This window comes from Zalophus californianus, chromosome 17, assembly GCF_009762305.2.
Source record: "Zalophus californianus isolate mZalCal1 chromosome 17, mZalCal1.pri.v2, whole genome shotgun sequence".
NCBI classification, from domain to species: domain Eukaryota; kingdom Metazoa; phylum Chordata; class Mammalia; order Carnivora; family Otariidae; genus Zalophus; species Zalophus californianus.
Window position 1 is genome coordinate 32,617,881 of NC_045611.1, and position 118,933 is coordinate 32,736,813.

At 42.6% G+C, this 118,933-nt stretch overlaps 1 protein-coding gene across 10 annotated transcripts; it reads right to left on the minus strand.

Moving 5' to 3' along the window:
* Window positions 1–49,962: 49,962 nt before the first annotated feature.
* CYLD (CYLD lysine 63 deubiquitinase) lies at window positions 49,963–115,383 on the minus strand. 10 transcript variants are annotated; one of them, XM_027617451.2, is made up of 18 exons: window positions 115,223–115,345; window positions 114,595–114,672; window positions 107,778–108,429; window positions 106,267–106,569; window positions 103,886–103,991; window positions 80,566–80,664; window positions 78,643–78,759; window positions 71,443–71,822; window positions 70,400–70,565; window positions 69,147–69,288; window positions 67,797–67,919; window positions 65,605–65,696; window positions 64,628–64,694; window positions 59,418–59,550; window positions 58,384–58,492; window positions 57,241–57,359; window positions 56,749–56,965; window positions 49,963–55,215 (listed from the first exon to the last, which is right to left on the minus strand). In XM_027617451.2, the coding sequence occupies exons 3-18, from the start codon at window positions 108,279–108,281 to the stop codon at window positions 55,031–55,033; spliced, it is 2,862 nt and encodes a 953-aa protein (XP_027473252.1). In that variant the 5' UTR covers window positions 108,282–108,429; window positions 114,595–114,672; window positions 115,223–115,345; the 3' UTR covers window positions 49,963–55,030. The 10 variants fall into 10 exon arrangements, with proteins under 10 accessions (XP_027473252.1, XP_027473258.1, XP_027473259.1 ...); XM_027617452.1 differs by having other exon boundaries at window positions 55,031–55,215; window positions 115,315–115,383; XM_027617456.1 differs by having other exon boundaries at window positions 55,031–55,215; window positions 114,615–114,672; window positions 115,315–115,374.
* Between the last annotated feature and the right edge of the window lie 3,550 nt (window positions 115,384–118,933).

The following is a 118,933-nucleotide window of genomic DNA, read 5'->3' on the forward strand; positions in this document are numbered from 1 at the left end:
AAAATGGTGTTAAAACACAATACTTAAAAACATACTTAAATGGTGAAAGATTGGTTATGTTCCCCCTAAAATCAAGAACAAAACAAGGACATCTGTTTTCACCACTTCAACTCAGCATTGTACTGGAGATTCTAGCCAGGACAATTAGGCAAATGAAAGAAGAAAAAAAGAAAGGAAGAAAGGAAGAAAGGAAGAAAGGAAGAAAGGAAGAAAGAAAGAAAGGAAGAAAGGAAGGAAGAAAGAAAGAAAGAAAGAAAGAGAAAAAAAGAAAGAGAAAGAAAGAGAAAAAAAGAAAGAGAAAGAAAGAAAGAAAGAGAAAAAAAGAAAGAGAAAGAAAGAGAAAAAAAGAAAGAGAAAGAAAGAAAGAAAGAAAGAGAAAAAAAGAAAAAGAAAGAAAGAGAAAGAAAGAAAGAAAGAGAAAAAAAGAAAGAGAAAGAAAGAAAGAAAGAAAGAGAAAAAAAGAAAGAGAAAGAAAGAGAAAAAAAGAAAGAGAAAGAAAGAAAGAAAGAGAAAAAAAGAAAAAGAAAGAAAGAGAAAGAAAGAAAGAAAGAGAAAAAAAGAAAGAGAAAGAAAGAAAGAGAAAAAAAGAAAGAGAAAGAAAGAAAGAGAAAAAAAGAAAGAGAAAGAAAGAAAGAAAGAAAGGGAAGGAGGAAGGAAGGAAGGAAAAAGAAGAAAAAATGTATCCATATTAGAAAGAAAGAAGTAAAATTATCTCTAGTCACAGATGACATGACCTTGCACATAGAAAATCCTAAGGAATCCACTAAAAATCTTAGAACTAATAGAGTTCAGCAAGGTTGCAGGAAACAAGATCAATAATATAAATATCAACTGTACTGCTATATACTTGCAATGAAAATCTGAAAATGAAATTTTAAAAACAATTATATTAATAATAGTACTAAAAAGAGTAAAATAATCAGAAATAAATTTAGCAAAAGAAATGCAAGACTTGAGCATTGAAAACTACAAAATATGTTGAAAGGAATTAAAGAAGATCTACATAATTGGGAAAAGATCCCACATTCATGGATTGGAAGACATAACGTTGCTAAGATGGCAATACTCCCCAAACTCATCTATAGATTCCATGCCACCCCCATCAGAATCCCAGATGTCTTCTTTATAGAAATTGATGAACCAATTCTAAAATTCATATAGAATTTCAAGAGACCAAGATGGATAGCCAAAACAATCTTGAAAAAGAAGAGCTAAGTAGGAGGACTCACATTTCCTTGTTTCAAACTTACTACAAAGCAACAACAATCCAGACAGCATGGTACTGGCACAAGGATAGACATATAAATCAATGGAATAGAATTGAGAGTCCAGAAATATCACCAACACATCTATGGTCAACTGATTTGTAACAAGGGTGCCAAGACCATCCAAAGGGGAAAGAGTAGTCTTTTCAACAAATGGTGTTGCCAACTAGATAGCCACATGCAAAAGAATGAAATTGGACCCTTACCTTACCTTACACCGTATACAAAAATTAATTCAAAATGGATCAAAGACCTCAATGTAAGAACTGACACTATAAAACTCTTAGAAGAAAACAAGGGGTAAATACTGATGTCCTTGGATTTGGCACTTCCTGACCTTTCTCATGATCTCACTATTTCTGATAGCTATGCTCCTGCATGGTCCATGACATGGGGTAAGTACCAAGAGGATTAATGTTGAACGAACAGAATTTTCCTTCCAGGAGGAAGATTAGTGAATAGAACGTACAGTGTGCATCTCCCTGCCCCAACATGTGATCTGCATGTATGAACTCAGTGTAACACAACATCCCCTAAGATAGGTGCTCCTATCTTAGGAGCCCATTTCACTGAGGAACACTGAGGTTCAAGGAGTTTAGTAACTTGCCCTGAGTGGCACAGCTCTAAATGACAACTGGAATTTGACTCCAGGCTGTCTAACTCCGGAACCCATGCTCTCAATCATTATATTCTAACCGCTTCTCACAAAAAATCTTGATCTGAACAGTCTGCCTAGATGTTTGTCCTAGGAGGAATCAAGGATCCTCTGAACAAAGAGAGGAGATCTGGGTTCCAGTCCCAGGCTGCCCTTAACATGCTATGCATTCAGAGGAAGTCCTGTCTCCTCGCCGGAACTCGGTTTCCCCATCGCAACAGTGAGCAGGCTGGACTGGATGGTCTCACGAGGGCTTTCCCACTCTGACTTTCTGTGAGGTACATACGAGCCCACGTGAGCCACTGGGGCCCCAGCACTCCGTTAGCAGTAGTGTTGCACCTTGACCCGTGAGAACAAAGCTGAGTTGGCAGGACGGCCCACAGGGGAATGAAGAGGCACAGGCTGGGTGAGGTTTGGGCAAACAGACCCTCCGAGTGGAAATTAGAGCAGTTCGTTTGGAGTACAATTTTGCAGCATGTATCAAAACGTAGGACCCACTTGTGCTGGAACCTACTGATCCCCCTTTTAGCATCCTACCAAAATGCTCTCACATGCCCACCAAGACACAGCCAACGTGCTCACCAGCAACCACCATCCGTAACCTCAGCAAGCTGCAAACACACTAGGGGTCCCTCGGTGGGGAACTGGTTGAATCAGTTGCAGAACACCCTGCTCTGAAACCCTCTGTAGCTTTTCACAAGGAAGGGGTGGGTTTGTATGTCTGTCCTGAAAGGAGGTAGTCACGGTGTTGATGCATTAAAAAAAAAACAAAACGCAAGAACAATACATTTAGCATAACCACATTTGTGTTGGAAGAATAGGGACATATATACAGATGAGAGATAGGTAATAGATATATAGATTCTATACAAATGCACAGAGAATAGAGAACAAACTGATATTTACCAGAGAGGAGGGGGGTGGGGGGTGGGGGAAACAGGTGATGGGCATGAGGGAGGGCACTTGTCCTGATGAGCACCGGGTGACGTAGGAAAAGTGTTGAATCACAATATTGTACTAACATAACCCTGTCTGTTAACTGGAATTAAAATAAAAGCTCAAATATATATATTTGAGAAAGAGATCTTTCCAGAGAAGGGTCTGGAAACATAGACACATAGACACTCAAACTCTGGGGCAGAGGGCGGGTTGGAACAGAAATGGTGAAGGGGCTTTCCTTGGGTGGCCTCTATACTATTTCTGTATTGCATAACTTCCTTACAGTGCAAATGTATTCTTTTTCTTTCCTGTAGAATTTTCCTAACAAACTAAAATGCAAAGAAGAAAACAAAGCGAGGCATGGGAGCATGGCTGGTGTCTGCTTCATTTTCTTTGTGCACTTTTCATCACTTAACATGCTCTAAGCTGAATGTTTTTGATTAGTTTCAGAGGTAGAGTTTAGTGATCTGTCAGGTGCATACAACACCCAGTGCTCATCACATCACGTGCCCTCCTCAATGCCCGCCCCCCAGTGACCCCTTCCCCCCCTCCCCTCCCCTCCCCTCTAACATCCCCCAGTTTGTTTCCTAGAGTTCTGCGTCTCTTACAGTTTGCCTTCCTCTCAATTTTCATCTTATTTTATTTTTCCTTCCCTTCCCCTATGTTCATGTTTCGTTTCTTAAATTCCACACATGAGTGAAATCATATGGTATTTGTCTTTCTCTGACTGACTTATTTCACTTACTTATGCTGATTTTTTTTAAAGATTTTGTTTATTTATTTGTCAGAGAGAGAGAGACAGAAAGAGCACAAGCAGGGGGAGCGGCAGGCAGAGGGAGAAGCAGGCTCCCCGCTGAGCAGGGAGCCCGATGAGGGGCTCGATCCCAGGACCCTGGGATCGTGACCTGAGCCGAAGGCAGACGCTTAACCGACTGAGCCACCCAGACATCCCTACCTATGCTGAATTTTTATTGCCTTAGTGTCTGTCAGCCTCACGGGGGCTGGAATGTTTGCCTAGGATAAAGCCAAGTACATATTAGCCACTTCAGTGATATGTACTGAACGAATGAATAAATGAATGAATGATCGATCTCGCCATTCAAACCCAAGTGAAACTGCAGCCAAGACAGACGCACACACCCCCATCTCTACTCTGGGCCGAACAAAGCGGACATTCCCTTTTTCTCCTCATCCTCCTTCCCACCCCATTCCCCAGACTCCACCTGACAAGACCCAGTACCCAGGCCCTCTCTTTCCAGAAGCCTTCTCATTATCATTCAAGGATCCACTCAACAGTCCATCTCTGAACAGCTGCTCTAGGCCAGGCGAGGAAATGGGTGCTGGGGACACAGTATAAAAAGCAGGACAGACACGGGCCCTGTGCTCAGAGCACTCACGGTCGCCAGGGCCTCGCCTTTCCCCACGAGGGAAAGCCCCTCTGGGCTTCCAGGGCGGCATGCAAGCCACCTGCCGCTGGGGTGATCAGCAAGGAGCCATGAAGTGGCTGATTTGCCATTTGGATGAGGCACAAAGCAGCCTCCTGTGTCACCCAGCCGGCAGAACAGGAGGGGGCAGAGTGAGCGGCAGGCACCCCCAGGACACTTGCCATTTACCCTTAAGATAATGCTCCTCAAAAGATAAAAGCTTGTTTCTCCATGACAAAGAGTCCCAAGAAAAGAAGCCCACTGCTAATGCAGTTTCAGAAAGCAAAGAATGGGGTACTTTAAAAGGCACAACCAACGTTACATTAATCTGGGGGCCTGGAGGCCCCCACTGCTCCAAATGGGAACAAGGAAAAGCAAATCCCAAGACCGTTTTGGTGAAGGGCTCAAAAGACAGGAAGAGGGCTCATCAGATGAGAAGGAAAACTATAGGCCAAGTTTAAAAGTGGCAGAACTTATTTTAATACCATTATTCGCTCATTTTGCAACTGAAGCAATGGCTTGAGTGCCTCTGTTATGTTTTTCTTATTGTGGTGGAGGGGGCAGCATAATATGCTAGAACATTGTACTCAGACGGGGGCTCCAAATGGATCTGGCAGTGCCTCTTTCCTGGAGTTGTAGTGGGGAAGAGGGAATAGCACCATGGACAAGATGTTCATGGCAGCGATGGCTGAACCAGCAAAATATTGAAAAATGTTTAAATGTCCAAAAAATCAAAGCCTTTCTAAAAGTAAGCCACAGGGGCTCATCCACCCCATGGAATACACGCAACCTCTAGAATAAAGGTCTCATAAATTCTATGGAGGGGCGCCTGGGTGGCTCAGTCAGTTAAGCATCCGACCCTTGGTTTCAACCCAGGTCATGATCTCAGGGTCATGGAATTGAGCCCTGTGTCGGGCTCCAGGCTCAGCTCAGAGTCTGCTTGAGATTCTCTCTCCCTCTCCCTCTACCCCTCCCCTCTGCTCTCCCTCTCTCCCCCCCATTATCTCTATCTCTCTAAAAATAAAGAAATAAAATCTTAAAAGAAAAATTCTATGGAAATATGTCCCCCTGACAGTAGGATTATAAGTGGGGGGAAAAGCATGAAAAAGCCACTACAAAACCCATACATTCATGGGGACAGACAAGAGAAGCATGGACAAGCCCTTCAATTTAGAGAGATTGTAAATGACTTTTTTTTTTTTGCCTTTTATTTTTATGGTTGTGCTACAATATTGTTTGTGCAATTAAAAACACTGAAATAGAAGCCAAGCTGTTGAAGGCTACATATAAACTCGGATTTCTCCGGTGACATTTAAACAATCACTCACTGAATACTGAGCGCCAAGTCTGTGACTGGCCCTGGGCTGGAATTTTAGGGTCCCAGAGACAGAAAGATATGAGGACTGTGCTCGAGAAACTCACAATCAGGGTCCGTGAGAAGAGAGAGCTAGAATCTAAATAGATCATCACAACCTAACAGAGAGGCTTTGAGCGAGAGGCACACAAGAAATAATAATGATAATGTTAAGAATAATAATGACGGTGATGATGTCCAACAGTCATGTACCAATGTATTTGTCAGGTTATGCCAGGTGATGCTGCAGTAACAAACAAGTCCACCATCCTGGTGGCTTAAAATGGCCAAGGTTTATTGCCTGTTCATTGCAGGTTGGCATGGAGGCAGGGGTGGGGGTGGGGAGAGAGGAGATTCTGCTTATTATAGTTACTAAAAGACCCTGGCAAGTGAAGCAGCCAGCGTCTCAAAAGTTGCCACTCACTGTGCCAGAGAGAGTTCTGGGGAGGCTTACACCTACCGTCCAATACTCTGACACCATGATTTCTGCAAACACTTCACTGGCCACAGCTAGTTCCATACGCCCACCTTCAAGAGGGCAGGACATGCAATTCTACCATGCTTCTGTAAGGCAGGGAGCCAAAAACATTTATGAAGCTGTATTAATTATTGCCATAAACTCTATTCCAGTTACTGTCCAAATGCATTCCATATATTTGCTTATTAATTCAGATAAGAGGTAGGGACTATTATCCCCATTATATATATAATTGAGGAAAGCGAGGCCCAGAGAGGTGGAATAAGGTACACAAGGTCACAGAGTTAGTATTGGAACTGGAGTTTGAGCCCAGGTCTCTGGCTCTGGATGCTGGGCTCTTAATCGCGTCTCTCCACTGAACCAACTCAAAGGAAGAAGTTCTCTTGGGGACCTGGTGGGGGGCGGGCCGGAGGGCACTGTGGAGGGGTGATGTCTGAGCTGGTGGTCAAAAGCCTGACTTCTGTCAAGACACACACTCTATAATCTTAAAGGATGCTGAGTGTGCCACCTAAACCCTCAACATAATCCAGAGGAAACGGTCATGCAAACGCAGATGGAGGGCCATTCTCTAGAACTGTCCTGAGTGACCCAACAACACCGGTGTCAAGAGAGACAAATGGGGGAGACAGGGCAGGGGGCTGAGGCACTGTCCCTGATTAAAAGGGACAGGACATAGAAATGCAGCCCTTGATTCTTAGCTGGATACTAGCTTTGTGCAGGGGTCGGGATGGGGGCGGGGAGGGATGTTTTAAAGGCCTTTACTGAGGCAATTGGTAAACTTTGAATGGAGACTGTATATTAGATAACAGTATTAGGGGCGCCTGGGTGGCTCAGTCGGTTAAGCGTCTGCCTTCGGCTCACGTCCTGATCCCGGGGTCCCGGGATCGAGTCTCACATCGGGCTCCCTGCTCGGCAGGGAGTCTGCTTCTCCCTCTCCCTCTTCCCCTTTCCCCTGCTTGTGCTCTCTCTCTCTCTCTTAAATAAATAAAAATCTTTATATATTAAAAAAGATAACAGTATTGTGTCAGTGTTAACTTTCCTAAATGTGATTATTATATGGCAGGACGTAAAGGAAAATGCCTGTTTTTCGTCGTTCTGAAGTGCATAGGTGTGTGAAGGATTATAATTGCTAGCAAAATGCTAGCAATTTGGTGACTATAGGTGACAGTAAACAGGGGTTCACTGTACTGTTCTTGCAACTTGGTGTAAGCTGGAAATTTTCCCCCCAAAGAGTTATTTTTTTAAAGATTTTATTCATTTATTTGAGAGAGAGAGCGTGCACAAGCAGAGGGAGGCGCAGAGGGAGACGGAGAAGCAGGCTTCCCGCTGAGCAGGGAGCTTGATGCGACAACCCAGGGCTCGATCCCAGGACCCTGGGATCATGACCTAAGCTGAAGGCAGACGCTTAACAGACTAAGCCACCCAGGCGCCCCCCCAAAAAAGTTATTTTTTAATTAAAAGTGCCGTCTACCTTCTATCTTGTTCATGCTCTGCGTGTGTGTGTGTGTGTGTGTGTGTGTGTGTGTGTGTGTGTGTGTGTATCCACCATCCAGCTGGTGACATGAGCAGTCCTCACCCAGCAACCATCCCCTTCGAGGACTGGCTCATCCTGTCCAAACTGGCAGGTGTTCAGGGCTGTGGGTGCCCAACCTCTCTCCCCTCCAGGAAGCTCCCGGTTTCAGTCCCACTCTACCCTGCCTTCGCCTGCCTGCCTCCCACCACTTTTTCCAAATCTGCGTTTCCTCTCCTTGAACTGGGAAGGGGTGGGTTTGGAGCCCCTCTGCCATCACATGCCCTCCCAATCCCTCAGGTGAGAAGCAGCCCATCCCTCTCTGCCCAGGTGCCCCAGGGCCCAGGGCCAGCAGGTCAGGGGTCAACAGCACACACGCTCCACGCTTTTCTTCCCCTTAGAAAAACAAGCACAGGGCTGAGATCCAGCCTCCCTCTGCTCCTCCGGCCCCTTTCTCTGCCCACACCACCCGCCGGGGGGTCTGAGATGGTTCAGTAAGGACGCGCTAACACGTGGCCATTGGCTCCTGTGTGAGCAATTGCCTAGTTAAGTACAAGTCATGTATTGATTACCCATCGCCACGATACTAATTTACAACTGACTACCCCAAAATGCAGCCGCTTATCTAACAGCCGTTTATTATTGTTCACGGTTCTACAGGTCAAAAGGGCAGTTCTGATCGAAGCCAGGCAGAGCAGGACTCACAGACGCATCTGTGGTCCTCTGGCTCGCCTCACCTGGGCTTCCGCCCAGGATCTCCCCTAGAAGAGTTTGGCTGACTTCTGGGTCCTCACCCCCCGGCCCGCCAGCCCAGGCTTGTTCTCATGTGGAGACAACATCCAAGAAAGACAGAGTCCAAACCAACACTGGGCACGTCCACTCTCTTCCACTGGCCAGAGCAACTCACAAGTTCAAGGGATGAGGGGATAAACAGACTCCACTTTGTAACAGGACTGCACACTCACATTGCCCTGGATAGAGAGAGGGGTGGAGAACCGAGCCAATGTTGCAAGTGATCTACCAAAAAAAAAAAAAAAAAAAATGTAGGATATTTAAAAATACATCTATATTAAAATGCATGCCCCTGGGTCTGTCTGCTTGTGCCTGTTTGAACACATGGGCTTGTGATGGGTGCACGCCCATGAGAAATAATGAAACTCTGTGTTTCGTTACCTATCTCGCTCAGGGATGGTTAACACCAGGCCCCCCAACCACCTCTGTGAGGCGCACCACCCATCACCAGTAGCAGTATGATCTAAAAACTTCCTGCAAAGTCCCTGCCCAGACCCCATGCCTAGCAGCTCTAGAATGAATTAAGCTCTGATAACTTGCCAGTGGGGCTGACTCCACAATTCGTGGAACCGTGCAAACTGAAAATGCAGAATCCCTTATTCTAAGATGATGACGATTTCCAAGACAGCTACAGCAGAGCATTAAACCAAGCGCGGAGGCTGGCTAAGCATGGGGCCCTGAACAGGGCCCAAACTCATAAAGCTAACTCTGCCTGCCGGAACTCCTCACCTCCACCGACCCCAGCTAACCCCCCTGCGCAGTAAGACCCACCACGCAGCCACTGCTGGGCCTGCCTTCATTCATTCATTCAATATGGATTTCTTGTGTGTCTACTATACCCAGGGACTGTTCCAAGTGCTGGGGGATGCAGCAGTGAGCAGACAAGTCCCAGCCCTCATGGAGCTTACGTTCCAGAGTGAAAAGACCAACAACAAACAAGAAAAATATGCCATATGTCAGAGTGCCATAAAGAAGCTATAAAGAGCTATAAAGAAGAGTGAATTGTGCAAGACTGTTGAATCACAGATCTGTACCTCTGAAACAAATAATGCAATATATGTTAAGAAAAAAAAAGAAGAAGATAGCAGGAGGGGAAGAATGAAGGGGAGTAAATCGGAGGGGGAGACGAACCATGAGAGACGATGGACTCCGAAAAATAAACTGAGGGTTTTAGAGGGGAGGGGGGTGGTGGGATGGGTTAGCCTGGTGATGGGTATCAAAGAGGGCACGTTCTGCGTGGAGCACTGGGTGTTATGCACAAACAATGAATCATGGAACACTACATCAAAAACCAATGATGTAATGTATGGTGATTAACATAACAATAAAAACATTTTAAAAAATCCTAAGCAAATTAAAACATAGGAATCAATAAAAGTAAAGGCAGAAATTAATTAATTATAAACAAAAAAGAATATGATGCATATAAAAAAAAAGAGCTATAAAGAGGAAACAAAGCAAGAAGAGACATACCAAGTGTGGGGCAGAGGCCCAGGGAACAGGTAAGTAGGCAGAATAATGACTAGAGTGGGCAGAGAAGCTCCCCTGAGAAGGTGAGATTTGATTTAGGATCTGAAGGAAGTGAGGGACTGAGCCATGTCCAGGGAATGGGGGGGTGGGGGTTGGGGGGGGCATTCCAGGCAAAGAAGACAGTGCAAAGGCCCTGAGGCAGGAGCATGGCTGGTGTATTGACGGAACAACAGGAAGCCCTTGTGGCTGCAGAAGGAGCAAGGGGAAGAGATTAGGAGACAGGTCCAATGTGCAGGGCCTTGTTGGTCATGGCATGGAGTTTGTTCGCTTTTCTCCAAAGAGACAGGAGGAGCCAGGGCAGTGTTCTGAGCCAAAGAATGATCTGGCTTGATATCTGCTTCAAAAGGATTGGCCTGGCTGCTGAGTGGAGGGTAGACAGAGGTTGAGGAGGCAAAGGCAGGAGCAGGGAGGCCGGATAGGAGACACTGGCCTCCCCGTCCCACACACCACTCTAATCCAGGCCGCCCCGCCCAGTGGCGACACCGGGGACTCTAGCCGTGGATTTCTGCGCCCGCACTTAGCGGCAGGTGCCCTCCATTAGTCGCCAAGGAGCAGCCCTCAGCCAATGACAAATGAAGTTGAGAATGAAGCGCACCAGCTTCCTCACCTTTGGGTAGAACAATCCCAAAGTTGCCCTACAGCATTTACAGCAATGCCCAGGTCCCAGGCAGGATGGTGTCCCACCTGTTTGTTGATGCACACCTACGGTCCTCCATCCCTTCTCTACCATTATTTCCTGGGGTCACTTCCTAAAGAAACCATTTGCTCTCAGAACCCTGTCTCAGATGTGGGAGAACCTTCAGGAAGGCAGAAGGATGGCAGGACCCTAGCGAGAGTGGGAGGTGGCTGGGAGGGGCATCACAGATGGTAAGGAAGGGTCAGATTCTGGCTGCAAGGGAGAGGGATTTCAGACAAACAGAATGTGGCGTCTACAGGCTCAAGGCATCCGCCTTCACCCCCGCCCATATGTCTTTGCCCCCCCAAAACAGGTGCCCAAACCTGAGGGGTGTCCAGCCTCCTGGGGATCAAAAGGCCGGACTGTGGCCTGGACGCAGGCCCTTGGTGCCCAGAGCCGCCAGCCCGTGTCCTGCGGGGTGGAGGGGCTGAGGTTCCGGGAGTTAATGAGGTCCCGGGCTGAAACACACCCCTGCTGAAAATGACAAACGAACGGCATTACAGTCCGTTCCCACAATTACTATCAGTTGGCTGTAATATAAATATGCAAATTCCCTGGGCTTGAACTTTAACACCCTCTGTAGAGACCATTCATCTCTTTAAAGTATTAATTTAAGTTGTAAAAGGGCCCATACATCACCGCGTGTCATTTTGAAAACAAATATTAATCAATTTTACCCTCGGAATTGCTCGGGCGGAGGCGGGCCCCCATTACCGCAGAACAAGGAGGCGGCAGCGGGAGATTTACATATTCATCCGAGCTTAAGGAAGCCCATGATAATGCAAGTACAACCCCGAAACTTGGGCCTGCAGACCTTATCTGCGCGCCCCCACTGGCCGGCGCTGCTTGGGCATTCGCACCGCGCCGCCATGCAAATGAGGCCCGCCGCGCTATCTGGATAACCTTGAACGCGGGACGCTAGGCAGAGGCCGGCTCCCAACTTCTCCCAGAAGTGACAGACCACTGGGAAAGGCGGGGCCCACCCTCCGCAAACGGTGGAGGGACCGCTCTGGCTTGTGAGGTCCCAAGCAGGCCAGGTTGGTGATGGAGCTAAATTTTCTTTTCTACCGGCCTTAGGCACCAGGAAACGGGAGTAGCCATACCTGGAGGGCCTGCTCCAGCCTTCAGGGGTGGGGAGCCTGGGAACTGGTGTCCTTGTGGGGACAGAAAGGGGCTCCGGAATCATTTAGTCCCGGCATTATAAGCCACTCTGCATGAACCTGCTACGTTAAGTTTGCATGGGTTGATTTAGCATCTCTGAGCCTCAGTTATAACTTCTGAGAAATGGGCCTAGATAGTAAAGCTGTCAACCCACAGAGTCGTTGTCAGGATTAGAACTTATCTATGAAAAAGCACCTAGCAAAATGGGTTAATAGTAGGTGCTCAGGCTGCCTTATTATTATCCTCAATTACTCTCCCCTCCTCATCAGCCCCTCCTTCCATTTCTCCATCCTTGCATTTGAAATGGGTCTAAGGGACAGGAGGGAGTCCCTCCACCCCCAACCCTGTGAACTTGCATGGCCCCAGTCTAACAGAATCTCCTGCCACCTGCCTGAATATTCACCACTTCTCCACGAAAACACAAGTCCTCCACAGAATCCTTGGAATGAAATGCGAGCCCGAGTCCGGGTGAAAGGTGAATGGCTCCATTCCACAAGCCTCTGACCATCCTCGGCCTCCCACCTCCCACGGGGAGAGAACACCATTCCTCAGGGTTTACGGGAACAGGGGTGGACCCGGTTCAGCAGGAGGCTGCCGCCGTTCCTTGGTCAAGCCAGCAGAGGGCACATTGCACCTGGACAGGTGCATGACCCTCCTTCCTTCCTGAGACATCCCATCATGGCCTGCACACACGAGCAGCCACTGCAATGTGTGCGTGTACGTGCACATTCACGCACAAAGGACACTTTCTGTGCCTTACACCCCGGAAAGCCACCTCCCTTTATCACCCCACCTGCAAGGGCAGGACAGGTCTTCCCCTGATGGGCTCACTGGGTGGAATTGTGCAAGCCAAAGGGTTCTCTGGGGAACGTCACGCTGACCAGTGAACAACGTCTGTTACCTCCTGAGAATGTTGGGTATCAGCCAATGTCGGACACGTACTGGGGCAGTAGCAGATCCTGGCTCAGGTGAGAAACAGGAACAGACCCTTATCTTTCTCCCCGAGGCTAGGGCACAGGAAACATACTTCAGCACCTCTAAGCCTGGGCGGGATTCAGGATCACTCAGGGACACAGTGCAGCTCCCAGCCCACAGGTGTGTCTGAACCACACCAAGCATGTGTACACATGGACATCAAACCACATGTAAGTGTGTACATTTGCACATGTAAGCATAAGCCTTCACGGGTGTGTGCTGGGCCATACAAAAGTGTGTGCACAATTGTGTTGGACTACACATAAGTGTGTGCACAGATATATGTTGGGCCACAGGTAAGCACTGCATGTACACAGGTGTGTGTGGAACCACAGGTAAGTGTATGCACATGTGTGTGTTTGTCCGTGAGAGTCTGTGAAAAGGACAACCAGAGATAATGACAGGAAAAAATTAAGCCCAGTTGAAGGGCAAGAAAGAAAGGAAAGGAGGAAGGGAGGGAGGGAGGGAAGGAGGAAAGAAACCCTTGTTCATAACACCCTACTCTCAAATTTTTAATTCATCAAACATTCATCTCACAAGTGTTTATTAAGGAACTAAGAAGTTTCAGGTAAATGTCCCGTCCGGAGGCCCGAGGGTTGAGCTGTAGGGAGTGGAGGACACAGCTTGGATTTTCACACATTTCGCTAAACCTAAGAGCTCTAGGCTGTGTATGAAGGAAGGTACGTTGTGGCAAAGTCAGGAAACCCAAGCCATGTCCTTTACCTCTGCCCTATAACTAGGACGTGAACACGGTCATTCCCCACTACTTAAGGAAAACCCAGGACTTTGAAGAACAGCAATAACAGAGAGGTGGAAGATTCAAGCAAAAGGTACCTTTTTTAAGGGCAGCATAGATTTTTCTCTAAACAGAAGGTTGAAAGACATTGGTCTTTGCCAGCAAATCTAATCTTCAGACACGAGCCGCATTTCTCACACAGGCCCAGAGTCCCTTGTCAGTAGATGTCCAAGGTCTTGGAAGCAAATTACCTGATCAGCCGACAGCAAGGATAGTGACCTTGGGCAAGTTACTTATGAGGCTTCCCCTTCTTTACCTGTAAAACAGGGATAATATCAGTTCTTGTCTTATCGCATCATCCTGAGGAGAAAACCTGCCCCTGGTCCATGACAAGCACTCAGCAATGTGAGTTATCATTAACCATCATCATCACCATCATCATCATCATCATTAATCAAGGTCAGCAGACATTTTATTGTATCAACAGAGTGGGGTTTTAAAATTTAATTCCGTGCCAACACTAAAAATTAAAACAGTTGACATACACATTCAGAATTCCAGTTTCTCTTTCAAAATCCAAACGTCTGGGTCTGCGGGGCCACCTCTCCCCCACGGCAGCATTCGGTGCAAGTAAGAGTGGTGGTGGCCTCCTCAGCCCCCACCCGGTCCACTTGCTCCTCTCTCTTGCTGCCCGGCCCCAGTGGGAATCCGAGCGTCAAAGCCTTGACCTCCTGCCGGCTCCCTTCAGCAAGCAGATGGGAAGCCCGAAGCCCAGGGAGGGAAGGATGCTGCCATCCCTGTGCCCCAGCAGCCAACGCCCCCACCCCCTGGCCCAGAACCCTTTCCAGCCTCCCCGACTAAACTCTCTGGGTCCACGAGACCAGAGGGAGGCTGAAATCTCCATTTTTTCCAAACTCTAGGAGACGGATTCCCTCCCTTACCCAGTATAATGGGATTTCCAAAGACAGATGGGGACACTAGTGTAGGGTGGGCCTGGAGTTGCCCCAGGAGTGTGTGGCTTGCCTGAAGCTTAACATTTTAGTCTCTCTTCCACGTTCTTTTACATTTAACATATTACCGATATTAAGGTAAAGTCGATGTATTAGGCAATTGCACAAGGGAGCTCAGCTGCGGCCATAAAGCCAATGAAGTTATGACAACGGAGCCCAGGAGGAATCAGAGCTGAGTAAAACCTGTCCAGACTGCTGACAAATGATGATAAAGTGATCGCTCGTGCCTGCGCTCGATGGAAATTGACAAGGTGAGCCTCCCCACCTAATGAACAGATGCAACCCTTGCTCCCAACGAAGAGCACGGCAAGTTTAATCTCAATAAGCATCCAAATAAATTTGCTCCTGCGTTCTGAAAGGGCACAGACCCATGGGCAGGAGGTGTGTCCTTCATCGAAGGGACCCCAAGGTGTGGTGTAGGGGGGGTGGCACAAAGGTGCTGGGGGCTTCCCCGTGCACGGTATCCCCAGTGCACCTGTCCACAAATACCTTCATTGTCTACCCATCCTGCTCTCAGAACAGAAACTAAGGTTCAGATGGCACCGACATCACCGGGACCCGAGTTGCTCCGAGAGCGATTGTCTCCATGACTCCTATTAAATGGACGCAGCTCTGGGTTCTTGTAAAGTAACGTCAGTTATAGAACAATACCAGCCTGCCAGACAAGACACATTATAAGAACAAGGCGGGTGGCGTGGGGTGGGGGAAGACACCCCCCCCACCAAGCCTCGGAATACAATGCACCAGCTGCACATTAATAAATATGTAATGTTTGATTAGAAATATGTATAGTATTTTTCCCTCCCCAAATGCCGGCTCGCCCTCAGGCGGAAGACGGGATCTGGCCCACACTGACGGGTTTCTTTCTTGCTTGCTTTGAAAATACAAACTCAAATGTTTTCCTGTCCCAGCTGTTTCCCATTGTTGCTGTTTATCAGCTTGAAGGATGAACAGTGGAATAAAAAAACACGCTCGCATTTCAGATGTGCCAGTCAGTCAGTCCATTGTTCAAAGAAGAAAGCTTAATTGCCTGTGCTGGCAAACTTCTTTTTGGTGAATGTCCAGGTTTTAAGAAAAGCTATTCAGCTGTGCAATTTGTTTAATACATGCAGAGAAAAGCATATAAAATCACACGTTTTCTGAAAAAAAAATTAAATAAGGGGGGAAAGAGGAATTTTGGAAGAGAACAAGTCACACACTGAAGTTCTCCAACTTGCCCGCACTGGGCACAGGTTTCTCACTTCTCTGCCGAAGCCTCGGCTTCCGTGGGACGCTCCCGGGACTCCTGCCCCGTGGTGTGGCTTAGTGCAGGCGATCGGCACCAGCTCGGGGCCAGCGACAGAAGCCGCGCGATGTGTGCCATCCAAAAGCCTGGTTGCCCTGCCTGTTCGAACAGCTCCCGCTTCTCTGGGAGTGAGGTACACAGGTCCACGGCCAGAGCCTGTCTGGTGGGTGCACCAGGACACACCTCGGCTCCCTGCACAGCCCCCACCCAGCTGGGGGCAGGTGGGATCTGTGGTTGTCCCATCAGCCTGTGTGGAGCACCCTCCCTGCCTTGAACAGAAATGCATGATAACTTCGCATCTACCTCACTGAGAACACAGAAGGAACAAATGGGGACACAGTTTGTGTTCTACCACGAACACAACTGCACCTGTGTCCGCCCTTGATCTGGGCTGCCTGTCTAAAGCCAGCCCTCCCACCCCCGACCTTTGAGCCCAGCCCCTCCTGCTCCTCCTTGAAGGACAGCGCCACATCACTTAGCACCTCTTCCCTGCATCTTCAATTTGCCCTGCACCCCCACCAGAAATGTATCTACGATTCTCCTGACTTAAGAAAAATGAACACCCAAAACATGTCTCCCTGTCCTCCTGCCCCCAAACCCTGGAAAGAAACGCCATATTTAAAAGAGACAGAGTGAATCTATGACTATGCTGGAGAAGTTGTCCACAATTCCTGGAAGATGGGGAACAGATGGGAGGGGGTTGGCGGGAGCAGAGGAAATCACCGGGAAAACCACCAGAGCTGGAGCTACTGAGAAAGGAAGCGGAGACCCAAAGTCCCCTTGTGTTCAGAGCGACTACAGAGGGACTATTGTAATAACCGTGTTCAGCATCAGGCTTCACGGGTGCTGAGGGAGCCCACCTGCCCCCCGTACCAGACAGGAGGCTGCAACTGCATTCGAGCCCAAATCAGAACCCAAAGACTGACTGCACGCTGAAGAAAGAGAACCCACGTCTGTGGTCACTTTTGCCTTCTGACTTGTCAAATGAGGTACAGCCTCCTTCACTCAGAAGCTGGAAACATTTCTTTCCATTCAAGCCTCAAGAATCCTGCCATGATGTAAGTACAATGGCGAAACCCTCCAGGATCATTCACAGTGAAAACCAAAAACTATGTGTGTGTGTGTGTGTGTGTGTGTGTGTGTGTGTGTGTGTGTGTGTGTGTATAAAATACCTGGGAATAAACCTACCAAGAAATGCTCAGGATCTATGAGAAGAATACTATAAAAATTTACAGTGGGACATAAAAGAAGACCTGAATGAATGGGAAGGCACAACCATAGACCTGGATGGAAACACTCAATATTGTAAAGATGTCAAATCTCCTCAAATTAAACTATAAATTCACTACCACCCCAATCACTATCCCTGCAGGATTTTTTATGGAACCAGATGAGACAATGCCAAATATCACCTGGAAAAGAAAATGTAAGAGAATAGCCAAGAAAAAAATGTGAAAAGAAAAACATTTATTTGGGTGTCTGTTCTACCAAATATTAAAACAGACCATAAAATACTTAAAATCACATGAAGTGGAAAGGGTTAGGCAAAGAAACCAGAGAAGCAGAATAGAAATTCCAGAAATAGACACATGCATGTAGGGATAATCAGGGAAATGATGGAGTTTTCCATACATGAGACTGTGACATCGGGACCTCCATTTGAAAAAAAAAAATCAATCCCTACCTCACATCATGTATAAAAATTAATTCCTACCTGATCAAGAAGCTAAAAATAAAAGACAAATCTAGAAAAGTATTAGAAGATACCGAGTGTTGTATTTGATGTGAAGCTGAATGAAGTGATTTTGAAATCATGTAATATAAGAATAATATCTCCATGTGACATGCAAAATTTGAAATCCCCTCCCCCCAAAGTAAAACAACGCCTCAGGAATTGTGTAATTTCCAAGCTAGCAGGCCATGTGAGCTGAGGCCACATTTCTATTACTGCCACATGGCGATGGCTCTCCAGCCAGTGGGAAGAAGGACCCGCTGTCCTTTGTCATGACCAGGTGACCCATGCAGTCACCCCGTCATCACAGATTCTGACAGTAAGTTTGGTGGCTAACGTGCATTATTATTACCTGATCATACAGTTCAAAACATATTTTAATCTTTTAACAACATTATGCAAGCATGTATTAAAGGGTAGCAGTAATGCTAGAATTTGTGTTAAAACACACACACACACACACACACACACACACACGCACGCACACCCCTAAACATCAGTAACTCCGGGCCAGAGAACAGAAGGAGTAAAGTTATTTTGAAGAAGACCAAACAACCACCATGTTGTGCATCAGGAGCACATGATCAACCGTGAAGTTTCTCTCTTCGGGGAAAGGCTGTTAAGGGGGAGAATCAGGCAGGATGAGAGAGACAAAAGAACAGGGCATGACCGTCACCTCACAAGAGCCCAGTCCTGTCTGAGCCATGGCAAAGGTAGGGCACGCTGAAGCATAAATCACATTTGCAGCTGTCTGCCCTGAGGCCAGAGTCTTTTGGACCCCCCCACCCCATCAGCCCCTCACTGGCTGAGGGCCGCCCTTGCTGTGCGCTGGGGTTTAACTTGCAGGATGAAGTACCTTCTTCCATCAGCCGAGGGCAGTGCTGCAGAGAAGGGGCTGCTGGGGGCCACGACCAGCCGACCGCACAGCAGAGGTCCAGGAAGGAGCACTGAGAGGGGACAACAGCGCCCTAAAGACCCCGCAAAACTCAAAGCTCACAGAATTCGAGACTAATTATTCCATGAGGTGGTGTGTCTTATATTCTTGGAACGCACAGCTCCGTGGTGATAGTGAATTTTTGTCGGCAATGTGTTTTCCAGAATATGCACTCTTCTGCCTCTAGGGAACCTGAGCTAATACAGTTGGTGCCAGGAGTGGTCTTAGGAAACAGACTCAGGGGATGGGATTCTGAAGTCACTAGCTGGCTAGAAACCCATGGGGTGGGGGGTGCGGGGAGAATCGTCTGTAGCATGCCGTAGATAGCAGCGAGGATGCTAAGGCTGCCACCCATGGTCCACCTGTGGCCTGGGCTACAGGTGGGAGGGGGGCACTGCCTTGTACCAGAGCTCTGACGTTTGAGCTGACCACCAGGGCCAGAGCCGCAGAGGAATCTGAACCCTTGGCATAGGCAAGGTTTCTACACCCAAGTGAACTCAGAACTTGGAGTCCATGGAATCCATGCACTTGGGTACTCTGACTTTTCTGGGTCTGCAGATGCGGCTCTCTCCCCCTTACAAGAAGACCATCGAGGAAGCCTCAGCTGGGGTTCTGAGACAGTGTTGGCCCCTCCTCGGGATCTGCTGTCACCGCTCCTCCTGGCCACCAGGTGAAGTTCAGATCTCCACATGAGTCAGCTGTGCTAGGCCTGCTAAGGGACTGGAGGGTTTATAAGTGACAGGACCGGGTGAACACGCCCCAGCAGGACTGGGAGAGTCTGCCCGGGGGTGGATCCTGTGGGTGCAGAAGGTGGATGGAATGAGATGCTGGCTAAGGCAACATTTGTTGACCCAGGATTTAAGTCCCCTGAAATGGGTCTAATACACAGCTGGGATGGCTCCTAGGAGCTTGGGAAAAATGATTGCTTGCCTTCGGTGAAGCAGAGATGCCGGAGCTACGGTTGCAGATGGTGGAGGAAAGGTTCAACCCAACAGTAGCTGGACTGCAGTCCCTGTGCCAAATGTGGTACATTTACTAGAGCAATTCTACCCAGCCTTGGGGGTGCGGCTTGCAATTTCTGATCTGGCAAAGGTGTTCTTGTCCATACTGTGTTCGTTTCCTGAGGCTGCCATGTTGCATGGCCACCAACTGGGTGTCTTATGACAACAGAAATGTATTCTTTCAGTTCAGGAGGCCGGAAGTCTGAAATCAAGGTGCTGGCAAGTCTCCGAAGACTCGAGGGGAGAAGCCTTCCCTGTCGCTTCATCTTCTGGCAGCTGCCAGCAATCCTGGGCTTGTGGACACATCCCTCCAGACTCTGCCTCCCTTTTCACATGCCTCCTTCTCTGTGTGTTGGCTTTCCCTTCTTTTCTAAGGACACTGATCTTTGGATTTAGGACCTACCCTCATCCAAAGGATCTTATCTTGAAATCCTTAACTTAATTACATCTGCAAAGACCCTTATTCCAAATAAGGTCACACTTAGAGGTTCCAGATGGATATATCTTTGGGGATAGGGGGACCCCATCATTCAACTCACTCCGCATACCCAACATGAAGTACCCTTGCCAAGCTGTTCGCATTTACATCCAATGGAAAATAGCATTCATTTACAACCAGCCCCAGTAATGCTGATTTATATCATAATGTAATCTGAAGTGACCTGGACCATCTGGACACTTTACAAAACATGACATTAGTTCCTTGTCCCAATGGCATCATGTTAATTGGACCAGATCCATGCTCTCCAAAGGATGGGCAGTAAAGGATTCAGAGGTATGCATCAGCAACGCTTTTAAGGATCCAGTTATCTGGAGCAGTGGAGCACCCCTTCCAACATAAAGCATAAAGGATTGTCCTGTGCACCTCCTACCACTAAGAAAGAAGCCCAATGACTGCTGGACCCATTTAGATGTTGGAGGCAACATAATCCCACACTTGGGAAGACTGTTCCTGCCCATTCCTTGAGTTATGTGGAAGGTTGCTAGTCTTAAGTGAGACCCAAAGCAAGAAAGGGCTTTACTGCCGAGTCCGGGCTGTGCTATGAGCCCTTCATCAGGAGCCATAGGATTCGGTAGACCCTGTGGTGCTGACATTAGGAAAGGAGCAGGGTCTCAAGTTAATGACCTCAGCTCTATCTTAGAGAACTAGAAGAAGGAGAGAAAGCTAAACCGAAGAAGAAGAAAGGAAATAAAAAAGATTAAGGCAGACATCCATACAATAAAAAACAGAAAAACAATTGAAAAAAAATCAAGAAAACAAAATATGATTCTTTGGAAAAGATCTATAAAACCAATAATCTCTGGGCAGAATGATCAAGAAAAAAGGGAAAAGCTACAAATGGACAGGATCAGGAATGAAAGCAGGGCCATAACTACAGATTCTATGGAAATTAAAATGGTAAACTAATATTAAGAGTGACTTGATGCCAATAAAGTTGATAAATTAGATGAAATGGACAAATGCCTTTAAGAAAAACTACCAAAGCTTATTTGAATAGAAACAAATCATTTTCCATAAAGAAATTTGATTCATAGTTTAAAATCCTCCCATAAACAAACTCCAGGCCCAGATGGCTTCACTGGTGAGGTCTACTGAACATGTAAGGAAGAAATAATATTGCTCCAAAAAATAGAAGAGATACTACTTTCCAATTCATTTTATGAGGCCAGCATTCCCTGATACCAAAACTAGACAAAGATATTGCAAGAAAAGAACACTAGAGATCAATGTCCCTCATGAACATAGACTCGAAAATACTTTTAAAAAACGAACAAATAAAATTCAGCAATATATAGACTGAATGGGTTTTATCCCAGAAATGAAAAATTGGATTAGCCCTCAAAAATGTGTGAATTTGCCACCTCAACAGACTGAGAAAAGAAAAATGAAATGGTCATGTCAATGGATCTAATAACAGAGGTCCACACTCCTTCTCTTCAAATTTGTACTGGGGGGCCTGGCCAGTGCAATAAGGAAAGCAAAAGAAATAAAAGGCATCTTTTCACATTCAATAGGATCATCTACATTAAAAAAAAAATTCCAGCATCGATTTTTTTTTCCTGCCATAAAATCAATGAAAGAGCTATTAGAACTATTATGTGAGTTTACCACCGTCACAGGATAAAAGATCAGGATACAAAAAATCATTTATATCTCTATGTCCTGGAAATGAGCAACTGGACATTAAAAATTTTAAAGACCATTTACAATAGCTTTGAAAAATATGAAATAGCTGTTGATCAATCCAGCTATGTTGTGTACTAAAAACCATAAAACATTGTTGAAAGAAAAAAAATTGAGGACCAAAATAAATGCAGAGACATACCACGTTCATGGATCAGAGGACTCAATATTGTTAAAATGTCAGTTCTCCTTCAAATACTTCTAGACATCCAATTGAATCCCAATCAAAATTCCAGCAGGTTTTTTGTGGAAATTGTGAAGCTGATTCTACATTTACATGGAAAATAATTACATGGAAGATAAAGATCCCAGAATAGCCAAAACAATTTTGAAAAAAAAATCAAATTTTTTGATCTTTGGAGGAATCATACTAATTTCAGACTTACTATAAGGCTATCTACTATAACCAAGATGGTGTCGCATTTATATAATGACAGACAGATCAGTGGAACAGAACTAAGAGTCCAGAAATAGACCCATATATAATGATCAGTTTATTTTTGACAAAGTGCCAGAGGTAATGGAATGGGGAAATAATAGTATTTTTAATAAACGGTGCTAGAAAATTGGGCATTCCTTTCAAAAGGAAAAAAAAAAACTTGACCATTATATTGTACCACATACAAAAAGTAACTTGAAATAGATCATAAACCTAGATGTAAGTGCTAAAAATACAAAACTTCTAGAAGAAAACATGGGAGAAATGTTTGTGATCTGGGTTTAGACAAATCATTGTTAGATAGAAAACAAAAAGCTCAAATTGTAAAAAGAAATCATTGGAGTTTGTCAAAATTAAAATTAAAAATTCTGCTCTTCAAAAGATAATGTTAAGAAAATAAAAAGACAAGCCACAGGTTGAGAGTAAATATCTGCAAAACACATATCTGATTAAAGCATGCATTCACAATGGAGGTGATATACCCTCAAGGGAGCAAAAATTAGTTCTTTGGGAACTAAGAGATTTTTGTTTATTTATTTTCATAAAAGATTTTATTTAATTATTTGAGAGAGAGAAAGAGCGAGAGAGAGAGAGCAAGAGAGCGAGAGAGCACTCACGAGCTAGGGGAGGGACAAAGAAGCAGACTCCCCGCTGAGCAGGGAGCCTGACGTGAGACTCCATCCCAGGACTCTGAGATCATGACCTGGGCTGAAGGCAGATGCTTGACCGACTGAGCCACGCAGGTTCCCCCCAAATTTTTTAAATATCACAATGGCGTGTGGCCCTCCAAATAGCAATAGCGCATAAACAAATATACATTATATCCATGGTAATAAATTTCATGATGGGGCATTATGAAAAATGTCTAAGAAGGCTCCTGAGAGGAGAAGAGGAAGGTAATATTAAAAAACACTGAGAGGGGGCGGAGCAAGATGGCGGAGGAGTAGGAGACCTAGATTTCGTCTGGTCTCAGGAATTCAGCTGAATAGGGATCAAACCATTCTGAACACCTACGAACTCAACAGGAGATCGAACAGGAGAGTAGCAACAACTCTCTGAACAGAGAAGCGACCACTTACTGGAAGGTAGGACGTGCGGAGAAGTGAATCCGAGGCGATATTCGGGAGGATAGACGGCGGGGGAGGGGGCCTCCGTCGGCCGCTTCTGGCAAGTGCTAGAGCCACGGAGCACAAAATCGGACCTTTTAGAAGTCGGCTCCGCTGACGGACGTCGCTCCAGTGGCTAAGCGGGGGGTGGAACTCTCCCGGGACAGTGTGGTCTCAGGACCCTCGGGATCACAGAAAGACCGGGGGTGCCTGAGTGCGCCAGAGCTCCCAGATATCAGAGCGGGGAGGCCGGCTGCAGAGACGGAGCAGAGTCGTGGGCTCTCAACTCGGGGTTGCCATAAACTGTGATCTGCGGCCCAGTCGGGGCACGGCTCCCCCAGCAGGGACCCAACAAGCAGCAGATCCGGGGAGACTCCCCTTCCTTCCCAGGGAGGAGAGGTGCGGGAACGCACTACAGGGATCTGCTGGGTTTGGAGACTCCACACGGGGTCGGGTGCCAGAGATAGCAACGCTCGGTCACAGGCCGGGTGAGCACGGAGTGTGGCCGGAGACCGGGGACACGGAAGTGACTGCTTTTCTCTGGGGGTGCACTGAGGAGCGGGGCCCCAAGTTCTCAGCTCCTCCGGGCGGAGATTGGGAGGCCACCATTTCTGCCCTGGTCCTCCAAAGCTGTACCGAGAGCTTGCAGGGAACAAAGCTCCTGAGAGCAAACCGGAGCAGCTTCCTTAGCCCGGACTGACAAGGGCAGGGCAATTCCGCCTCTGGCAAAGACATTTGGAAACCACAGCAACAGGCCCCTCCCCCAGAAGATCAGCACAAACAGCCAGCAAGCCAAGACCAAGTTGATCGATCAAGGAGAATGGGAGAACTCCAGCGCTAGGGGAATACTGCACATAGATTCATGGCTTTTTTTTTTTTTTTTTTACCATGATTCATTATTTCATCAAAGTTAATTTTTGTTGACTGTTTTTTTTTTTTATTTTTCTTTTTCCCCTTTTCAACCAACATCTTATCAATCCCTTTTTTTTAAAAAGAAAAAAAAAACATTTTTTATTTTTCATTTTTAGAGTCATACTTTATCCCTTCATAGTAGTTACCCTTATTTTTGGCATATATATATAAGTTGTTCTCTCTTTAAAATTTTGAGGTACAGTTTCTTCTAACAGATCAAAATATACCCTAAATCACTAGTGTATGGCTTTGTTCCAGTCTACTGCCTGATCACATTCTCTCCCTTTTTCCTTTTTTCTTTCTTTTTTTTCTTAACTCTTCTTTCTTTTTTCAAACAACTTATCTTACCAAGTCCTTTTATAAAATCTTTTATAACTTTCATCTTTAGAGTCATCTTCCATCCCTTCATTGTATCAACCCTTATTTTGTACATATATGTCTTTCTTCCTTTAAAATTTTAGGAGGCACTTTCTTCTAACAGACCAAAATACGCCCAAAATCTAGTGTGTGGCACTGATCTATGCACTAGCCTAATCATATTTGATCATATTCTGCTTTTTTTTGTATTGTTTTGTTTTTGTTTTTATCTTTTTTTTTCTTTTTTTTTTTCTTCTTTTTCTCTTTCTTTTTTCTTTCTTTCCCTTCCTTTTCCCCTGGTTTCAGGTCTTTTCTGATTTGTATACAGTATATTTCCTGGGGACGTTGTAAACCTGTTAGCATTTTGTTCTCTCATTCATCTATTCTCGTCTGGACAAAATGACAAGACGAAAGAAATCACCTCAGCAAAAAGAACAAGAGGTAGTACCGTCAGCCAGGGACCTACTCAATACGGACATTAGTACGATGTCGGACCTAGAGTTCAGAATCATGACTTTAAAGACACTAGCTGTGCTTGAAAAAAGTGTGGAAGTTATTAGAGAAACCCTTTCTGGAGAAATAAAAGAACTAAAATCTAACCAAATCGAAATCAAAAAGGCTATTGATGAGGTGCAATCAAAACTGGGGGCACTAAATGCTAGGATAAATGAGGCAGAAGAGAGAATCAGCGATATAGAAGACCAAATGATGGAAAATAAAGAGGCTGAGAAAAAGAGAGAGAAACAACTACAGGAACACGAGGGCAGAATTCGAGAGATAAGTGATATGATAAGACGAAACAACATTAGAATAATTGGGATCCCAGAAGAAGAAGAGAGAGAGAGAGGGGCAGAAGGTATATTGGAGCAAATAATAGCAGAGAACTTCCCTAATGTGAGGAAGGAAACAGGCATCAAAATCCAGGAGGCACAGAGAACCCCTCTCAAAATCAATAATAATAGGTCAACACCCCGACATCTAATAGTAAAACTTACGAGTCTCAGAGACAAAGAGAAAATCCTGAAAGCAGCTCGGGAGAAGAGATATGTAACCTACAATGGTAGAAACATTAGATTGGCAACAGACCTATCCACAGAGACCTGGCAGGCCAGAAAGGACTGGCAAGATATCTTCAGAACACTAAACGAGAAAAATATGCAGCCAAGAATACTATATCCAGCTAGGCTATCACTGAAAATAGAAGGAGAGATAAAAAGCTTCCAGAACAAACAAAAACTAAAGGAATTTGCAAACACGAAACCAGCCCTCCAAGAAATATTGAGAGGGGTCCTCTAAGCAAAGAGAGAACCTAAAAGCAGCAAAGAGCAGAAACGAACACAGACAACAGACAGTTAACAGTCACCTTACAGGAAATACAATGGCACTAAATTCATACCTTTCAATAGTTACCCTGAATGTAAATGGGCTAAATGCCCCAATCAAAAGACACAGGCTATCAGATTGGATTAAAAAACAAGACCCATCAATATGCTGTCTTCAAGAGACTCATTTTAGACCCAGACACCCCCAGATTGAAAGTGAGGGGGTGGAAAACCATTTACCATGCTAATGGACACCAAAAGAAAGCTGGGGTGGCAATCCTTATATCAGACAAACTAGATTTTAAAACAAAGACTGTAATAAGAGATGAGGAAGGACACTATATCCTACTTAAAGGGTCTATCCAACAAGAAGATCTAACAATTGTAAATATCTATGCCCCGAACATGGGAGCAGCCAATTATATAAGGCAATTAATAACAAAAGCAAAGAAACACATTGACAGCAATACAATAATAGTGGGGGACTTTAACACCCCCCTGACTGAAATGGACAGATCATCTAAGCAAAAGATCAACAAGGAAATAAAGACTTTAAATGACACACTGGACCAAATGGACTTCACAGACATATTCAGAACATTCCATCCCAAAGCAACGGAATACACATTCTTCTCTAGTGCCCATGGAACATTCTCCAGAATTGATCACATCCTAGGTCACAAATCAGGTCTCAATCGGTACCAAAAGATTGGAATCATTCCCTGCATATTTTCAGACCACAATGCTTTGAAACTAGAACTCAACCACAAGAGGAAAGTCGGAAAGAACTCAAATACATGGAGGCTAAAGAGCATCCTACTAAAGAATGAATGGGTCAACCAAGAAATTAAAGAAGAATTAAAAAAATTCATGGAAACTAATGAAAATGAAAACACAACTGTTCAAAATCTTTGGGATACATCAAAGGCAGTCCTGAGAGGAAAGTATATAGCAATACAAGCCTTTCTCAAGAAACAAGAAAGGTCTCAAATACACAACCTAACCCTACACCTAAAGGAGCTGGAGAAAGAACAGCAAAGAAAGCCTAAACCCAGCAGGAGAAGAGAAATCATAAAGATCAGAGCAGAAATCAATGAACTAGAAACCAAAAGAACAGTAGAACAGATCAACGAAACTAGGAGCTGGTTCTTTGAAAGAATTAACAAGATTGATAAACCCCTGGCCAGACTGATCAAAAAGAAAAGAGAAATGACCCAAATCAACAAAATCATGAATGAAAGAAGAGAGATCACAACCAACACCAAAGAAATCCAAACAATTATAAGAACATATTATGAGCAACTCTATGCCAGCAAATTAGATAACCTGGAAGAAATGGGTGCATTCCTAGAGATGTATCAACTACCAAAATTGAACCAGGAAGAAATAGAAAACCTGAACAGACCTATAACCACTAAGGAAATTGAAACAGTCATCAAAAATCTCCCAAGAAACAAAAGCCCAGGGCCAGATGGCTTCCCAGGGGAATTCTATCAGACATTTCAAGAAGAATTAATACCTATTCTCCTGAAACTGTTCCAAAAAATAGAAATGGAAGGGAAACTTCCAAACTCATTTTATGAGGCCAGCATTACCTTGATCCCAAAACCAGACAAAGACCCCATCAAAAAGGAGAATTACAGACCAATATCCCTGATGAACATGGATGCAAAAATTCTCACCAAAATACTAGCCAATAGGATCCAACAGTACATTAAAAGGATTATTCACCATGACCAAGTGGGATTTATTCCTGGGCTGCAAGGCTGGTTCAACATCCGCAAATCAATCAACGTGATACAATACATTAACAAAAGAAAGAGCAAGAATCATATGATCCTCTCAATAGATGCAGAAAAAGCATTTGACAAAGTACAACATCCTTTCTTGATCAAAACTCTTCAGAGTATAGGGATAGAGGGTACATACCTCAATATCATAAAAGCCATCTACGAAAAACCTACAGCGAATATCATTCTCAATGGGGAAAGGCTGAGAGCTTTTCCCCTAAGGTCAGGAACGCGGCAGGGATGTCCACTCTCACCACTGCTATTCAACATAGGATTAGAAGTCCTAGCCACAGCAATCAGACAACAAAAAGAAATCAAAGGCATCCAAATCGGCAAAGAGGAAGTCAAACTCTCACTCTTTGCAGATGATATGATACTGTATCTGGAAAACCCAAAAGACTCCACCCCAAAACTGCTAGAACTCATACAGGAATTCAGTAAAGTAGCAGGATATAAAATCAATGCACAGAAATCAGTGGCATTCCTATACACCAACAACAAGACAGAAGAGAGACAAATCAAGGAGTCTATCCCATTTACAATTGCACCCAAAACCATTAGATACCTAGGAATAAATCTAACCAAAGAGGCAAAGGATCTGTACTCAGAAAACTATAAAATACTCATGAAAGAAATTGAAGAAGACACAAAGAAATGGAAAAACGTTCCATGCTCATGGATTGGGAGAATAAACATTGTGAAGATGTCAATGCTACCTAGAGCAATCTACACATTCAATGCAATCCCCATCAAAATACCATCCACTTTTTTCAAAGAAATGGAACAAATAATCCTAAAATTTGTATGGAACCAGAAGAGACCCAGAATAGCCAGAGGAATACTGAAAAAGAAAAGCAAAGCTGGCGGCATCACAATTCCGGACTTCCAGCTCTATTACAAAGCTGTCATCATCAAGACAGTATGGTACTGGCACAAAAACAGACACATAGATCAATGGAACAGAATCGAGAGCCCAGAAATGGACCCTCAACTCTATGGTCAACTTATTTTTGACAAAGCAGGAAAGAATGTCCAATGGCAAAAAGACAGTCTCTTCAACAAATGGTGTTGGGAAAATTGGACAGCCACATGCAGAAGAATGAAACTGGACCATTTCCTTACACCACACACAAAAATAGACTCCAAATGGTTGAAAGACCTAAACGTGAGACAGGAGTCCATCCAAATCCTAAAGGAGAACACAGGTAGCAACCTTTTGGACCTGAGCCGCAGCAACTTCTTCCTAGAAACATCGCCAAAGGCACGGGAAGCCAGGGCAAAAATGAACTATTGGGATTTCATCAAGATAAAAAGCTTTTGCACAGCAAAAGAAACAGTCCACAAAACCAAAAGACAACCGACAGAATGGGAGAAAATATTTGCAAATGACATATCAGATAAAGGGCTAGTATCCAAAATCTATAAAGAACTTATCAAACTCAACACCCAAAGAACAAATAATCCAATCAAGAAATGGGCAGAAGACATGAACAGACATTTCTCCAAAGAAGACATCCAAATGGCCAACAGGCACATGAAAAAGTGCTCAACATCGCTCGGCATCAGGGAAATCCAAATCAAAACCTCAATGAGATACCACCTCACACCCATCAGAATGGCTAAAATTAACAAGTCAGGGAATGACAGATGTTGGCGGGGATGTGGAGAAAGGGGAACCCTCCTACACTGTTGGTGGGAATGCAAGCTGGTGCAACCACTCTGGAAAACAGTATGGAGGTTCCTCAAACAGTTGAAATTAGAGCTACCGTTCGATCCAGCAATTGCACTACTGGGTATTTACCACAAAGATACAAATGTAGGGACCCGAAGGGGTACGTGTACCCCAGTGTTTATAGCAGCAATGTCCACAATAGCCAAACTGTGGAAAGAGCCAAGATGCCCATCGACAGATGAATGGATAAAGAAGAGGTGGTATATATACACAATGGAATATTATGCAGCCATCAAAAGGAATGAGATCTTGCCATTTGCAACGACGTGGATGGAACTGGAGGGTGTTATGCTGAGTGAAATAAGTCAATCAGAGAAAGACATGTATCACATGACCTCACTGATATGAGGAATTCTTAATCTCAGGAAACAAACTGAGTGTTACTGGAGTGGTTGGGGGTGGGAGGGATGGGGTGGCTGGGTGATAGACAATGGGGAGGGTATGTGCTACGGTGAGCACTGTGAATTGTGCAAGACTCTTGAATCACAGATCTGTACTTCTGAAACAAATAACGCAACATATTTTAAGAAAAATAAAAGAAGAAGATAACAGGAGAGGAAGAAAAGGGGAGTATGTCAGAGGGGGAGACGAACCATGAGAGATGATGGACTCTGAAAAATAAACTGAGGGTTCTAGAGGGGAGGGGGTAGGGGATGGGTTAGCCTGGTGATGGGTATTGAGGAGGGCACGTTCTGCATGGAGCACTGGGTGTTATGAACAAACAATGAATCATGGAACACTGCACCAAAAAACTAATGATGTAATATATGGTGATTAACATAACAATAAAAAATTAAAAAAAAAAAACACTGAGAAACACTGGATAAAATGTTTGAATCTAAAATACATAAAGAACTCTCTTCCAACTCAATAATAAGACAAAATGATCCAAGAAAAAAATTGGGCAGGGCGCCTGGATGGCTCAGTTGGTTAAGCGGCTGCCTCCGGCTCAGGTCATGATCCTGGAGTCCCAGGATCGAGTCCCATATCGGGCTCCCTGCTCAGCGGGGAGTCTGCTTCTCCCTCTGACCCTCTTCCCTCTTGTGCTCTCTGTCTCTCATTCTCTCTCTCTCAAATAAATAAATAAAATCTTTAAAAAAAAATTGGGCAAAAACCAGAACAGATATTACATCAAAAAAGATATATGGATGGCAAATAAGCTCATGAAAAGATATTCAACATTATTACTCACTAAAGAAATACAAATTAACACCACCATAAGATACTAAGAACCCCTACTAGAATGGCTAAAATTAAGACTGGTAATCCACGTGGTGGTAAGAATCTGATGCAACAAGCACTCTCTTGGAAAACCTTTTGCCAGGCTTTGAAAAAGCCATAATATGTACTCTCACCTTACGATCCAGCACCTCCACGCCTGGAAGAAATGAAAACATGTCCCCACAAAGTCCTATATTCAAATGTTCGTGGCAGTATCATTTATATTGGTTTAAACCAGGAACAACCCCAAAATCTATTAACCAACGAATGGATGGGATGGAATACTGCTCAGAATAAAAAAGAACGAACCGCTGATCTTTGCAATAATATGAATGAGTCTCCAAAGCATTACGGTAAGTGAAAGAAGCCAGACTCGATTTGTAGGATTTTATTTACATGATTTTCAAGAAAAGACCAAAGTGTAAGGACAGAAATCACATCCGTGGTTGCCAGGAAGTAGGGATGGGGAGGAAATCGACGAGGGAAGGTATTTGGCTGTTAGCAAATGTTCCATATCCGGGTGGTGGCTGGTACATGACTGTATATTGTCAAAACTACTCATGGGACTGTTCACTTCTTAAAGTGGTTTCTACCATATGTTCTACCTCAATAAACCTGACACAGAAATAAAAGATTTAAGGAGCTCCAAGTACATGCTAAGCACTGAGCTGACGCTGTTCCCATGAAGCTTGCAGTCACTTAGCGATTTACCCCACCTGGTTGCCAGACCAGAAGTGGACTCAGCGGATGGAGGAAGTATAGGGATGCAGACACCAGCTGTATGCTGCAGTCCTGGGCACCTCTACTAGCCGACTGGTCTGGTTAACGGAGGCTCTCCCTCTGCACCGTGGAACCTAGTGACAGTCGGCCAAGGCTATGATACTGCTCTCTCTGCCTTCTCCATGCATCGTCCCCAGGCCAGCAGGATCACCATGCCCATGGGAGGCGGGGCAGAAATGCAGAATCCCATACCCGAGCTCATGTCCTCTGAGGCGGACTTGCATTTTCACCAGAACCCCAGCCCCACCCCCCTTAATTCCTTTGCACGTGGAAGTTTGAGAAGATCTCAGCGGGGCAGAAGCTCACTTCTGCTTCCGCCCCCCAGTTTGGGTTGGGTGATGATTGACAATCCCTTGGGTCTGCTCTCAAACCCATTATGCCATTGTTCCTGTAATAGGACTTAAATAGTATTCAGCCCATGAAATACGAGTGGAAAAAACAATTGAACAGAATTTGAGTGTACCTCATGCAAAGACTCCATAGCGACAATTTGCTTTCAACATTGTGCTGGGAGTGGGTGCAGGCAAGGCACCCGTGAAAGATTAAGAGAAAATCTCCTAGAAATCTAGGTATGTGCATTCAGAGTGCTCCACAAGCATCTCCATTCTCACTGTGCCTTTAGAAAACTGAAGTCAATGTCGCCAACCATCCATCATGGATGCAACTTATAAAAGGAAAACAGGACCTGCGGAGTAACTGCTGTGGGACTCACCCCTCCCAGCTCTTCCGAGGATTCAGTAGTGGGATTTTAGGGTCTGTGGCTGACCCAGAGGATTCCCCATCCAACCAGCCTCAGAGCAGCACCCCTCACAGATCTTCTCTGGGCCCCACACCCCACCCAACAAGAATGGCAGCCTCACTTTGGTGGACCCCAGGCTTCAGAGCTCCAGCCCCCTTTTCTCTTCCCAACGACCACTCAATCGCTTCCCGCCTAACTCCCCACGCTGCCCCCCACCCCGCAGCCTCGCACCAAAGGGGTGTGCTTTTGTGTTCCCTCCCAGAGGCCCTCAGACCAAGGCCATGCCAGGGTCTGACATGGTGGGCGGCAGACCCAGAGAAGGCTTGGCATTAACATGGGGTCCAGTTCTCCTTGGGAAGCTATTGAAGGGACACACAGAACATGTGCCACCCTTCAGAGACGTCTGCTATGAACCTCATATTCTGCCTCACTGAAAGCAACAGAAACGTATTCTCTCGCCGTTCTGGAGGCCAGAGTCCTAAGGGGGGTATCAGCAGGGCCACACTCTTTCAGGGACTGAAAGAGAATGCTTTCCTGTGTCTCCCAGCATCCTCTGGCAGCCTGTGCTCCTTGGCTTACGGACGCCTCCCTCTCATCATGGCCTCCTCCTCCACGTGACCTTCTCCCTGTGTGACTCCGTGTGTCTTCCTCTTTTCTGTCCCTTTTCGGGACACTCCCCGCAGGATTTAGGCCCCTCTCTAACCCAAGATAGTCTCATCTCAAAAGTCTTACCTTGACGACATCCACAAAGACCCTTTTTCCAAATAAGGTCACATTCGGAGGTTCAGGGTGGAAAAACTCTTTGGAGAGCCACTATGGAGCTCATTACGCCCAGGCTCTACTTTGGGTGAATGAGCTTGGAGGATCTGCCCCCTCCCTTCTGTTTTCCACCCCTCCTCTGCAGAGCCATTCAGGAAGAATCTTCATCTGATACTGAAACCTCGAGCCCAAATCATTAGCGAGACAAGACTAAGATCCCCCATTTCTTCAGAGCAGGGAGGACCAGGTCTTAAAAATTATCACCGCTGTATCTGCAATCCCTGAGAGAAGGGGATGTTTCCCTTCAGTCCTGGGCCAGGCCCACCCTCCCCTCAGATCACCCCAGGAACAGGCCGCGGGCTTCCTCCAAAGGCAAAACAGGTTGACTTGTCATGGCTTCCTTCAAAGGCAAAACAGGTTGACTTGTCGTGTTCCACCTGACAGAGGTTCTCATCAACCACACAGGCAAACAGATCGTCGTCGAGACACAACAAATGAGGTAAATGAGGTGAGTGCTACGTACACAAGCCCAGGGGTGACAAAGGAGTGAGGGGCACAGGCCCTCCCTGCATCCCCATCAGCCCCTCTCTCCTACTTTGAAGGAAACAGTGGAGCTTCTCTGACTCCTGAGCAAAGACGGTACAAATCCATCTCCAGGTCTCTTCCTTCCAACAAGAGCCTTTCCTACAGGGACAATTCCAGAACTTGTGCTGCTAGGGTACATGGAAGAAGAGATACTCTTTGCGTGGATGATCAGGGAGAGCTTCACAGAGGGAGAAAGCAGACCCCTGCATGGGGCCTTGGGGGCCAGGATTGAACCAAGCAGAAAGAAGGCCTAGGTCAGACTTGGTGAATAGAGCAGAAGCAAGCATCAAGAGAACTGAGTCTGGGATTCCGAGACCACAGCCAGGCTCAATAAGAAGTTCTGTGATCAACAGAGCAGGAAAGGGGGACAGTGACAAACAAGTCATCCCCGACCTAGGTTGTCAACAGAACGGCGTGGCACTGAGGAGAGAGCCAGGTAACAGGAACTCGTTTGGCCAAGTGAAGTTGAGTCTTAAAGCCACCCGTTGGGAGTGGAATCATGCCTTCCAAAATACGGTATGTGAGAGTCCTCACCCCTGGCACCTTAGAATGTGACCTTATTTGGAGATGGCAACCTTCCAGAGGTAATCAAGTTAGGCTGGGCCTCATCCAGTACAGCCGGTGTCCCTACAAAACGGGGACATTTGGACAGAGACAGACATGCACAGAGGGAAGACCACAGGACGAGACGTGTTCAACTGCCACACAGTCCACGCACTCAAATATTCCTTCATTTGCCATCCCGAGAAGCTTACCGAAGGCCTCCCTAGGGCCAGACCCCGTGCCACGTGTCAGGGATAAGTACAGTCTTAACCTCTCTGAGCCTTGGCTTTCCCATCTGTAAAATGGAACTAAGACCCCAGCAACAGGGGCGTTGTGTGATTATGACGTGCTTATAAGGTGCCTGGCACGGGGTCAGTGCCTGGGAGAGGTCACTTCCCTGCACCCTTCTCTTCCTATTCACACAGGACACAGTGGGATTTCCTTCCGCTTGAAATAAGACCAGCCTTGATCTTTGCTGGAGGTAGGATCCCTGGACCCCAGAGGCCCCTCTCTTTATGCCGGGGGTGGCAAACTCAGTTATCTCTGGTGTCCAGGCCTCGGACACGGTGGCCAGGTGGGGACATGGAGACCCGCAGCGCGCAAGACTTGTCCCCAGAGTCCTCTGCTGTCAGCTCCAGCCCCTGGTCGCCCCTCTAGGAAGCAGGCCCCAACATGCTTCCTCTTCCAGTTTCTCAAGAAAAGGCGGATATCCAGATTTTATGTGACATCTTCATTAAAAAAAAAAAAACAAAAACAAAAAAAACCACTGGCAACCTTTCCCAGCTGTGTCCAGACACCCCAGAGACTGCGAGTTTGCAACCTCGGCAACGTGGAGAAAATGCTGCCGGCCACAGCCTCCGGTTGCCCCCACCCCCCATGCAGGGGCAGAGCTTCCAGAGACACAGACGCAGCCGTCCCGCCCCACAGCGGCCTGGGCCCACCGTGCACACCCTCCAGAGCACCTCCACTTCTCCAGTGTCTGCTCTTATACCCGCCTCCGCTCCGCACACCCTCCCTCCACGGAATGAAATGTCAAGACTCCAACTTTTTCTGCCTCTGGAGTCGGTTGATCCAAGTGCCCTTCCTTTGCTGGAGACACAGATCGATACGGGGCTACCAGGCGCCTGACTCACGCAGGAGCCATCGACAACAAATGGGATCCCCCCTCCCCGAGGCCCCGCTGCCCTGGCGGCCGCCCCCCTGCCCAGGGCCCTGCTCCCAGCCATGCTCCCACCCACGGCAGCCACCTCTGCTCGAAGCGGCACGCGGGTCCCTCCAGTGACAGAGGTGGGGGGGGGCACGGGGGACGCGGAGCCCATAAAGGAAAGCTCCCATCCCTCGAGGACCACTTGGCATCTGGCCAGGGCCTCAAGACAGCCTGGAGAGAGCTTCTTACATGATCAAAGCGCCTAGAAAGTTTCTCTCTGACCGTACACCAATCCTTGTTTTTTAGTAAGGAAGAAGAAAAACAAAAACCCTACAGTCTGGAAGCAACCTCAAAGTCGAAATGAATGCTAGACAACCAAACAATAGAACGCAACGCCACTATGTACAGAGACTAAGGTGCCCGGTTATGGGGTTCAGTGAAGAGAGCAAAGCGTGGGACCAAGTGCAGACTGTGTCCTGTTTGTGCCCCGAAAAGGCAGGTGGATATTTATTTACCTGTGTCTCTTCATGAAAAGATTTCTGGAAGGAAATAAGAAACTGGTAAAAATGTCTAACCCTGGGGAAGGGAATTGGGAACTGAGGGGCACAGGTGGGGGAAAGATTCCCTTTCCACTCTCATACTACTGGACATCTTTTTTAACCATATGTTTCTATTGGTAATTTCTTGTTTTTTAAGATTTTATTTATTTTTTTGAGAGGGAGAGAGCACAAGAGCAGGGCGGAGGGGCAGAGGGAGAGGGAGAAGCAGACTCCTTGCTCAGCAGGGAGCCCTACGATGCAGGGCTCTGTCCCGGGACCCCAGGATCATGACCTGAGCCAAAGGCAGATAGATGCTTAACCGACTGAGCCACCCAGGCATCCCTATATCAGTAATTTCTTAATGAGCTTTCTTTTTGTTTGGGGATATTTTTAGATTTACAAAAGACTGGCAAAGATAATATGGTTCTGTATACCCACCGTCCCATCTCCCTTCATGGGAGCGTAACTAGGGTACATTTGTCAAGGCAAAAGCATTAACCCTGGCACAATCCTCTTAACTCAACAGGAGACTTTACCCAGCGATCACCAGGTGTCGCACAAATGCCCTCTTTCCGTTCCACGTCCCCACCGGGATCCCCCAGTGCATCGAATCAGCACGTCTCCTAAGCGCGTGACGGTTTCTCAGACTTCCCTTGGTTTTTGTGACTCGACCACTTTTGAAGAGTAGCAGTCAGGTGTTTGTGTTTCTAATGTCTTCTCGTGACCGGACGAGGGTACAGGTTTGGGGGAAGAACAGCACAAGGGTGACATGCCTTCCCATCACACCATGTGGGGTACATGAGGGCCCCAGGACTTCACAAAAGTGATGTCACCTGTCACCTGGTCAGTAGCATCTGCTGGTTTCCCACTGGGAATATGCTGTTCTTTCCTGTCTACATTCTGTTCTTCAGCAGCCAATCCCTGAGATCAGCCCCGACTCGAAGAGAGGGAGGCTTCACCTCCCAGCTCCGTGTTATCCATCATTTTCGGAAAGGGGGATCTGTCCCTTCTTTTAAATTTAGTCAATCATTTATGTATATCATGTATATCAGTATGGAATCCTGTGTATTAACTTTTTCCTTTAGGTTATAATGCAACCCAGCAGCTCATTATTTTGTTGCCCAGATTACTCCAGCTCGGGTTGTATTTGCTTTTTAAAAATGGTTTTTAATAAGAAAAACTTACGGCCATTTAAGGAAGCTGTGATCGAAGATGAGGTTGTTGGAGGTCATCAGAAATGACTCCAGGCCCTCCATCTTCCTGACCAGAGGAGAAAGAGAGGCTGATGAGCGCGGGCCCCAGAGCGAGACCAGGGTTCAAATCCCAGCTCTGTCACTTAGGAGCTGGGCCACTTTGGGCAAGGTGTTAACCTGTCAGTGCCTCTGTGAAAACATCCCCCAAATGGGATGATCGTGATAAAAATACTTCCTAATTTTTGTGAGAATTAATTACGACAGTATCTGGAAAGCATTTAGCAAACACTGCTGGGCCCAAGGAGAACACACAGTACCCATCGGCTGTGGTTGGCGCTGGCACAACGTGGCTTGCTGGGGCCCTTGCACCCTTGTCTCCCCCATCAGTCTGGTCATCAGCAAGAGTGGGCAGACGGTCAGCCACACCCTGGAGGAAAGGAGAGCCCGGCAGCGTTAGAAAGATCGGAGGCAGGAGGCTGAGTTCTGGCACAGCCCACCCTGGCTCTGTTGCGGGGAGCAACAAACTCTTGGCCCGGGTTTTCTCATTTGGGAGGAGGGGCTCATGAATCTGCTGCTTTGCTTTTCTCAGCGTTGGGGCCCTGAGAGCTTTGGAAATTGCCAGGTTCAGAGGACACGACAAAGCTGCATCCGGCTGATTCTCAAAGCTGTCTCCCCAGGCAGGGAGTCGGGATGCTTTTGCTATCCTGGGCGCTCTTGTGTGTTCAGGGGTCTCTGGTCTCTTTCAGGCTTCAGCAGCCTCAAAAGATCCCAGCCTGCCTGCCTCCTGCACTCTGCCCTGGGGTCCCAAGCAGAAGCCGAATCAAGTGGGAGATCCCCCACCCCTGCAACACGTCGGCTTGTCCTGTGGTTGGTGTCTGCCCGGCCAGAGCGGCAGAAGCAGGGCTGAGCTCCAGGTCCTTCCTCTGAGCGGGGGGGGGGGGTGGGGTATGTGTGTGGCCGGGAGCCCATTTCACAGCCCTGGAAACTGAGGCCAGAGTCAACCACCCAAGTCAACACTTTGAATACGTTTCTTTTTTTTTTTAAAGATTTTATTTATTTATTTATTCATGAAAGACAGAGGGAGAGAGAGAGAAGCAGAGGGAGAAGCAGGCTCCCAAGGAGCAGGGAGCCTGATGTGGGACTCGATCCCAGGACCCTGGGATCATGACCTGAGCCGAAGGCAGATGCTTAACCATCTGAGCCACGCAGGCGCCCTTGAATACGTTTCTGATCAGGGACTCATGCCAGGTCTAGACATCCTTCCCCCAACCCCCCCGCCCCAGGAACTCCTGCCTGCCCACTGTCCCGCCGCAGACTGGGTTGGGCAAGTAAGCCGGCAGCCGCTGGAATAACCCATCTCTTTCCTCTCCTCCACCTCTGCTCTTCCCACCTCCAACTTGTTCCCTCGGGAGTGAGCCTAGAGCATCCCCCCTGCCCCCTGGGGAACTCCAAACCTTCCCTTAAGGCTCCCCACACCACCTCCTACAGGCAGCCCTCCTGATTGGACAGAGGCCCCAGAAAGGGCTCTGGATTCTCTCAGGCCTGAGATTGAGTTCTGGCCAAGACAATGTGGGTGACTTAGCTACTTTGTACCATGTGGTACCAGCGCCCACCTAACAAAAGCTAGCGGCATACGTATAAAGCACGTGGTCCCGGTAAGTGTCCAGGGAGTGCTAGACGGCACCCTTCTCCTTCCAGCCAGGACATGCGGAGCGGCAGGCCAGCGTCCTGTGTCGCTCCTTCCTTCATTCATCTAGCGAGTCTTCATGGACTACCTGTTAGCTGTCTGCATGTGGGAGCCCGCGCTAGGGAAAGCCACACGGCGGCTCACGATGGCCATCGGAGAGTCACCCAGTCTGACAGCTAGGGCAGGGGCCCACGCTGCCCTGAGGGCCCATACCTGGGGGACTTGATGGAGTCTGTGGGGTCAAGTGAGGCTTCCCTGCGGCTATGGTGCTTACGTGAACCCCGAGGGCTGAGATAGGGTGAGAGGTGCCGGTGAGGGAGCCGGCAAGCCCTGCGCTGAGGTTGGGGGACAGGGAAGCCATCCAGAGGGGAGCAGCAGCTTGGGTCTGGAACATTCTACCCCCATCCACCCCAGCTGCCAGAGGGGAGTCCCCATGCTCCCTGTTCATTACCTGACATAACTAATTGCCTGGTGACATTTCCCATATTATAGACAAATGTGAATTATGGGCCCAGCTGTTCCCCTTCTCGTCACTGGGAATCGGTTGATAAATATGTTTATTCGAGGTCAGCCCGGCCTCATCCATTAGAAATATTGTTTTTCTAAACATTACATTGATTTAATTTAACTCTAATCAATTTAAAATGGTTCTGACAATTAACAAAAGCTTCAAATATGACCTTAAAGTAATAGGATTCATTAGCTATGTTTAGGATTAAACTTACCCTAATAGGGCAATTTTTCTTCCGAGGGTATTTGGTAACCGACTAGTGGTCAGTCAAAATGAAATCAATTATTATAAATTATACAGTTAAAGTTGATTATGTATCCCCTGCTAATTTGTATGAATAAGGATCTCCGACAATGGGAGTAATTTATTAATAACTATCTCTACCCCAGCCCGGTATCACCCTTCATGTAAGAGTTGCCAGGGCATCCGTAACCCATGAAGTATGATTTTCCAGGGCTGTTCCCACTCTATGCTAATTAAACCCATAATTAATTGGAACGGTTATATTTAGGACACAATGCTGGTGCCCTTTGCCCTATTATTCGTGACAGTCGATTCATTCACAAGGCAATCTGATCAGAATTTCACATGCCAGATCAAACGCCCCAGAAGCAAGGTGACCCTGCTAAGAGGGTGCTACCATGTGACAGCAGGGATGCTGGGGGTGGGGGCCGGGTGTGAGAGGCGGTCGGAACTCAAGCCCCCAGCCTTGGGGTTCTGCAGCCTGCCGCCGCCCAGCCAGGGCCCCGGACAGAAGGAATGTAGGTTCAGAGGGGCTGGGACCCAGTGTCTGGGCCAGCGCTCACAAAAGGGGGGCCCATATCATGTTCGAAAACAAACCCAAACACTCAATTTTTGCCAGCATTTTACAAACCACGAGAGCTCACTGCTTTTGGAAATTCCTGACTTTGAAAAATCAGACTCCCCTGGGCTGCTTCTCTGCTTCTCCCACTCCCTGCACAGCATCAACCGCCTTCCCTTCCTTCTGTTACCTCCCTGGTCCCCGAGGAGCCCTGGTCTAGGACCCTGCCTCATTGTTTAGGTGGGGAAACTGAGGCTCATCAAGGCGCATACGGTGAACCGGCTCCGAGCAGCCTGAGGTTGGCTGGTTTCCCAGAGCATCTAGGCCGAGTTAGGGCCCCAGGGGAGGTGGCCTATCCACAAGGGGACGCTCTCTCTGCCGTAGCCGGGTGAGGCCTGGCAGGAGGAGACCGTGTGTGATAAATCAAGGCTCGCAGGGTCCTGAAACGTCAGGGTGCTGATGGACCCACATCCCCGTGTTGGATGTTTGCAGCTGAAAACAACAGGCTGAGGCCTGCTAACCCCAGATTCTTCCAGTTGGGCCTGCTAACCCCAGATTCTTCCAGAAGGGTAGAGAAAATTCTTCCCTACCCCACATGGGCCCTCTGAGGCCTGTGGATGAAGGGGCACCCGGGAGGAAAGTTCTGACACCCAAAATAACACGAGCACGGAAGAACCTTCGGCTGGGAGATGCTTATGAAGAAGGACCTTTATTTGGATCACTCAGGCTTTCAGGGAAGAGACCGACCCCCCCCCCCCGCCACCGCTTGGGGCGTCCTGCGAGGGGTGCAGAGGAGATGGGGACAACATAGCTCGAGATCAAACACTGGCCTCACTCCGCTTTCTCCCACCGCCCGGGGCAGACAGAACATCCCAGGGTGAAAGGGCCCAGCCCACATCTGGGTTCTAGTCCAGCTCTGTCTCCAGTTCACCGCATGAACTAGATGCCCCAGGAGCATCGCGACGCCCCGTGGTATAGACTGTAGGCTCTGCAACTTTAAAAATGAAGGGTTGGACCCAATCTCAACCGCTCCAAAGGCCCAGGCCCCTGATGTTAATGGTATTGAAGATAAGGCCTGCTTGCCAACTTGAACTTCTGGAGACTTTTCTCATTCTGCGCTGGGCCTGGATTTAGAGAAAAGGGGGAACACACACACACACACACACACACGCACGCACACGCACGCACACTTAACACCCGTTGAGCTGGAGGTAACTGAACAAAGTAACTGAACTTTAACACAAAGACAAAGTTTGTCAAAACTCATCTGTTTCCTTAAAATACTGTATATAAATAAAACAACAGCTCTGTGAAGTCAGTGCTCAGGGGTAAACTGAGGCATGTAACAATTTTTGAAGGGTTTATTGGAGTGCCCAGCCATTCGGATCGGGCAGTGCCAAAACAAAAGTGGCTAGGGGCACCTCAGCCTAGGAGAGAGGTTTCTGCAGGGACGGTGCAGAGGCAAAGGGGAGGGACCCTCTGTGATTGGCTAGGGCTTCGCTTGGGCAGTTGCCTGGTTTGGGGGAGCCTCGCTGGCTGTTTGTGATTGGCAGGTCTGGGGTCTCATGTCCTCCAAGCCCAGCACACAGTCTCCGGCTTGGGCTTTGGCTGGCTCACTGAGGCCAAGCGTCCCCATCTAATGGCCTCCTTGTTTCATTACTGTAAGGTTGGCTGAGAAAAATTAGGAAAGGAGGGCGTGCAAATGGGAAAGCCCCCTTGAGAAACGGTGTGGCAGGACCTGCTAGTCCTGTCTCCCGTGACCAGTGGATCTACCACCAGGCATTCACAGCTGGGCTTACGTGAGTGCCCCCAAAAAACATGCTCAGGAGGGTTCCTGGCCATGTAGCCATAATAGCCCCCACCTGGAAACAACCCGAATGTCCATCCGCAGGAGACCCAATAAACAAATTATGGGGTATTTCCCTAACAGGGCACTCCAGAGCCGTGAAGTAGAGTGGATGAAAATCACAGACATACATGAAGTGTATAAGAGCTGCGTCTCCCTTTACATGGACACAAACACCTGGCAAAATGAAGCCAGGGAGACCGAAGTCAAAATAATGGTTGTGGCTGGGGTCAGGAGGAGGAACTGGGGGGGAGCAGAGGGAGGCCTCCTGGTGCTGGAAGGGTCCCTGTCATGAAGGAGGCAGATCACGGAGCCCATGCACATTGTGCCCAGTGGGCAGGAGGGTGGGCAGGAGAGCGTCCCCAGGCCCGGCACAGGCCTGGGGGCCCGGGCTCCTGCTCTCGGCTGCCACACGGAGACTTGCCTGCAGCAGGTGGCCTGGGGACCCCTCAATACCACCCCAGCTCAGCGTTGCCATGCAGGGGCGCCAGTCCCCGGCAGGGTGGTGGCGTGCTCTCTGCACCGTGGACCAGATGGTTCCAAACACCAGGCCACACCCACGGAGCATCCGATCAACCCTTACCTGGCAGGCAGGGTGCCCTGTGGGGGGTGGGGGGTGGGGCAGCTGGCTGGAGCACAGACCCACAGGCACCCAGCAGGAGCAGGTGGGAGCCGAGGGAATGGTCTTGGGACTCCCTCCCCAACACTACCCCTATTTTAGAGTCAATGCCAGGTCTCTGGAGCCAGGCGGCCCCGAGTTCAAGTCCCCTTGGCTCTGCCCAGTCCTCGAGGTCCTCATCTGGGAACTGGGAGGAGGTTCCGGCCAGCATGAGAGAGTGCACATAGGAAGCACCTAGCCCAGGGCCCGATGCTCGCCAAGCAGGGACACCAAGGCCCGGGGCACAGACACGCCTCGCTCAGGGCAGAGCCGAGCCTCTTTCCCCACCAGGACCCATGGCTGCAGAGTCCTGTGAGGCTCCTCCTGCTCCCCAGCGCCCCCCACAATGCCCCCCATCCCTCACCCCCACTCCAGACCCCTGGGCCACCAGCAGGAATGCAGCCGGCCCCACACTTCCTTCCTGGCCCCCTGCTCTGGTGTCCAAGACACACGGTCCTGCCCGATGCAGCCCTTTGCAATGCCCCTCTCGCAGCCCCCGCCACGCCGCCTGGGTCCGGAGGGCCCCCCCATCCCAGGCCCTGAGCACACAAGGCCGGGAAGGGGCAGTGCCATTCAGGGTGGGGCACTGCCCTCCTTCTCCCCTCCCCATTCTCTGCTGCAAAGCAGGCAGCAGACTCTGTGCTCGCAGCCCCGGCCAAGGGCCCCGGGAGAGGCAGGCTCACACTCCCAGAACATCGCAGCAGATCCCGCTGGCCTCAGTTTCTCCACCTGTAAAATGAACCTCTCTCTGTGTGTGTTCTGGCCACTCGGCGGCTGAGGGTGTTTTCTAGGTGATGGAACACGCCGCGGAGAGCGGAGCAGATGAGGCCCGAGGGCCGTCGCCTGAATCTGCGTTGCACCAAAACGCACAGAGCACAGTGAGTTCTCTTTGCTCAGCACCACGCACCGGACGACCGCTCAGTTGCCTCAGTCTCCCCAGGCTGATCCTGGAGGTTTATGCTGCCCTGCGCAGACCCTTCATTCAGCCTCGCTGGTCCGGAAAAAAGAGCTTCTGCGTGGATCCAGCCATGGGCAGCACCCCCAGCGCGCCCCCAGCCACACCTCTGATATGCTGAGGTCTTGGGGGCCTCACCCTCGGGTGCCATCTGCCGTCCACTCCCTCCCTGGGGTCGGAAAAGCCCTCCGGGCTCCGTGGGCCCCTCCCGCCTTCTTTCCCAGTTCCCACGCACTCCCAGGGGCCTTCCTGCCAGGGCTGCCGGGAGGTGGGGGTCATCTGCTTGCAAAACTGGTGGCAGTGCACCTGGGTCTTCATCACGCTAAATGACCTCCCAAATGACCACCCCAAACTCCCAAATATCCCCACGGTGTTTGGCTCACAGCTCCCAAACTTTCCCACATCCAGTATCTCCATCTGCTGAACGGCTCCTGCCTAGCCACCCTCCCTGCACGCCCTGTCACTCAGTCAGCCGCGGGTCTCAACTGGGGAAACACGGAAACATAAAACTCATTGGCGGTCACTGTGATCAGGGCAGTCAGTGGGGTCCCACTCGCCGACTTTTCAGGACATTCACACAAATCTTTTTATAAGCCAAGCCAGATGTGTTATGTAAGTTTTTATAACCCACTTTTTTGCAACTAATACATTGTAGACCTTTGCTCATGTCATTAAAAAAGATGATGTCCTAGAAGAATCTTGGATGGCTGCAGAGCACTGCATACATAGTCCAGCCATACCCTGAACTGATCAAGGTCCTGCAAGTTTAAGTTTGTCAATTATAAACAATGTTGCCTATAGTCTTAGGGGTAATCTCGGCCACTCCTGTGAGCATCATATCCTTAGAAAAATGTCCTGGTGTGGCTCAGTTGGTTAAGTGTCTGCCTTCGGCTCAGGTCATGATCCCAGGATCCTGGGATCGAGTCCCACATCCGACTCTCTGCTCAGCGGGGACTCTGCTTCTCCCTCTGCCCCGCCCCCTCACTTGTTCTCTCTCTCTCTCTCTCTCTCTCTCTCACACACACACACACACACACACACACACACACACACACAAATAAAATAAAAATTTTTTAAAATATTTTTTAAAAAAAGAAAATGTCCTAGCAATAGAATTCCTGAGTATAAGGCATACAAAACGTTAAGGCTTTAAAAAAAAAAAAAAAGGGTGCCTGGGTGGCTCAGTCATTAAGCATCTGCCTTCAGCTCAGGTCATGATGCCAGCGTCCTGGGATCAAGCCCCGCATCGGGCCCCCTGCTCAGCAGGGAGTCTGCTTCTCCCTCTCCCACTCCCCCTGCTTGTGTTCCCTCTCTCACTGTGTCTCTCTCTGTCAAATAAATAAATAATCTTTAAAAATAAAAAAAGATTGCACGTCTTAACACCCATGTCATTCACAATCTGTGCGTAACTGTTTAGGATTGGGGGCCAAGGAAGAACCAAACAAGAGAAGTCAGCAGTCTGAGGAGGCGTCTGTACACACACCAGACCCAACCGGCATCATGAGTGCAACATGGAGAGGGGGCTTATAAAGCAGCAGAACCCCCCTGGATGTCAGAGCTGGAAAGGACAGGAGAGACTAGAGTCCCAACCCCTTGTATTACGGATGGAGAAACTGAGGCTCAGAGAGAAGCCACCTAGGAAGGTGGTGACCACCAGTTGTAGAATCTTTCCAACACAGCCCCGTGCTGAGCCTGGGCACAGGTGTGTGGCCGGGGCTTTACCCCACCTGCAGAGCAGAGCGGAGTGAGAGAGGGTGGGTGGGATGTGGCTGCCAGGGGCAGCAGAGTCAGGAGGATCACCTGTGATGGGCCGGGCACCGGCCCAGGGGCGCTGGGCTCTGTTAACAATCCACCGCACAGAATGAGTGAAGGCGGGAGTCATTGCTTTGTGAAGAGATGGGTGCTCTCCCTAGCACACAAAGCCGTTTACTAAAGCCTTAATCCAAGGGCAAATTCTTTCCAGATTTTGCAGAAAGAAAACAGTCTTTTCTACAAAGGCAGGGTCTAGGGCAGTGGTTCTCAAACTCCAGTGCATATAAGACTCACTTGGAGAAAAGGAGGGGGTGCTCAAAATGCAGATTCCAGAGTCCTGCTCTGAGAGTATGATTCTGCACGGTTTGGGGGGAGAGAGCGGTGGACTCTGAGCCTGCCTTCTTTTTTTTTATATTTTTTAAGATTTTATTTATTTATTCATGAGAGACAGAGGGAGAGAGAGAGAGAGAGAGAAGCAGAGGGAGAAGCAGGTTCCCAAGGAGCAGGGAGCCCCATGCGGGACTCGATCCCAGGACCCCGGGATCATGACCTGAGCCGAAGGCAGACGCTTAACCATCTGAGCCACCCAGGCGCCCCTGAGCCTGCCTTCTTAAGACCCTGGATGACCCAGATGCAGGTGGTCTGCAGACCACCCTTTAGGAAAAATTGATGAGAGTGTGACCGGTTTTCACAGAGACCCTGACAAGTGTAGGCATACTTAACTTCAGCACAGTAGCCACCAGGCTCACACTAACAGCCCTTCCCCGCACCTCCTTCCCTCATAGAAGAAGGCTTCTAGTGAAGAAATCTGCAACAATTAAGGGGCTTGACATCAGGATCCTTTTATTTGCCTACATTCTTCCCATAAAGCCACGGGTGGGTAATTCCTTCCCCTGCAGATCCCTGAGAGACCTCACATCCGACCTTGCAGCCTTTGCCCGGTAGATGGCACTAACTCGTCTGAAATAAGCAGAAATCCACCTGAAAGCTTAAGGTAGAAGGAAGGAGAGACAGAGAGAACAAGACGGAGAGAGTGGGAGAAGACAGGCAACAAGCAGAAATGCCCCCCAACTAGCCAGCTGTCCTGAAATGACACAGACGAAGCCTAAACCCTCCTAGATGTCATTTGTAACCTGGCATGTAAACCCTCATTGCCACGTTTGCTTTCAACAATCACCTGCTGCTTCCCTAACCTGGGACCTGCCTGCCAGAGGAGCGGGGAGTCAAGATCGGGGACGTTGCCATAACCCATTATGACCACAAGATGGCGGTGCTGCGCCAAAAGGACCCCTTGGCAATAAGAAAATCTAAATCTGGAAAAGCAATCTGAAGACTTGAGCAGATGACCTCAAAATAAGAACGGGGAGGGAGAAGCAAGGTGGAGAGAGATGTGTTGATTAGACTTGCAAACTGTCTCTCAAATTCATGATGATACTACCACGACTGCTTGCAGCTGCTGGTGGCCACCGTTGACTGAGGGCTTGCTGGGTACCAGGCTGTGCCAAGCACTGTATATGCATGGGTTCATCTCAAGTTCATAAAGTCTTATGAGGGAAATTCTACGACATCTCCACTTCTCAGCAGAAGCAGTATGTGGGGAACCAGAGGCCGGGACCTCTTATATTATCTCAAAAGATGTAGGGACAGTGATCTAATTCTGGCCACACCAACAATAGTGAACGGGCTGGCTTCCACACATTCAAGGCTAAAATTTCCTTCTTTCACTCTGCAAATGTTTGAGCACCTACTTTGTGCAGGGCACTGTTTAAGGTGCTAAGGAAAGGGAACAGAGGGATCTAGACAAAGTCCCTGCTTCTAATGCAAAGAGACCACAATAAACCATTAGGTCGGGCACCAGAGGTGCAGTGGAGAGAATGAACCAGTGCTGGCCGGAGCTGGCTCTCAGAAGCCGATGGCTACATTTCCAGGAATTTAGAGAGCCAGTTCTTAAACACATCTATTCTCAGAGTTAAATTACATAAGCTCACAGTAAATAAGTTACATTTAAAAGTTATCATTAAATTTAATTTAGTAAGTTCTGTTTAAAACTCATCACTTCCGAATTATCTTACATTTTACAATTATCTATGCTGGGGGTGAGCAAACTTTTTCTGTAAAGGGCGGGACAGTAAATATTTTAGGCTGAGTGGGGCATACAGTTTCCATGGTGACTACTAGGAAAAAGCAGCCGTAGATGTGTAATATGAACAGACAGGACTGTGTTCCAATAAAATATTTCCAAAAATAGGCAGTGAGCTGGGTTTGGTCTAAGGGCTGTGACCCCTGCCCCTGGTCTGTGCTCAGGTATTTAGGTCTCTATGTATTCAGTGGAAATGCTACATATGTACGTGCAATCCTACTTGCATCTCTTTCCAAATCCACCTGCAGAAATGGCACACCGAGCTCGCCATTGACCATGGTGAGAGTATTTACACCACAAAATCAGCAAAGGCTACAGATCAGGGCTTTTTCCTCTCCCTGGAGAGCGGGTTGTTAATCATTTACCCGCACGGCACCAGCTAACGTGGGCTGTGAAGAAGGCCTCTTTGAGGAGTTGACCTCTGAGCAGAAACCCTGAACTGCACTTTATCCTTCCACCTGAGGCGGCCCATCCCACCCACAAGGGGCAACCTAGAGGGCACAGTTTGGAAATAATCTAAACAAAATAGTCTAAAGTTTGCAGAGATGGCCAGAAAGAGTAAAACACACACTTCTTTAAAATATGTAGAATGTAGATGGCAAGATGGGAACCCCACCTTGCCACACTCCAGGGAACAGCTTTGCCTCTCTTTTTTTTTTATTATTTATTTGACAGAGCGAGACACAGCGAGAGAGGGAACACAAGCAGGGGGAGTGGGAGAGGGAGAAGCAGGCTTCCCGCGGAGCAGGGAGCCCGATGCGGGGCTCGATCCCAGGACCCTGGGACCATGACCTGAGTGGAAGGCAAATGCTTAATGACTGAGCCACCCAGGCGCCCCTCTCTTTAGCTATTTAGAATGGGCAGCTAGGAAGCCACACATCATGGTCCAAGGCCTGACCTCATCTATTCCACAGGCTGATGAGACTGTGCCTGCCGCTGCCTGGCACCCGCACGGTTAGACCTCCAGGGTCCCATTCAGCACCACACAAAGTGGGGAGGAGTGGGGGAGAGGGGCTCCAGAAGGCAGCCCAAAGTCGGCGACCGCAAACTACTTTGGAAAAAGCAGTATTTAAAACAGATACAGGAGCTATTTGTAAGGGAATGGTTTGATGTATGAAATTCAAGAGTCCAAGCAGCGGATATAATTTGCGTCTGTGATGAAGGTCACCGCTGTCCGGATCAGTCTTCACCCACCTGACTCTTGGCTTAGACCTCAGAAACCCCTTCCTCCTCCGATGACATTCGGCGCTGCAAAACAGTCCTCCAAAGCGGGCAACGCACACGGACGTGATCATCCACAGTGCAGCGCGACGGCTGCCCCCCCAAATCCGAGTCTCTTCCTGAACACTCCTCTACTTCTTACCCAATTGGCCCGGTGCGTTTTCTTGTTTGTTTATGACATCTAAGTTTACACACCATCTGGAATATTCCCTGAATGGAGAGAAGAGCATCTTCGTCATACTCTAAAGTCCTCTCTTCAGAAGTAGTGAAATTCATCCTGCCTCCAGATGCTTTCTCCTGCCTCCAGAACACGTCCAACACACACTTCCAAGGCTCTTTCTCAAGAGTCGACGCCAGGAGCCCCACAAGAGATTTTCCACTTCCCCTTGGGAGCTTGTCCAAGTCCACGATCCTCTGTCTTTTCCCGGAGCAGAAAGTTCCACCGGGGAATGACAAGTAGATTACATCTCTCAAAAAGCCCCAGTGCTCCTGACAAGCGGCTCCCAATCTTGCTGCACGATGGACAGATGTAAAGAGCTTTGCAAAACACCCAGTGCCTGGCTGGCCCTGTCTGCAGATTCCAATCGCTTGGGCAGGCATAGGCATTCTAGGTCTGAAGTCTCCGTGCTCGAGTTCAGCGTACAGCCGGGATGAGAGCTGCTGGTCTAAATGGCGGGCTTTAGTGGGGGACGACCTGCCTCCGAGAGTCAGAAGAGCACCCAGCCTGGCCCCAGGAAGGGAGGCTTAGAATGGGCTGGTGGTTTCTCTGCCAAGCCACTCAGCTCTCCTCCGACCGGGACTCATTTTCACCGGGTGGTCCCTACCCACAGTGAGCCTACATCCTCACTGCCACGCTAACGTTCTCCCTACGAATGGCATCTAGGACAAAGTTCGCAAACCCTGGAGTCTGACCGAAGGATGCTAAAATGGCAACGTCTCCTTGATCACCAATGTGTTCGTTCAGCTATAGGGTTTTGAAACAAGAAGGTTCTTGGATGTACTATTATTTTCAGTATCACTTAGACCATTCTGGCTTTCCTACCTTGGCAGCAAGGGACCCGAACTCCAAGGAATTCTTGAGGAGGACTTGTTCTATGGGTACCCAGGAGATGAGAGGGTCAGCCCCTGTAGCATCCTGTGATCACTTCTCTGGGTCAGACAGGACAGCAGAGTGTTGAACCGCCTCCTCGGCAGCCGTGGGGGACCGGGACACACTATTCTAGTCGACAGCTTTGTGCCCATGTTTAGAGACAATGAGGCTCAGGAGGGCAGCTGCTAGTTGGAGTGGTTTAGAGACCGGCAGAACTGAGCTTTCATCAGGGCCAGAACCCAGAAATGCCCAGTTACTTTGAGAAACTACTGGGAACTGTGATGCCAGGAAGCAACCCACTGGCACATTGCCCAGAGCAGAAGAAATCTGCGAGGTTTTCTAGAACAGCCGTCATGAGGGTAGAGGCTGCATTTCCAGGTACAGCTTTACCCCCAAAGTGGGCACCTGCCTGGCACCCACAACAATGTAAGAGGTTGTAGTCAACCCCAGTTTTCCCGTCACCCAAAACCCTTCTCCCAAAGAAATCCAAGGAAAAGGAACCATAAAAATTTAATTTTAATGATACAGAAATAGTATATAGTACATTTCTTTCCACAGCAGCACGTCATTCATCTCTAAAAAATTTAACAAAATTAAGGCTAAATCAGAGCAATCTGATAGTAAAGGGGTTTTTTATGGGGTGTTATTTTTAAAGAATATCTTCATAAATACAGGATGTTCTTCAGGCCAAAAAAAAAAAAATGTCAAACAAGATAGCAGATATGCAACATGTAGTACAAAATGTGCTCCTTTTTACCAATTTATGAATAACCACAACTTCCCTGGGAAGTTTCAAATGGGACTGAAAAAAAAAAAGTGAATGTTTGTGACAGGACATTAGACTCTCGAGTTAAAATTCGACAGTACTATAGGCCATTTCACAACACAAAATCAAAGACGGTGGAGTCTCCAACATAATCTCTCCAGAAAAAATGTACAAAGCAACAGTGGACAGTGTTTAAGACTGAGAGAGAGATCTGAGGTGTGTGGTGCCTGGGGGGGGCCACCCTCCCCCATAACTGGCCTTCCCTTCCCACCACACCCCCAACCTATGTGAGAGAATGAGAGACTCTGACATGTGCTCAAACAAAAATGGCCAAGACTGAGGGTCAAGAAACCAACCCGGCCTCCTGCAAACGCCAGTGTTGACCAGGATCAGGAAGAAGGAATAGCTCCTTCCCTGCGTCTCCATTATCTTTGGCCACCTTTGCTGGTTGGCTGTTCAGCACTGCTCCCTGACTCAAGAGAGACCCTGCAGCTGCCCCAGGATGTAGAATAAGATGAAGCGTCCTTTCTTCTCTTTTCCCTCCAGTGAAACTTCTGGAAGGAACATGGAAAAGTGCAAGGGAAACGCCCTGCAGGGCGCCTCACGCTCCACAAGCCTAGTCTCTGACAAGTGACAAGGACGGCAGCAGGTGCACAGAGACCCTGCCGTCATGGGGCCCCAAGCACCACACCCGCTTGGAGGGGGTTACCTTCTGTCGTCCTCCACCCCCCCATGTGCGCACTGGTTTCCATTTTAATACGCCCTCCTCCTCCACTCCCCGCCGCGGGCCTTGGGGGACTCGAGTATTATTGTCATTGAAGGGGAATCGTGGGTGTGTTGTTAACACCACTAACTGCCAGAGAAGGAGATCTTATTTTTAATTTGAAACATTATACTCCACCTACTTTAACAAGGACATTTTGCTTCATGATAAGAGGAACTATTACCCCAACGAAAAATCTTCTCATGTGATGTTAAGATTTTCATCAAGTAGCAGATAGTACGAAATAATGTTTTCTTTAATTTTGCACAAGAGTTTGCTTTTTTCCATTTCTTTGGTACCCAGAGAGAGCCTCAGTTTCCCCTAAAGAAATAAAATGGGAGACAAATGTCCAGGTAAATAATACCAAATATCCTCTTAGGACGTGTGTGTGTTCCAAAGACTGCTAAAACCTCTAGGAAACAGTGGGCTGAGGTATATATACTCAAATGCATTTCTTATATAAATTCATACATAAACACAGACAGACAGTGTGATAAACATCCAATTACCTACGTTTAGGTAGAAAAATGGATGCTATAACATTATCAATCACATAAAGAAAAGATATTTTTGAGATCTTTTAGCTCAGTAGTTTTCAAATCTGGCTGGTCATCAGGCTCGCCTGGTGGAGCCTTTTACTAACAAATTCCCTAGGCTCAGCTCCACTCATGAAGATCCAGCAGGTGGGGCGTGGGACCCAGAAGTTTGTATTTTTCCCTATAAAACGTGATATTCCAACCCCCTTGTTAAACAGAGGACACGAAGGTCCAAAGTAGTGAAGGAGTCATCTAAGGCTAACAGAGCAAGAGTCAGAGAAAGGGGTGGACCCGGGTCACTCCTTTTTTTGTTACTGAGTCCCAGAGCTTCCCCAAGACTTGGTGCCCTTACACTGAAGCCACCAGGAGTGGAGATTCTGTGGTCAGAAGTAGGTGCTAAGCTGTTCGAAGGCAGGGACCCTGTCTCCTATTCCTTCTGACACAGTCCTCAGTAATAAATGTCCAATAAATACTCGTTGGTGGGCAGTCGCTCAGCTAAGGCCTACTGCTGTATTCTCGGTTCACCTCTCTGTCTCCGATCAGCCAAGCAGGTGCGACATTATCTAGCTGGATATGGGAATCTACCTGAGGAGGGGAGTAAAGCCTGAACTTATGAAGATGCCAAGTTCAAACAACAGGACTCGGCATGATGACACAAGTTGCATAAGATTAATTACTACATCTTTCTCTTGTTCCTGAATTATGTGTTAGGTGAAAAAATAAATGAATCCAAGGGATAGAAAGAAGCCATTTACCCGTAACCTTCTGGCAAATGTGAATTACAAAAATCCTATTCTACGGAGGTCATCCTTGGCAATTTTAACAACTATATGTTAGTGACTTTTGTTACTGTTTCTCTTGGCTTTCCATGTGTTTTCTCAGTCTTATAAAACATTCTTTCAGGGATGGAGTCAAACTGTAACTCCTTTATAAAGCTGATTGTGAGGGACACACACACTTAGCCTCTACCTCACGACATGGTTCCCCTTCCTCCCCCCCGCCCCATCTCCCTCCCACCCCCTACGCCAGCGCTCACACACACACACATCTCACACACACACACACACACACACAACTTACAAGTGTGAATTTAGTTGGGAGGTGGGCGAACAGGACTTGTTACATTTTCTATTTGTAGCTATGAATCATAAGCCATGTTATAAATAATTCTACTCGATTGCCATCTTGATTTTAGATAGGATATGGAAAAAGGGAGAACCAAAACATTTTAGAAGCCAACAGGAAAGTATTAAAGGAAATTTAAGGCTAAAAATTAAACAGATCACCAGGTACATGAGCCACCGGTGCTACACAGCCCAGCCCTGAGGGTGCCCACTTGCCACACGGGCTCTGCTGGGACAGGGCAAGGGACCATCCAGGGCCAGGGGAAGAGCCTCACCCCTCCGCAGAGAGGACCACGGCTGGCCCTGGCTTCCCCTTACTGAGTGCTCCCTCCCCCAGGTAACAGTGAAAGGACATAAGGTTCTATTTGAAGGAAATATCCTTAGAAATAATTTATGGATGTGGCCCCTCCCCCTGGAAAGAGCCTCCATATCCCGGAGGGGGAAACTTGTGCATGCATCCATATGGGTCTTCTTCAAGCTTTCTGCCGTAAGAGGCCGGGCAGGACAGACCTTCTTGAATGTACATTTTGTTTCAAAGAAAAGGAACCTTCTCCTCTTTTTTAACTGTTAAATCCATTCTTACCTAGACAGAGATTCCTGGTCATTCCTCCAGATAATCATTTTAAAAATCACACTGATAAGCTCATTCATCCATTTATTCACTCAACATCGCTATACTAAGGGGTGACTGGTCTTGTAGGTCAGAGCTGGAAGAGACCTCAGATATCGTGCACCCCAGGCCCCTCCCTTGTTACCCACGGTGGACAGAAGCGGCACCAGCCCCAGAGCCTGGGTTCCTCACCCCCAACCCCTGACCCAGTATCCACCTCCCGGCCCCACCCAAGCATTTAGTAAAACCTCATGCAAAATTTATGTGCTTTTTCATTTCAAAAATGAAAAAATTACAAGATGAAAGAGTTTCTCTACCTTGCTACACTTTATAAAGCTAATAAGTATCAGCAAAATGGAGTGATAGAACCAGAGGTAAACGTGACTTTCAAAAAACTAATTGCAGGGTTTATAAAGACTCTATTTTTTTTTTTTTACATTAAATGATGTATGAAGTCATATGCTATATACACATGACAACTCTTCTGTTTTTCTGCATGGTTAGGAAGTCCAGAAGGACAACAATACCACAAAAGGACACTTGGAGAAAACACAGACCAAAGCACGTTCCACGGCACTGATGTTTATAATCTGCAGTTCTAGTCTACAACATCCACTTGTGGTCTAGACACGCGCTGTGGACATGAGCTAGGAACACATCCATGTTCTACTTATTTCACCAGAAGGAGGATGAAGCTGCTGCAAACATTTCAGTAACATATCTGATTCTTAACTGCCATGATCTCCCATGAAATCAAGCTGGATTCAGTGAGCAGACTGGCTGACCTCACTTACGTTCTGGACGGTCTTCCTCACAACAGGAGAGGTTTAGAAAGCCAATACATCTCCTCAGAGAGATTTTACTGAGTATTCCAGGTTCAAATTTATTTTCTGATGGGCCATATATTTGTGTAGAAACCTACTTATCACCCCAACCCTTTAATAAAATTCATTGTGCCCTGTTCCATAAAATAGTTAGAGAGCCTTACGAAAAATAAAAAGACAAAAAACACCCAAACAAACCTCTCAGCTGACAGTTACTGGTGTGAATGAAGAGCTTCAATTGCTGTATATTCGAATCCCCCAGGAAAGTTACATCAAAAATAGACGTTTTATGACAAAAATCACTGAGATATCTCAAAACCAGAACAAATAGAAAACAACACCATTAAAGGGATTTAAGTACTTTTCTGGCCACTACTGCAGAGACACAGAAGCTCAGTGGGGTGCGGGCATGCAGGGCTCAGCACTATATAGGAGAGAATTAACAAATCAAACTCAGTACAATTTTCATAACTGGATTGAAAGTAGACTCTTAATAAAACCAACATATTTCTTCCTCAAGGCAACCATTAGCTAAAAGGAAAAATGATTTCATATCCTTGGTCCATAAAGAAGACACATTTATTTACATTCTCAATGGACTAAAAGAGGTTTTAAACTGTCACAATTAAAATTTTATGCTTCCAAAAATATCATATGATCAATGCACTTAACTTAAAGCTTCAGGTATTAATAACTTCATTTAGACTTCTTAAAAAACCAACACAAACATACTTTCTAGAGTGCAAAATGCTTCTTATTAAATACTTCAGTAACACAAAAGCAATTTGTTTTTTTAAACACAGGACTCCCTTTCAGCAGGATCACCACCACAAAGACATCCATTGCCGGCAATGGACGCAGAACAGAACTGCTAGCTCAGGTCAGTGTGACACGACAACCTTGCCTTCGGCCGCTGCCCCTGCCCAGATGTGACCCCGATTACTTGTACAGACTCATGGTTGGGCTCTGGTACATGCACATGTACGCATCACAGAAAAGTCTTCGTGCGCAGCCTTGGATTCTTCTGGAGTCCAGGGAGTGCAGGTCCTCCGGAGACATTTTCAGGTACTCTCCCACTTCTGGGCATGGGGTAACTTGAGGAATGTTGAAGCCATTCTGGCCGCCTGAGGAAAGAGGAAGAGCTCTAGTTAGGGCAGCCAAGTTCTAACCCCTTTGGCCGCCCCGGCCTACTAAAGCGATCCTGCGACTCTAAATTTAGTGGAGGCGGACTTCCAAGATCTGAAGGACCTTATTTTACTTCTGATTCCTAGAAGTTCAAGGCTCCTTTTAAGTCTTCACAGTGTTCTCACTTCTTGGTTTCTGAAAGGACTCTGGGACCAATGGAATAAAACTGGTAAAAGGAAGCATATCCTGAGCAAAGTCCAAAACCCACTTTATAGGCTTCTCTGTATTCAGTGAGGGAACAGCGTTCCATAATATGCGTAATCACACAACATCCAACTCCTCACATGCCCTACGTCTCCTCCTGGACAGAAGGACCCCGGTTGCTCCACCGTGAGATCATCCAGTTTAGAGCATATCTAGCGAAATGAGTATTATTCCACTTCCCTAAATTTTAAATACATATTTGTGCAAGGCTTTGCTTCACATATCATCAGACTGAATGAGGGCGCTGGTGTGGTTTTAGGCGCTCCCGGCCCAGCCCCTCAAAGGCTTTTCCAAATGTCCAACCCCCGGACGCTTTTCAGTTACGTGAGAGCCCCTGGAACTGGACATGTGCTCGTTACGTATTTGTTAAACAATGCCTAAGCATCCTCGAACATGGCTGAGAAGGTGCAGCATACTCCCCATTTCGGGAAGAAACATTACATGCAGAATAGGCTTATTTTTCCAAAGAAGATACTTATTTCTATTCTTTGCTTCATCCTTTAGAAGACAATGTAGTGCGTAGTATAAAAGACGTAAGCAATGAGGTCAGAAAGATGGAGTTCAATATAAGCTATGTGACCTCAGGCACCTTAACTTCAGCTTTAATAACAGAAAAAGAGGAGTAATCCCCCATTCTTGCAGGGATTTCGGTACAATGACTCAACGTACTTCCCAGAGAGCTCGGCGCATGGGCGCTTCATAAATGGTGACTATGGCTTGTAGAGAAACGGAGAGGAGCCTGAGAGTGAAAGACGACGAAGCTGAAAAGAAAACCTCTCAGCCCTAAAATAAGAATTTTAGGATCCTTCTTTTAATAAAAACCACGTGTGTCAAGATATCACAACGATATTGTTCCTTTAGTAACAGGGCTGCATATGCATTTCAAGATAGAAAGACTATGTCACCAAAATACTCTGGAGAGGCTTTCCACATACACTATTCTATTACTCAGAACAGACTCTCCACTATGAACTATCCCACTACAAACTAAAACGGTGCCACACGTAGAAGAAAAGTTCTTAAAACCATCCTGGGGGCACCTCAGGGGCTCAGCTGGTGAAGCGTCTGCCTTCAGCTCAGGTCATGATCCCAGCGTCGTGGGATCGAGTCCCACATCGGGCTCCCTGATCATCGGGGGATCTGCTTCTCCTTCTCGCTCTGCCCCTCCCCCCGCTGGTGCTCGCTCTCTCTCTCTCTCTCTCTCTCTCTCTCTCCCCACCTCAAATGAATAAATAAAATCTTTAAAAAAACAAAACAAAACAAAATACCATCCCGATCCGCCATGCTGTCAAAGAAGAGCCAGGCAGAGTCATCCTTCCCATACTTCACAAAAGCGACATAGTGGCTTGTTTCTATGCAGAGAACAGCAAACAATTCCATCTTCTGGCAGGGGATGCAGCCGTGCCTCCAGTCCCAGTCAGGTAAATCTTTGGGAAGCGACACCGGGTTATATTTATGGTTCAGTCTCTTGGGATGAAGGTGGACCTGAAACGGAGCATGAAGGGCCTGTCACTCGTGAGCCAAACTCAAGTGTTTCCAGCAAATGGGCCCCACTTACTCTAACTCAATTCAACCCGATCAAGAGCAACCAAGTACTTCTCAACGGTCCACCGACGAAACAGAAGACACATGAGCAATACCACTGGATTATCAATTCAAGTTAATAATGGTTTTGAAAAGTTTCCAAAATGTTTCCAACTCCAACTACAAATAATTTCCTATTTCAGGAGAGAACATCCATTAAGTGACGTCAAGCTTACTTGAGTGTTGCAGGTTTTACAAAACTGTTTGATGTTTCCAGCGGAGATGTCAGGGTCATCATAACACTCTCTACACTCGTACATGGCGAGCCCCCCACATATCCGGCACTGCCTGGGGGCTAAAACGGTAAGGGTGGGAGAGAGGTTATGGGGCCTTTAAACATGTGTTCTTTCATTAAACAAATCAAAAGGAAAAGGTAAGCTTTATTGAGGACTTAGCCTCAACAAGTCCACCCCACCCTGTCCCCATAAATGTTACATTTCCTTGGACTCGGGATATCTTTAAAAAGACATTTTCTATGATCAAGTAACGCATTCTTGTTGTTGTTGTTGTTTTAAGATTTATTTGAGAGAGAAGAGAGTGCAAGCGAGAGAGAGCACACGCAGGGGGCAGGGAGAGGGAGAAGCAGGCTTCCCGCTGGGCAGGGAGCCTGACTCGGGGCTTGGGGCTCGATCCCAGAAACCTGGGATCACGACTGAGCCGAAGGCAGACATTTAACCAAGTGAGCCACCCAGGCGCCCCAAGTGACAATTTTTTAAAAACAGTGTATTCTAGAGTGTTTTTACACAATTATGAAATGTCTACTGATGACAATTCAAAGAATGAAAAAAATATAAAGAAGAAAACTGTAAGCACCTACAATTTCAGTTGGCAAGGGATAACCAGTGTCAACACTACTGTGAATTTTCTCCAATAATTTTATATCTGCAAATTTATGTAACCCTGTGTATGCGTGCGTGCGTGCATGTACGTTCGGGGGGGGTCCTCTTATAGAAAGGACCAACTTACCTTTTCACTTCACATTACGTTATAACTGCCTTCATACAGTTTGGTCTTCACAAACACGAACTTTAATGGCAGTAGTTCCATTGTATAGATACACCATAATTCATTTAACTACTCTTCTCTCAAATAGATTGTTCCTAATTTCTTAATCATGTGACAATAAATACATTTGTATATAGAATATTTATTTGCATCTCTGATTATTTTCTCAGAATACCTAAAACTGAAAGTCCTAGCTTAGTATTTCCAGGCTCTTCAGATCCTGAATTGCCTTCTGGAAGAACCATATCCCGTTAGACTCTGACTGGCCTATTTGTGAAAAATAAACAAAACAAACTAAAAAAACTTATACTTACTGTCTTCAAGTAAATCTGTTATATTTAACTCCAGAGAAGGAAAAATTTTTTTAAACAGTTTAAAGTCTTTTCCAAATCGAGGCATCTGAATAATCAGACATGATGGTGCCTAAAAACAAGATACATGTATTTTTAGAATCAAAGTGCTGAAAAAAGTTCTCCCTACGAAACCGAAGCAGTCATGGTCATCATGCCAAGCAGCGATTCTGCTATAATACCAACGGCCTGTATGCAGGATCCGAGCATGAATGCAGAGCAGGGAGGCAGAGCACCAAGGTTTTAAGTGGTCCAGGATCCATACCATGGACACCCAGAGGTCAGGCAGGTCAACAACCCTGGGTCTCTAACAATATGATGACAATCTAGAGTAACACTCCACTGTGGGTTTATATTTAAAATAAACATTTTAGAAAAATTGTTTTGGCAAGTATAATAAAGACACTGTGGTCACTGAAGGACACCATTCCTTCTATTTCAACAAATAACTGTAGCCGTTAAAAGCTTTACCAGAACATTCTTTCAGAAATAAATTCAATAAAAATAAACCACAAGCATGTACCACTAAGATCATAAAGACACAGTAAACAAGAAAAGAAAAATAATTTCTATCACTTGTTCACTAACCAACCAATATAAGTGAATTTATTTTGTCTCTTGTTGAAGGAAAAGTAAACATTCTTCTTTGATATGTTTGGCTAATACGCTTAGATAAAATGTTAAACTTATGGGTAAAATGACAGTTTAAAAAAAAAAAAAACACAATTCTTCCTTTTTGCTTCAGATACTACTTAAAAGTTTTCAAGTTACAAATTAGCTTTATATTTTCTTTTGCACCAAAAATCCAGAAAGTCTAATCTTAATTCTAAGGCATTTTCTACAAGGACACAACTGAGACACTGAACTTTTTTTTTTTCTTAATTTGTGTTTTGTTAACAGTTACTACGTTCTCGGTGGGGTAAAATTAACAGTTATTAAATCTAGTAGTAGTCTCAAGATTACTAAGGAGTGTCACATAAAATATAATAATCACTAACCTCTGCAAATTTCAGGTTACTGTTGATAAAAGACCATTCCAATAACTGCTGAATTGTAGGAACTCCAACTTTCTCATTTTTTTCCATAAAAATTTGATAGAAGTAACAATCTTGTACTTTTTGACCTGCTGATCTAAAAAAACATGCAGAAAGAAACATATGATTTTTCTCCAAAATGCTCAAGTCAGAACGTGAAGCTGTCCCAGCAGTATCTGAGGACAGAAAAACCTATGGCATTGACGGTGCCCCCTGGGTCATCAGAACAACAGGTGAAAGACAATAATGCAGATTAATTAATTAAATGTACTTTGCATAAAACCTTAAAAATGAGTTATTTTAGTTTTCATATCCAAAAGTCCCCTCAGTGATCAGAAAAATAATGGAGTAACATCTGCCGTCAAGAAGCACTGTGTGAACAATAATAATCGGAAGCTAAAATGACTTGGTTCAACTGAACTGTCCAAATCTAAAAAGTATTTTTAATCAACAATCCATTAAACTATTGATTGTTTAAAATCTAAAAGGCATTTAATGCTTTAAACAGGAAAATAAATTCTTATGTCTCTGAATGGGACAGACCCTTAGAGACCTTCCAGACTCAACGTTTCACTTCCAAAATGAAGGCCCTGCGTTCTAGGAAAGAATAATCATTGCTTCCCGGCAACTTGAAGCAGAGCTAGGTGTAGAAACCAGGTGTCCTATCAACCAATGACTATTCTTTCCATGAAAGCATGCTATCTCTTTAGATGGTCACTCATTTATTCAACAAATATCAAGTAAGCTCCTACTATATGCCTGTCAGTGTTACCAATATATTATACATTTTCCCTTTCAAATATTTTACTACAGGGGCGCCTGGGTGGCTCGGTCCGTTGGGAGTCCAACTCTTGATTTCAGCTTGGGTCATGGTCTCAGGGTTGGGAGATCAAGCCCCATGTCGGGATCAGCACTCAGCATGGTCTGCTTGAGCTCTCTCTCCCTCTCCCTGCCCCTTCCCCCACTCACACATGCTCTCCCTTCCCCTCTTTAAATGAATAAAATCTTAAATTAACTAACTAAATATTTTACTACAGAATGCCATTAATCTTTAGAAAACTAACTCTACCAAAAGGATTAATAATCTTTAAGTGTACTATTTACCTTCTCAGCAGAATTTCTGGGTATAGAATCAACTATTTTTATAGCTAGATTTCAAGATTTTTAAGAAATTTATTAACACAGTTTTCATAATGAAACAGCTGTTCAGAGACCAACGTTCAGAAGCCCTCAGCTATCCAAGAAACTAACGTCCTGAAATAAACAAAACTTACTTGTTAACAAAGCCAGGAGATTCATGAGAACCCACAACAAATAAAAACAAATGATAGGGGCGCCTGGGTGGCTCAGTCGTTGAGCGTCTGCCTTCGGCTCCAGTCATGATCCTCAGGGTCCTGGGATCGAGCCCCGCATCGGGCTCCCTGCTCCGCGGGGAGCCTGCTTCTCCCTCTCCCTCTCCCACTGCCCCTGCCTCTCCCTCTCCCACTCCCCCTGCCTGTGTTCCCCTCTCTCGCTGTCTCTCTCTCTGTGTCAAATAAAAAAAAATAAAAATAAATCTTTAAAATTAAAAAAAATGATAACCAAAAAACCTGAAGGTTATGCTATATCGATATTTTACTTGGTTGTCGATGACTATAAAAGACCAGCATTTTTCTGTGAAAGCCAAAAGCACAAAAAAATTTAACAGGTAACACGGAAAAAAAAATAGGACAGGAAACTAAGAAAAGCATAAGGCGGTCGAGGTCAGTAGTTGCAACAATTAGAAATAATAATGGTGAGGGAGAAGGGGCACCGGGGGTGACGGGAACGCAAGACGCAGACGTCCAGAAGGGGACCCGAGATGAGGATGAAAACCAACAGCCTTGCGATACTGAGGTGGACGGATTAGGAGCCTGGAAGGGGGTGGGGGAGGAAAAAAAACAAAAGCAACAAGCACTCAAATCTCATCACCACAGTTTTAGAAGGCTAAAACCCTAAAATAATAAGCGGGTCACTAAGGCACACAGACACAAGAATTACAACAAAGCTGGTGGGACGGCACAAAACCGTACAATTTAGATTGCCATTTTCCACTAAGAAAATCTAAAGGCAGAAGGGTACAAATGTTACATTAACCTTAAAAGAAAACATATATCTATGGAGAAGATAAAAACAAAATTCTTTAGATCGTGGGCTATCTAGCCCCGTGAAATAGAATATATCCATGTAACAAGAATACGCAGACCATGTTCTATAATGAGAAGTATTCAGTAACACAAGCTGAAACTGCCCTGTATCTTTGCTTCTTGACTGCCAATTTTATTCTACGTTTCTTGGAATTCTTCTCTGCCTCCGTGCACTACCCTCTCTTAATAGTGGCTATGACTTCAGTTTTACTTTCTCTTTAACACCCCACACGAGTCGTCATTACCAGTACTATTGTTACTGTTGTTTTTTGAGTATGAAGGCTTAATTTACCTCTATTTATGACCTTGATTCTTCCTTGTTTCTAGCACACTACTCCTTTGCTCGAAATTCAGCTTTGTCTTTCTAAAGTATATTCTGTGGTAAGTCTCTGAGTTAGGTGATTGAGTCCTGGTTCTTCCTGCTCAGGAATCCTGTGCACCCTTCTTCTTAGCACTTAAGTCTGCCAAAAATTCTGGAAAATATTCAGCTGTTATCTATCAAAATTATTGCTTCTTCCCCATTCTCTCCAGTGTCTCCTAGAACTGCACTTAGAATCTGTCTTCCACGTCTCTTACCCTCTCTCGTTTTCCAACTTCTTTCCCTTGGGGCTACATTCCAGGTACTTTCTTCAGATCTATCATCCAAATCAGCAGTTATCCAGTGACGCACCCCCTCCCAGCCATAAAGCATATATACGGAGATAGACATTTTTAATCTCTATTTCTGGGAATTCTATTTTTGTTTATTTGACTTTGTTTGTTAGCAAATCCGCATTTATCCTCCTAGGTGGCTAAGTCCTTTGTCTCGTCAGTCATGTACAGTCTCTCAGACTGTTCCACTATTACAGAGTTTACGGTACTCCTCTTCCTAGTTGTTACATCAGCAGACTCTCCCTCAGAAAGAAAGGCTCCTGCAGGTGAAGAATGACACTTGGGACAGAAAAGCTAACGTCTGAAGTATCTTTTTATATCTTCTTACAATCTTTAAATGAGTGACTCCCCATATGAAGAGGCCACTGAAAGGGGAGGGGAGCAGTGACCCCTTCGAGGGGTGGCGGAACTTCCTAGGGCCCTCTCCAAACCCCAAAAGCCCTTCAAGCACCGAGATGCACTCTTACATGTATCCAGCCCTCCTCACCCCCCGAGAATCACAGCTGTTTTCATCTTTGTTATTACTGAGAGTCTATGACATTCACAAAGGGTGTTGGGCCATTGGGGAAAAAAAAAAAAAAAGACAATTGTTTCAATCATCTGAAATTTATCTCTTCCAGAGGAAAACAAAAGTGACTTTTTTCTCCCAAATTGCCTGTTAGATTTCCTACATCATGTATTAAAGTGGTCTTTCCGAGAAGACCTCATTTGTGTCTGAAAGCTGACTTATAAGATACTGCAATTCTATTTTTGAGCTTTCTATTCAGGTCTACTGGTCCACTTTTATATAGTATCACACACTGTTTAATGTCTAGTGCTTTGCCTTATAGCTTATCAAAGAGCTCTTGAAAAAAAAAATCCCTCAAACTTCAATGTTTTCACCCATTTCATCCTGTAAAGAACTCTAAAATCACTTTACTGAGTTCAAAAAAAAAAGTTAAGATCCTGTTTATGTACAAATCATTCTGTAAAAAATTAACATCTCTAAGTACCTTACTATTCTTAACTGGAACACAATCTTTCTCACTAATTAATCAACTCACCTTTGAGCTCTGGGCAAGTCTTTTAAAAAAAAAACCCATCTCAATAAAATCGATTTCTTGGCATTTTATACTTTCACTAAGTATGAAAGCATTCCCTTTTCATATCTGCTAGAAGGTATATAGAAATGCCATTGATTTCTCCATGATTATTGTCTACATGGTCAAATTACAAATTCTCTTGTTAATTCCAGTAGTTTCTGAACAATTCTCCAGGATTTTCTAGATGTTCATATAGCTATTACCATCTTTGAATACAGAATATGTATTCTTGATGTTTATGTATTATGTCTTATTTCATTAATTAAACCTTCCAAAACAGTATCAAACTGTAATTGTGGTACTGTCCTCCTTTCCCTTCCTTCCATCCATCGATGCAACACTGGCATCAAACAATATCACTTATGACACAAAGACGAGTAAGAGTATTTGTATGTGACCAGCTTAGGGAAGTAAATAATAAATCAGCAAGATTTTCAACAGAGGAACCCAAGCTAAAGTATAAAAGGGTTCAGCACTTAGACTGTGATCATTAAACTACCTGGAAAGTTCATCCATTTAGAATATCTCACTAAGAACTTTAGTGCATTAGATTCAAGACTTTCATTCAAGACGGAGGAGAAAAAAAGGCTAAGTTACAAAACTGGGGACAAAAGAGCTAATATGAGGCTAAACTAATTCTGAGTGATGGATCATCAAAAACAGCATTCTCATGGTATTTGACTGGGTTAGAATAAGTTTTTTTTTTTTTTTTTTTTTTTTTTAAGATTAATCTATCCACTTTAGAGAAAGAGAGAGAGTGCAAGCATGAGCGGGGGAAGGGGCAGACGGAGAGAATCTCAGGTAGACTCCCCACTGAGTACAGAGCCAGATGTGGGGCTCCATCCCAGGACCCTGAGATCATCACCTGAGCTGAAATCAAGAACTGGATGCTCAAGTGACTGAGCCACACAGGTGCTCCAAGAATAAGATTCTCTTAGAATCTTAATTTCCCTTAGACTCTTTCATTAATTAAATTATAAAAATATTTATGTACAGTTTTATAAGAAAATGATTTGCAATAATATTACTAGGGTTAAAATTAAAAGCACAAATTTACACTGGATTCACTCTTCCAGTTAACTATGATACTATGGGGAGAACAATTTAATTAATTACATAATTAAATGGTTAAATTTGCATCATAGGAACCTAGCATATTAAGATTCCTAAACAAATACAATATTAATCACTAAAGAAATCATTTTTTTGGAATGATGGTAGAGAAAATGAAGATCGCCTATTTTTTCCAATGCTTCTGTAACAATTTAAAAGTTACCTTATTTTTAACAATGGCTCTACCCTTAAAATGTGATGAAATAGGATATTCAAGAATTCTTCAGGATCTAGGAGAAAATAAAAAAAATAAGTCACAGACAAAATTTTTAAATCACTCTATTTTTTATTTATAATAGTTATATTCTGAGTCTAAATTCACTTTCATAATTGATACTTTTTCAGTTAAAAGCATAGTTCTCCAGTTTTCCTGCCTAATGAAAACTATAAAGGATATTTAATAGTTATGACCAAGTAGGACAGTCCAATTTTGTTATAACTTTACTGTGTATGAAAAGGTACAGTAAATTCATGTATAATGAAATAATTTTAATTTCTTCTGGGGGGTTAAGCAGAATAAAACTGGAAATATAGTCTTGTTTTTTCCTGTTATTTGAATAATTACCAAGTCTCTAAACATCATAGCTGGTTACAGTATGCTGCTAACATGTTCACAGTCAGGAGCTGAATCTCTAAGGAAATCCATTAGCTAAGAATAGATTAAAACATGGTCTCTGGCCATAAACTTAATTCTAGTTTGCCATGTTAGCTCCCTTTATAACAAGGAAAGCTAACTGGAAAAATGGGGATGAACCCAATGCAACCCTTCACCCCTAAACAATGATGAATACCATTGCTGGAAGGAAAGACAAAAACTATTTATTAACTTAATGTACTACAACTAGGCAACTTCTCAAAGGGATTCATTTTCCCATATATCACTCACTTTTAGAAGAGATACAGTATTTACAAAAAGGGGGCAAAACTGTCCATTACACAGAAACTAATATTTCACTGTATGTTAACTGGAATTTAAATAAAAGCTTAAAAAAAGAACTTAAAAAAAACTGTACATCACACAGAAAGGAATTTCTAGTTTAAAATAAAATCCCCAAAACTACATAGACACACATTTCAGCCAATAATTTAGCATATGCTTTCAAATTATTTTTAATGCATATCCTATAAATTAAGAGCCACCTTTTTCTTCAGAGGTAAATCCTGATGCAGCCTCAACTTTTTCAAGTATTTTCCTCAGCTTCATAATCTTTGTTGCACACACATATCCAAATCTACGTTGGTAAAAAACAATTAACAGTGGCACATATATTAAATTAGTATAACCCAATTTGATAATCACACAGTTCTTATATAATTCCAATATGTCATACATAAATTCTTAGCTAGACAATTATTTTGAAAATCACAGTTATAGGCTGCTTCTTGAGGTTTACAAATTAAAAATCTAGCATCAGAATTACCCCAGACACTCTCATGCCTAAGTAATAGCTGTCAGATACTAATCTAAGAAAAAGCATTTTTTAATTACAATGACTGGTCTTCTGATTCTATTTGCTTAAGAAATTAAAGCATTTACTTAAAAAAAAAAAAAAAAACTTTGAGAGCAAGTCCTTTTAATACTAAACACTGAAAAAGCTGCCAAAGGGAATGGTAAGGGACCTTGATAAAAAACTGAAAATTGAAAGTGCAATCAAGCTGGTCATCAAGTGCATGACACTGTCTCTCATCTTTAATCTGAATACAGGACACATTCAGTACATTCCACGGGAATCCCTCACAAAATTCCAATGCTAAAAATGCCTTCGGAAGAAACCTGGGAGGCCATCACAAGCTTAACAAGAGCAAGTCAAAACTAGCTAATCTAATATCCATTTTGTATACTGACTATTCATTCACTCATTAACTCTCTGCAACTAACATACACTGAGCATCCACCACTTAACCCAGTACTCTAACCTGTCAGCCACTAGGAATATAAAAATGAATAAGGTGATAAAACAGGGACTCTGCCTTTGAGGAGCTTGAAACGGAGAAAGCAGAAGTTTCAGTAACCAGTCAGCTATAATAAGATAGGAACGCTGCAGACACAGGGAATCTTGATCACAACAAGGCATCTGCCAAGGGCCTTGCTGTGGACAGGGTGACAGAGTCTGGTTAATCATGATTCTTAACTGGTTGGACAACAGCATCCAAATAATTTCTGTTAATGGACTTAAGATGTTTGGGAAGGAAAGAAGGAAGTGGTCTAGAGTTTTGGATTTGACCTGTCTTGTTCCATTATCAATTACTTAGGAGAAGAAATGGACAGTAAACTTAAAAATTTGCATCAGATAAAATAACTGATATCAAAATCAAGACTCATAATTACCTTAAAGGATGAAAACTAGTCATTTTCATTACAGAATGTGAAGAAAAGATAGAAGGAGGGAGATTTATTTGTTTATAATTTACTTTCCTAGCCATGTTATACAGTAGGCCATTCTGCATGCCCTCCTTTATTATTCAGCCTTCTGCATTTTTGTCATCAAAATCTTCTATCAAACTACTTTTATATTTTAATTGTTAAATAAGAGAAGGGTCCCAAGATTCAAATTAATATTGACTTTAAATTACATAGTTTGTTCTCCATATTCCTGAGTGCACAGATTTCTTTCATAGTCTAGGGCCCTAACTCTTCATAGTTTAAATTTTATAATGTGAAATTATCACACGTCACTACTACCACTTATGAAATGTCTTTACCAGATGTCTCATCACTTGAACTTATATCATCACAAATTGCTTTCTGTGACCAAAGAAAGACATATTTATAATTCATGAACTAAGAAATGACCAAAAAATCACTTTTTAAAGGATGTGCAGGGAGGCCTAAATATATTCCTGTAACCAAAAAATGTGTTAATAAAATACATCTCATCTGTTTCTAATACAAGAGTACTAAATACTAGCTATTCTACAAATTAAAATTTTCCTTTGCTCCTTTTTTGTCGATAAAAATAAGTTTAAGAAGCCAGACTATGCCAACTGGAACAGAGAGAATGATGACTGTTAGAGGTAACTGCTGGAAGGAGCTGTAACAGAAGGTAAGAGTACCATGTACCTTATATCAGCTTTTCTAAACCTACTGCAATTACTAAATTGGACTCTACCAAAAAGGTTTCATCATTTTATGGCATACGCTATGTGCTACACCTTAACCAGATTTAGAAATTAAATAAGTAAAGGCAGTGAAGGTTCAATCATACTTCATCAAGAGACAAATTTTCACCCATTCCTTAATAAATGAAAGCAGGTATAAATTAATTACTAGATCAAAAAACAGCAAACAGGACACCATCTAAAGGCAAAATAACTGTAGATCTTCTACTTACATTCTCAGAGGATTAACAATTTCTGTCCTCAGTAGCTCCTGAGTTTCACTATAATATTCTACATCATTCTTTTCTTTAGGTCTAAGTAACACAGTGTCCAGAACAGAACTAAAAGCAAACAAGCTGTAAAATAAAAGGAATATTTTTCCTCATGCTGTACACGGACTACAGATACTAAACAGAATACTAAAAAGGTACTGAACAGATACTACAGTGATACTTTTTGGGAAACAGAGACTAAAGAGACTTGAAGAGAAGACACACAAAGTCTGGAAAACAAGGAACATAGAAATTAGTGCTTTCCGTTAACACAGGTCCCAGAGACACCCGTTAAGTTTCCCATTGTTTAATCATCAGGGTCTAGAGATCCTTCTAAGTTAAAAATACCAATATTGAGAAAACAAACTATTGATTGACAGTGTTAAAGGACAAAAACATGCCTCAAGTATATTAAGAGAACTTTTCTGCAAAAGCTGAAAAGGGGCCTACAAATCTGAGTCGAAGTACAGACAACAGAGGAGGAAGTCTGAAACTACTTCCCAAGGCAAACACGTACACAGTATATAACCCACTCCGGATACCCTACTTCTCTCCCCACACACCCCTTTGCAGAGATAGAAATTTCTTTTAAATGCCAAAATCACGTGAGTGACTAACAGCGGTGACTTGCTAGGATCAAAGAAAAAGGAAATTTGGCTGATGCAAATTTTTATCAGGAAATCTAAAAAGTCTTGTTATCAGTTCTTTAGGGCTTGTTTTTGTCCTTACACGGGACGTAAAGTATTCTGCCAAAAAGAATGGCCCACCACGTTTATTCTCCTCCCCACTTTTTAAAATGTTAACACCCCACTGACTTCCTAATTCTTACAACATGGCTGTAGAGAGCTGGTCAGTTACGTTCAACTTAACCAGTGGCGACCTTGGTTGGATCTTCTTGCACTGTTAACTCGTGCAACTTTGGAACAAACTACATATATGAGGGCAACTGTGCTTCTACTGAACATAAGTCTTTAAAGAAAACTCTTAATTCTCTCCAGTCACATGATTTCCCAGACGCCATGAGAATATCTGTCCCCCCTGTAACACTATCATTCTTACTCCTCACTCACAGCATTACTTTTATAGTTTTTTTGGATATGAGCATGAGACCACGTTCGATAGCTTCCAAAGGGTATATAATGAAATGTAAATCTCCCTTTCTTTCCTGTTCCCCAGCCACTCAAAGGCATGAGCAGTTTCTTTCACGCACATGCAACATGCACACGCATGCACGCGTGCGCGCACGCGCACACACACACGCGCCTCTGCCCCCGTGGAACTGTATCCCTATTGCATTAATTTGAAACTTACCAGAATAAGGTTGAGTCTAAATAACAAGAATTGTAATGACCCTGGATACCCTTCTTCTTTCCAATCATTATCTCTAAACCTTCTTTTTCCATTTTGGGTGGGGTATTTTCTTCTACTACTTCACTCAAGTAGCCTCCAAATGCTGCAAACATAAAAATGAAAATGCCAAAGTACCCTTTTTAACTATTACAATATGTACTCCCATATATTTCTTCATTTTAAAATACATTTTTGTATTCTGAGGCAAAATTTGTCTCATGACTTAAAACTAAGTAAAAGGTAGGTTTGGGTTCATTGTTCTTCAGCTTGGCTTGTAAAAATGCTATTGCTCATTTCAACCTCACTTCCTCCACCATTTAAATAACACTTTAGGGTATTAAGTACTGTATAAAAAGCATCTGCTAAATAAAATATTTTGTTCCCCGAATATTTTATAATCTGTCTGAGATGTTTCATCTTCAAGTCGAAAAATAAAACAAAAAAATTCCACAGTACTACTTCAACTGTAATGAAAAGTGTTTTTCCTAAAGATGGCTTTCCTACTGATAGCTGCTTAACTGTCAAGATGCTTCACAACTATTACCCAAAACTGGAAAGGGATAGCATCAGGAAACTGTCCCCTGTTATGAATGATGAGGGGATCTGTCCTCTATGAATCAATCCACAACTACTTTGTATAACAACGCTGACTCCTTGATAAGCTATGCTTATTGGTGTACCCGATACACCAAAAGAAGGCCACTTTTCAATTTCCACCTCTGTGTTTTTAAAAATTACATGCTGGCGACCAGGGCGCCTGGGTGGCCCAGTCAGTTACACATCTGCCTTCGGCTCAGGTCATGATCCCAGGGTCCTGGGATCGAGCCCCGCATTGGGCTCCCTGCTCAGCTGAGAGCCTGCTTCTCCCTCTCCCTGCTGCTCCCCCTGCTTGTGCTCTCTCCCTCTGTCAAACAAATAAAATATTTTAAAAACATTAAAAAAATGCTGGCGACCAACAGGAAGAGAAAAATAAGTCCCACTATTTTTCACTTTCCAAATCTCATTTTTTTCCTGATACTTTTTTTCAAAAGCCCCCTCTTGGGACAACTGTAACTTTCTTATACACCAAGTAGCAATTTTTACTGATTTACGAGCCGATGAACATTGGCAAGAAATATGTATAAATGCTGTCACTGCCTCCTACTGCAAAATGGCCTGAGATCAGAACCAGAGTCACTCCAGATTGGTAAAGTAAACGAAAGGCATCCAAATACCTAGAGAATTACAGCGTTCAATCTGATTGGAAACTGGCTGCAGAGAGGCAAACCTAGAGTCGGGCCTGCAGCTCTTCAGTTTAACAAACAGCGCCTTCTTCAGGGCACAGGTGAAGTACCGAGTGCCCCTAAAGGTTCCATCCGTACAGCCCGCACATTCATCTTCCTGAAAAAGAAATGCTTCGGTATGTGTTACTCTGCACCTTGCAACATAGCATACAAGGAACGAAGGCTGCTAAGATGTGTTTCTGGCTCAGCCTTTCTCAGAATTCCCTCATCACGCCTGTCCCGAGAACTCCATTAGAAAAAAGGGATCGACTAACCAGTGCTTCAGCCCACAACTAATCATTTAAGAAATTAATTCCTTAATCCAACAGGAAGTCCTCAATGTATTTTCTTCCAGAATGTGTGCTTAAACCTTCCCTGGTTAACTGACTTTCCCACACCATTTCCACAAGTACTGAAACTAAGGGGCAGAGGTGATTTATTTTAACAACTGCCCCCTCCCCAAAAGTAGCGTTCACTAGCATGCAAACAAATTTTTTAAGAAATATATTTTATAGATAAAAGTTAAATGTTCTCAAATGATCCTTCCCAGATCATGAAAGGCCAAACGTTACGCTTTCCTAATCTCCAAGGGGAAAATCTTTCCCTCTAATAAAGATCATAAAAACTCTCTTAAAATGGCAATTAATCTTAAAATCGATGATATAAATATTAGAACTGACTGGGAGAGGGAGACTGAAGAAGAAAAAAGAAAGCTGATAACAGATTTGCTTTCCTTACTGTATTCTGTTTAATGTAATGAGCCTAAATACATTAGGCTAAAAATCTGTTTTCATTAGTTGAACCTAGATCAACTAACATCAGGAACAAGTGGGTCGGATGCTTCATGGGTGGCAAAGAAGTCGGGCGACATGGTAATAAAACTTTTCTCTAGCGATGTCTTTTTGACAAAGCATTTTGACAAAAAAGCAAAATAGGGAAAAAAAATACACAAAACTCCAGAGAAGAACTGCAATTTTTAAGTCAAATTAAATTACCAGTTCCAGTCCAGCTAGCACTTCGTTGAGTCCTGGTGGCTGACCAATCCAACGGATCACCCCATAGAAAGGCGGATTCTCTTTAACTTCAGCCAGAGAGCCCACTTCCAGACCATGTGAGTTCCCAGAAGTCATGGCCAAGGGTGGACTCTCCTGGACAGGTGCATTGTTTAGCTCTCCCATCACGGACTGAACTGAGAGAGAGAGTGGACTGTGGCCAATACTTCCATTGGTATTGGGCATCTTTGTCAGACTGAATGGTAAAGAGTGAAATCTGTTCTCAGTGGATAACGAGTTCATGGAAGGAGGCTGCAGGGGTGGTGAAGCATGTCCAAAGTCTGGAGATATCTCTGTAAGCGATTTTGCAGGGTCTTCAGCAACTATAAAAAATTATTCTTATTTAGAAAAATGTATTCAAGAACGTTAAATATGCCCATATCTCTAAAAATTAAGATGCACGTCTAGTCCAACTGCCCATTTTGACTCTAGAAGGACTCTTGTAAGCACTGCACACTTAATCTCTCCAGTGTTCTAGATTCTCCTCCCGCCTCTGGATTCTTCTACCTCGGTAAATGGCACCCAATTGCTCAAACCAAAAAAATCTATTATTGATTGATATTAAATAGGTTTTACTCTTTGTCCATAATACAATTAAGTTAGAAAACAGTACCAAAAAATACCAAAAAATTGAGAAAGATGCTTCTAATTAACTAAAGGACCAAAAAAGAAACGATTATGTAAATTTTAAAATAAAGAAAAAAGAGAAAGAAGCAACAAACGTTTGTGGAACACAACTAAATTAGTACTTACAAAGGAAATGTACAGACTTAATATAGTTTATTTTAGAAAAAAAAAGAATATTAATGAACTCAGAATACAACTTAGGAAGTTGGAAGAACAGATTAACCTCCCAAAAAACAGTCAAGAGGAAAAGAATAAATACAAAACAGGAATTAATGAAAGAGAAGACAAACATACAGTAAAGAGAATCAAAACCAGATAAATTTACAAAAACAGAAAATAATTTAAGAGAAAACACACAAAAAGAGAAACAAAGCCAAAAGCTATTTCCTTAAGATAACTAATACAGATGCCAGGCAGGCACTGCAGACCATGGGGGGAAGGACAGGGAATAAACTTCTCAATAAATAATACTGAGATCATCGGTTATCAGAATTTTTTAAAAAAATTAAACTGAACTTGTACTGCATGCTCTACACAAAAATCACTTCCAGGTGGTTTAAAGACAAATGTGAAAGGCAAGACTATAAGCTTCTGGAAGACAATATAGAAGAATGTTCTTTGTGATTTTAGGCCAGAGAGTAATTTCTTGAATATAAGTATTCAAGCCATAAAGGAAAAGACTAACAAATATGATATTAAAATTGAGCTACTTATTCATTAAAAGGCATCATAACAAGGGTGAGAATATGAGCTGAACAAGGAGAAAACACTTATAATCCATATTTTTTTTAAGATTTTATATTTATTTATTTGACAGAGAGAGACAGCGAGAGAGGGAGAAGCAGGCTTCCCGCCGAGCAGGGAGCCCGATGCGGGGCTCGATCCCAGGACCCTGAGACCGTGACCAAAGCCGAAGGCAGTCGCTTAACCGACCGAGCCACGCAGGCGCCCCTATAATACATACTTCTGACAAAGGATTAAAATTGGACAAAAGCCTATAAATCAATATAAAAAAGACCAAAAAAAAAAAAAAAAAAAACCCTAGGAAAAAATGGACCAAGGGCCTGAAAGGCAACTCAGAAGATGATACCCAAATCACCAACACATCAGTGAAAAGATTTTTGCTCTCACTAGTTAAGTAGATAAAAAAGAGAGAAAAGCAACGTGAGATATTTCAAAAGTTCAAGGTCTTAGAACAGGTCAGGATGAAGAGCAAATGATACCCTCACACAATGCTGATGGGAGTGTAAACTGGTAAAACTACTCTGGCAACAGTGTGGCATGATTTAGTAAAGGAAAGATGTGCATATGACATGACCCAGTGAATCCATTTCTAAGTATACAGTCTAGACACGTGTAATGTTAATAGTGGAGCTGTTAATAATAGCAGGAAAATAAAAACAATTCAAATGTCCATCAGTGGTCGATTGGAAACGTATACTGTGGTATATTTAGACATTTCACAGCAATGGAATGAAATAGAATGGAACGCTATACAGCAATGAAAACAAATAAATTATAATCATATACTACTACTGTGGTGAATCTTTGGAACATAATATTGAGGGGAAATTACAGCACACATACAGGCTGATTCCTTTATAGGAAGCTCAGAAACATGCACAAATAACAGTATACTGTTTAGACGTACAAACTTATAAGGCTATCATGAAAACCAGGAGAATGATAAACACTAAATTAAAGATGACAGAAGCTCAGAGGCGAGCATGAAGGGAAGGGTTCTAGGAAGAGGCTCCAAGGGAATTTCAAAGGTCATGATGATAGTTTTTTTCTCAAAGTGAGTAGTGACTACATGGGTGGTTCACTGTACTCTGTACCTTACTATTCTATCCACCTCATCCATTTAAGATTCTTTAGTAATGGGTATTTAACATAGGAACTTTATTTTTTTTAAGAGTTCATTTATTTGACAGAGAGAAAGCGAGCACAGCAGGGGGAGCTGAAGGCAGAGGGAGAGAGAAGCAGACTCCCCGCTGAGCAGGGAGCCCAACACGGGACTCGATCCCAGGACCCTGGGATCACGACCTAAGCCGAAGGCAGACACTTAAGCATCTGAGCCACCCAAGATCCCCTTTAACGTAGGAGTTTTAAAAGTTATTCTTTTCTTTCTCAAACCCTCAACCCCTCAAGCCCAAAACCCAAATCCATAAAGCATTTGGTTCTATCTCCAAAATATATGTCAAATTCATCCTCCTCTCTTCACCCCTACTACCTCCCTAATTCAAGCCACCATCATCTTTCACCCTGTAACCAGTCTCTTTCCTGATCTGACCTTCTTCTTGTCCCTCTCCAAACTATTCACCATACAACTCTAAGAGAGACCTTTTTAAAATCTAAAGATCTTCCATGATCTTCTATCATTCCCCTATTTAAAAACTTCCAATGGCTTTCCAGTGTTCTTATAATAAATACTCAATTTCTCACCAAGATCTACAAGGTCCTGGATGATCTAGCTCCCACCTACCTGTCCAAATTCCTTTCAGATACCTATTTTCCTTGCTTACCATGCTGTAGCCAGTCTGGCCTACTTCCTGTTCCTCAAATACTCTTTCTCACCTCAGGTCGTTGCCTTTCCTATCTCCTCTGCCTTGAATGTTCTTCCCAAGCTCTTTCTCTGACGGGTTCGCTCACATCATCCAGATCTCAACCCAAATATCCTTTCCTCAAAGAGACCTCTCCACAACACTCTACGGTAGCTGGCTTCCCACCGGATGCTATCATGCCTTGTTCATTTCTTTCTTGCACATGTCACCATCGATTATTACCTTGTCTGTCTACATATTTACTATCTGTCATACCAACCAGACTATAAGCTCCAGAAGAACAGGAATTCTGCTAGTCTTTTTCATGGTTTCTCATGAGGCTTCATGGTTCAATTCACAGCACTTGGTATAGCCACTAACACATGAAAATACTCAACATTTAAGAAAAAAGTGAATACGTGAATCAAATGTTGTAGGAAAAAAAGCTTTTTAAATATATAAGTTAAATTAATTATAGAAAAGAAATGTTCTTTTACAATGAAATTACTTCTATTTTCTAATTTAAGGATGAAGGCCTACTCCATATAGATTTCATGACTTTATATGTCCCGTTTAGGACCCACATTCTTTATATACACTTAGTATACACTTAGCATTAGACTAAAGTCAAGAAGTTAAAAATACTCTACCACACTACTGAAACTGTATAAGAATAAAATCATAGCATAAACATAAAGAATTAATGTCACCTAGGTTATGACAAACCCACGGTTTTACTAGTTTCCTTTCCTTAGAAAGAAAGAAGCTCATAGGAAAAGCATTCCCAAAGCCACCAGTAACAACAGAGGGAGAGAGTGGGGCTGCGCCATAACCACCATGGACAGTCCCCATGCTCGTGCAGAGGCCAGGAGGGCTGTGACTCACCAAAGGACCCTGCCAGGCCCTTGCTGTCTCAACACTCCCAAGATCTTTGAGAGAGCGGATAACTGCTAACATATGGGCCAACACCTACCAAAGTAGTCTCTTGGGAGACAGAACCGTCCTGGAGAAGCATCATTAAAGGAAGCTTCCTGCTCTATGGCTAGGAAGAATTCTTGGGGATGAGGTCCTATACCTGCCTATCTTCACAATATCCTACCCCAAGTAGAAACAAAGGCACAGAGAAGGCAAAACCAGAGAGCTCACTCAAATCATTTCCTATGAGTATCTAAGTGAGTATCTTAAGTATCTAAGCCCAAGGGAGTATCTGAGCCCAAGTGAGGTAACAGTAGACTTGGACTGTTACATTTGTTTATGTATAATATAAATAATCCATAGGATAATTAAAAAGTCATTACAGAGTTCTACAGTACTCTTCAATTCTTATTTTGATTTAATTTGCAAACAATTACGAAAGCCATGCCAAGCCCTGTGCAAGGCAATTGGAACTCCAGTCTGGCAGAAGAGACAGGCGACAATTATGATGGCACCTCACCTAACCCAGGAGAGATAGGAAAGGCTTCCAAGGAGAAAATAATACCCAAGCTGAGATTGAACAGATGGATAGAAGTAAGCCTGAGCATGGAGTGGGAGGAACAGGAAGAAGGATTTCCAGGCAAGAGGAACAACAGGCGCCAAGAGAAAAGTATGGCACGTTCCAAAATGGCCCTACTCCAAGCATGGCTAGAGCAGGAATGCAGGACAAATGAGAGAAACAAGTAAGAAGCCGTGCCATAAAAGAGTCCAACAGGCCAAAGTAAGGAATCTGGAATTTTATCTTCAAGGGCCAGGAGAAAATTAATCGATATACAACAAAGGAGAGACATGAGCAGATACAGCTTCAGAAAAATCAACCAGAGAGTAATGTGAAGAGAAACACAGTGTAGTGATTAAAAGCGGCAGTTCTGGTGTTAAGCAGACTTGGGGTGCAACACTGGCACCAGGTACTGAACCACTGTAACAAGAGAGAAAGTAAAAACACCTACCTCATAAAGCTCGTATGAGGACAAAGGAATGCATATAAAGCGTGTAACACAATGCCTGGTGCAGTAGGTTGTCAAGAAACATCAGCCACAGCGATGACGGTAGCAGTGAGAAAGGAGATGGTGAGGGCGGTTATTATCGTTCAGAATGAATTCAGAAGGAACAAGGCTGAGGCAGACGAACCAGTTGGAAGACCATTATACTAACTAGACAGCAACAAAGGATCTGAACTAAGGCAGTGGTTGCAGAAATGAAGAAGACGGGAAAGATTCTAGTGATACTGAAGAGGAGGAACTCCAGAAAACCTGGTGACAACTGGATGTGACAAATGAGAGAGACAAGTCCAGGAAGATGCCTAAACTTCCATTTTAGGCAACTGGACTCATGTCTCCATTTCCCCACTCCACGAAAGCATAACCAGCTGAGGTTATTGATGGCTTCCGTTGGCTAAATCCAGCAGGTAATCACGTGGTCTTCACCCTACTTGCCCTCCTAGGCACACTCAATACTGCTGTCCGCTAGCTCCCCAGCTTCTTAACCCAACAACCCCCTGGTTTTCCTCACCTCCCTACGGTTGCTTTTTTTTCTGTCTCCTCTGTCTCCCAGCCACTAAGGTCCTCAGGGCTCAGTCTTATCCCTCACCCTCCATCCCGCCCCCCACTCTCAACAAAGGTGATATTATTCACAGGACTTTAATCACCAAATATGTGGGGGCAACTTGCAAATTTACTTCTCCAGCTCTTAACTCTCTTCTAAGCTCCAGACCTGTATACCCCACTGTCTACTTGACAAATCACCTCTGGGAAGTTTAAAAGGCCCCTGGAGCTCAACATATTCAAAATCAAATTCATCACCTTCCTCTATAATCATAGAAGTATACAAGCCGGAAAATCCGGAGTATCACTGATACCTCTTTCTTCCTCAGCTCTCACTTTCAGTCTATCTGAGTCTTATCAATTCACTTCCTAAATATCTCCTACACTATCCACTTTCCCCATCCCTTCCCCCAACAAGTCTTGCCCTAGCTGCTATAATCTATTTCTGGGCCCCACAACCACCTTCAATGGTGCCCTCGCACCCACACGGTCCCTGCTCCAATCCACTGTCCACCGCGCTGCCAGAATGATTTTCAAAAGGCAAACTTGGTCATGTCACCCCTTGCTGAAAATCCTTCAGCGGCTTCCCATTTCCTTTAAAGAGGGCACACCAGGCTCCACATGCCCTGGCCCTGTGAGCCTTTCTCATAAAATGTCATGCCTCTTTGTTCGAGCTACTCTGGCTCTTTTTAGTCCTTGGCAAACACCAGTTCCATTTTTCCACGAGGCCTTTACATATGCTATTCCCCCTGCCTAAAAGGTTCTTTGTCCTTTTCCCTGTGTTACCTCGCACTCCTCTGGTAAATTTAAGCTCATACTGCTTCCTCAGAGAAACATCCCCGAGCCTCCGTAAGTAAAATCCTTTATATGCTCTCACAGCATCATGTGCCTTCCTTCACTGCACTCACCGCGATTTTAATTCTAGATCTGTTTCTGTGATGGTCTGATTAATGTCCATTTTAATAACTTGATTATAAAGTCAGAATGGGCAAGGACCCTGTCTGTTTTTCACTCACCATTGTAACCTCTATGCCTAGAGGAGTGCCTGGCACATTGTAAGCACTCAATAAATATTTACTGAAGGGATGAACAAAGAAAATAATAAACCAGAAGACAATGATGTCCCTGAACCAAAGAAAGGTAAAAAGGGAGTGTTTTAAAGAGGTAAAGACCCAGACAGGAAAGACTTCAAATGATTCAACTGATTCTAGAGATCTACCCTAAAGATCAGCTAAGGGAAGAAAACGAGCTACTAATATATTTTCTAAATGTTGTATTAATCTTAACAGCAATACAGTTCAAACTGTACACAATATTTTAGTTCAGTCATATTACTGAAAAATGGCCTATTCATTGTTTCCGAAAATGAGATATGCTAGTGAAAAGCCTTTATTTTTTTCTTGATGAGCTAAAAGGAGAGGATCATTATAAAAGACACTAAAATTATGGATTACCTTCATCAATGTACCATGTGTTTTTTGATTTGGATTGTGGTTGTGAGTCAACAGAAGATCCATTTAAAGTATAAAAGAATTCAGATCTGTTTCTATTTCCAGGGTCTGAGGTAGATCCTATGGATCAAGAAAAGTTTCTTTTAAAAATAAAGTCAATACAGTGTGAAAGCTTTTCCCTAAGAGAAATTAACATGCATACAGTGTTAACAATTGCTTAAGAAAGCAATAGATGTGTACAAACACAATGTATTTTATTAGCGTTTTTTTTTTTTTAATATTTTGAACTCTGATTTTCCTCTCCCATCTCACACGTTTTTGTGACCCAGGATTTTTATTTTTTTAAGATTTTATTTATTTATATGATAGAGAGAGACACAGCGAAAGAAGGAACACAAGCAGGGGGAGAGGGAGAGACAGAAGCAAGCCTCCCGCCGAGCAGGGAGCCCAATGTGGGGCTCGATCCCAGGACCCCGGGATCATGACCCGAGCTGAAGGCAGACGCCTGATCACCGAGCGACCCAGGCGCCCCTATTAGCGTTTTCAACCACTTTGGCAATGTTAAAAAATTCTTCCACCCAAGAATCGATACAGGAGGGGAACAGGAAGAAGTTAAAAAAAGAGCCTGCTTTTTTTTTTTTTTAAGACAAACTGCTTTTAAAAATTATTGCACCTTCTATGTCTTATTTCCCAGGGTCAACATCACCATTCCCCAATTTCATGTGATGAACCTGTTGGCTCCCAAATTTAACGTTATTTTAAAACTGTTTCTTTCAGAAGAAGGTTATCTTCAAATGTTGTATACATAAATCAGTGCGCCAATTAAGTTTAAAAAATTTAAACAGTTTGGAATTCTTCATCATCAAATTCCTTGCTTCATTTCTTCATGCCTTTGAAAACCTGGAGCAGTATTGTTTTTTTATATAAAGAAAGAGTCAGTGTAGTCCTGTCACTGACATTTCAAGACCTTACCCTGCCTCAGTACTAAGAGGACACGCTGTAGGTGAGAGCAGGGCATTTCTAGAACCCATACAAAATCTGATTTTTTTTTTCAATTTAAAGCAGATAGCTCTGTATTTTACGCTTATAACTAAGATCTGCTACAACACAAGTAAGGCACATGTCTTCAGAAAATCTGTAGGCTATTTGTATTTAAGTGAGAATAACAAGTGTGAGCTATCCTATCTAGATCCATAAGTTAACACAAAAAATAACGATTACTTGTGTCTCCTATTTAATCCTAAGTCTCCCAGGGTCCAAAATCACATAAAATACTTCTTAAAATACAATTTCCTTTAAAACGAGCCAAAGTAGTTTTGTTCACCAGATAACTGAGGAAAAAATATTCTGCTCCTAACCCACATCTGAGTTAACAAACATTCTTACAGTTTTTTTTAAATGAGCTGTTTAGCTTGTATAACCACCATCCTTTAAAACTATGAAATATGTGGAAGCTAAAGAAAAAAACACTAAGAACTCCACAGGCATTGTGAGGGAGTTTCTGGAAGAGAGACAAAAATTTTTGCTTAGCAGTTTGGAATTTATCTTGTGCCCCATTCTGTTAGCAAAATCCACATAATTACTCTCTATATACTTTACCCTAACATTATCCAGATAAGGTGATTTTGTACAGTTGCAACTCTAAACTTTACATACAAATGTTGCAAGTAGGGGGTTCCAAAACCCAGCTGATACAAACCAACAAAAGACACAGGTCCTCACAGAAAGCTTTTCATCAACTAAAAAAGGTTGGGAACTCTTGGCTTAAGCAAGAGCATCTATAAAAAATTTTTAGTGAAATACTAAAAACGTTTGCAAGAAGAGAACCTACATATACATTGAGTAAAAACTTTCAACCTCCTTTCAGTGCTATGGCAAATCAGATACCATGTTAATATCTAAGAACTGTAGTCTCCTGACCCATACCTGTGGCCTTTGGTTTATTATGACTGGATGAACCTTTGTCCCCAACACCTCTTGACATAAAGGCAAGTTTGGGAGGCCTCCTTTCCTGTGTCACGCTATCTGAAAGAGTAAACATATTTTTTAAGGATAAAAGCAAATTCTTACAGAAGAGAAGCAAGCGAGCAAACATGATAACAGCAACCAAAAAAACCTCCTTCCTACAAAAAAGCAGCATTTTTACAGTAGTTTTACCAATGTTTAAAGGTCGACACAAGTACTGAAAGAGAGTATACAGGAAAGAAAAAAATCAATGCTGTATTTCAAAATGTAATTTCTACAAGAAAATACAACCCAAATACAATTCAGCTAAGTGTTTCAACTTCTTGAAAATTTAATCACTTTTAATCAACTATTACTTGATGTGTTAAAACACTACAGAGAAAACTCTACTCAGTCTTTTGCAAGAGTTCCCCAATGGGTATCCCCACAACACCCAGGGTGTTATGAAGTGTTCTACACTCAAATATTTCTAGAAGATGCTGAGATCAACAAAGGTAAACAAATTTCTTTACCGCCTAACACCAGATCCTTTAATATGCTAATGTGCATGGTGAAATCTCTCAAACAGGGATATAGTAAACATTTTATAATGTTTTTTGTCCCATTCTCTTTAGCATCTCAGACTAATGTATTTCATGGAAGACAGTTTGGAAAAAATCTGGTTAGAAATATGTAACAGTTTGAAAAATCATCTATGTTAAGAATAACACTGACTAGTACACAGACATGTATGCGTATAAACAGGAAAAATGCAGAGAACTAAACACAGATTAATGGTGAAGAAAACCAGAGAAAAATATCAATATTTTTGAAGAAAACACTCAAAACTACTTTTTGGAATATAGGTGTAATAAATTTGGCAAAGTGGTTTTTGATAGACAGACCACTCTATACCTTAAAGGCGAACAATTTTCATAAGACATTCACAAATACTGATCAAGCAAATGTAGAAGTCAATCTGGAAAGCTTTTCCCCTGAAAATTTCAACAACATATCTGTAAAGTCCAACATGACACAGGAATCATACCTGATAAAGCTGTGTATCAGCAAAAACGATAGCACCCACAGTGGATTTTTAAGAACAGAAAGAAAAAAATAGGAAAATTTTTACATTTTAAACATAAGGGAAGGCCACTTTTTTAGAAAAAGGAAATAATACTGAATTAATTATATATAAATCATGCTTGGCAACGTATATAAATCATGATTGGAGGGAGCAAAGATTTCAGTGTTAAACTGTATCTTAAATGTGTCAGAATATGATCAAATGAAAAATTATTTTAATTCAAAAATTATACCAAATAGCCATGATTTCAACCAAGTGATATAGTAAAAGCTATTTACTAATACTTTGATGATGATGCCATTCAAGTGTCTCCAAGTCTCCAAGTATATGAGAGCTACTGTGGAAGGTAAAATTTCTCAGTCACTGGCAAAAAAGTTCCCAAATGATAGCATATAAATTGACTAAAGAAAACTAATTCCCACTATTAACTGTAACTAGCTACATATAAGTCCATGTTCAAAAGATACGCACATGCATATGATATCCTACATACGTGACACAGTTAGTGGTGATTACAACAAAGCAGCAAACGGTCTTAACAGAGGCTAGCAGTAACAGAGGGCCACATGCATGAGCCATTGGTGGGGGGTCTGGGGGTGATTAGGGGAGGGCTCCCAAGACTGGGAACACAGCACTGGAGTTGTAAACAGTAGTTATCTTCTGCCAAAGACTTTGTCTGAGAGAATGTCAAACACCAATTTTGAGGACTAGATATTCCTAAGAATTCTATGCAGATGAAGGGTCACATGCCACATCTAACTTGCCCTCCAGCAATGACATACCAAATACTGTTTCTTTGTGCTATGTTCATGATCCAAAACCAAAGCCTTCTACCTTAAATGAATTTTAGGAGATTACCATCTCAGGAAAAGGTAAGTATGGGAAAGTAGACATGCTGCCAAAGCAAGCACAGTATGGGAAAGTAAATAAAGAATCAATCCGGCAGACAATTTTGTGAGATTAAAACAATTATGCCTAAGAGATATTAAAAGAGATAGTGTGATATGTCCACCAAATGGCATGTACAAAAGTGTGCATAGCAACCTCATTCAGAATAACCAAAAGCTGAAATAATCCATTCTAAGCAAAATAAACAAACTGTAATCTGTTCATACAGAACACTACATAGCAATAAAAAAAAAAAAAGAATAAACTATTGATATGTACAACACGGAGACTGGGTTGAGTAAAAGAAACCAGATGAAGAATATCCATTATATATACAAAGCAGGACTACATTCAAAATGATGAAAGTATGTATGTATCCCTACAAGAGCCAAGATATGGGAGCAACCTAAGTGTCCACCAACAGATGAATGCATAAAGAAGATGTGTTACACATGCGCGCACGCGCGCACACACACACACACACACACACACACACACACACACATAGGAATATTACTCAGCTATAAAAAAGAATGAAATCCCCATGTTCCACAACATGAACAGACCTAGATGGTATTATGCTAAGTTAAAGAAGTTAGACAGGGAAAGACAAATACTATATGATTTCATTTATATGTAGAATCTAAAAAAATAAATAAAACAAACAAGACACAGACTCCTAGATACAGAGAAAAAACTGGCAGTAGCCAGGGGAAAGGGAAAGTGGGCAGACAAAAAAGGTAAAGGGGATTAAGAGGTACAAACTTCCAGTTATTAAAAAAAAAAAAAAATGCAGTGATGTAGTGTATAGCATAGAGAATAGAGCCAATAATATTGTAATAAATTTGTAGGGTGACAGATGGTAACTAGACCTAACATGGCAATCATTTTTTGGTAACGTATAAAACACTGAATCACTATCTTGCACAACTGAAACTAATATTCTATATCAATTATGATTCAATAAAAAGTTATAAAGTAGCAGCTCATCCATCACTCTTGTTAATTTAATCAGAAAAACAAAAATCTCTTGGAGAATCTTGGATTGAAAATCATGACAATAAACTAGTGAACAATAACCATCAAACCACAAGAAATGTCTATGAATTTGAATGACCCATTAAATTGAGAAAAATCACTTAATTGATGTACTGCTTAACATCATCAGCCACAAGAGCATAATTCAGACCCAAATGAGAGTTTAATATCCACAGAAAAAGCTACTAGAGAAAATATAAGTTTACTTGGGTAAAATGAGGTATTATAAAACCAGATACCAACGTACTATACATAACAACTACACAAAGATGTCTTCATGAGGCAGGATTGCTGCTGATCAAAATAAACACTTTCCTTAAATTTTAGATAATTTTATATGAAAACTTGTTGAAAAAAAAAAGTGGAAGGTCCCATCCGATGACATCAGGGTTACATTATTCAGATCTAGTGCTTCAAATTAACCTTCTCTGGGGCTCTGTCTCAGATGAGCAAGAGTCCTGTCTATACAGACAACATTCAAGGTGATTCGGACAATCGATCTCTGTAGCAGGCCATTTAGCATTCTCTATCAGAATGTAAACACACATGCCCTTTGCCCCGGCAACTCTACTTCCAGGAAGTTACCTCTTTAAAAAATATCTTATGACTATTTTGTATGAGTATGAGCAAAATATATCCCATTTAAGTAGTCAGATGAATACAAATGGCATGGTGTCGAGAGAGAAAAACAATACATGCAAGGACACAATTAGTATCCAAAATGATCTGAGAATGTTGGAAGACTGGATAGCTCTGATATCCATAAAGTTTTATAGGGACAAAGGCAAAGGCCAGCAGATGCCCTCCAAATCAACTGTCCAAGCACAGATCAGAAGCAGACATATGCATGAACAAAACTGAAGATTTAAGTCAAGCGTAAGCTCAGTATTTATTAATTTATTGATTTATAGATGCATTCATTCATCCATAATGCAAGGAAGGCATCACAGTGGTCTCTGGGAATATAATTCAGACTGTGACAGGGGTCCCCAAAATTTGGGGTTCAACTTTATCATTAGCAACCATTAGCCAGCATATTGATTACAGTATCCCATTTCCCTCTAGATGTGCAAGTGTAAAATAACATCTTCAACAAACCAGGTCTTATTCGGAATATCTGGAAATCATGCAAGGGCTAAAATGACTCAAACTTTTTAGGATGGAGAACAGAAGATGAAGGTTCCAAAGACACACAGCTTTGAATATCTAAGGGTTGTTGTAAGGAAGAGGAGCTGAATTTGTCCTGTCTTGGTCACCAGCTCTGAACGAGAATCAATGCATGAAGTTGTAGGAAAGTAGAGCTAAGCACACATTCATACAAGGAGTGACTTTTTCACAATCAGATCCATCTAAAATGAAATATTCTGATTTCCTTTAGGCGACAGTGACTCTTCTATCAAATGAATACACAGTTCTCTAAGAAAATATGGATAGTAAGACAGGAAGCTGTCTTTCAGCCATACTGGAACACATGCAAACTGATACATATACATGAAGTTATTCACTGAAGCACTGCTTGTAAGAGCAAAACACTGAAAACAACCTAAATGCCCATCAGTAGGGGAACTGGTTAAAAAAAATTATGGTACATTCATAAAAGGAAATACAGTGCATAATTTAAACAAAAGATTAAGTATGCAATTCATATACTAATATGAAACGATGCCTAAGATCTATTATTGTTAACTTACAACAACAGGTGCAATTTCCACTTCTGAAAAGATGAGTAGACACAACTTTTCCTATTCCTCCTGGTAAGTACAACTAAAAATTCTGGACATAACCTGCAAAACAGAAATTAGAAGACCCTGGAAGGTGGAGAGGAGAAGGCAGACCAGGTGGGGAGCTCCAGACCTAAGGAACAACACAATGGAAAATTCTCTGGATTTTCTTCTTGCCTCATGTATCCCCCTTAGCACTGAAGAAGCCAGCAACCCGGAAACGCCAATGGGTACAGACAAAAGAAAGCCCCAACAAGTCAGCTCTCTCTAGTCAAAGGATGAGAAAAGAGGAAACCTACTAAGACAGAAAAATATTAGATAATAATCACTCAACACCAGCCAAACACCACAGAAAAAAACAGTGGCCCCACCCACTCCAACAAAGGCCAAATGGGGAGCCCAGACTTCCACTCATGTAAGGGTGTTACAAAGTACTCCAACACCCCAGTTGCATGATGTTGGAGAAAGCCTTGGTGTCAGAGGAGAACACATGGAGAGCCTAGACTTCCATCTCTGTCCACCTGCTGGGGTGGGGCCAAAGGAGGTCTAGTGGAGAGTCAGAACTTTCTCCATAGCCCAGCAGCGATGAGGCCACACTCATCACAGCGTCACTGGAGACCAACGCACACCTCTACCCAGCAGGAATGAGGAGCTTCCGTCTCAGGTATCAACAGAGGCCAAGGGAGGAACAGACTTCTGCCTCCACCCGGCCAGAGCAGTGCCAGAGAAAGCTGGCTAAAAGCTGGCTCTAGATCTAGTAGGATCTAGAGTCTCAAAACATAATACCCAACTGTCCACGTTTCAAATAAAAATCACTCATTATACTGAGAACCAGTAAGACCCCAAGAATTTTTTTTTTTAAGATTTTATTTATTTGACAGAGAGACAGAGAGAGCCAGAGAGCATGAGCAGGGGGAATGGCAGAGGGAGAAGGAGAAGCAGGCCGCCCGCTGAGCAGGGAGCCCGATGTGGGGCTCGATCCCCGGACCCCGGGATCATGACCTGAGCCGAAGGCAGACACTTAACTGACTGAGCCACCCAGGTGCCCTTCAAGAAGAATTTTAAAAGATAGTCAATAAATGCCAACACTGAGATGAAAGAAAGGTTAGAATTATCTGACAAAGATTTTAAACAGCCATGATGAAAATGCTTCAATAAGCAATTAGAAACACACTTGGAAAAAAATGACAGAACAGAAACCTCATCAAAGAAATAGAAAGTCTCAGCAAAGAAACGGAAGATATAAAGAAGAGTGAAATGGAAATCTTAGAACTGAAAAAAACAACCACCCAAATACAAAGCTTGGTGGATGGGCTCAATAGCGAAATGAAGGAAACGCAGGAAATCATGAGTGAACTTGAATATAGAACAATACAAATTAGCCAGTATGAACGACACAGAGAAAATAGACTTAAAAAAAGAAAAAAGAAAAAGAGAGACTTCAGGACCTGTGGGACTTCACAAAAGATCTAACATTTATTTCATCAGAATCCTAAAAGGAGAGGAGAAAGAGGCAGGCCTCAGAAAGTACTCAAAGAAAAGGAAGGCTGAAACTGACCACATGTGGCAAGAGATATAAACTTACCAATCCAAGAAGCTGAGCAAACACCAAACAGGATAAACCCAAAGAAATTCTAGGCCAAGACACATCGTAATTAAACTTGAGAAAGCTAAAGGCAAAGAGAAACTCCTGAAAGCAGCCAGAGAAAAACAAAACGTATAGGAGGGGGAAAAAAAGGCAATTCAAATGAGAGCAGATTCTCATCAGGAACCAGGGAGGCCCAAAGGAAGTAGCACAGTATTTTTCAGGTGCTGAGGGAAAAGAATTCTTGACCCAGAATCTTATAATCAGTGAAAATATCCTTCAGGAATGAAGGGGAAAGCAAGACATTCTCAGATGAGGGGCAACTAAAATAATTTGTCACCAGCAGATCTAGATGAAGTTCTCAAAAGAAAAAAATGATCAAAAAATAGGCCCATACAAATATACCCAACTGATTTTTGACAAAGGTACAAAAGCAATTCAATGGAAGAAAGAGGTCTTTTTCAACAAATGGTGGTGGGACAATTAGACATTAAAAAGAAAAAAAAAAGAAAAATACCTGTACATAAAAAATTAACTCAAAATAAACCATGGGGTTAAATGTAAAATGAAAAACTATAAAACTTAAAAAAAAAATAGAAGGAAAAAGGAGAATGTGAAGAAATCAGAATTCTCATATATTGCTGGTGGGAATGTAAAATGTGCAGCCACTTTGGAAAACATCCTGGCAGTTCTACTAACGATTAAATATACAGCTACCATATGACCTAGCAATTCTATTCCTAGGCATGAACCCAAGAGAACTGAAAAGTATGTCCACACAAAAACTTATAACATGTACGTCCATAGCAACATTTTTCATAAATAATCAAAAATTAGAAATACAAATGGCCGTCAACTGATGAATGGGTAAATAAGATAGAGTTCATCCTTGAACACCAGGGGGGTTTGGGGCATTGACTGCCATGCAGCTGAAAATCTGCATTTAACTTTTGACTCCCCCAAAACGTAACTACTAATAGCCTACTGTTGACCGGAAGCCTTACTCCCAATAACATAGTCAATGTTAACGATGCAACACATATTTTGTATGTTATATGTATCACAGGCTGTATTGTTACAATGAAGTAAATTAGAAAAAGGAAAATATTGTTAAGAAAATAAGGAAGAGAAAAAATACATTTATACTACTGTTCTATAAAAAAAAAAAAAATCCATGGACCCACACAGTTCAAACCCATGTTGTTCAGGAGTCAACTATGCACTATACCTATATAATGGAATATTGTGTACCCATAAGAAGAACTCAAGTACTGATTCATTCTACAGCATGGCTGAACCTTGAAAAGATGATGCTTAAGTGAAAGGAGCCAAACAAAAAAGGCCGTATTTTTTATTCTGTTTATATGATATGTTCATATAGCAGCATATAGTTCATATGTCCATAGGCAAATCAAAGTGACAAAGAACAGATCAGTGTTTGCCAGGCACTGAGTATGAGTTTCCATTTGGGGTGATTAAAAAGTTCTGGAACTAGACACTGGTGATGGCTGCACAATATTGTGACCGTTCTTAACATCACGGAATTGTACATTTTAAAGGGGTGAATATTCTGCTGTGTGAATTATATTTTGATTTTTAAAAAACTTAGGAGAAAATCAGAGGCAAATCCCACAAGTTAAGTCCAAAAGACTGTCCTCATTGTGACACCAGTCACAAGTCCCAGGCTGTGGTACTACTGACTGTCCAGCTAGAAATCAGTGTTCCCAGGACCCCCTCCTTGGGTTCCATAATTTGCTAGAATGGTTCAAAGAACTAAGGGCAACACTTACATTTACTATTTTATTATAAAGGATATAATAAATTATACAGATTAACAACCAGATAAAGAGAGACTTAGGGCGAGGTATGAAGAAGGGGCACAGAGCTTCTGTGTCCTCTCCAGGAGCAAAACCCTCCCAGCATCTCCATGTTCAGCAACCTGAAAGCTCTCCAAACCTTGTACTTTTGGATTTTTATGGAGACTTCAATAGGTAGGCAGGATCAATTACTGACTCCATTTCCAGCTCCTCTCCCTGCTCCCCCCTGCAGAGGATAAGGACTGGAGCTGAAAGTTCAAGCTTCTAATCATGGCTTGGTCTTTCTAGTGACCAGCCCCCATCCAGGAGCCCACCAAAAGTCATCTCACTAGAACAGAAGGCACTCCTATCACCCAGGAAATTCCAAGGGATTTAGGAGCTCTGTGTCAGGAATCAAGGTCAAAGACTAAATATAAGCAAGAACTGAGGATATATATAAAATATATTTTATAGTTATAATGTATTAACATACATTAAATAATACAAACTATATATTAATGTATAGTAAATAATATACTTAAAAAACATATATATAAAATTACATACTACCACAGAATGAAATAGTTCTCAGTAATAAAAAAGACACATGAATGTGTCAAAACGAATTATACTGAGTGAAATAGATCAGACAAAAAGAGTACATCCTGAGTTACTGCACATATACAAAATTCCAAAAAATGTGGACAAATGTATACTGATACAAAGATGATTGATCAGTGGTTGCCTGGATTTTGGGGGGGACGGGGCAGGCAAAAGTGGAAGGAAATAATCACAAAGGGCATCCTCACGGGTGACAGGTATGCTATCTTGATTGTGGTGAATTTAAGAAACAAAACAAATGAGCAAAGAGAGGGGGAAAAAAGGGGGGGGGGGGGAGAGAGAACCAAACCAAGAAACAGACTCTTAACTGTAGATGTAGAGGGGAGGGGGTGGGAGGGATGGATGATACAGGTGAGGGGGATTAAGGAGTGCACCTGTGATGAGCACCAGGTGATGTATGGAAGTGCTGAATCACTAAATTGTACACCTGAAACTAATACTACACTGTACGTTAACTGGAATTTAAATAAAAACTTAAAAAAAAAAGAAGGATACAGAAGGAAAGTAGGTAGTTGGGGGTCAATGTTGGGAGGGAAAGATCTCACATAGCCTTTTAAAATTCTGTGCAAATGTGCATGCACTGAATAATCTAAAAAGCCAAATTAGCATTACATTCCCAACCTCCAACACTAAAAAAAGAAGACACAGGCTGGACTAGAAAAAGCAGAAATGTATAATTTAGGGGTAGCACTAAATGATCCGCTCCAGCACAACAGCTTTAAGAACGTGAACACGTCAAATTAGCTATGTTAGAATTTTTAACATTTGAAGCAGAAATGAAGAGAGAAAAAATTTTGAAACAGATTAAGACTTTTGCAACTTGGAGTCAAAGGTACTCCTCAGAAGCCCACTGTAACAAGGAACTGACGGAGATGAGTTCTCCCCTAATCTCACCAGCCGCTGAACTGCTTCAAAACAGTTTTAAAGTGCTGGGAATATTAATTTTGTCCTACAAATGAAGGTAATTGGCCAAGAAAAAGGAACTAAGGAACTAAAAGAGACACTATGACTCTCTTTTTCTCTCCAAAAAAGGGTGTTAATGATGACATGAAATACAGACAAAGACCCATTCAAAGCAACTAATTTTCATTTAGACAACTTTACTTTTTAAGTCTATTTGTGAGCTTTATTTTGTTGGCAAAAAGTATAACTTGTATTATTACATTATAAAAGCTGGAATCATTCAAGGTTTATGAAATCAAGCTTTAAAAGAAGCAGCAGCATTATTTTCCTTTCTTGTCACTGCTCTGAGAGCCAATAATAATGACAATGAGAGCCACTGATCTAGAAGATCAAAGTGTACCTGACAGGTGATTCCCAAGAGATTCATGTAACTAATTCTTATTATTTTAATCCTACATCATTATTTAAATAAAACAGAATTGTAAATGTTTTTGAAGATAAATAGTATTAAAGAATTCCTTTGTCAGGTCATATATAATTCCATCACAGGAAAAACAGAAATGGTAGCTTTTCCTTTCATTTTCTTTTTGTGCTAGTGTAGAACCCAACATCATTTACATTTCAAACCAAACTGAGACATGGAAAAAATATACAGAAATACAGCTCTAGAGTTTGGGAGGGGGGGAGGCATTTCAAATCTTCATTCTACTGCAGACTAAGAAAAACACAGTCAATTATACAGAAGCCAACTTCATATTTCAGGTATCTTTTCCTTTCTTAAATTATAACACTAAACTAGTGTTCTCCCTAGTCTCTCAATTTACTCAATGTAATGAATTATATTCACTTGTAAAATGCAAAACTCAAAGAAGGTAGGTAAAAAGGATGGTTACACTAATGAGGTTTTGAATTTTCAAAAGCACCTTTGGAAACTTTTTGTGTAGTTTCAAGAGTTTATTTCAATTCCAGTTAGTTAACATACAGGGTAATATTGGTTTCAGGTATAAACTGAGTGATTTGCCACTTACATACAGCAGGCAGTGCTCATCACAAGTACCCTCCTTAATGCCCACCCCACCCATCTAGCCCATCCCCCACCCACCTCCCCTCCAGCAACCCTCCCTCTGCTCTTTACAGTTAAGAGTCTGTTTTATGAAACCCACAAACATCTCTGATTTGGTAAGACAAGTTAAATTACATTTATCCATGTGATTTTGGAGAAACAACATTAGCACAGAATTGGTTACCCCTGTAAGAATACTTTAAAAATGAAAGAAATTTTATTTTACAAGGGATTCTCTTTTGCCATCCAGCAAGTTAACATTATAAAAGTAGCATAATTCACAGAATTTGCTTAGGACAGGATTTCTCAACCTCAGCAATACTGCCATTTTGGACCAGAACATGTTCTGTTGTGGGGGCTGCTCTCCTGCATTGTAGGATGTTTACTTAGCTGCATCTCCGTCTCTATCCACTAGATTCAAAGTAGTACTCCCACCCCACATGTGATGATCAAAACTGTCTCCAGACACCTGGGGTCAAAATCACCCAAGGTTGAGAACTGCTTGGCTTAGAAATGAAATGACCTTCTTATAAACATTTTGTACTAAAGCTTAAAAACAATTTAAAAAAAAAAAACTTAAAAATTCAATAGTTATAGTGTGAAACAATACTGTATTTCAAACAATCAGAAACTTAAATGGGTGATGGTATTATTAAAGAGAGCACTTGTTGTGATGAGCACTGGGTACTGTATGGAGGTGATGAATCACTCAATTCTAGACCTGAAACTAATAGTACACTGTAGTTAACTAACTGGAATTGAAAATAAAAACTTGAAAATAAGGGGAAAAACTATAAAATAAAATCCATCATACCTACCCAGAGAAATCCCCTTTTTTCTTGAATAAATGCTTTCCACATTCCAAAATATATATTTAAAAATAAAGCTATAATGATGAAGTAAGCTCATACCAGAACTCCTCTCCTGAAATAATAGATTTAAACTTTGACAAATTACATAAAAACAACTACCTGCGGGCACTGGAGAGTGAAGAAGAAAAAGAAAAAAAAAGAAAACCCAACAGGCAGATTATGAAGGAGACCCAAAATTTTTAAAAAGGGCACAATACAAGGATATAATCCAAATTGCTCAACATACTTAAAAAAAAAAAAAAAAGAAAGAAAATTGTGACCCATTCTCAAAAGAAAAAACCACAATGGATACCAATCCATAGACTATTTTGATGTTGGAATTGGCAGAGAAGAAGAATTTTAAAGGAACTATTATAACTACGCTTAATGAGGAAAAAGAAAATATGCTCACAGTGAAGAAGATAGCAATATCTCACCAGAGAAATAAAAACTATTTAAAGAAACAAACGAGAAAGAACATGATGGATGTCTTAAAAATACTTCTAAAAACTTAAAAGGCAATATCTGAAAAAATAGTTCATTGGATGAATGAATTTTAGCCCTAAAAACACAATGTGGACAAGAGAAGGGGAAGTCAGTAAAATTCAAGATAGAACAGTAGAAATTATGTGAAGAGCAGATACATAAAAGTATGAAAAAATTAACAGAGCCTCAAGGACTGCAGGCACAATACCAAAAATTCTAACATGTATCCATCTGAAGCCACAGAAAGAGGGAAGGCTGATAGGGACAAAGAAAGTGCTTGAAAAAATGATGGTCAGAATATTTCCTACTTTGTTAAAAGGTATATATTTACAAATCCAAGAACTTTACTAAACTCCAAACAGGATAAATATGAAGAAAACTATGCAAGGGACATCCTGGTTAAACCGTTGTAAGCCAAATATAAGGAGAAATCATCAAAGCTCCAAGAGAAAAACAACATATTGCATTACATACAGAGGGATAATGATTTAAATGACAGCTATGTTCACCAGAAACTATGGAGGTTAGAAAATGCTGGAAAACAGGACGAAAAGAAAAAATATCAAACCAAAATTCTATCTACACTCAAAATATCCTTCAAATACGAAGGCAAAATAGATACATTTTCAGATACAAGAAAATTAAGAGAAATTCATTTCTAGAAGAACCGTACCTCAGTACACAACAAAAGAAGTTCTTCAGGATGAAGGAAAATGTTAACAGGTGGATATGCGGATCTTTCAATTTCTTTAAAATATATATGATTTCAGCAAAAAATACATTTTCTTGTGAGTTTTTAACGTACATAGATGTAACATACATGACAATAGCATAAAGGATGGCAAAGAGGTAAAGACTTACATGGTGGCAAGGCATCTACATTTACATAAAGTTGTACAATATTAACCCTAACTACACTAAAATATTAAGAATATATATTGTAATCCTTGGAGAAAGCACTAAAAGTTAGTTAAAAAGCCAATAGATTAACATAGAATTCTTAAAATTTTTCAAATAATCTGCAAAATGGTAGAAAAAGAGTATAAGAGGAAAGAAAAACAGGGACAAATAAAAAATAGATAATAAAATTATAGTTCTAAACTCAGTAATACCAATAATTACACTAAATGTTAATAGATTACACAACAATGAAAAGACAAAGATCATCAGAATAGATGTTTTAAATTAAAAACTCTAAAAAAAAAAAAGCATGGGAAATGAATGGGAAAATGAAATGAGAAAAGGAAGAGAAAACATCTCAATCCAACAACACAGTGGGGGTAAAGCAGAAAATTAGGACAAATAGAAAACAGACAGTAGAAATAAATCCAATTATCAGTAATGATAAATACTAATAGATTAAATCTTCAAAGTACAAAAATTGCCAAACTGGATTAAGAAAAAAAGATATCCCACTACATGCTGTTATAAGGGACATATCTTAAACATAAGTGACTGAAAAGAGAAATACGTGGAAAATACTAACCAAAAGAAAATCTATCCACAGCATACAAAATAGAATTTAAGGCAAAAAGAATTACTAGCAATGAAGACAGTGCCTCTCTTTTCTTTTCCCTCTCATTCTCTCTGTATAAAAACAGACTATATAACAATAAATAGTTCAAATTACCTGGAAGCTATAACAATTCCAAACTCCAGGTACTTAAAAATTCTAAACTTATATGCAGCAAATAACTATTTCGAAATAAACACTTATAAAATTAAGAAATTAACAAATCCATCATTGTTAGGAAGTTTTAACATAGCTTGTTCAGTAACTGATAGATCTAGCAATTAAAAACTCAGTAATGATACATAAAATTTAAATAGCATAATAAATTAGCTTGATCTAAGGGACATATAAAATATGCATGCAATGCATGCAGGCTACAATTGGAGCAAACACATTCTTTTCAAGTCCACACAGAACATCTCTGTAAACTGATCATGTACTAGGCCATAAAGTAGCCCCAACAAATGTCAAAGGATTGGTATCATATTCTTTTACCATAAAGAAACTGAATTAAAAAAAATAATAATGACCAAAAAAGTCAACTAAAAATTTAAAATCCTATTTTAAAATAGCTCATGGGTTACATAAAAAAGAAATCATAAAGTAAATTACAAAATGCTTCAAATTTAATAACAAGGTAACTATATAAATTTTGTGGAATGTAGGTAGATGAGTACATAAAATCTATAGCCTTAGACGCTTTATACTAGAAAAACTAAAAATTAATACTGTTTAAAGTAGTAAGAAAAACAATAAATCCAAAAAAATCCAAAGAAAAAAATAATAAAAAAACAGAAACTACTAAAATAGAAAACAAACGTCTAGAAAGGATTAAGAAAGCCAAAAGATAAGGTTTGTTTTTTTTTTAATAAAAGAAAGAAACCTCTAGAGACACAAACAATTGTTTGAATGAAAACAAGGACACAACTGCAGATACTGCTGAGATTTAACAGAAAATAAGATATCTTAAGAATGTTGTGCCAAAAACTTTAAAAAAAACAAAGATTAAATGGAAAAACTCATTAAAAAAATAACACTTCCACAAAAGACTCTGAATAGCCAAAGCAACCCTAAGAAAGAAGAGCAAAGGCATAAGCATTACACTTCCTGATTGCAAACTACAAACATAAAAGCAACACATAGACCAACGGAACAAAAATGAGAGCCCAGAAATAAACCCATGTATATACGGTCAGTTAGTATTTGCCAAGGAGCCAAGAATACTCAGTGCAGTAAAGGGTAGTCTCTTCAATAAGTGGTAACGGGGGAACTGGAAAACCACATACGGAAGAATAAAACTGCATCCCTATCTTACACCCCTCACAAAAGTGAACTTGAAATAAATTAAAGACTTAAGTGTAAGACCTGAAACTGTAAAACTCCTAGAAGAAAACATAGGGAAAAGCTCCTTGACATTGATTTTGGCAGTAATTTCCCAGACAGGACAAAAGAAGCACAAGCTACAAAAGCAAAAATAAATAAATGAGACTACACCAAACTAAAAAGCTTCTGCAGAGCAAAAAGGAAACAACTGATAAAAAATAAAAAGGCAACCTACAGAATGGGAGAAAATATTTGCAAATAATATAACTACTAAGGGGTTAATATCCAAAATATGTAAGATTTTGTACAACTCAACAGCAAAAAAACTAACATCACGATTTAAAAATGGGCAGAGGAACTGAACTGAACAGTTTTCAAAAAAATACATACAAATGGCCAAGAGGTGATATGAAAAGGTGTTCAACATCAATAATTATCAGGGAAATGCAAATTAGGAACCTAAGGAAACTGTGGAACACCATTAAGCATATCAATATGCACATCGTAGGAATCCCAAAAAGGAGACAGAAACAGAGAATATCTGAAGAAATACTGACTGAAAACCCCAAATTTGATGAGAGCAATGAATATAAATACCCAAGATGCTCAACAAACACCAAGTAAGATGAATTAAAGAGACTCCCACAGCAACACATTAGAATCAAACTTTCAAAAAACAGAGTCTTAAAAGCAGCAAGAGAGAATCAATTTGGCATAAAACAGATCCTCAATAAAGACATATACAGATTTCTCATCAAAAACTTTGGAGGCCAATAGACAGTGAGCTAATGTATTCAAAGGGCTAAAAGAAAAATACCGTGAACCAAGAATCCTATATCTGGCAAAAACGTCCTTCAGAAGTGAGGGAGAAATTAAGATATTCCCAGATAACCAAAAACTGAGGGAGTTCGTTTCCACTAGACCTGTCCTCTAAGAAATACTCAAGGGAGTCACGCTGGGTGAAATCAAAGGACATTAGACGGTAATCTCAAGGCATATGAAGAAACAGAGATCTCAATAAAGGTAAATACACTGGCAATTATAAAAGCCAGTATTATTGTAACACCAGTTTGTAACACTACTTTTTGTTTTTTTACAGGCTTTAAGAGAGTCATCATTTTTAAAAAAACAAAACAATTAGCCTGAAAAGTAGTATTATTGTAACTTTGGTTGGTAATTCTACATTTTGTTTTCTACATAATTTAAGAAAACAATGCATTTATTTTTTTTTTTTTTTGTAAAGATTTTATTTATTTGACAGAGAGAGACACAGCGAGAGAGGGAACACAAGCAGGGGGAGTGGGAGAGGGAGAGGGAGAAGCAGGCTTCCCGTGGATCAGGGAGCCCGATGCAGGGCCCGATCCCAGGACCCTGGGATCATGACCTGAGCCGAAGGCAGACGCCCAACGACTGAGCCAGAGCCACTGATGCTTTACGGTGTACAAGGTATAAAGATGTAATTTTGTAACATCAATAACCAAAAGGGGTGGGGTAGAGCTGTAAAGGAAAAGAGTCTATTTTTATGTTGTTGAAGTTAAGCTGGTACAAATTGAAACTTGAGTGTTAAAAATTTATGATGTTAAATGTAATCTTGTGGTGAACACAAAGAAAATAGCTATAATATATAGAAAAAGAAATGAAAAAGAAACATTTCACTACAAAAATCAACTAAACACAAAAGACAATAGTAATGCAGGAAATAAGGGTGAAAAAAGACTAGAAGGCATATAGAAAACAAATAGCAAAATGATGCAAATAAGTTCCTCCTTATCAGTAATTACTTTAAATATAAATTGATTAAACTCTCCAATCAAAAGACAGAAATCTGAATGGATAAAAACACATGATCCAACTATATGTTGTCTGTAACAGACTCACTTTAGATCCAAAGACACAGAGATTAAAAGTGAAAGGCAGATATAAATATCCAAAGCAAAGAGTAAGCAAAAGAAAGCAGTGATGGCTATACTGGTATCAGACAAAACAGACTTTAAGTCAAAAAAGATTACAAGAGACAAAGAACATTTACATGTTAATGAAAGGTTCAATGCAGCAAGAAGATACAAGAGTTATAAACATTTACATACCTAATAAGAAATCAGCAAAATCTATGAAGTAAAAACTGAGAGAACTGAAGGGGAAAATAGTTCTACAATAATAGTTGGAGACTTCGGGCACCTGGGTGGCTCAGTTGGTTAAACGACTGCCTTCAGCTCAGGTCATGATCCTGGAGCCCCGGGATCGAGTCCCACATCGGGCTCCCTGCTCAGCAGGGAGTCTTCTTCTCCCTCTGACCCTCTTCCCTCTCGTGCTCTCTATCTCTCATTCTCTCTCTCTCAAATAAATAAATAAAATCTTTAAAAAAAAAATAATAGTTGGGAGACTTCAATCCCCCACTCTCAATAATGGATAGAACCAGACAGAAATAAGCAAATGGAGGACTTAACCAACACAACAAACCAACGAGATGTAACAGACATACACAAAACACTCGACCCAACACCAGTATACACATTCTTCTCAAGTTCACCTGGAACATTTTTCAGGATACACCATATGTTAGGCCACAAATTCTCCATAGATTTAAAAAGACAGATAGCATATGGAGTATCTTCTCAAGAGGATGAAATTATCAACAACAGAAGTAAAACTGGAAAACCCAGAAATTTGTGGGAATTAAACAACATACTTTTAAACAACCCATGAATCAAAGAAATCACAAGGAAATTAGAAAATTCTTAGAAATAAATGAAAACAAAAACACAACATCCTAGAACTTAGGGGATGCAGTGAAAGCAGTTATATTAAGAGGGAAACTTATAGCTATAAATGCTTACATTGAAAAGCAAGAGAGATCGCAAATCAACAACCTAACTTTACAACTAGCTTTACAAAGCTAGTTTACAAGAACTTTACAAAATAGCAGAAGAAAATAAAGATTAGATCAGAGATTAACAAAATACAAAATAAACAACAGAGAAAAATCAATGAGCTCAAAAGTTGGATTTTTTAAGTTATCAACAAAATTGAGAAAACTTTAGCTAGATGGAAAAAGAGAACACTCAAATTACTAAAATCAGAAATGAAAGTAGTAACATTACTACTGATCCCACCAAAATAAAAAAGATTATAAGAGAGTACAATGAACAAAAAGGAAACCCAAAGAATGGGAGAAAATACTTAAAAATTACATATCTGGTAATGGATTAATATACAGAATATATAGAGAATGCCTAAAACAACAGCAAAAAAATAAAAAAGTTAAAAAATGGGCAAAGGACTTGAACAGACATTATCAGCAAAGAAGATATACAAATGGCCAATAAATACAGAAAAGATGCTCAACATAACTAATCATTAGGAAAATGCAAATCAAAATTACAATGAGATATTACCCTCACACCCATTAAAATGGCCATTATCAGGAAAACAAAATAAATGTTGGCAAAGATGGGGAGAAACTGAAAAACTTGTGCATTGTTGGTGGGAATGCAAAATGGTTCAGGCACTGTGGTAAACCTTGTGGTAGTTCCTCAAAAAATTAAAAATCTATTTACCATATAATCTAGCAATTCCACTTCTGGGTATATCCCCAAAAGAATTGAAGACAGGATCTCAAAGAGATATTTTTACACCCATGTTCAGAACAGCACTATTCTCAACAGCTAAAACATGAAAGAAACTCAAGTGTCCAACAAGAGATAAACAGATAAATGTGCCATATACATATACAATGGACTATTATGTAGCGTGAAAATGAAGGAAATTCTGACTCATGTAACAACAGGGATGAACCTTGAGGACATTACACTAAGTGAAAAAAGCCAGTCATAAAAAGGCAAATATTGTATGAGTCCACTTATATGAGATACTCAGAATAGTCAAAATCATAGAGACAGAAAGTAGATTAAGAAGCTGGCAGAGGCTGAGCAGTTACTGTTGAATGGGTGTAGAGTTTCAGTTTTACAAGATGAAAACTGTTGCAGAGATGAACGGTAGCAAGATGAATGTGCTTAATGCCACTGAACTGTACACTTAAAAATGGTTAAGATGGTAAATGTTATGTGTACTTTACCACTATTAAAAAAATTTTAAATTTAAATACAAGCTATTTTTACAATTTGTTTTTAAGATTTTTTAAACACGTGCAGATTAGCAAACTGGACCAAGCAATGTATGAATATGATGAAGTTAGATTTACATCAGAAATGTAAGGCTGATTTAATATTAGGAAATTAGGGGCGCCTGGGTGGCTCAGTTGGTTAAGTGACTGCCTTCGGCTCAGGTCATGATCCTGGAGTTCCAGGATCAAGTCCCGCATCGGGCTCCCTGCTCAGCAGGGAGTCTGCTTCTCCCGCTGACCCTCCTTCCTCTCATGTGCTCTCTCTCTCTCATTCTCTCTTTCAAATAAATAAAATCTTTAAAAATAATAATAATATTAGGAAATTAGATTAAAAGAAAAGAAATACAAGATTATGTCAACAGACAAAAAAGTTCGATAAACTTCAACATCCATTCATGATAAAACTCTTAGAAAACAGGGAACAGTAGGTAACCTCTCAAACCTGATAAATGATGGCTGCAACAATAAAATCCTAGGGCAAAGATCACACTTAATAGTTCAAACACTGAAAGCACTCCCTTTGAGAGCAGGAACAAGACCAAGATGGCTGATATGACCACTTCTATTCAGTATGTACTAAAAGGTTCTTAGAGCTGGGACAGCAAGATCATGTTGTAAAAATAAAAGACACAAGGATTGAAAGGAGGAGTTAGACTATTAGTATTTGCAGATGATAATGACTGGTTATTAAAAAAGTAATGTATGGGTAAACAGAGAATTTAATGAGATTTTAATAAGACTGTTTGCAACAAAACTCAGCAGACACAAGCCAACTGAGATAACACGCTCGCTAGGATGGGTAGGACCAAAAACTCAGATAACAATAAATGTTGACAAGGGTGTGACGAAGTCAGAACTCTTAACACGGTGCTGGTAAGAATGTAAAGTCGTGCAGCTGCTTTGGAAAAGAGTCTGACAGTTCCACAAATGATTAAACACAGAGTTACCAAATGACCCAGCAATTCCACTCCCAGATATATGCCCAGAAAAACAAAAGCAAACATCCACACAAAACTTGTACATGAATGTTGGAGCAGAGCTGTATATAGCGAAAGATGGAGGGAATTCAAGTGTCCATCAACAAATGGATACACAAAATGTGCTACATCCATATGATGGGATATGATGCAGGCATAAAAAGGAATAAAGTATTGACACGTGCTACAACACAGATGAACCTTGAAAACATTAGGCTAAGTGAAGGAAACCAGTCACAAAAGGCCACATGCTATATGATTCTATTTCTATGGAATGTCCAGAATAGATAAACATACAGAGACAGAAAGTGGATTAGTGGTCGGTTAGGACTAAGGAGAAGGAAGGGACAGTGGAGGGAGAGCTAAAAGGTACGGGGTTTCTTTGTGAGGTGACAGAAATGTTCTACAACTGATTATAGTGATGACCCCATGTATCTGTAAATATACTAAAATACACTGAACGGTACAACTGAAATGAAGGAATTATATGGTATATGAATTAGATTTCAATACAACTGTTTTTTTTTAAGTTGATTGTATTTCTATATGTCACAAAAACTTATTGGAAAATAGGTTTTACTTTATAACGTATCAGAATGCATGCAAGAAATGGAGAAACTTATACAGTTTTACTAAAAAGAGATTAAATAAATGAAAGGTAATGCAATGTTCATGTATTAGAAATTTCAATATGATAAAAATGTCAGTTCTCCTCAAGTGACTCTACAGGTTAACTACAGTTCCAATCAAAATCCCAATGGAACTCTCCTATAATATTTGAGAAGCCGACTGTTAAATTGACAATGAAGAGGCATGGGCCAACAACAGCCAAGACACTCACTACGAAAAAAGAACAAGAGGAGAAATGTAGTCTTACAGCTAGAAGGCTTCTTGTCAAGCTAGGATAATGAAGGCCTAAAGGTCTTAGTGTAGGAAAAGAGTAGAGCCCAGAAAGAGATCCATGTATATAGTATGTTGAAACTGGATTTATACGCAGCAAGCATGGTAGATCAGATTGGGTATGTGTACTTCACATGCTACACAAAATTAAATCCAGGTGGATTACAGACTTAAATGTATCTATTAACCTTTTAGAAGACAATGTGGAATAGCAGGAAAATTCAGAAGAGCAATGAGGCAAGACTAGTGCTCATACAAAAACATATTATAAAGAATCATTAAAAACAATGTGGTACTGAATGAAGCATGAGCAGACAGAATAAAAAGTCCAGAAATACATCATAGTATATGTGGGAATTGAGTCTGGTCAAAGTGGCATCTCAAAGGAGTAGGAAGAGATGAAATTTTTTTAAATTTTATTTATCTGAGAGAGAGAGAAGAAGAGAGAAAGCATGTGTGGAGAGGGAGAAGCAGACTCCCCACCAAGAAGGGAGCCCAATGCAGGGCTCGATCCCAGGACTCTGGGATCATGACCTGAGCCGAAGGCAGACGCTTAAGCGACTGAGCCACCCAGGCGCCCCCAAAATGAACTTTTTAATCAAAAATGTTGGGACAACTGGGTAACTTATCTCGGGGCGGGGGGACTAAACTGGCCCATATATACCACATGTACAATAAAATGTCCATTTTATTAATCTAGGTGATAGGTATAGGAATGTTCGGTCTGAAATCAAGAAAAGCCAAGTATGTCAGACTTTTACAAAGCAAAATCGAAATAAAGCTATTATTTGAATCCCACACCCCCAATTAAATTAATGTACTCTTGCTGTAAAACTAAAAGCTAAAGCAGAAAGCATTTCCCAACTCAGCGAAACAAGCATTTATTACTTGCCAAGCCAACAGGGAACAGGAAGGGCAAACAGCACAGGCTAGTAGGAATCCCAAGGATAATCTAGCATTAGCCCCTTCATTTTTACAAAAAAGATCCTGAGGACCTGAAATGACCTATGGGGAACTCAAAAGTGTTCTGTGTCAAATTTAGGAAGAAGGGAAAAACACTGGAAGCAGAAAAATCATTTTGTTCGGTTATGATCCCTGCTATAGGAAAATTCAGCTTTTATAGAATTAGAGAAAAAATACATCTCCATGGAAACAATATTCCCAAGTATCCATCTGAGGCTGAGAAGCATGCTTTCCTATGCAAGTCTTCACATCCAAAGTGTACACACAGGATGTGGGGTGAGGAGGTACTAAAAAGAGCAGAGCTTTATAATCAGACAGGTCTGGATTTGAATTCTGGCTCTACCACTAACTGAATCCTAGCCAATCTTAGTCCTGGCTAAGCCCCAGTTTTTTATCAGCAAAATGGGAATAATTAAGACCTTATAAATTTGTCAGGAATGTAAAGAAGTACAAGTCATCTAATTCATGGATTCATACATTGGTGGCTACTGAATGTAGGCTTTCTGACATTTATTCATAGTTGCATAATGCTCAATAAAAAGCACCACCTCTGAATGCCTGTCAGTTCATGATTAACATACTATCAGCTGACTGGCCTGTAAATGGAATTCTACTAAAGGCAGGGGGAAGATGCTGTTGATTTCTCCATCAAGGAATTTATTAATTAGTTGACAGCGGCTGTTAGATGCCACATGTTTGAGGTAAAATAAAAGTTGCTTGATGGTTTGGGTTTTGGTTTTTGTTTTTTGTTTTTTGTTTTAAGATTTACTTACTTATTTGAGAGTGAGAGAGAGAGAGAGAGCATGAGCAGGAGGGGCACAGGAGGAGAGAGAGAGAATCTCCAGCAGACTCATGCTGAGAGCAGAGCCCAACACAACCCTGAGATCATGGCGTGAGCCAAAACCAAGAGTCAGACACAACCAATGGCACCACCCAGGCGCTCCTTAATGTTTTTTTTTAAGGTGTAAAGATGAGGGATCTATTTCTGACTATACAGCCATGAAGCCTGATCAATTACACCGTCTCAAAACTGGGAGAAATCTCATAGGGCATCCAGCAGGAATCCTCTCCACAGCAGATCAGATCACATTACATGACCAACTCCTGCTTAAAGCCTTCTAGTTTAAAACCAGCTTCTCACTCATATTATCTAACCCTTCAAATGATCAGAAAGGGCTTTTTCCTCCCACTTAGAATAACCAGGTGATGAAAAGTTAATGATAATGTATAAATGCCAAGCCACACTCACCTACTTTTGGAAATAAAAATCTGTAAGTGTTGTCTTCACTTGGGGGTAAGAAAGGATATTCTATTTAATAGCAATTCCATAATATAAAAAGTCAAGTTCCAAAAGTGCATCTTGAAGTTTATATTTACATCCTCAAAACAAAATACAGCTTAGAAACTCTGCCTTATATTAATATATATAAAATATATAATATACAAAACACAAAGAAAACATACCTGGGATGATATCATTGATGTGCAAGAGAATTGTACTTTCAACACTTGCAAAACTACAAAGCTGCACTCCATCAAATCTGCCATCCCAATTCCCAATAGGATTATCCTAGAAATTAAGTAATAGAATAAAGTTGTAAACCCTTCTCAATAAAACACAGTATGAAAATCTCTATTTTCCAGAAAAGGGTCTTCCAAAAGATTTTACACTAGCCAATTTTAACAATTTTTCCTAAAAGAGAAAAGAATGTATCAGAAATAATTGCCACAGTAATAAAGTTTTTGGTTTGTTTTTGTTTATTCGGTTTTTGTTTTGGTTTTGGTAAAAATGAGATCCAAGAGTAATCAAGTTATAGTAAGCTCATAGATGAGCAAGAAATTGAAAGTATTGGTCATACTTTACTGGACAATAGATGCTAGTCTACACGATAACACCCATTTGCATAGGAAGACTTATTAATAATACATTGTTTCACCCAGAAATCTGCCCCCAATTAAGCCTAGCTTGTTCTAATCACTCCTACACTCCCTGAGCACTTAAGTATTCCATTTGAACCCCTGTATGCCATTCTATACATAGAAAATCTATTTTTTATTGTCCTTTTGACATTGTAGGGATATGCAAGAATTCCCTCTGAAATAGATTTTTACATTCAATTCTTTTATATTCCAATGTAACACCAAGTAGTACAGTGCTGTTCACCGAGCTAGATTAAGAGATGAGCCAGTCAGACAACTGCCCTGAGCACCAATGTGTACAACATGCTGTCATCGGAAACAGATGGAGATGAAGAATACTGCATTTGCCAGAACTTTCCTTTCAAAGAGTACACTAGAGGGGTTTGGAATGTACGTGTGCACAGGCCAAGTGAAGGATAGACAGAGGCGGGGGAGAAGCTGGTGGGGCAAAGCTCTAGGCAGCCTGCCCCGAGTAAACAAGATGATCCTCCGGACAGCCATCTAAGAAGTGGGGGAAGGCCTACAGGGCTTTTACCAAGTATGAGGCCCAGATGCCTGAAGCAAGAGAAACTAACCCCAATGACCAATGGCCTTCCTTCTCCAACCCTCCCTCCACCCAGCTCACAATCTCTCCTCTAAGTAAATACTAAAGGTGTGCTTTATCATTAGCTATCCTGAGGAACCCACACAGGATAGTGTGGTCCTAAGTCTCTAACTTTTCACGTGGCAAATGTTCAGTAAATGTTTGTCTAAACAACATAGTAATGTTTGTCAAACTAAAGGGTATCAAATAGAATTTCCTAGAATTTCCAAGCACAAAATAAACTGATGCTAGAACATTCATACCCTCCCAAAAAGTATGCCTGAGTAGATAAAAATAATCACTAAACCCATCATGAGACAAGAGTCTATTAGTCATGATCTCTCCTAACTCATTCTAGTGTTTAATAATTCTGTATGAGTTACTTCTTTCTACCTAACAAACTCTTGTCCATAGTTCCAATCTGTAATAAAAATGTTCTCAGGCTCTTTCTTCTCCCTCTCTTAATGCCCACAGGTAACATTCAACTTGTCATATTATAACGTTTCCGTTATGAACAAATATGATTGCAAGGTAACATTAAAAATGACACAAAACAATGAACAAAAGGACAAATACTGTAGGATTCCACTTACGTGAGGTACCTAGAAAAGGTAAATTCACAGAGACAGAAAGTGGAATACTGGCTACCAGCAGAATACTAGCTGAGAGGAGTCATGGGAGTTAACATTTAATGTGGACATTGTTCCAGTCTGGGATGATGAAAAGCTCTGGAGATAGGGATGATGGTTGCACAACAATGTGAATGAAATTAAATGCCATCCAACTATAAGCTTAAAAATGGTTAAAATGGTAAATTTTGTTACATATATTTAACCACAATGAAAAGAAAGAAGGAGATACTCTAATCATCTTTTCCTCTAAAGCAATGTGCTCTTCCTCTATGCACGTATTTTCCATAAATGATGTTTACACTACTCATTAAAATCAGACCAGCCAATAAGACTTTGCAAAATACCATAAAAAGAGAATCACAGATTGGGGGGGAAAAACCACCTTTGCAAGATAAAGAAAAATAAGACCTCAGATAACACATTTGGGTGGGGTTTGTTTTTTTTTTCTGTTTACTGGTCAACTATCATAGAGCAAATTTAAGGACTGAAACATTATTCCAGTTTATTCAAATTGTAAAAAAGACTAAGTGCAACTCTATATCTAGACTCCTGTCCCATATCCATGTTCCTTTACCAAAGATAAATTAGAAGATGTTTTTAAGTTACTCCAAATTAGTCCATTTTAAATATTCAAAGTGCTTAATTTGTACCTAAAATTGGTCATAAAATAGATATACCCATAAAGATAATATACTCCAAAAGTTTCTTACCATGTCCACACCAACAAAATATCCTAAGCTTTCTTTTCCTGGCAAGACATCACAGAATATAACTGTGCCAGACTCTATAGTTTCTCCAAGCTTCAAAGAAACTCTGGAGTTTATTTCCAGAGGGGGAAGTTCCATCTGCATTGTGTCCCCTGGACCTGCAAAATCACTTTCCAATCCATTGTCATCATCTTCTAGGATTTCTAGTTTGTCCAACGCAACAAATACTCCACAGTCTTCATCACACTGAAAAAGCTGTTTCCCTTGATATATCCCGTCAGTGAAACCTTGGCCACGACCTTCTTCCTAGTTTTCAAATAAGAGGGAAAAAAAATGATTGATAGATAAAGAGATGGAGAAAGATGATCCAGAAGAAAAAAGATCCACTCTGGGGATTTCTAGGAAATCACTGGGAAAATTCTAAATGACACATACAAAAAATATAATTATTAGCAGCTGCTATTAAATTTCGAGTGTCTAAAAAAGAACAAAGAAGAAGCTGTGTGTGATGCTGAAATACAGTTAATTAATTAATTAAATTTAAAATCATAATTCCACTGTGAGAGAGCCTGGCCAGATCCTACACTGTGATTTGAACAATAATTTTGCCATAAAAAGAAAAATTCACTTTAAAATAACGATAACATTAGCTCCATTTACTGAGTACTTACTATGGGCCAGCCACCCCACTAACTCTTGAATCAGCCTATCACAAAAACACTTCAAGGTATGTACTGGTTTCACTCTTTTACAGATGAGGAAGCAGATTTAGGGAAGTGGCTTGGTTAAGTAACCTGGCAACTCAGCTAGTAAAAAGCATAACTGGGATTCAAATCTCCAGTTGTTCTACAATCGCTGCTTTAAAAACTTTAATCACTAAATAAGGCATGAAATCCTATATGCAAAAATGTAAAAATGTAACTGCCATTTAAGTTCTTGAGAATTAATATTAATTTTGGAAATGTATCACAGAGTCCTTGGTTCCCTCTTTCGTAGAAAAAAATTCCAAGACAATTTTCACATATATTATGAGGGACGAGCAAAAGCACGTTTAAATCGCTGCACCTTACTTTTCTAAAATCTTAGAGCCACATTTCATTACTTAATAGCACACACTAAGAAAAACTGAGAAACCTACAGATGCTAATGTCACAAGTAAATTAACAATTTGTGAGGTGAGTAATTCAGTTATAACTGGTAAAGTTCCCCATTTTTAACACAGACAATGTTAAAATTTCTAAGATTTGAAAGCCTTGAATAATTACAGGATCTATGTGTATTTCCTACCATAGTAGGTTGTTTTTTAAAAAAGTTTTCAATGTATCATCTTTGCATCATCTCAATTTATCATTAGAAAGTAAATCCTAAGGATTATGAACATTAAAAATTACAGAAGATTTCTGGAAAAACTTTTTTGTTATATATAAAGGGGAAAAAAAATACAAGTGGGCATACAAATATACACAGAAACAAACACACACACACAGCCCACTAAAACAGTTCATCAAACTTACCAGTAATTCTACTCCAAAGAATATTCCCGACACTGTCCTCTCTGCTAATAAGGGTCCTCTGAAGCGCACAACTCCAGGAAATTTTTCTTCCCCAGATCTCAGCTGTACTTTCACATGGCAGCCCACATCTATCTGGAGGCCTTTACTCAGTCTGTTTCTGTTCTTAAACAGGCTGAACCTCTCTTCACAATTGGTAATTGCCAAAAGCAACTCTGTGAACTTTTCATGTATTTCTACAACATCCTCTCTATCAACAAAGAGAACTGCGTGTGGTTGCTCTAAAATTTTTAATCCAATCTGATTTTTCTTGCCTTTTGCAGAAGGAATCCTCGAGTGCCCCACAGAACGATCTTGGATATACTGTCCTATACTCCCCTTTGGTACTTTAAGGAGCTTTTGTGTTTGTTTGTCTGTAACACTGCATTCTTGAAGAAGCAAATAAAAAATCCGCTCTTCCCAGTAGGGTGAAGTAACTTTTTCTTGGCTCCATAAGCCTGAACTCATTGTGACATTAACTCCAAAACATTAACTCAAAAAAAAGGGAACTACTAAGTTTGTAGTAAAACCACAAAAGATAAATTCACTGGCAGTCCAAAAGCACGTTTTTAGCAATTTGGTGTCCATGCTGTAAAAAGACAGCAAAGCAAAATGCCTGGAGGACAAGCAAAAAGAAACTTTACACTTTATTCTACATGAGCTAAAATTAAGATTAAAGACTTCTTAAGATCTCATTCTATTAATAAAAACACACACATAAATGAAACTTCCAAAAGTACCTAGAAAGGTTAAAAGACATACATTACTTGTATCTACTGTAATTTTGCATCTTTAATTAAGAAGATCCAATTGTAAAGTATCTTCAAAGACAATACAATAATGTTTGTTTCCAAGGCAATGAAATTTACAAAATTAAATTCGAGTAACAGATAACATTATATACATATTTAAATATATATATTTTTTTAACTTTAAAAAGTAGCATTTTTAACAGATCCTGCCTAACTTAAATGAATAAGTTGCTGTATTTTGGCAAAACACACATAAATCAAAAAGGCTGTTATTTCTGTACACACCATTTAAGTAAAAGTTACCCACCATATAATTATTATGATAAACATCCTTTATCAAAAAAAAATGATGAATCATATTCTGAAACTTTAACCACGATTCGTTTATCTGTGTTCCATGTTTCGATAATGGATCATTTATTTGCCCTCTGATCCAGTTTCATCTCCTTCATCACGTACATTTTGTCCTTAGGCAAATGTTAATCATATTAATCAGAGCCATCATCTAATTTCTCAAAATCTCAGATAGTATAAATCTGATTATAGTAAACATCTCTTTAAAAATCAATTTTGTAGCCACTAAAACTTGGACTACATAACAAGGAATATAACTTTAATACAGTAACAAATATAAAAATTTTTATACCACAATTTTAACTATGTTATCCTAGAAAAGAATACAAAAAGATTATTTCTTTTTCAGTTTCAAGTTTTCATCTAAAATTTTTACAATACTAATCTTTCACAATGAAAATAGCCTTCTTGGGGCACCTGGGTGGCTCAGTCGTTGAGCGTCTGCCTTTGGCTCAGGTCACGATCCCAGCATCCTGGGATCGAGCCCCAGGTCAGGCTCTCTGCTCAGTGGGAAGCCTGCTTCTCCCTCTCCCACTCCCCCTGCTTGTGTTCCCTCTCTCACTGTCCCTCTCTCTCTCTGTCAAAATAAATAAATAAAATCTTTTGATAAAAAAAAAATAGCCTTCTCAACCCTACTTTAAATGATGGTTAAAAATGATACAATTTTGTCAAATCAAAATAAGATTTTTAGTTCATCATCTTAATAATTATCTTACTGAAAAAAGTTCTTATGTATTTTCTGTCACATGAGTGTGGCCATTTGGTTTCTAAATACAGTTACTTATCCCATCCTTCTTTTTGGGGAGGGGGGCAGGGAGGGGCACAGGGAGAGGGAAAGAGAGAGAGAATCTTAAGCAGGCTCCATGCATAGCGCAGAGCCCAACGCAGGGCTCTATCTCACAACCCTGAGATCATGACCTGAGCTGAAATCAAAAGTCGGACGCTTAACCGACTGAGCCACCCAGGAGCCCTTCCATCCTTCTTTGAGGTAGAGGTATCCATTTCCATTCCATTTCACAGCAGCAGTTGAGGGCACTATCATATTTGTCTATTTTATTCTTGGAATTTAGAAATAAGTACTTCTAAAACTAAAGAACCAAATTTTAAGTTTAATAATTTAACGTAATGATTAAATAATCTGGCAAATCTACACATGGAATGCATCATTAGATAATGAGGTACTCTAGAACTGGTCTAGTTTTTGTTAAAAGTCTGTCCCTCTACAACCCAGAATGAGACACTTACCCGAGAGAGGATAAAAAGTTTGGCATCCCTTTAAACCGACATTATTGAAATACCTGTGCAACATTCTAAAGGCAGGGGCAGAGCTGGTGTAAAGTGATTCTCCCGCTCTCCCTCTCTTTTTTTTTCCTTTCTTTATAATGTGTTTGTCTTAATTCCACTTGAGGGCACTGTCTACTTCAGCAGGAAGAGAATCAATTTATATTTGTCACTTACATAAGACACCTGTGGAAACCCCTATCTTGGCACCATTATAAACAAAATCCCTCATAAAGGCTACCCAAACAGAGACCTAAACCCTTAATTTGGCTGTACTCCTTTAAAGTACCAAAATGAAGTATGTGTTATTTCTTACTAAAGTTCTTCTCAAATGTCAACAAGGAAATACTATTTTCTGAATCATCGAATTATCAATATGAATATAAGCTCTCATGTGATTCTCAAAACACAAAGATGTTTGTGACTTTGTTAAAAGGCTTGACGTTATGCTTTCTGAGTTCCTGTGTCTGCTTTCTATAGATTTACAGTCCCTGATTTTCCCTTGCAATCAGCCATTTTCTGTGGTTTCCTCCAGGGTGCATTTGACTCATTTTATGGCCTTGTTGCTTTCCACCTTACGGCTTCTGATCAGTTCTGAGAAGCCAGGGGATGAAATATGTTTGTTTAAAAAAAAAAAAAAAAAAACAATAACTAAAGAGGTATACATAAACTCTGAACAGCCTTTTAGTAGTGAAGTGCAGAAGCTTTACTGCATGGACTTGTTTGGGTTACTCCCAGAAGGTGGAGATGGTCACAAAGCAATTTCCAAAAAAGGGAGCTGCTTTGTTCTCTTTCTAAATGTATTTAAATATTTTTGGCCAAAAATTGCTTTTCAAGTATGGTAATTCTATTTGGAAAAGAAATTACTTTTTAAAATTCCTAAAAATTACACCTTCAAATATTAAGAACGTCCTTGAATCTTAGTATTACATGCCCATGATTTCTACTTCATTGGTTCCCCAGCTTAACAAGTCATGTCATGATTTAAAACAAAGCCCACCAGTGGGTAATGAAATAGTACCAAGACAAAATTAAATTACTGTATGTAATGCATTAGGACACTGTTTTAAATGAATTTGATTACAGAAGTGTTATTTGCTAATCATTTAAGAGACAGTCCACAGTAAAATTTAATATAATTCCTTTGGATTATAAAAAAGGTGGAAGGCAATTTAACAATCATTAAGAACCACAGTTTATAGCAAACACACAGGAGCAGCTTTGCTCGAACCTGCATTAGCACAAGTGGGAGTGAGCTTCACCTCAGTAAAAGCAGGGGTTGTGTTAGACCACTAGAAGAACCAGAGCAAAAGTTTATAAAACATTAAAAAAGCATTATCCAAAAATAAAAAGACTGTGGCCTTTCCTCTTTTAGAAAGTACACATTAAGAAAGAATAAGTTTGGAATTACCGTATTAAACACTGATTCTCACCATTGCAACTGATAGTTCGAGAAAGGTGAATGGGGAACTTTATAACTCCAGAGCTATACAAGATAATAAATTTAATGGTCGTGAATATCTCAATACACTGCCATTACAGCAGAAATAGGTTAATAAAGAGACTTTCCTCCGCTGTAGAATGAATAGAATGACAACGTTCTTCTTTTTTTTTTTTTTTAAAGATTTTATTTATCTTTTTGACAGAGAGAGACACAGCGAGAGCAGGAACACTAGCAGGGGGAGTGGGAGAGGGAGAAGCAGGCTTCCCGCTGAGCAGGGAGCCCGACGTGGGACTCGATCCCAGGACCCTGGGATCATGACCTGAGCCGAAGGCAGACGCTTAATGACTGAGCCACCCAGGCGCCCGACAACGTTCTTCTTTCAGTGGGATATGCACAACAGTTAGATTAAGTCTTAAGAACCCCAAGCAATAAAAACTAAAGACTATATGGGAAAGATTTAAATGACATTGTCAATGAGTTCTTTATCAATCAAGGTTTGTTAGTTTGTTTAGTATTTTTGTGCACTCAGCACAGTGTTAGATGCTGAGAAGTATGGCAGATTTAAGATATGATAACTGCCCTACTTTATGTTCTCTTACTGCCTTTCAGGTCTAATTGGTTTAAAATTACCTCTAATAGTATACCTCACTTTGAGTGTAAATATATCACAAATGATTCATCTAAATGCCTTTGCACTTATTTCAGGCTGGAAAACTGAGTGATTATGAATATCCTGATCATTACTCTAAGTACTGAATGAAAATTACCAAAGAGGTGGAATGCAATGATATATTTAATCCTAAACCATACTGAACAGAAAAGGCCTTTCCTCTGACAACATTCGAGATGAGGGAATGCTTCAGGGTCACAAAGACTTGAAAATACATCTGGTTATCTGAGCTTGTTGAGGGTCTGGATTCTGAACAAATAAGAGTTTAACTGTATTAAAATAAAACCATTAAACCAAGATGAAGGTTGAAAGACAAATATTTATCAGTTTCCTATCAATGCAATGAAAAGATGGGTCAAGAAATATGTTTTATACAAAAATATTAAAGGTCAGAATTACCACATTCTAAAAGATAATATACAGTATACATGAACAACGTTAGCTTACATACAATTGACAATGGTTGTCTAGAAAACACAATGTCTTTTTAATTCTCAGGCTATCAGGTTATACTGCTCATAGAACCTCATGAGAGAAAACAAAGACAGGTCTAATTCAAGAACGTTTTTGCATCTTCTCAAATATCCCAACTTGTTCTAAAAACCACACGAGACTATCTAAATCAGAATAAAATTTACAATACTAAAATTCTGCCCCCAATTATAAAGGTGGCAAAGAGACAGGAAGATCAGCATGAATACCAAAGAAAGAAGACACACAGGACTTTTTCCAAAAGCTTCTAGATGGCTAGAATAATCACCATTTTAAGGAAGAATCTCTCTCACTAAAAGAACAAGCTGTTATACCACTAAACAGCTAAAAACAGAAAAACAGATTCCATGACCAGAAAAGAGTGTCAGCTTTATCTTTCCTCACATACTGTGTCCCAAGCGCACAAGTATTCCGTCCCCAAAACAAGCGGGATTTACAAAGTTAAAAAGGAGTCTGGCTCCTGCATCTGCATGTATATTCACGGCGGAAGAACAAGGAACCCCAAAGTCTCCCTAGAGTTAAACCCGGCCACTACACTTCCAAACTGGGAACCCCTCAAGTCCTTCATCTTTGTATTTCCAGTGCCAAACCACTGTCTGACGTGTAATGGGCATTCAGTACACGTGAAATGACCGAATGATTTGGTTAACTCAGGTGATAAAAGTGAAAGCCAAAATTCCATTTCCTCATCCTAATTAAGTGATTAAAAGCATATCTTCCAGGAAAAAAAAATATATATACTACTTCTCAGAATAAATTAAGTCATGGTTAATGTTTACCACCACTGCATTCTTACACATATGAGAAAAACAAGACAAATTTCACAATTACCAAAACAAGTTGTTTTGAGGTTCATTTGAAACTGGTTTCCTAGATCTTCACATCATGTGTAATACCTATAAATTCTGTGTAACCAATGAAAATACCTTGACAAATTTAAGAAGAACGTGTGGAAATCAGGAACAAAATACTCATCTTTTGATGAATAGGTTAATTAATCCTTTCTCTCTTCTTAAGAGAAGGACACCGTAAGTCAAGCAAAATCACAGTTCAGGCATGCCAGACCATGAGAAATCACTGCTGCTGAATGTTTGTTTTACATAATAGTGCCCTGGTTTTATCAGCTCTTCACAAAAGTTACCATCCACAGGAAGGCTTCTTCACGGGAATACTATAACATTTTGCAGCAGAACATTAGAGAATGTTCTGGGTGATATCAACATTCACAGTACACGAACTTGCACAAGAATTCCCAGCAAATCATTTTCCCCTAATACTGTTCTAGTTCAAATCCACCCACTACCGAGTGGGGAATTGGCAGCCTAATCCTCAGGGCCATTCAGTCTACTTGGGGCGTGAGGGGGTGTGCAGAAAACCAACACTTGAATGAACACCCTCCCTCAAGGCTTGGGTTTTTCCCCGGGAGCCAATGACTGCAAAAAGAACAATCTTATTAAGATCTCTATTAGCCTGAATTCAAAAGCAAGGTAAGGAATGCTCCTTAGCTGAGCTAAGGATCCAACTTTCCAGGGAGACCGGGGAGAGGATGGGGGCAGGGATGGTGGGAGCTGAGAGCCTGAAAGGCTTGGTGGCTGGAAGATGACAACCATCCTAAAACATGCAAATGCCACAGGGTGGAATAGAAAAGATGCCAAGTACATGAATAACCGGGCAGCTGACCCAGCTGAGAAACAAATCCAGGAACACTATCTTCTGTCAGGACTTCCCGATTTCCCCACAGATCGTTAACATGATTATAAAGAAAAACAAAAGGAAGGAAAAGAATACCTCGTTTCGACAGAGCGCACCTTTCAACTAAAGAACTCCAGGTTGTAGAAGACCATCCTCACCCTGGAAAGGGGGAAACTGAAAGAAAAAGCAGAACACGCCATTAACGGGGCCAGAACCCCGACTGCTCTTCCTGGACAGGAGCCACAAACACCCCCAAACCGACCGATCGATACGCCCCTCGGCTAGGAAAGAGGAGATATTACAGCCCAGGGCTCTCGAGGCCAACGGAGGCCGCCGGGAGCCGGCCAGCGGCCCGCGCCTCAGTTTCCCCATCTGTAAATGGGGGGCCGGCGGGGGAGACGGTCTCCTGCGCGGCTCCCACCTCAAGTGCTCTCTCTTCCGGAGGTCCCGGCGGCGGCGACCACGCTCCCCTGTTTCGGGAGCCCTCTCAGGAAGCCCGGGGCGGGGGGGGGGGAAGCCCCGGGGGTGGGGAAGCCCGGGCTGACGTCAGCGAGCTCAGTACCCCGCGGGCCTTGCCGGCTCCGAGCCAGGGAAACTAACGGGCCGGCGCCGAGGGCCCGACGGCCGCGGCGGCGGCTGTAGGCCCCCCGAGGCCGGGGAGGGACGCCCGAGGGGACCCGGCCGTCCACTGCTCGCCGCCTCAGTAGCCCGCTCACTCACTCACCTCGGGCGGCGGAGCGGCGCCCCCTCCCCAGTCTCGCTAGCCAGCGTCCTACTCCGGCCCCGGCGCCCCACACCCACAGCCTTAATATTTACCTCCGACGCGCGGCCCCGGCGCAGCCGAACCTGCTACCTGGGCCCGCCCCCACCTGCCCCGCCTCCGAGCCGCCCGTGGGGGGGGGGGAGAGAGAGGGGGGGGAGCGAGGGGGGCAACCGCCTCACTAGCCAATCGTAGACCGAGGTGCCTTTCTGTGCACGCTCTGATTGGGCAGCCCTGTAACAGACCTTCCTCCAATGGCTGCCGGCCCGGAGCCCGCTGAAGGGACTTTCCGCTCCGTCAAGCTCGGTCGAGCCAAAGGGAAAGCGGAGGGGAGGGGAGGAGGAGCGGGGGGAGGTGGGCGGGGAGCTCTGGCTGATTGGACAGAAGACTGTGGGTGCCGCATTACCATTGGCCGACACCGGAGCCGGGGCGGGGCGCTGTGCTGCTCCCCGCTCCACCTCCCAGGCCCGGGTGCTGGCTCTCGGCTTAGCTGTCAAAACTCCTGCGGGGAGTTTGGGGCTGGGGTGACACGAGCTGGGAATAGGATTTCAGGATTCCATGAAAAAGCAAAGCTTTAGAATCAGACTTAAGTTTGAATCCTTTGCGCTTTCAATTAGTAGCCTCGTGACGTGAGGATCTCACGACCACGCTAAGCCTCAGTATCCTCATCTGTAATATGGAGATAGTCATCACCTGTCCTACAGAACTGTTGTGAAACACCAAACACCGTAGTTTACCTACGGAGCTCAGTCGTGTTGAATCTCTTCTCCTCCGTCAGATTCGGCCCGGGGCCTCTGCTGTTTTCGAAACCTCTGTTGCCACCTATCCCAGTTTGGAGGGAGGGGTCCCTAGGGTGGCGAAGACAGGATTTCCACTCGCTGCCTCACTTCGCTCTGTACCCCTGGCCACCAGCCAGGACTTGGGGTGTAGTTAAGGATCTTTCAATTAGAAGGGAGGTTTCTGATTCCCAAAAGTGCTCAAAATATTTAAGGAAGTGCTTTTTATAATCAGTCCCAGAGCCTTGCCACATAGCATGCCTTGCTGCACTGGATACTCCTGTTAATTAATTCCTTCTCCTTTGACATTTTAAGTACCAATTACAGGAGAAGGTGATTAATACTGAGGAAAGAAGAGGGGTGTGTGTATTTAATCATGAGAGGGAAAATTTCCCCAGTGGAAAGTGACATTTCTGAAGATCTGGGCAGTTTAAACCAGTGAGTACATAAAAGAAGTCACATGAGTGATTACTAACAGTACTAGTAAACAGGCCACCCACCTCCATTGCCCTAAGCACCCGGGATGAAATGGACATCTTTTGAAAACCTAAGCCTCAACTCACTTTTGTGTCTCTTTCATTCCTCTCTATCCTCTGTCCCACGCTCCAAGACCCCACGGTGCTGTAGAAAGCAACAAAACGGAAATCAACAGGCCTGGCTCACAGTGTGGCCTTAGGCGACACAGTTCCCTCCCGGGTCTAGATTCTCCAATAAAGTCAGGAGGACTCAGAGGTCACCGTCTGGCTGTCTAGGCGAGCAATTCAGCCTGAAGACATTCTTGCTTGACCTATACAATGAGGAGGAGGAAGGAGAAGAGGAAGTGGAATGGGAGAGAAAGAGTTTGAATCCTTTAAGACAGGACAGTCTCCCTTTCCCTTTCCCCCATTTGCCACACTGCTCACCATCCCTAGTTTATTCACCTGGCATATTTCTGTCCTTTACGTTCTCTACTGGCCCCCGAAGGTCAGTTTGCCACCACAGGACGAAGACATCTTCAAGCCTTTTCTGATGATGGTATTTGGTACTGCTGAGCCCACTGCTTTCCGCCCTACCTGTAGCTGTCAGAGCCCTTGCTCAGTGCTCCTGCGACCCATTCCTTGAATCAGACACTGTCAAAGCCTGACTTCATCCAAGAGATACTCTTCCAAGCCAGGCCCGATAAACAGGGCTTATCTCAATTACCATCTCCCATAAATTGGTAATGACTGTCCAGAACATTGTGTTGAAAACAATTCTAAAACCGTATTCAGTCTCTCAGGGAAAAGAGACGTCTGCCAGGGGATAAGATTGGGGAATAGGGTCATGCTGCTATTATTTGCCATCCTTGCTAAGCCAGTCTCTCCTTCTACAGAGAGGAGATTAAGGTCCAGAGAGGGAATATAACTTGTCCCAGGTCACCCAGGAGAGGAGCTGAGACCCTGGTTCTCCTGATTTCAAGTCAGGGCTCTTTCCAGCTCTGTTGAAACAGATTCTCCAACTGAAATGTCCATCCTCTCTGCTTTCCAATCCTCCCTTTGTTTCAGGCCTAACCAAAGTCCACCCTCTTCCAAGGGTCCTTGCAGATGGCTCCAGGCCCTGCTTGATCCCCTCTGTTTCTCTACCATCTCACAGCCTGTTCCACTCAGCCTGGCCTGGATCCACACAACTGCTGGTTAGGTTACCGAGCAGGGACCAAGAAACCCAGGGGTGTCCAAGAGAGATGCCATCCATACCCTCTGGCAGGGAAGGACAGACCTTAAAGGACTAGCTGCAAGATCACTTACTAAACTACGGAGGGAAGGGTGAGCCCCAGAAGGAGAACTGTGCTGAGCACACATAAGAGGTGGTTGGGCACTGAGGGAAGGCCTGTTTGAGGAAGTCACCTGTAAGATGAAATAGGAAAGACCACTAGCAGCCGAGGGGGAAAGAGAGCACTTCCGGCAAAGGGAACAGGACTGTGCGTGACATATTGAAGGAACTGAAAGAGGCAGAGCATAGTAAATGTGAGCACAAAAGAGCCCTTCAGGTAGGGCCTTGGGAGTTAAGTTTTGGTCTTTAGCTTAAGAGCAGGATCCTGCTGAAGGGTTTTAATAGGGTAGTTAACACTGATTCTAAACTGTCTCCCATAGCTCCCGTTGTACACAGCAGGAACCCAACAAAAAGCTACTGGGTTAAATTGAGCACTCTGCCCCAAGAGCTGGAAACCTGGTCGCCTGGTAGAGACCTGTGACTTGGAGTAACACCTACGCAGGACCCAACCAAATCTCAGTAGCACCAGTAACGGTCATTTCTTAGACCCTGCCCCGTGCTCCCCAAATGGCTACCACAGGCTACCTCTTAACTTCCAGCCTCACCAATTTCAGTATTTTAGGTCCTACTGCCTGCTCAGCACCTCCACTCCACACAGCCAAAAGTGAACTCCTGATACTCCTCCACGCCCACCTAAGTCCTTCTGCCTTCCCCAACCCAGGAAATCGCAACTCCTAGCTGTTCATCCAGCTTCCCATGCTTCCGGCCGTTTCCCCACCACTCCTGGGAATAGGGGCATTCAGAATAAGCTCTAAACCATGGGGCTAATGAATAAGCTCTGAACCACCTAACTGGACCGGGCGTCCCCACAGGCAAGGATAGTGCATGGGTGCTTTCTCCCTACAGCCCAGCACGGTGTTTCAGTCACTGGATGAGTGGAGAGTCTGCCATACCAAGGATGTGCTTGTCTCTCAGAGATGGGGGGTTAGGGGGGTGGATCTGCAGGTACAACTGAACATTCTGTGTGGGGACTTTTACTCTGGTCACCCTAAAGCTCTTTTTTTTTTTCCAAAGATTTTATTTATATATTTGAGAGAGAGAGAATGAGAGATAGAGAGCACGAGAGGGAAGAGGGTCAGAGGGAGAAGCAGACTCCCTGCTGAGCAGGGAG

What these genes read in the sequence shown, in the direction of transcription:
- CYLD (XM_027617451.2), bottom strand. Translation starts at nt 108,281, where the DNA reads ATGAGTTCAGGCTTATGGAGCCAAGAAAAAGTTACTTCACCCTACTGG. An exon ending in TGAACGCTGTAATTCTCTAG is followed by an intron (nt 69,289 to 70,399) that starts GTATTTGGATGC and finishes TTATGTTTGCAG; the next exon opens with CATTTGGAGGCTACTTGAGT. An exon ending in GAGCCATTGTTAAAAATAAG is followed by an intron (nt 59,551 to 64,627) that starts GTAACTTTTAAA and finishes ATGTTTTTTTAG; the next exon opens with ATCAGCAGGTCAAAAAGTAC.